This window comes from Haliotis asinina, chromosome 2 (genome assembly GCF_037392515.1).
Source record: "Haliotis asinina isolate JCU_RB_2024 chromosome 2, JCU_Hal_asi_v2, whole genome shotgun sequence".
Taxonomy (NCBI): domain Eukaryota; kingdom Metazoa; phylum Mollusca; class Gastropoda; order Lepetellida; family Haliotidae; genus Haliotis; species Haliotis asinina.
This window is the reverse complement of record NC_090281.1, coordinates 90074985-90199483: the sequence shown is the minus strand read 5'-3', so window position 1 is coordinate 90199483 and position 124499 is coordinate 90074985. Positions and strand designations below refer to the sequence as shown.

At 37.8% G+C, this 124499-nt stretch overlaps 2 protein-coding genes and 1 long non-coding RNA gene across 3 annotated transcripts; 2 read left to right on the top strand and 1 right to left on the bottom strand.

The window, feature by feature from the left end:
- Positions 1-31187: 31187 nt before the first annotated feature.
- LOC137272992 (uncharacterized) lies at positions 31188-44347 on the top strand. The gene is made up of 4 exons (XR_010956117.1): positions 31188-32229; positions 32968-33140; positions 42580-42638; positions 42920-44347. It is a non-coding gene; the product is annotated as an uncharacterized lncRNA (long non-coding RNA).
- A 13850-nt stretch (positions 44348-58197) lies between these two features.
- Positions 58198-82022, bottom strand: LOC137272991 (syntaxin-binding protein 4-like). Its single transcript, XM_067805431.1, has 19 exons — positions 81930-82022; positions 79983-80064; positions 78759-78826; positions 72735-72830; positions 72137-72281; positions 71598-71710; positions 70136-70188; positions 69811-69916; positions 69360-69544; positions 68837-68933; positions 68351-68475; positions 66907-66960; positions 66417-66482; positions 65791-65952; positions 64679-64810; positions 63787-63836; positions 62881-62999; positions 62588-62645; positions 58198-59260 (listed from the first exon to the last, which is right to left on the bottom strand). The coding sequence occupies exons 2-19, from the start codon at positions 80051-80053 to the stop codon at positions 59152-59154; spliced, it is 1809 nt and encodes a 602-aa protein (XP_067661532.1). The 5' UTR covers positions 80054-80064; positions 81930-82022; the 3' UTR covers positions 58198-59151.
- Positions 82023-82248: 226 nt separating this feature from the next.
- LOC137274569 (ubiquitin-like protein 3) lies at positions 82249-124158 on the top strand. Its single transcript, XM_067807827.1, has 5 exons — positions 82249-82630; positions 84371-84479; positions 90290-90376; positions 99850-99927; positions 122094-124158. Exons 1-5 carry the CDS (start codon positions 82601-82603, stop codon positions 122153-122155), a joined length of 366 nt encoding a protein of 121 aa, XP_067663928.1. The 5' UTR covers positions 82249-82600; the 3' UTR covers positions 122156-124158.
- The last annotated feature ends 341 nt before the right edge of the window (positions 124159-124499 follow it).

The following is a 124499-nucleotide window of genomic DNA, read 5'->3' as shown; positions in this document are numbered from 1 at the left end:
TACAGCTACAGTCTGGTGGTGAAGTGTGTAGAGGAGGTCAGCAATACTACAGCTACAGACTGGTGGTGAAGTGTGTAGAGGAAGTCAGCACTATTACGGCTACATTATGGCGGTGCGCTGTACAGTGAAGGTCAGCAATACTACAGCTACAGTCTGGTGGTGAAGTGTGGAGCGGAGGTCAGCAATACTACAGCTACAGTCTGGTGGTGAAGTGTGTAGAGGAGGTCAGCAATATTACGGCTACATTATGGCGGTGCACTGTACAGTGAAGGTCAGCAATACTACAGCTACAGTCTGGTGGTGAAGTGTGTAGAGGAGGTCAGCAATACTACAGCTACAGTCGGGTGGTGAAGTGTGTAGAGGTCAGCAATACTACAGCTACAGTCTGGTAGTGAAGTGTGTAGAGGAGGTCAGCACTATTACGGCTACACTATGGCGGTGCGCTGTACAGTGAAGGTCAGCAATACTACAGCTACAGTCTGGTGGTGAAGTGTGTAGAGGAGGTCAGCAATACTACAGCTACAGTCTGGTGGTGAAGTGTGTAGAGGAGGTCAGCAATACTACAGCTACAGTCTGGTGGTGAAGTGTGTAGAGGAGGTCAGCACTATTACGGCTACACTATGGCGATGCGGTGAGTAGTGGAGGTAAAAAATATTACAGTTATAGTGTGTCGGTACACTGTGCTGTGAAGGTCAGCAATATTACACTTACAGAATGACGTAAACTGCACAGTGAAGGTCAGCAATATTACACTTACAGATTGGCGTAAAGTGCACAGTAAAGGTCAGCAATATTACAGCTACAGAATGGCGTAGACTGTACAGTGAAGGTCAGCAACTTTAGAGGTACATTGTGGTGGTACAGTTATAGTACAGATACAGTATGTTGGTACAGTTACAGCACGGGTACAGTGTGGAGTACCCACTACACTAATGGTACAGGTTCAGTCTGGTGGTACAGTAATGTTATACGATTTCACACCCAAAACAATGGCAGGATGTGCACAACAACTTTATACCATTTCAGACCAACACACATCGGCAGGGGGTTCACAGCAATAGAACTGCACTCTACGTTGCAACAAGGTCATGGATCTCAGACATGACTGTTCCCAATAATGGAAAGCAATCAAATCAAACACAGCTGGCAAAATCCTGGTAAACGCGAGAAGACAATAGCTGAAACCTTTCTTGTGGAGGCTTTTGACCATCTTGCCATTCTTGCGGTCACAACGTACAGCCAAAGACCGTGCATCGGTCATATCTCTAGACATGTCAGTCGTGATGAATTGTGAACAGGTCACCACAGTTACACTGTGACCTTTTCCACCTAGTCTGTATGTTCAAAGACCATCGACATTCTCAGCTGAAGTCATTAAGTTCTCTTTTATGTATACATATATATCCATCGTACAGTCCGAAGTGGCGGGAAACCATTTTTACGGCCGAAGGAACGAACTGACACATTTGTACCAGTTTTCCAACTTCCTTATTGTTGCTGTTGACAATAACATTTATATACTTACAAATTAAGTTTGCAAATGTATTTATCAATTTACTCTTTAATATTTACACGTTCCCTTGTATCCACTCTTCAACTTACAGGTGAAGATCCGGGTTAGAATTGGTCTTCAGCAATCCATGCTTAGTGTAAGAAGCGATTAATGGGATCGACTCATTCATTTAGATCGATCGATGCTCATGATGTTGATCACTCAAAAGTCTGTTCAAGACACCAGTATTTACAGACCGCCGTTATCTGGGACATTACATAATGCGGTGGTAAATAACAATCAAAGTTTTTAATAATATGTCATAGCCACCATTCCTAACTTTATTGTATGACCTCAACAGTGCGACATCTCACGTACACATGTTATTGTAACTGGCTTCATATTTGTGTGTCTGCGTATGCAAGTATGTGTGCCTGCGCGCCTGTGTTTAATCGATTCCGTTCTAAGTATGACAGTAGAATTATCAGTAAACACTAAAATGGCAATTTCGCCAAAATGTGATGAATAAAGCAGGTATACATAATTAGAATATTTCATGAAGCTGCTAGCGGCATCAAACACACCTTCAAAGCAATCGGCCTATATGTAATGCACAAGTGAAAGTGCACCTCTAACTTCCTGCTTATGTTTCCGTTCTTCCATAACCACGACAGGTGCGACGGGGTCAAGGGGCGTGTCAGAGGTTACATAATGGTTTCATGATCCATGTTTCACAACTTTTTATGCTATTCGAGCTATGTTAAAGCAGGTGCCCTGTATCCTGTTTTATAAGTAAATATTAGCATCCTGCGAAAACTACAGCTGTACCTAATAACCCACGCATGCAGTTATGCTCATTTAATATTCTACGTGTTCAATAAATGTGAATAATCCTGACACCGGGACCATTAAAGTGCCCCGTTGGACAAGTAATGTCCGTCATGCCGGGAGCCTTGCCCAACACGAAATCCCCAAAGAGCGAACAGTTTTTCAGTTAGTGCATCATGTACGTTAAGCATCCAAGATGAGGCACGATCATGTTGACTACATAGGTCCCCAAACAAACAGGGGTCAGGTACTTCGTCATGTACGTGGAACACGAACTGGCGCACTGCGCTACTAAGGGACAGAACTGCGCGTGTCGATCAATGTCGTAAACCACCGGGGATTACATGGAAATTAGAAAACGTACAAAAAATTATGATTTTTTCACAAACATAGCTGCAGTGATGACACAGGGATTACGATCACCCCCTCTGAAGTACTAGTCCGTCCATGAAAACTGTTTAATAGCATTGTCTTTATGCATGGATGAGAAAGGTGAGAAACGACTTGAAAGAAAGCAGATTTTACTCCACTTCTAGCAGTATTTATTTCCAAGGCGAGGAACAGGAGATACGGGCGTCACTTGTCCTGCCCATGGAACACCGAGCGTATACTTTACCAATGGGCAACCAACACTTTCTATGAGAGAAAGTCGATAAAAAGGATAATTTCAAATTGAAACCAAGGGGATACAATGCATTCAATATATTTCAAAGGAGTCTAACTGTGTGTAAGAGGAACAGACCTCTGTGTCTCACTGGATCAGAGGATCGTTCTGTGCATCTGAGGTACAGATCGATGTGAGCTAGTGTGCTCGTGTGCTCTTGTACTCGTGTGTATATCCTGAATAAACTGACCACGAGAGTTCAATGTATTGCAGTTTTGGACCCTGGGCAGTGGGTAGCTTCGCGGTTTAAACGTTCGCTCGTCACGCCGAAAAATCAAGGTTAAACAACTTGTGTAGAACATGTCAAGTGTTGGTGGAATATTGCTAACTGTGACGTAAAACTCGACTTGTGGCCAGATGTGTCTGTTCCAGGCCTCACTCATTATTCAAGGCGGTGCATGCGATATGCATGGCCCTGTGTCGCTTCATGTATTACATCTACGCTTTAAAACAATTAAAATATACCTGATACACTGAATGAAGGGCTTGACGTGTAACAGAAAACCCTGTTGATACTTTATCATAATGACATATTCCACGAGGTCAAAGGGTGCAAAAATGGGGTGAAAATATACACAATGTGAGATATGGACATACCTACTAAATATATGCGCTGACAAAGCCAAGTATATTTTACCCTCAATTACTAACATTATCAAACCTAAAAAGACGTTATGTAGACATCTGGACGTTGTATAACACGACGTAATGTCCTAACACAATCACCGTCGAATGATTTCAAATCACCGTCGAAAATATATAAATGTCTTTTTTCATTCATTGCAAAGCACCTCCGAACATGGGAACATATTTACTTTTGAACTGGTGTCCCGGTTCTCTGACACAGATATATTGTTTTCCTCGCGTCTTCTATTTGAAATGACTGTTTATTGTATGAGCTGTACTTATGAAAGATTTGAGTTCAAGACCAGAACAGAATAATTACATAATTCTATTAAATACTTTACACAGTAATTCCCGATACATTAAGTCTCTAGGGGAAATACAGGATATGACGACACCTTGTAGAGTCTCCTACTTCAGAGACATCAGATCTGAACGGGCGCGTACGATGTAGTAGCAATGACAATTAATGACAAAGTATATAAAACTACAACAATAGAGGCCCGTAACCCCATTTAAATATTTCGAACTTTGAGTGCTTCGCTTACTTTCGTGGATAATTTTGGAAGCCTTGACGCTGTCTGGATAATGAGAAAGTTCACTTAACATGGTCTGTTGTTGATATGTGACAAATAAATAACACGGCATGATTTACACGTATACAGCATTATAATTCCCCATAACCCAAGCTAGAATGTTAATAGTCATATGACTTATTCCACCGGGTACCCATTTTCTACTGGGTGAACAGAGGCAATTTTAAACAAACTCTCTTGTCTTAGGTGAGACAACATGTCACATGTGCTTCGTTGTGGGTCAGCACACAAGTCCTAGAAACTCTCAGGTGTTCCGCTCACGGTCACTCATCCAAGCACTTTCAGTGACCAACGTTGTTCGCTTCAACGGACTTTTCTACCAGGGCTCGAAGCAGTCTGATATGCAGGTTGGAGGAGACAGCAGGACATGAAAGGTGATGACACATTAAACATGCAGAAATCACATTGTGTAAATGAAACAAAATACCGCAATTGAAAATATTCTTCAAGACGTACCTTTTACCTAATCCGCATTACGAGAACTGAAGGAGTCGTACATAAAATACAGGCCGTAGCCATAGAGCATGAACATCGCTGTGTGGGGCGTTAAACAACAATTTGAATTCAGCTTAGTATGTAACACTAGTTCTGATTGGTCAGTGCTGTGAATTTCCATGCACGGTTAGAATTTGACCACAGATTCACCAAAACCTTTGAATGTATCCCTCCAGTTATCCCTCACTACTGGGGTAACGCTGTTTTTCAGATCATTATGTAGCACTTTGACTCGTTACTATGGGATACCTTTGATCTTTTAGTAGGTGTATCAACCCAATCACTCTAAAGTATACACGCGCTTACAGTGTACTCAACACACCTACAGTTTGATCAATACACCTATACTTTGCTCAATACACCAACACTTTCTGATAAGGAAAATTAGGATTTGACGTGTGTACGACCAAATTGATATATCGGTAACATTAGGCAGTGTTGGTCACTTTCGGCATATGTCGTATGTATAGCGCGCACAAATCAATCTTAAATGTGTTTACCTGAGTGAGTGAGGTAGTTAATATTTAACGTCACATAGATAATATCTCAGCCATATCGTGACGAAAACAATTTACACAATATAAAATAAAAACATTTTTGAAGTCAGAATAAACCCTGACGACGATGGATAGTAAATATGCCATGGTATCACAGGTATGTATATTTATGTTCTAATTCTCTTCGATCAACTGAACATAAAATGTCTATTTTGTATAACAAACACACAACATGGGTGATGTCTAGCGCAGGTTACAGACGAGTAGGTTTATTTACGATGTACTTGTTCAATGATATCAGTTTAGTCTCCAATCGCCTACATCTTCATTCGTCTACGTCACCTGAAGAAGAGACTAGAATCTGCCTCGAAACGTTGTGACCCTGTATAATAAAGAAGTTGAAACATAAAGCACTTTTAGTTAGTTAGTACAATGATACCGTCTGATCGGTGCTATAGTGATCTTGACTGACTATTGTTATAAGAATATTTAGTGATGTAGGAAGATAAGTATATCCAATATGAATTCCATTATTTATTTAGATGAAAAGCATTGACGAATCAACGTTCTTCTCTTAGTACTGAATATTTTTATAAATAAATATATAATTCCAGTCTTGTGTAAATACGTATTAGTTGTTAAAATATTCGTGTATTGGAAATATTTCAATTTACACTCTGTGTACATCTATTGGGCATTAAATGTACATATGAGCATTAATTATGCACCACCCATTTTAATGCTATAAGATTGTGTTTAACACAACACACTGGTCGTTCATGATATGGAAACCAAACACATGGTTATAATTTCGTTAACTGAACCATCTAAAGTGTCAATCCATCATCTACCAACACCGCTGCTACTTTCGACTGTAATTTATTGACGGTCAAATGGGGGCGCTAAAACGTTATCAATAATCATGTCCAAAACTATGGTCACACAGATATTACTGGCTGACTTCTCTGTTTTGATCCCTTTTTGTTACAATCGAGAATTGTTTTAATGGTGCTTAATTAATGCTCATGTGTATATATATATTCCAATCATTCTTGGGAAATCGTCTTCGTAAAATTTCTTCCCATTAAGACATAATTATAACACGTCATAATTTAATTCTGGACTCACAAAAGTCCAGAAACTCTCCGCACTGTGGTCACGTTCTCAACCTCCGAAAAAAGAACCATGTAGCTGTTATGAATATGTGCAAAGGGTTAATAAATGATTTTTCTCTCGAAAACTCAAAATTTAAAGTCGCTCGCCCATGAGCAAACAGTGACCAGTGGGCAGGCCCATGGGTGAGAATGTTTAACTTCGTCTAGAATTAATGTTTCGGAGGTTGTAAATGAACGAAAGTATGTACATAAGTATCATGACGCAAATTTCAACTCATTTTTACTGGATTCCGTTAACTGAGAGCGGTATTAAAAAATCACCCCCATAGGAGACAAACATTTTGGCCCGCAGACGAGAATATTTACTTTTACTAAAAAAAAACCATCTTTTTCCATGTTTTGGAGAATGTATATAAATTTAAAAATGAAAAAATTGTTACAAATTTCAACTATTTTGACATATTTCCGCTAATTTAGAGCGATTTTAAAAAATCTCGCTGATGAGTGAAAAATAATTGGCCCATGGGCGAGAGTAATCACTTTTACTCTTTTTCCATGTTCTGGAGGTTGTAAATAAAAGAGAGTACATTTATGAGTATATTGACGGAATATTCAACACAGTTTGAGCTAACTCAGTTAATTTAGAGCGATTTTAAACAAATCTCGCCCGTGGGCGAAAAACACTTTGGAATATTTCCTTAATGACTACTCCACATATATATGGTCATTATCTTGATTCTACACATGGTACTATTTACAACATCTGGACCTGGAATCGTTGCCAGATTGTGGACGAAACGCCAAAAGTTAAAGCCAAATACCGATATCACCGCTCGGTATTGCACGACCAACACTGTGGAAACTGTCCAATTATTTCCTGTAGGGCAAGTTTCAATTCTTCTAGTAACTCATCCCGCCCATCTTTGAAATATCCCATTTTCCGGCATTGGCTCAAAGAAGAGATGACTTTAAATGAACCTAAAGTATGACTTATGTGGCACTTTTATCTTGACACCAATTTCAACTCAATTTGACTTAATTTAGTTATTTTAGAGCGATTTAAATATATCTCGAATGTGGGCGAATGAAATGAATGAAAGGCGGTTTATAAGTATCATGACACAAAATTCAACTAATTTTCTTAGTTTTAGAAAAACTCGCCCCTGCGCGAAAAACATTGTGACACATGTGCAAGAATGTTTACTTTTACTCCAAATATATGTTTTGGACGTTGTGAATGAATGAGGGTATGTATATTCATAATTATCTGGACACGAAATCCAACTGATGTTGACTTAATTCCACTAATTTAGATCGACTTTGAAATATCTCGCCATTTCGCCAAATATTTCTGTTTACTCCAAATACACCTTTTCCCATGTTTTGGAGTTTGTGAATGAATCAGGGTGTATTCATAAGTATCATGACACAAATACAACTCAGTTTGACTTTTGGCCTATTTGCGAGAATATGTACTTTTACTCAAAAACCAGTTATAAATGTCAGTCCACAATAACGAAACAGTTTGACACACTGGCAAGCTAACCTAATTTCAAAATTTAGTTGTTTGGGTTTGCATAACAGCATATATCAACGTCTATATAAGTGTCCTGACACTTGAGAAACTTCTTCCAACGTTTAATGAAAATACAATGCAAATTGTTTCAGTGTATTCTTAAAAAAGCTTATTATCAAAGTTCGTTGACAAAAATTAAAACCAATCATTGCTGATGATCAGTGTGTTAATATATACCGTCACGTGAGGCAATATTTCAGCCATATTCTCACGTAACCAAGTTAAACATCCATAAAGAATAGAGACAGTAAAAGTATATCAGTGAGATTTAAACCTAGCATTCAATGTCTATATAATAGCACTTTTCGGACAAGACACAAAATACAAATAGGCCATACAAAATGAGAACAGGCCACAGATCGCCAGGAACTGAATGTAGATCACTATGGGAACTTGCAGTATTTCGCTACCCGCAAGGACCCAAGATGGACTCACATGGTCCCTCCATTCCTTCATACATTGGCGATAGTGCACATCACTCACAAACATAAATATCCTACAGGTATAAACCTGATGTATTTACTTAAAACGTTTTGACACATTAGTACCCTCACAAGATAAACAATGTCAACAAGAACATATATGGAGCCCCCGCATCAACTCATATTGAAGACTAAATGATTTGAAAAATTATTCTCGACCAATATTTGTACACAACTGATGCAAGCTCAAGGCTCATAAGCACGTACAGGGCTCACTTATCCTGCCTCATTTAAGAATGTCCGTTTCTGATTGTTTCACGTGGTCTTGCGAGGGAGAATATATCATTAAGTTACCCCACCTCGTGGATAAAGCATGCATGCACGGCAGTTAGTGAGCCGTGTGTGAATATTAACTCTGATTGCTTTTGAGACTGTTCCATTGATTTAAGTATCTTAAAATTATTGTTCCCCTAAAAAGGTTCATAAGACCAGCTCATTCAAAGTATGTATCTACCTGTATTTTACCAGCAGAATATTCGTTTCAGCTTAATCTTTGTCTAAACCTACAACAATCATCAGTAAATAGAGGAAACATATAACCCCAAGTAGGACGCTATGAAGGAAACAGTGCACCGTAAGTCCCAATGACCCCCAGCATGGCGACCTTACCTTTCTTACATTAGACATTCTGTGATACATGTATATTGCTGGTTACTAGCCTGAAATAGTGTGGTGATCTACCTTCAGATGTTTGCGATCTATGTCCGGCGTTTTATGTCGTATTGTCTTGTTTAATTAAATGTTTTAATAAGCATGTACTAGTTTTATATTCATACCTGTGATACTCTAGTATTTTACTGTCCTTCGAAGACAGGTTTTTACGTTTTAATTTTTCCGATTTTCATATTGATCTTAAGTGAATTGATCTCGTCGCGTTATAGCTCACTCGCTCACTACTACTATACGACCCTTCAATGGCAGTTTTTATGGCATAGTAAGAGAACAACTTGTTCCAGTTTCAATATGGATGAAATATTGCCGGCTGGACTTTCTAAACTCCCTCATTCCTGTGTGTTGCAGTGGCGTGTGCGTCCGGCCGGTATTACAAGAACTGGTCGACTCGGTGTCAGTATGATGGCTTCGACTGGGGTATTCATGCTTAACTGCGGTATGGTATCTCAGTGAGCTGAACACTATAAAATCAGCTTAAGTTTGGGCCACACTTACCCGACAAAAGAGAGAAATAACCTTAGGTGCGACATTAACCCTAAGCTCATTCATACTTGACAAACCGTATGGATCGTATTTAGACAAGTAATTACTGTCAAATTTACATGTCTTTGAAACACAGAATTATTTCGAGCTGATTTGCTTTTCAGTCACGTCTTGTCCCACGCCCAGGGATGGCACTGACATTGTGTGATGGAAAAACAATTTTTTTTCACTCTTTGAAATGTACCGTTTCTACAACAAAATACATGCTAACTGACACATAACGGCGGAGAAGAGAGAACCATTGTCTGTTTGAATTCAGTTTGTCAACTGATGACTGTTATTGCTGTCGAACACGCACTGTTTTTCACATGTTTTAACGACAACCTATTCAGACACTGTCGTCGGATATCGTCTGTGTCTGAGCATGTTGATCTTTCCTTTATGGTTATATGAGCACATGACGGGATCTTATGAATGCCTTTTATCTGATTGTGCATGGATTTTTTATATGTTATATGTTATTTTATATGTCACTCGCCCACTTGCAAACATTTCCTGTCATTCTTGATGGCGCAGTGCATAACGGAGATATGTAGAGACAGGTGATAGTGAGAAGTCAAGTCTTAACGCCATTCGTAACGGATATTACTTCACGTCCCACTCATGCACACTTACACATAGAGCAAAACCCTTGATGGCATTAATTCAACTTGAAACTAAATTATTATTTCCACCCTAGTACGTTCTGTAAATATAAAGAAAGACAGAAGATGTTTACATAAACTTTTACGACAGCTTTTGCTCGTTACCTTTATATTGTGTCTGTCTTGGTCAAGAAAATTCGTAAGTGAGTGAGTTTAGTTTTACGCCGCACTCAGCAATATTCTAGCTATATGGCGGAGGTCTAAATAATCGAGTCTGGACCAGGCAATCCTGTGATCAACAGCATGAGCATCGATCAGCTCAAATGGGAACTGACATTGGGAAGTGTCAACCAAGTCAGCGAGCCTGACCCGATCCCGTTAGTCGCCTCTTACGACAAGCATAGTCGCCTTTTATGGCAAGCATGGGTTGCTGAAGGCCTATTCTACCCCGGAGCTTCAACTTCCGTCAGGCCAATTTCCCTCAGGTAACTAACAATGAGGAAACAGGTCTTTCATATTTGTCTCTTCATAATGCGAGACTTGCAGTTAAAAACTCCGCACAGTCAAGCAGAATATGGTCGACGATGCGCACTTCATCGCAATAGACACATTTGGGAAGTCCCTATATCCATATTCAGCAGATTATCATGAGTGAACAAACTGTGGTCAATACGACATCGTCGAAAAATCACTTCTTTACGTCTTAACAATAAAAGTAGGTATAACCAATTTGTTGGCTTCAATGCATGAAGTATATTTCTTCCTACTTGGGTGTCACTGTACCGCATCAGCAGTAGATGTAATTGCTTGATAAGGGCTTCTTTACCTGTAGCATCGGCCCTTGTGTTACCTGCTTTTTGTACGTGACCCGGCATCTAGCAGAGGGCGATGTTACATTGGCCAGTTGAAAGATCGTTGTAAAAATGTCCAGGATGATAGGATGACTTGATCCCGTTATTCGATGGAATGATACATTTGTGTCATAAAGCCCAACTCAGCTGTTTATCAATATCGTCTCAGTGGTGCAGTGGTGAGAACGTCCGTATTGGCCGCGTCCTACAAGACGTTGAAATATAGTGCTTGTCGGCACAATGTAAAACCACCTCAAATCTGGACTGGTGCATACACACGTATGCACGACGTAAGAAGAGCGAAATATTTTTTAATGAAATGTTAGTGGCATTGTGGCTAAGGCCCCAGGCTAGTGATTCATCGAGCTTGAGGTGCCGGGGTAGAGCCCAACTGTGACCGTGTGTGAAAACCTTGGAGTCATCTTTGTGTGCAGACTCTTTCAGTGTTGTCACAACCCCTTGTGTACAGTACACAACCCTGTGCACTTAAAAGATTCCACAGAGCTGTTGGTGATGATGGTCACACAAATACGTGCAAACACCTAGTTGCGGGTACAGCAACATGCAGTAAACTTGGACAAAGTACTGTGACTATGTGTCCCAGTCCACCCATCTTTGAATTTGTACCTCTTAAAGAGAGGAAAGCTACATTAACTCAGTCCGCCCAGTAGAGACGAGTTGTATGGGATTAGATTAATAATACACTGTGTCCTTTGAGATTGACATTCACTGACCGAGGGAAAACGTACCAGCGTTTCACGAGAAAAAATCTTTCATTCACACCATTCAAACGTGCTATTGACAGCCTTCAAACATGTCTTACCGACTGCATTTCAACCAGATCACCTCGCCCCAACACACTCTAAAAACACTTCTTTGCTGTGAACGTCAAAGATAGTATCACCACTATTCATTGCATTCACAACGTTGAAGAGAACAGCTGTATAGCCATGAACAGCCGTCAGTCATATTCGCAGCCAGGTGTACCCTTTGTATGGTCAAAATGACTCTCAGGTCTGCTACAGAAAGAGACTCATTATGGTTTAAACATAATAAATTATTTATTTCATGAAACAAACAGAATTTTCATGAACTGGATTGGTCAACAAGCTCAAGAGAACTTACATGAAGACCACTCCAAAGCCATATATAATGGAGCAGTTTCATGGTAAGAAAAAGATGATATCTAATGAAAATTGATATTAGAACATGTAGTCAGAACATGAAAATCATGATGGTTTTATGCATTTATGTCGTTTGCAGTCGGGATTCATTCTCTAAGGCTTGTTTTAATTATAGATTGTAGCATGTGATTTGCTCAGCTAAATCGCCTAGTTTCAATTAAAAATAGATGGACTGATTTTAAGATATTTGATTGAGTTTGTGGATTCAAGGAGGACGTTCAGTATAAGATTGTTTCTAATGAAAGCCATTGATATAATGCAATTTATTTACTCTTATAGTATCAAATCTGGGACATACAACGAAATAATGGCGTGCATCTTCAGTAGGATGACCACACTGACAATCTGCTCTCTCTCATATGTTTGTTGTATTTGTCGGCATTGAGATCGCTACATCCTAACCTTAAGCGACAGTGGAGGATTTGGCAAACTCTTGTACCTATGTTTCGATCGAAATGAAGAACTGTATCTCTGGGGCTCAAGGCGGATTTGAATTAACTGACATCTGTTAGAGATTTAATATTAAGCGCAATATACCAGGTAACCTCCAAAAGCAGCTATTGAAATCGTACTTTGGAATTTATGTTTGACTCCCTGACTACAGCTTCATGTATCTGTCCATTGATACCTCTAGAAAAGATATTAGATGAAGTTTCACCTTTCCTCAGATTGTTACTAACACGTCACAATTTAATTCTGGACTCACAAAAGTCCAGAAACTCTCACGTTCTCACGAGGGACTTGACAAAAGTAAACATGCAGCTGTCATGAATATGTGCTAAGGATGAAAAAAAATGGAATTATTTGTTTCGTAAACTCAAAATTTAAACTCGCTCGCCCACGGGCATCGATTCATTCACATAGTGGTACACGAGTCTTATTTCGTTTCCTGAGAGAACACATTTTACATTTTTTATAGAAAACCAGTGTCTAATCCCTTAAAACAACACCTTTGTCACTACACCAACCGATTTTGACCTTGACCCAAAGCAAAGGTCTAACTTACAAAGCACTTACAGGACTACCCGGTAGACATCACTTGATTGATAACGAGTTTAACAGCTGCGCCGAAACTGCGCTTACATTATAAGAAGTTGTATGTCCATAGAACTTTCTCTGTTGTTCAAATTATCATGACCTTAACATATATTACTTTGTCATACGAATTCATGAGTGATTTTCAAGTTCTAATCCACACACTGATTTCCAGTTTTTCACCATTCTGACTTTTATCTTAGTTTGTTGAGTATTTCAGCATAACTCGCAAAGACACGACCACTGAGCGGAACGATGACGTTTTCTTTTTCTCCCCGTTCAGTTACGTAATTTCCGGAATGCACCTATGACAATATCCGCCGAAAATGTCGTGTCTCATCTGCTGGTCGTTTGTATATAAGTAAAACAGCAACCGCTTTCAAGTGTATTTTACTTGTCATATATACACAATCTATCCATGGATCACACTGGCCATTAGGTGACATCAACTTTGAAGTGAACAGGTGTTCGTCAGGGTATTTGGATGGAAAGGACTGACTGAATATCTCAGAAAATCTCGAATTGTTTTATAACGTGTCGAGCTGACCAATTGGAATTCTTTGTGAGGTTTCTTATCTCATCAGGACCAAGATTTTGGTTTTGTGTATAGACCCTCTTTGTCATGTGAACTTAGAGTCTAAATGTATTGTTGTTATTTGAGATGCATCACAGACCTTATATACCAACATAAGCACATGAATAATCTTGAATTTAGACCTTCTGTAAAGTTATCCCATGTATATTAAATTAATTGTCATTTCAGTGTAAATATATTGAAATCAATATACATGCATGTGTGACTGAGCAATCCTGTTCACTAAAATAGGATTAGGAACTTTGTCCTTTTTCAAGACGTGGACAGATTAGTCTGTGAAAGACATTGACATTTATGTTCCTTTCAATTTAGTTATCGTGTGCATCTTCATGCTGTATTTCAATTTCGAAAATGTGGTTATAACATATTCTGATTTTCAAAGAATCTGGTTCGTCTAGCAATCAAAATATTGCTTTTTCATCAGTACTATACAATACTACAGAATACAAAAAAAAACCCGGATACACAAAACGACAAATTATACCATTGTGATGAGGGGTTATAGGAGTCACGTTATGTCCACCGAGCCAAATTGTCGCTGACACGGCTCCACAATCCCACACGCACTGATGGGGATGGATTAGGGGACGGGGTAGCGTAGGAGATGACCAAGTTATGGAAGACCCAAGTACTCAATAATCTACCATGGCCTCCCTTTCCGCTTGATGATGGACCTTTTCTCATTGTGGTCTATGATCACTTCGGTGAACGAAAACAAAGAACATATACACTTTGGAAACCAGAAATTGTTGAATCCGTCCATGATTTTATCATCAAGACACAAAGCTTGATTTTTGTTTTACAGAAAAGTACAGTAAAGTTACCAATAACCCTCTTACAATTGTTCTGTGTTTCTACAAAGAGCCAGTCTGACACAGCAAACCGTAACTCTGTTTTTCTGTTTACTTAGATGATAATTGTATTTGATGTAATAATGTGTATACATACATATGTTATTTATATGATAGTTCATATCAATGACCACACATGCTTCATTTATATTTTGTATTACATGTTTCACGGGTGCAGTATTGATATAAACTGTAAAGCTTGTTCACCAATCCCAATCAGTGTTTCATAAACACACAAAAAACACAACAACATGGAGACATATGGAGAACAGCAATGTCATAAGTGGACGGAAATCAGTCCCTCTGCTGGTAAAGATCATGTGGGATTAGTTATGCAAAGAAACCCAGTCGACCATGCCTCATAATCCTCTTATTCCTGAAATAAACAACTTGCCTGACTAGCAAAACGAGGAGTGTCCGCCCAGGGATAATCTACAACATATAGTACATATATATAGTCTCCCTGCTTTGATCAAGGTAGACAGTCTGATCAGCATACCCCTTTATATAAATCTATTGCCTCTGAAACTGGTGAGACGCTGAAGCCTTCTGTCAAGTTTTTCTTTATTATTTATTGTGGCCTCTTTGTTACAATATGCAGTTTACACTGCTCACAGACCCCTGATTCACATTGTTCAAACAGGGAGACTATATGGAGTCGTAATAGATTATCCCTGGTTCAATTGATGAAGCCAACCATCTCGATTACTGTTAATGCGACTGCTATCATTCAGGAATTGGTTCAGCAGCTCCTTCTTTCAGTGATTCTTTATGCATGTGTTCTCCCTCGTTAATTAAAGTAGAGTAGAGTTGAGTTTTCTGCTATTCGAAGGCTCAAGTTCTCCAGTCGACACTCTAGGTGTTATTAATACAGAGTTGAGCATTGTCAACCTCCACTGCTTTTGACAGGTCGGTTGTGTATTCGATATAACATTCGACAGCCCGGGTGTGAAGCAAAAGAGGATACCACCATTCGGATCGGTGGAATAAAATGGGATGAAGAAACCTTGACAATGTATATTCCTCATCACGATGCTGCACCGCATTTACCATAACGAATGTTTAAATCTCACTTTATGTAAATACAGCATCAAAACAAACACAAATATGAACAAATATGAGTAAAGCTAATACGTTTATTTCTTAATGTAACTTAAAGCTTATCGCAGTGTTACAGTGGGTTTATCATTGCAGACTCTGCACTGGTTAATTCTCATACATATTAATTTAACAGAGCAGTGACATAATAATGAAGAAGCTTTTTATCTATAATGAAAAGAATAACTTTAATTATCTAGGCTCATGTAAGAATGTCGAGTTTTGAATGGTCCACGTGGCTCTGATAAAATACCATGTACATCCATCACGATCCGCCAGCGGGAGTATAAAAGTCGTATACTCCCGCTGCGAAAGTCATATCATCCCGCTACGCCTCTGTGACGACGCGAAGTGAGAAAAGCGTGCATCGACAAGCCTTTAGTAACGTGCGGTGCATTGAAGTCAAACGATCAGCTGGTGTCAACATGGCAGCAAGTCGATTCGATGCGTGTTGTTTTGTTTTGATTTAGTGAAAACATTCAGCTAGATAAATGCGTTATCACAAAGTGTCTCAGGAAATACGGGCTTTTATCTGTCCCTCGTAAGGTTATATTCCCCTCGCTCCGGCTCGGGGAATACAACACGATGTGACAACTTATATGGTTCTTTGCACTAGATATCAGTACCCTAACCAATATGGCAATATAAGAGAATGCTTTGTTCTTGGATCAGTACTCAGTCTACTATTCTTATTTTTTCTTTGTGTTTTATTCTTGCAGACTGTTTACATTACGATGGGCTGGGATTTGTGTACACAGTACCATTACGTCTTTCCTTTCTTTGTTTTTTTACCCCCTGTTTCTATTTCTTATACATGTTTGGGAAATAACTTGTTCCCATCATACAGATGATATGTTATATATGAATTTAATAATGGATTTATCTACACATGTATTAGCAACATGCCGCCAAGCACAATACTATCCTCCCATCAGATATGTAAGAAACGTAAACCTTGATGTCTGTAACGATTATAGGTAATATTAAAAAATATATAAATGATTTCAGCTAATTGTAGGGGATTAGCAGGGAAGAATTAAAGGAAAGCGGCAATGGATATTTAGAGAAAAAAATCATTGTCTATAATTTGTTTGCAAGACATTCATGTAGCTAAGGAAGATGTAGAAGTAATGAAAAATGAATGGGGTTTACAAAGTATCATTGCGCATTTTAAATCTAACGCGAGAGGTGTAGCCATACTCTTTAACAACAATATTGATATTGTTGTACATAGAACATTAGAAGATGAGGATGGAAACTATATAATTGCGGATGTACCCATAGAAGAAAACAAAGAAAGACACTTACTAATATATATGGCCCTAAAATTGATGATCCAGGCTTCTGTGTAAAACTATTTGAAAATATTTGCAAATTTGATAATGAATCCTTGGCTATTGTTGGAGATTGGAAATTAGTTATTGATCCTTCAATGGGTCTAGAAAGTTATAAAAATACTAACAATCCTAAAGCCAGAAATGTAATTTTAGATGAAGACCACTCCAAAGCCATATATAATGGAGCAGTTTCATGGTAAGAAAAAGATGATATCTAATGAAAATTGATATTAGAACATGTAGTCAGAACATGAAAATCATGATGGTTTTATGCATTTATGTCGTTTGCAGTCGGGATTCATTCTCTAAGGCTTGTTTTAATTATAGATTGTAGCATGTGATTTGCTCAGCTAAATCGCCTAGTTTCAATTAAAAATAGATGGACTGATTTTAAGATATTTGATTGAGTTTGTGGATTCAAGGAGGACGTTCAGTATAAGATTGTTTCTAATGAAAGCCATTGATATAATGCAATTTATTTACTCTTATAGTATCAAATCTGGGACATACAACGAAATAATGGCGTGCATCTTCAGTAGGATGACCACACTGACAATCTGCTCTCTCTCATATGTTTGTTGTATTTGTCGGCATTGAGATCGCTACATCCTAACCTTAAGCGACAGTGGAGGATTTGGCAAACTCTTGTACCTATGTTTCGATCGAAATGAAGAACTGTATCTCTGGGGCTCAAGGCGGATTTGAATTAACTGACATCTGTTAGAGATTTAATATTAAGCGCAATATACCAGGTAACCTCCAAAAGCAGCTATTGAAATCGTACTTTGGAATTTATGTTTGACTCCCTGACTACAGCTTCATGTATCTGTCCATTGATACCTCTAGAAAAGATATTAGATGAAGTTTCACCTTTCCTCAGATTGTTACTAACACGTCACAATTTAATTCTGGACTCACAAAAGTCCAGAAACTCTCACGTTCTCACGAGGGACTTGACAAAAGTAAACATGCAGCTGTCATGAATATGTGCTAAGGATGAAAAAAAATGGAATTATTTGTTTCGTAAACTCAAAATTTAAACTCGCTCGCCCACGGGCATCGATTCATTCACATAGTGGTACACGAGTCTTATTTCGTTTCCTGAGAGAACACATTTTACATTTTTTATAGAAAACCAGTGTCTAATCCCTTAAAACAACACCTTTGTCACTACACCAACCGATTTTGACCTTGACCCAAAGCAAAGGTCTAACTTACAAAGCACTTACAGGACTACCCGGTAGACATCACTTGATTGATAACGAGTTTAACAGCTGCGCCGAAACTGCGCTTACATTATAAGAAGTTGTATGTCCATAGAACTTTCTCTGTTGTTCAAATTATCATGACCTTAACATATATTACTTTGTCATACGAATTCATGAGTGATTTTCAAGTTCTAATCCACACACTGATTTCCAGTTTTTCACCATTCTGACTTTTATCTTAGTTTGTTGAGTATTTCAGCATAACTCGCAAAGACACGACCACTGAGCGGAACGATGACGTTTTCTTTTTCTCCCCGTTCAGTTACGTAATTTCCGGAATGCACCTATGACAATATCCGCCGAAAATGTCGTGTCTCATCTGCTGGTCGTTTGTATATAAGTAAAACAGCAACCGCTTTCAAGTGTATTTTACTTGTCATATATACACAATCTATCCATGGATCACACTGGCCATTAGGTGACATCAACTTTGAAGTGAACAGGTGTTCGTCAGGGTATTTGGATGGAAAGGACTGACTGAATATCTCAGAAAATCTCGAATTGTTTTATAACGTGTCGAGCTGACCAATTGGAATTCTTTGTGAGGTTTCTTATCTCATCAGGACCAAGATTTTGGTTTTGTGTATAGACCCTCTTTGTCATGTGAACTTAGAGTCTAAATGTATTGTTGTTATTTGAGATGCATCACAGACCTTATATACCAACATAAGCACATGAATAATCTTGAATTTAGACCTTCTGTAAAGTTATCCCATGTATATTAAATTAATTGTCATTTCAGTGTAAATATATTGAAATCAATATACATGCATGTGTGACTGAGCAATCCTGTTCACTAAAATAGGATTAGGAACTTTGTCCTTTTTCAAGACGTGGACAGATTAGTCTGTGAAAGACATTGACATTTATGTTCCTTTCAATTTAGTTATCGTGTGCATCTTCATGCTGTATTTCAATTTCGAAAATGTGGTTATAACATATTCTGATTTTCAAAGAATCTGGTTCGTTTAGCAATCAAAATATTGCTTTTTCATCAGTACTATACAATACTACAGAATACAAAAAAACCCGGATACACAAAACGACAAATTATACCATTGTGATGAGGGGTTATAGGAGTCACGTTATGTCCACCGAGCCAAATTGTCGCTGACACGGCTCCACAATCCCACACGCACTGATGGGGATGGATTAGGGGACGGGGTAGCGTAGGAGATGACCAAGTTATGGAAGACCCAAGTACTCAATAATCTACCATGGCCTCCCTTTCCGCTTGATGATGGACCTTTTCTCATTGTGGTCTATGATCACTTCGGTGAACGAAAACAAAGAACATATACACTTTGGAAACCAGAAATTGTTGAATCCGTCCATGATTTTATCATCAAGACACAAAGCTTGATTTTTGTTTTACAGAAAAGTACAGTAAAGTTACCAATAACCCTCTTACAATTGTTCTGTGTTTCTACAAAGAGCCAGTCTGACACAGCAAACCGTAACTCTGTTTTTCTGTTTACTTAGATGATAATTGTATTTGATGTAATAATGTGTATACATACATATGTTATTTATATGATAGTTCATATCAATGACCACACATGCTTCATTTATATTTTGTATTACATGTTTCACGGGTGCAGTATTGATATAAACTGTAAAGCTTGTTCACCAATCCCAATCAGTGTTTCATAAACACACAAAAAACACAACAACATGGAGACATATGGAGAACAGCAATGTCATAAGTGGACGGAAATCAGTCCCTCTGCTGGTAAAGATCATGTGGGATTAGTTATGCAAAGAAACCCAGTCGACCATGCCTCATAATCCTCTTATTCCTGAAATAAACAACTTGCCTGACTAGCAAAACGAGGAGTGTCCGCCCAGGGATAATCTACAACATATAGTACATATATATAGTCTCCCTGCTTTGATCAAGGTAGACAGTCTGATCAGCATACCCCTTTATATAAATCTATTGCCTCTGAAACTGGTGAGACGCTGAAGCCTTCTGTCAAGTTTTTCTTTATTATTTATTGTGGCCTCTTTGTTACAATATGCAGTTTACACTGCTCACAGACCCCTGATTCACATTGTTCAAACAGGGAGACTATATGGAGTCGTAATAGATTATCCCTGGTTCAATTGATGAAGCCAACCATCTCGATTACTGTTAATGCGACTGCTATCATTCAGGAATTGGTTCAGCAGCTCCTTCTTTCAGTGATTCTTTATGCATGTGTTCTCCCTCGTTAATTAAAGTAGAGTAGAGTTGAGTTTTCTGCTATTCGAAGGCTCAAGTTCTCCAGTCGACACTCTAGGTGTTATTAATACAGAGTTGAGCATTGTCAACCTCCACTGCTTTTGACAGGTCGGTTGTGTATTCGATATAACATTCGACAGCCCGGGTGTGAAGCAAAAGAGGATACCACCATTCGGATCGGTGGAATAAAATGGGATGAAGAAACCTTGACAATGTATATTCCTCATCACGATGCTGCACCGCATTTACCATAACGAATGTTTAAATCTCACTTTATGTAAATACAGCATCAAAACAAACACAAATATGAACAAATATGAGTAAAGCTAATACGTTTATTTCTTAATGTAACTTAAAGCTTATCGCAGTGTTACAGTGGGTTTATCATTGCAGACTCTGCACTGGTTAATTCTCATACATATTAATTTAACAGAGCAGTGACATAATAATGAAGAAGCTTTTTATCTATAATGAAAAGAATAACTTTAATTATCTAGGCTCATGTAAGAATGTCGAGTTTTGAATGGTCCACGTGGCTCTGATAAAATACCATGTACATCCATCACGATCCGCCAGCGGGAGTATAAAAGTCGTATACTCCCGCTGCGAAAGTCATATCATCCCGCTACGCCTCTGTGACGACGCGAAGTGAGAAAAGCGTGCATCGACAAGCCTTTAGTAACGTGCGGTGCATTGAAGTCAAACGATCAGCTGGTGTCAACATGGCAGCAAGTCGATTCGATGCGTGTTGTTTTGTTTTGATTTAGTGAAAACATTCAGCTAGATAAATGCGTTATCACAAAGTGTCTCAGGAAATACGGGCTTTTATCTGTCCCTCGTAAGGTTATATTCCCCTCGCTCCGGCTCGGGGAATACAACACGATGTGACAACTTATATGGTTCTTTGCACTAGATATCAGTACCCTAACCAATATGGCAATATAAGAGAATGCTTTGTTCTTGGATCAGTACTCAGTCTACTATTCTTATTTTTTCTTTGTGTTTTATTCTTGCAGACTGTTTACATTACGATGGGCTGGGATTTGTGTACACAGTACCATTACGTCTTTCCTTTCTTTGTTTTTTTACCCCCTGTTTCTATTTCTTATACATGTTTGGGAAATAACTTGTTCCCATCATACAGATGATATGTTATATATGAATTTAATAATGGATTTATCTACACATGTATTAGCAACATGCCGCCAAGCACAATACTATCCTCCCATCAGATATGTAAGAAACGTAAACCTTGATGTCTGTAACGATTATAGGTAATATTAAAAAATATATAAATGATTTCAGCTAATTGTAGGGGATTAGCAGGGAAGAATTAAAGGAAAGCGGCAATGGATATTTAGAGAAAAAAATCATTGTCTATAATTTGTTTGCAAGACATTCATGTAGCTAAGGAAGATGTAGAAGTAATGAAAAATGAATGGGGTTTACAAAGTATCATTGCGCATTTTAAATCTAACGCGAGAGGTGTAGCCATACTCTTTAACAACAATATTGATATTGTTGTACATAGAACATTAGAAGATGAGGATGGAAACTATATAATTGCGGATGTACCCATAGAAGAAAACAAAGAAAGACACTTACTAATATATATGGCCCTAAAATTGATGATCCAGGCTTCTGTGTAAAACTATTTGAAAATATTTGCAAATTTGATAATGAATCCTTGGCTATTGTTGGAGATTGGAAATTAGTTATTGATCCTTCAATGGGTCTAGAAAGTTATAAAAATACTAACAATCCTAAAGCCAGAAATGTAATTTTAGATGAAGACCACTCCAAAGCCATATATAATGGAGCAGTTTCATGGTAAGAAAAAGATGATATCTAATGAAAATTGATATTAGAACATGTAGTCAGAACATGAAAATCATGATGGTTTTATGCATTTATGTCGTTTGCAGTCGGGATTCATTCTCTAAGGCTTGTTTTAATTATAGATTGTAGCATGTGATTTGCTCAGCTAAATCGCCTAGTTTCAATTAAAAATAGATGGACTGATTTTAAGATATTTGATTGAGTTTGTGGATTCAAGGAGGACGTTCAGTATAAGATTGTTTCTAATGAAAGCCATTGATATAATGCAATTTATTTACTCTTATAGTATCAAATCTGGGACATACAACGAAATAATGGCGTGCATCTTCAGTAGGATGACCACACTGACAATCTGCTCTCTCTCATATGTTTGTTGTATTTGTCGGCATTGAGATCGCTACATCCTAACCTTAAGCGACAGTGGAGGATTTGGCAAACTCTTGTACCTATGTTTCGATCGAAATGAAGAACTGTATCTCTGGGGCTCAAGGCGGATTTGAATTAACTGACATCTGTTAGAGATTTAATATTAAGCGCAATATACCAGGTAACCTCCAAAAGCAGCTATTGAAATCGTACTTTGGAATTTATGTTTGACTCCCTGACTACAGCTTCATGTATCTGTCCATTGATACCTCTAGAAAAGATATTAGATGAAGTTTCACCTTTCCTCAGATTGTTACTAACACGTCACAATTTAATTCTGGACTCACAAAAGTCCAGAAACTCTCACGTTCTCACGAGGGACTTGACAAAAGTAAACATGCAGCTGTCATGAATATGTGCTAAGGATGAAAAAAAATGGAATTATTTGTTTCGTAAACTCAAAATTTAAACTCGCTCGCCCACGGGCATCGATTCATTCACATAGTGGTACACGAGTCTTATTTCGTTTCCTGAGAGAACACATTTTACATTTTTTATAGAAAACCAGTGTCTAATCCCTTAAAACAACACCTTTGTCACTACACCAACCGATTTTGACCTTGACCCAAAGCAAAGGTCTAACTTACAAAGCACTTACAGGACTACCCGGTAGACATCACTTGATTGATAACGAGTTTAACAGCTGCGCCGAAACTGCGCTTACATTATAAGAAGTTGTATGTCCATAGAACTTTCTCTGTTGTTCAAATTATCATGACCTTAACATATATTACTTTGTCATACGAATTCATGAGTGATTTTCAAGTTCTAATCCACACACTGATTTCCAGTTTTTCACCATTCTGACTTTTATCTTAGTTTGTTGAGTATTTCAGCATAACTCGCAAAGACACGACCACTGAGCGGAACGATGACGTTTTCTTTTTCTCCCCGTTCAGTTACGTAATTTCCGGAATGCACCTATGACAATATCCGCCGAAAATGTCGTGTCTCATCTGCTGGTCGTTTGTATATAAGTAAAACAGCAACCGCTTTCAAGTGTATTTTACTTGTCATATATACACAATCTATCCATGGATCACACTGGCCATTAGGTGACATCAACTTTGAAGTGAACAGGTGTTCGTCAGGGTATTTGGATGGAAAGGACTGACTGAATATCTCAGAAAATCTCGAATTGTTTTATAACGTGTCGAGCTGACCAATTGGAATTCTTTGTGAGGTTTCTTATCTCATCAGGACCAAGATTTTGGTTTTGTGTATAGACCCTCTTTGTCATGTGAACTTAGAGTCTAAATGTATTGTTGTTATTTGAGATGCATCACAGACCTTATATACCAACATAAGCACATGAATAATCTTGAATTTAGACCTTCTGTAAAGTTATCCCATGTATATTAAATTAATTGTCATTTCAGTGTAAATATATTGAAATCAATATACATGCATGTGTGACTGAGCAATCCTGTTCACTAAAATAGGATTAGGAACTTTGTCCTTTTTCAAGACGTGGACAGATTAGTCTGTGAAAGACATTGACATTTATGTTCCTTTCAATTTAGTTATCGTGTGCATCTTCATGCTGTATTTCAATTTCGAAAATGTGGTTATAACATATTCTGATTTTCAAAGAATCTGGTTCGTCTAGCAATCAAAATATTGCTTTTTCATCAGTACTATACAATACTACAGAATACAAAAAAAAACCCGGATACACAAAACGACAAATTATACCATTGTGATGAGGGGTTATAGGAGTCACGTTATGTCCACCGAGCCAAATTGTCGCTGACACGGCTCCACAATCCCACACGCACTGATGGGGATGGATTAGGGGACGGGGTAGCGTAGGAGATGACCAAGTTATGGAAGACCCAAGTACTCAATAATCTACCATGGCCTCCCTTTCCGCTTGATGATGGACCTTTTCTCATTGTGGTCTATGATCACTTCGGTGAACGAAAACAAAGAACATATACACTTTGGAAACCAGAAATTGTTGAATCCGTCCATGATTTTATCATCAAGACACAAAGCTTGATTTTTGTTTTACAGAAAAGTACAGTAAAGTTACCAATAACCCTCTTACAATTGTTCTGTGTTTCTACAAAGAGCCAGTCTGACACAGCAAACCGTAACTCTGTTTTTCTGTTTACTTAGATGATAATTGTATTTGATGTAATAATGTGTATACATACATATGTTATTTATATGATAGTTCATATCAATGACCACACATGCTTCATTTATATTTTGTATTACATGTTTCACGGGTGCAGTATTGATATAAACTGTAAAGCTTGTTCACCAATCCCAATCAGTGTTTCATAAACACACAAAAAACACAACAACATGGAGACATATGGAGAACAGCAATGTCATAAGTGGACGGAAATCAGTCCCTCTGCTGGTAAAGATCATGTGGGATTAGTTATGCAAAGAAACCCAGTCGACCATGCCTCATAATCCTCTTATTCCTGAAATAAACAACTTGCCTGACTAGCAAAACGAGGAGTGTCCGCCCAGGGATAATCTACAACATATAGTACATATATATAGTCTCCCTGCTTTGATCAAGGTAGACAGTCTGATCAGCATACCCCTTTATATAAATCTATTGCCTCTGAAACTGGTGAGACGCTGAAGCCTTCTGTCAAGTTTTTCTTTATTATTTATTGTGGCCTCTTTGTTACAATATGCAGTTTACACTGCTCACAGACCCCTGATTCACATTGTTCAAACAGGGAGACTATATGGAGTCGTAATAGATTATCCCTGGTTCAATTGATGAAGCCAACCATCTCGATTACTGTTAATGCGACTGCTATCATTCAGGAATTGGTTCAGCAGCTCCTTCTTTCAGTGATTCTTTATGCATGTGTTCTCCCTCGTTAATTAAAGTAGAGTAGAGTTGAGTTTTCTGCTATTCGAAGGCTCAAGTTCTCCAGTCGACACTCTAGGTGTTATTAATACAGAGTTGAGCATTGTCAACCTCCACTGCTTTTGACAGGTCGGTTGTGTATTCGATATAACATTCGACAGCCCGGGTGTGAAGCAAAAGAGGATACCACCATTCGGATCGGTGGAATAAAATGGGATGAAGAAACCTTGACAATGTATATTCCTCATCACGATGCTGCACCGCATTTACCATAACGAATGTTTAAATCTCACTTTATGTAAATACAGCATCAAAACAAACACAAATATGAACAAATATGAGTAAAGCTAATACGTTTATTTCTTAATGTAACTTAAAGCTTATCGCAGTGTTACAGTGGGTTTATCATTGCAGACTCTGCACTGGTTAATTCTCATACATATTAATTTAACAGAGCAGTGACATAATAATGAAGAAGCTTTTTATCTATAATGAAAAGAATAACTTTAATTATCTAGGCTCATGTAAGAATGTCGAGTTTTGAATGGTCCACGTGGCTCTGATAAAATACCATGTACATCCATCACGATCCGCCAGCGGGAGTATAAAAGTCGTATACTCCCGCTGCGAAAGTCATATCATCCCGCTACGCCTCTGTGACGACGCGAAGTGAGAAAAGCGTGCATCGACAAGCCTTTAGTAACGTGCGGTGCATTGAAGTCAAACGATCAGCTGGTGTCAACATGGCAGCAAGTCGATTCGATGCGTGTTGTTTTGTTTTGATTTAGTGAAAACATTCAGCTAGATAAATGCGTTATCACAAAGTGTCTCAGGAAATACGGGCTTTTATCTGTCCCTCGTAAGGTTATATTCCCCTCGCTCCGGCTCGGGGAATACAACACGATGTGACAACTTATATGGTTCTTTGCACTAGATATCAGTACCCTAACCAATATGGCAATATAAGAGAATGCTTTGTTCTTGGATCAGTACTCAGTCTACTATTCTTATTTTTTCTTTGTGTTTTATTCTTGCAGACTGTTTACATTACGATGGGCTGGGATTTGTGTACACAGTACCATTACGTCTTTCCTTTCTTTGTTTTTTTACCCCCTGTTTCTATTTCTTATACATGTTTGGGAAATAACTTGTTCCCATCATACAGATGATATGTTATATATGAATTTAATAATGGATTTATCTACACATGTATTAGCAACATGCCGCCAAGCACAATACTATCCTCCCATCAGATATGTAAGAAACGTAAACCTTGATGTCTGTAACGATTATAGGTAATATTAAAAAATATATAAATGATTTCAGCTAATTGTAGGGGATTAGCAGGGAAGAATTAAAGGAAAGCGGCAATGGATATTTAGAGAAAAAAATCATTGTCTATAATTTGTTTGCAAGACATTCATGTAGCTAAGGAAGATGTAGAAGTAATGAAAAATGAATGGGGTTTACAAAGTATCATTGCGCATTTTAAATCTAACGCGAGAGGTGTAGCCATACTCTTTAACAACAATATTGATATTGTTGTACATAGAACATTAGAAGATGAGGATGGAAACTATATAATTGCGGATGTACCCATAGAAGAAAACAAAGAAAGACACTTACTAATATATATGGCCCTAAAATTGATGATCCAGGCTTCTGTGTAAAACTATTTGAAAATATTTGCAAATTTGATAATGAATCCTTGGCTATTGTTGGAGATTGGAAATTAGTTATTGATCCTTCAATGGGTCTAGAAAGTTATAAAAATACTAACAATCCTAAAGCCAGAAATGTAATTTTAGATACGATAGAAACACTAGATCTTGTAGATGTTCGAAGAGAGCTTAACAAGGACTTGATAAAATATACATGGTGGAAAAAACCCTAGACAACAGGCAAGACTGGACTTCTTCTTATTACCACGAGATGTATTTAATCCTGCACTTGATGCTGATATCTTACTTGGATATAAAAGAGATCACTTAACTAGTAGCTTTATTTTCTCAAACACTATAAATCTGGAAACAGGGCGGGGTTATTGGAAATTTAATACTTCTTTACTTTTACATTCTGAATATGCAGATTTAGTTAGATCAATCCTGAAAGAAACAATTGAGGAATACTCAGATACTGATAGCAAAGTGAAAAATATACATGATTCAGAGTTTCAACTTAAGGTTCATGACAGTCTATTTCTGGAAACATTTTTTATGAAAGTTCGAGGAAAAACAATTTCTTTTTCATCTGTTCTTACTAAGAAAACAAGTAAAGATTATAAAGATACAATTAGAAAAGATTTTCATAATGTAGATGGAACCTTGCTTTCAGTACTTGCAAAACTGAAATCAGAACTACAGTAGCTAAAAGAGGAAGAAATGAGAGGAATCCAACTCAGAAACAGAATCTTATGGCATGAAGACGGAGAAAAACCAACAAAATATTTCTGCCATTTAGAAAATAGAAAATATGTCAGTTAATCAATAAATAAAATGATTACTGATAATGGTGAAGACATTACTGGCAGACAATCCATCTTAAATGAACTTTTTATAGAAAACTGTATCTGTAGATAATATATATGAAATAGACTCTCATTTTGAAAAGGTGATAACCCCAACACTGAGTGACCAATTGAGAGACAAATTAGAAAACGACATTGACATGAATGAAATATCACTGGCTGTAAAAAGCATGAAGAATAACAAAAGCCCTGGTATGGATGGATTTCCGATAGATTTCTTTAAGCACTTTTGGAAAGATCTTAAGGTTTGGATTTATGGATTTATCAAAGATGTTTCTAGAAGAAATGAGATGTCTCTTACTATGAAGAGAAGAATTATCACCTGCATACCAAAGGGTAATAAAACAGAAACCTGCTAAAGAATTGGAGACCAATTACCTTATTAAATGCTTTGTATAAAATAATAAGTGCCTGTATCCGACTGAAAATTACCTTAAATTCTCTAATACATGATAACCAGACTGGATTCATACCAGACAGAACACTGAGTGAAAACACAAGATTACTGTATGATATATATTATGTACGAAACTAAGAAACGTGATATACCAGGTTTATTGATTCTAATTGATTTTGAAAAGGCTTTCGGCACAGTTTGTAAGGATTTCATCAACTCGGTCTCATCAAAATTTGGTTTTGGTCCAGAGATTACACGCTGGATCAATTTGTTAACTTATGATACAACCTCATGTGTTATATAGAATGGACACCTCTCTCATTTCGTCCCAAATGACCGAGGTTGCAGTCAAGGTGACCCGCTATCACCATATTTTTGTGTTTCTTTTTGTGGCTGAAATCCTTGGATGTATGATACGACAAAATAATAGAATAAAGGGTAGTACTGTAATTGATAAGCAAGAACATAAATTAGGCCAGTATGCTGATGATACAGAATTATTCTTGGATGACTCGGAGGATAGTCTATACGCTGCGATTAATACAATTAATACTTTCTACAATATGTCAGACTTAAAAATAAATATATATAAGAGTAAGGCAATCTGGATTGGCTCCAAAGCTGGAGGCAGAGACATACTTTGTGAAGACTTGAATATAGAATGGCAAAGAAAAGAATTTGGATTTTTAGGAATTAAATTTACTTCTGACTTACATGATCCGTGGGCTATCAACACAAGAAACACCACTGAAGATAATAGCATAAATGATATCTAATTCCGACCAATATGGCTCAATCATAACTTTAAAATCCCAAACCACTTTATCAGACATTGGGCCATCAAAGGAATTTTAACTGTTAAGAACTTGTATGATGAACAAGGTCTGGTTTCTTATGAAGATTTGAGAAATACATATGGGATAAGGGGTACATGCTTAGATCTTGAACATATTCTATATATTTTACCAGAATCGTGGAAAAAGACTTTAAAATGCTACAAAGATAGGTATACAAATAAGCTCAATATAAACTCTCTACAGAAGGATTTCATGATTTCAACTAAAGGTTCAGGAACGTTTTATGATAAATTGCTATCTGATGGTGTTTTACCATAAATGGGAAACTATATTCAAAGATATTGATTCTGATTGGCCCGTGATCTTTAGTCTGTGTAAGAAAACTGTAAAAGATGTTAAATTTTTAGATTTAGATTTCCAATATAAATTTTGGCATGGAATTATTTATATTAAAAGAGAACTTTTCACGATGAAATTGGTCGACAATTTCAGATGTTATTTCTGTAACGACGAGGATGAAAACATTTGTCGTATATATTGGGAATGTGAGGAAACCAAACAATTTTGGAATGAACATCAAATTTGGATTAATCAAAACATACAGGAACTGCAACTGACAAAATTTCACGTTTGGTTTGGTATTCTAAATGTTAACCCACTACTTTATCACACGATACTTTCTGCTAAAAGGTACATCTGTATTTGCACCCTGAAAAGATATTACCTGACTTAGAAAACTATATAATGATTTTAAAAGATGTGTTCATGGTGGGAAAAAATATATCCAAAAGAAACAATGTTTTCGATTAATTCTAAAAAATGGTCTGATCTATTCCCACTATTTGATATAGAATGACCAATGCTTACTGCTCAACTGTTATGTGCAATATACCTATACAACTGCATTTATATTTAATGTTTCAACATTGTATACTCACATATTACTACATATATCAATAACCTTGTATTGATGTGAACAATAAAAAAAATTAAAGCTTATCATGCAAATGCATTCTGTTCTTATTTTGATGACTGATTTGTTAATCGTACGCAATATTCTGACTCATCTAAGACAATATTATGTCAATGTATAGCAATATTATGTAAAATTTCCACGTACAAATATGAACAAAACATGTAATTTGGAGAGGCATTATTATAAGTCATACAGGCTTGTTTGCCAATCCATTTCTAACTGAATAAAATATGTTCAAACCACAACTGAAATCCAATCATGTATTTTATTACCATGGTACTGACAATATAGTCGATTCGAATGACTGCTTCACGATTCACTGACTGCCGTGAATGCATGCTTTTCCCACGGGGCGGGGTAACTTATTGATCTATTCTCCCTCGCAAAGTCACTTGCAGACTAACAGCTAGTCTCTGAAATGAACATATTTTACTGCAAAAAAACGTCCACAGTGCAAAAAAATATTATAATGAAATGGAGCCCTGAGACTTTCTTCATTTTCAGAAGCTATGGAAATCTAACTTGCCACATTTTCTAGACTTGTGTGGGCTTTCTTGGATATTTATACTTCAGGGTCTGTACAACAGACTAGGTTCCAGTGAGAGTTATTGAGTCCTTTTTATACACTAGCCATCCACTCATGTGGAGTCACTGGGAGCTACCCTAGCTGTGAGACATAGTTTCTTTCTTCTCCCTAACAAGATGCATACATTGTCCATGGAGGTATTAAAATAGATTTGTTGGTCATGGCCCACTGAGTCCGCTTTGTTACATAATGTGCACATATATCAGTGTAGGCTTGTTGGACCCAGGACGTAAAATTTTCAGCAATACAAGCCCTTGTGCAAACCAGGGAGCCTATATAGTTATAGAGTATCCCTGTGCAAACGAGCAATATTTTTGAACGTTAACTATTGCAACAGTGAACATCTTCAAGGGAACAATCAAAAGCGGGAAAGGTGAACCTGTTTCTAAGAAGACGGTTCACAATTATCAACGTTAGTCAACATTCTGCGGAAACGCACTGTGACCTAGTTTTGGCTCGGGTAGGTGTCCTTGTCTTAAGTCTACACTAACTTAGTCCGAGTCTGAGTCGGCATCAGGCAAAATATGCCTTTTTGGTGCAGGTGGCTGTCTGAAAGAAGAATCATTTGAAATAGTGCAGTTGCAAACTCCACCGTAAATTGGACCAGAAAAGAGAGCGTGAACAGCATGGATGTCATGGGAAACTAAGTTCATTTGGGACATGACTGACGGGGACGGGTCGACTGAGGCTTCGGTGGATTATTTACACAAGGGAGAGACAGGCCTGTGCCACGTGGAGTGGAATCACAGTTGGAAGACAGAAGTCTGTAGATGTTTTGATGTTGTTGTGGTGCCCCATCTAGGGTCAATGGGTTATTTTGTATGTGTTAATTAAATGCGTTTGTGTTCCATTCTGACGTAACTGCAGCTCCCCCTCGGTGTCTTATGGGGATACTTTACGAGCGCTTCTTTCGGTTCACTAATTGCACGTCATTTTGGAGAGAGTTCCCTTCTAGTCGTCTGCTCCACGTGAAAGCGCATGTTCAACGTCGCCCATACTCCGGTTATGTACGGCTTAAGTTTCGCCGACAGCCTTCTATTTCCCATTTATTTCACCAGAAGGCTGCTTCTCCACTGTTCACATGTAGAAAGTTGTACGTGCCACTCGTATTTGGTTACCCGCCAAGTCACGTGGGTTCCATGCCTGTGACGTGTGACACTTCCATGTCACCATCCAACTATGTCGGACGCGCAACATTTAATATTGTTGTAATCTTGGTCATTTACAGGTAAGCACCCTCTCTTCATAGTAATAACATTTTGTTAAGTTAGTATTAAAATATAAAATAAAAAAATAAAATATAAAATAATATAAACTTACTCTAGCAGATCACTTACTAACTTGAAGCACTAGCATTGCATATAAGTCAGTGTGTGTGTGAATGATTAATCATTATGATTTTATATCTACAGTATACCAAATCATCAGTTTTATATTATTCTGACTGATCGCATAGTCCTTTCACCACTGTTCATGGTTATTTATTATAACACTGTCAACAAGTGTATAAATGCATAGAGATCGTTATGTCATCTTTTGTCAGGACAATACAGTTGTTTTTCATTCATTGTGGAGTAACCGTTGATCGATTGAACGCTTTTGTTCCCCGACACTTGCATAATCTGGCGAGCTGGAACACCTTTGTCAGACAGAGTTGGAATCATACGTTTCCTTGCGCTATGGTTTGTCAACTGTTTGTCATTAGAAAGCCCTGCTTTACTTGCCATTGTTTTCCCAATTTATTTCTGCCAACCGCTTGACGTTTAAACCAACTGGGTGTTTGTAGCCAAATAGAATGGATGGTCATCGCTTGTGAAGTTTACTTGTAAACAGCGACAGGACATCACGGATGCCCAGGTTGTGCCCATGCTTTAGGAGCAAGATCGCGAGTCTTGTCACCCTGACGGGTTTTTGACTACCGTTCAGTATACTAGAGATATTCACGGTTCTCTGAATCAACTTTCAGTGTTACATCACCCCATTGCATACGCCTGTGCGGGGTCGCAGATCTCAAGCCAAAATAAACCGTGTGGTTCCACCATAATGTGTTTAAAATGGAATCTGGCGTGCTGGTGCCTAGTTGGCCACATTCACGGAGTTTCTGTAGTTCAGTGTCGGATACAGGATCAGCACGGAATGGTAGGTTTTCTTTACATTGTTTTTTTAATGACTTGAGTTTTGATTTCAAAACCTCTCTCAGTTTCATGACATGCACTGATTCAGCTAACACATGCGAGTACCCTTGACGCTTCAAATAGACGCTACCCTTTATTCCCCGAAGGAAAGACGGTTCATACACCGAACAATCCGAATTCTTTGCCGCTATGAAACGGTTGCATGGAACAGTGTTCAGTTCACTGGGGTAATGTCATAGGGCGTAATGTCTTCAAGCTGGCTTGAATGTTCTCGCGGGGAAATCCTTAAATGGGCATAATCAGTCATTTTATATTCATGGGAATTTTTCAGCCAAATTTAGTGTGTTACTAGAATGAAGTTTCAATAACAACAAAACTATTCTATTCTTATATCAATACATTTCATTAAAAAGTTCTCAGATTTACAATACACCCACCCTGAAAAAATGAACATATTTTTCATCCATTGTTTTGGTCAGGAACGTTTTGAAAATGTTTCTGCACTTCCAAAAAAAGGTTTAGTATTCTAGTTCTTTAATGGTATCCTGTCTATCCATTTAGGTGATGGCAGTCATATATTTACAACATACAATATGGAATTCTGGCCTTGTAAGAGTAGCATCATATCAATAATTTCAAAACTTTTTGGCCTTTTTATACAAAATTTTCATGATTAATGTCTTAAGATGAGTAAAACGTCATCAAAATAAGCATACATATTCATTGTCATGGTACAACAGGCATTTCTGTCCCAAAAGAGTGACAGTAAAAATTTAGGAAAAAGAATATTTTACAGCTTTTATAAAAATATACGTTCGGCCTTAAAATTTGAAGGTCATGTGGTACAAACATATGCAAATGTATTTAAAAGAATATCTAGTGTTCTACCTGTAGAATTAACGTGAAATTGTATGTGGAGCTAGAGCAAGGGATAATTCATCAAAATACACTTTGTTTTCGGCACAAAAAAATATTTAAAAACTTATTAGCATAACAACACCCGTTCCATCAAAAAGTTACCAAATTTCTTTCCAGCCATACAATTATTAGGGTAATTTTAAACATTATTTCTACGGTTCTGAAAAATATTGTTATGCATTGTACTTGTTTATTGGCACCAAGTCTGTCTTTTTTTGCAACAAAAGTAATATATCTAACACATACAACTGCGAAATCTGTAACTGACGGAGTGGTACCCATCTCAGCTGTTTCAACAACATCAAAAACATATGACATGTAGTAATGTAGTAATGACTAGAAAAGACAATAATTGTATACAAGGCAAGTTTGATGTTCACAAAGGTTTGTCAAAATATGTAAAAACCAAGTAAAATATAAGGACCTCTCGCTCCTTTCTTAAAGGTCATATGCAACCAAAAAATCAAACATAATTAAAACACAATTATCACTTATTCATGACATATAATATACATTGCTGCTTGTAAAAAACAAATATACAAAATATTAAGCATACAATCGCGATTCAAAAGTGCAATATTTTATACTTGGGCTTACTTCCCTTGAAACGAAGCCCTCAGGAGACCGAACCCAGTCGTAGCTGGTGGATGTGCACTCAAGTATAACGACGTCTTCCGATTGGCTGGTTCATTTGCTGATACACTGAGGGCTCATTGTGTGTACAGAATGATCTGTTTGGTGGGCCTTTTAGAAGTATGGAGAGTCACAAGAAAGTAAGATTCTTTATGGAAAACAACTTCTTTTATTGTACTTGCAATGTTTCAGTACGGATTCATATACTGTTGTCAAACAAAATCATACAACTAGAAGAAGTTGTTATCCATAAAGAATGTATATAGAGATGTTGGGTTTTGCAAATACATGTTCTCTGAATTTGCTTTCGATCCAATAAAAAATCATCTCAGTAGAGATGGTGAACTACTGCGTGGCTGGAACCCACAGACATAAACATGTCATGTGTACAAGTATCACACCTGCCTAATTACATAATGTGGCAGAGACAGGACTCGGGTGCACGAGTCATAAATCAAATTGAAAGTTGTCATAAATCAATTTGAAAGCTGTTGAAACCACTTTTCCCCCAGCGCTGGGGGAAATTTAGTGAATCGTTTGAACTCCGATTTCGCGGGCTTATCTCCATCGCATTTTTTCAACTTTATAGGCTGAATTGGCATTTTTGATGATTTATTTCGGTAAGTGCATACCGAAAGGTATCAGAATCTGCAAAGTTGTGTTTTACGTTGCATGTGACCTTTAAGACAGGAGCAACCTCATAAACGTTCTACGGACAACATAGTACCACTACAAATTGAATAAATAAAGTTCTTCTGCTACAACATAATCCATAAAATATATATAACTGGTTTGAAAACTAAACCTGGCCCCAATAACATAAACAAATCTCAGCCAAGCCCTTTTATATCATTTACAACATCTCATACATGATGGATTCACACGGTATCCGATATTTTTAGGTCACTGTTGAAGTCTGATTTGGATTTGATCATAAATACTTATTATAATAAGCAAATACTTTCCAGCGAATACAGTTTCAGTTGCAATAATCCTGGGGCTTAAGTGTTCATTTTGGCAGAGTTTGATATAACAACATACGAAGATATATTGTTATTCCTTGAGTACCTAGTCTTGTTCTTTCTACTCTATCGCAAATTCTCAATACATAGCAGGTATCAATGCCTTAAAGAAATTCCTAAGCATACAGGTCGAGTTGCATGTTAATCATGCAAATCTGATATAGCACTAGCCAACGATTTGTGTCACTCTAGAAAACATAAGTATCCTAGCCTCGTCTCTTTCTTCTCCTCATTTGGGCAGCCCACGCAACTGAAAATGGAGATAATACAACATAAAATGTCGTCATGCTCAATTGTCAAATGTTACTAACTTGTGTATACAACCAGTCAATCACATCTTAAGTCACTCACTGTTAGTAGCATTTCATTCGATAGCCATGTCAATTTCATGAAAGGGTACGTCAACTCAGTCAGTGTGCAAGCTAGATCTCTTTATTTACACCAAATATGTGTTAAAATAGGATTGATCGGCGCTAACAAATGGCTTATATTCGTTCATTAGTTCACAATATATCATATCGCATGTATGAAATATGTTGTCACTCTCCTGTTTCGCACCAAAGGCAGCTGGCAGGCATTGTATGTATCCTGGTTCCCGGGCCTCTCAACATTAATTAGAAGCCCTGGAATCAGGATGTTGCTTCATCGCAAGCGAAAGTTACTTCCGGTATAGGCGGTGGGGCCCTTTCAATTATTATTTCGACGTCAACACGTTGTTAAAAAATATACAATTACAAGTGGAAGCTGGATGATTCTTCTAACTATGAGAATTTTTACAAACGTGCGCTTTGCATAAATATGCTTTTTACACCTCGGGAGATTTTACCTTCACAAAGTCAACATTTGACATCACATTTCTCAAATTATAAGAAAAAGGTGTGTCTAGCTTTGTTATCCTCCTTTCCATTGGTTCATTTGTATTTTTTGTGCAATCAGCGACAACGTGACAAATGCGCGTAAACGCACTCCCCTGTTTTTACCCCGTTTTCTGACCATGTTTTTGTGCTTACGAGAAGAGCTGTTTCGGTTATTCCCGCTGGTTGGATATGCTAAGTACTATAAACAAGATTCATGTCCAATTTTGTCTTTTTAACTGTGTTTTCGTTTTCGTATGCAGCCAAGAAGTTCGACAGGGGGTTAAAAAAATCATCTTGCAGTAAGTCATATATGACACTCTGGGGGCAGGTGGATGCTTTGATGAGAAGCCGACTAGCTCCAGATTGTTTACGGCAATACTTTCACTCTGTACCCTGCAACTTCCATTTCACCATATTCGATGTTTATAACGTACACATGGAAGGAATTCAGTGGTTGTGTTATTCTTATTACACGTCCAGTGATGTCTCCGTCCACCTTCACCAGGTCATTGACATTGATTGGCGTTAACTAGGCAGCAAAACATTTATTACAAAACATGTTTTAAGTCGATGACGCTGTATTGTTAATGAAGTAAAGCATTTAATTAACATCAAAATCGAAATCTTGTATGTCGCTTTTGTTCTGTTTTAAAATCCTGAATCAGTGAGATTACAGCACGTTCTATTTGTTAATGAATCGATAACTGGATGGACCAAAGATTCCTGCTGCTTCCATGTGCCAACCGAAAACATATCTTCAAAATTCAACAAAGAGACTTAACTCTGATGGCAATAATGTGCCCGATGTATTTATCAAATAGGCCTTTCTTGCTCTTACCTGTAATGGAATTGTTAGCACTAAGCTGTGTCATATCTGGTATATATCCCTGGTATAAGGTGTACCGCTGGGACAGCCCAATTGAACGCTACCGCTTCTGTGCCAGGAACCCAAACCCTGGAATAAAACCTCACTAACTTGCTGTTAATGTGATTTGTAAAACGGTCAATTGAATGTGGTCCCCACCACCTTTTATACGGGAATCTGAAAACCAAATCTGTAATATTCCAGTCATGAGAATCTTTAAACCTGCTCAGAGCGTCAGACTTCTAGTTCTTCGGTCGTGGAATCAAGCCGAACTTTAACCTTATTCTGTGAAGACTAGCTATAACAAAGATTGACATAGCAAGCTTTTATAAATCTGTTTTGAAACTTCCGCGCGAAGCTGCGTGACAGCAAGATTTATTGTCTTTGAACCATTTCACAGATTAGCCGCTCCATTAGCCTCCATTACCCCTGTCAGCTTCCGGATGAAGGGATTGATCGAACAAGAATAAGCAGAAATTAAAAAGAAATACCATATTGCCTAATTTTATCATGAACCTGTTGGAGTTTATATGTCTTATCTGTCGTCGCTGTTGTTAGAATTTAGTAATATTAGAATTTAGTAATATTTATACATATTTATCCATAAAAACACTTCTGGCGTAATGGGCGAATGTAGCAGGGGAGGTAACTGTAAGTATTCCCTTTGGAATAATACCCTCCTGTTCCTTCACTCCGTTGAACCGGAAGCTGGAAGGGGGAATTGAGGCGAAGAACGGTCTGATCTACCACGAGTTGCGCTTGGAATGTTGAATAAAAATTATTTCACGCGAGTAATTGTTCAACATGAGGCTGAAAATGTGAGTGCACAACCCAGAGAAGAAATGGGTGTACACTTTTGATGATGGCGATATTTTGACATGAAAAATATTTTTTGAACCGATGGGAAGAAAGTACGTTGCTTCGCTCGCTCGTAAAAAGACTGGTCATTTTCCCTATGCTGCAACCCCATTTGCACTACAGAGGAACCGACACTGATTTTTCACCATTATGTACAAACTTCTTTGAGTGACATGTTTAGAAGTTGGTGAATCAGATATGGACAAACTTTGTGGATGAACAACTTCAGGTGAAGCGACGTTTCGGTACAGCTACTTGTATCGTTGTCAAGCAGGTATGGGGCAGATAAGACAGGATGGTGTAGGTAGGTAGACTGCATAATAGATAGACAATAGATTGCATTCCGAAGCCAATGGGATGTTCATGCAAGCACTTAGGGTTGGTTGATGAACCCCGAGACAGCAGCCTTACTACTGGCTCCATAATCAACCTAACCTCAGTCTCCACTGAATCAACCTACTTCACCTGGGGTGAAGAAATCTACGAAGAAATACTTGTACCGCCCATGGGTTTGCCACTATCGCCTATTCTCAGCGAAATATACCTCACGGACCCAGAAGAGAAAGCCCTACTGACTTCATCCGTGAAACCCATGTGTTGGCATCGTATGGTTGACGGCACGTTTGTCATCCTCCACCCTCGCCAAGATCGAGACGAGCTACTACAACACCTGAACAGCCAACACCACCGCATTAATTATACTATGGAACCTGAAGCCAACAACACGCAGCCCTTCCTTGGCGTTCTTGTGACCCTCCTCCCTACCAACACACTCCAGACCAATGTTTACCGCTATCCGACGCACACTGCAATATACATGAAGCCTTAGTGATGATTTTAAGCATGTATATACAATAAACAACATTAACTGGAAAGCAACAATCATCATAGCATCAACCATCCTTGATTATGGACGACGCAGGATTTCCGAGTCCATCAGCATCACAAGATTTGCACCAAAGATGAACAGACATCAAGGAGTTTACTTACCCAATGCCTGGGAAATTAATTAGACTGAGACTTCACCAATTAATTAGGCTTCACCAACTACCTATTGATTCACTGTATCATTTTAATCTCTCCTTTGTGTATCTAATCCCACCCTTTGTTTATCGTACACTATCAGCCACCCTGTTGTACACTCGTTGGCGTCTATCACTTACCCACTTAATCTGCTGTAACAACACCATATCTACTTTTGTATTTCATTCTCTTTCATCTTAGAATCTGCTGTGATAGTATACACATGCTTAACTCAACATTCTGACTTCATGGACATTACTTTGTGTGTGTGTGTGTGTGTGTGTGTGTGTGTGTGTGTGTGTGTGTGTGTGTGTGTGTGTGTGTGTGTGTGTGTCCTGTATAACTGTCACCTAGTGTCAGCGGATGTTGTTGACAAATAGACAATGGCAGAGGTACACAACTCCAGTATAATTCTGAGTGTAAGTCCGTGAGTCCGTGAGTGTGTCCGTCAACACAACAATCAGCTTTTGTATATACTGACACAATGTCGATAACATTCAAGCAAAGCGTGGCTGTATCGCCATTCACTTTGAACTTTATCTATAGCTGCAAGTAAATAAGATAAACAGCCAGACAAGGAAGGCACACTGGAGCACTATCAAAAAAGGCCTATCGCTACAATACTATTGGTCTTGAACATACATTATGCGAAATGTGACCCATGACAACAATCACCCAATCAGTGATTATATAAATTATATAGGCATAAATAGAATCGGCATACTATGTGAAATTCGCGATATCGGACAATGTGAAGTAGACAAAGCCCAGCTTACGGACACAGTGTGAAATGCACGATACCGGATGAAATATGAAATATCTGACACCTCGAAAATAGAGATACACATACAACTGGGTTTCGTGCAAGTGCAGACGGAGGATGAGGTGTCTAATTACTTATATTGATCAGACATCCTTGAGAGAGAACGCATCCTCCAGGTATAACGCTGACAGTGTAGGTATCGGCCACCTCTTTCCATCCTGGATGTTTAACTTTAAGTTACTAGTAAAGGGGAACAAGTTAGCCGTAGAAACAAAACAGGTAAGGGAAATTCATATTCTAAAGTCATTGATTCGGAACTACTGGGACCTGTGTCTGGATCAGTCCGATACCAGGCCCCCCTAAGTAATTGAAGGAAATACAGCAAATTTGAAGGAATTGCATCTCATATGTAAACAAACGCAGCCCTCTCGCGAAACAATTGCAGCGATATCGGTAATTTAGCGGTAATAACAGAAATACATCGGCCCTATCGGAAGCAGTGTCGGTAATACTGGAAACACGCTCGGCCATCTCCGGAGATTTTTCAGTCGCGAGCGGAAACTCACGCAGCAAAACATGGCGTCGTTGGAAGAAGCACCCGTCTCGGTGAGTTTTGTTTTTAGTTCCTGTTATTACATTTTTATACTTATCCATCTTTGACCACCCGTCTTGAATGCGTTTAGGTATGAAGTGTTGTCGTGGCAATAGCTAATGTTTTTAGGAAAAGATTGTCACTGCAGAAGAGTGTCACAAGTCATGCCCCTGGAGATTGTTTACATCTGAACATCGAAGTCGTGCCGATGATTACGAACATCATGAACGTGCGCCATGAAGAAGTTTATGAGCCATAATTTTTCTTGCTATGAAGTGCAATTGACAAATTTAAACACATTTTACAAAAAAATGATGTTATATCTAGCGCACGTTCGTAATCATCGGCACGACTTCGATGTTCAGATGTAAACAACCTCCAGGGGCATGACTTGTGACACTCTTCTGCAGTGACAATCTTTTCCTAAAAACATTAGCTATTGCCCCGACAACACCTCATACCTAAACGCATTCAACACGGGTGGTCAAAGATGGATAAGTATAAAAATGTAATAGTAGGAACTAAAAACAAAACTCACCGAGACGGGTGCTTCTTCCAACGACGCCATGTTTGCTGCGTGAGTTTCCGCTCGCGACCGAAAAATCTCCGAACATGGCAGCGAGGGGTCTGCTTTGTTTTATAGTATATCAGATAAAGTGATGTTAAAAATCCCTAAACATCCAGTGAAATATCACATTCAAGGAAAACGTGCACGTTGAGATGTTCTAGATTAGTCATATACACTACCCATCAAAAGTTTGGCCTCACAAAGCAAAAGACATATGTTTTTATGCAGTCTAAAGGGCCACAACCTATTAATGGATACCCTTATAAATAACATCAAACTGGCTTATTACATTGAAGAATTTATTTCTTGCAAGAATAACTGATATAATGCCTTTGAAAAAAATCGTCGCCACTCACAAAAAGTTTTGAGTTTTAAGTAACGAAGTACACATAGATTTCATTTATATCGTCTTTTACTCGTGTTACTTCCAAATGTAAACACTCTACAATTACTAAACTGGGTAGTCCACCTGCACAATCTTAATCAGAATTTTCATATTATGTCTGGTTGTTGTGTATAACGTGACAGCTACTATGGACTGTCTTCTCCCTGAAAAGATTGTACCATTTTTTGAGTCATTGGACCCAATATCTGGAATCTCTTTAGATAAATCGGAAGTCTTACTGTGCTACTATGGACCTATAACCATACATTTTGCAAACTCTATGTGTAGTTCGAACACACATATACAATCTTAATTTGATAAAGTTATATTGAAATTCTCTTTCAACTTGGGGACACCAACTGCAAAAATAAGCAGATTAACTGCACGAATATCATGCTTCAAATTGCTGAGAAATGTGCAAATGTCGTGCTTGTGAACTGCTGCATTCCGTGTAAAGTTTGTTAAGAATGTTCACTGAGATTCATCCTTTATTAAACTCATGACAACAATCAGTTCAACTTTACAAATTCGTTTTACACAGTGCTACATCAGTTCGTGTGTAAACAGTACCTTTAAACAGAATGGAATAACTTGCACAGTCGCAGCAGTTGACTGAAGTAAGTAGATATATTTGCTTTAGTCTAAACGTTTGATGGGTAGTATCAACGTCTTTTAAATATACTAAAATAAAGTGTTTTGAAAATGTTGTAACAAGTTCAGTTAAGGAATGAACATTATCACAAAAAAACACGGTTTGATAAGAGCAAAGTGTGCTCGAGTGTTAGTAGACTATTGCAAGGTATGCAAAAAGGTGGATCTTAAACAAACGTGTATGTTAACATTGTCCAATGCGGCACAGCTGCAACACAACTTTTTCATTGCGAGAAAGACCAGGAAAAGTTTGAGATTCAACCAATGGCTTGGAGACATAGAGGTTATTTGAAACTTTCGTGTTTCAGGTTTTTTTTGCCACTTATGATCATCTAATGTCTAATTGAGCGTCAGAGATCAGAATACGGTAAGTCTGTCTCGGAAGTTTACATATTTTTAAAGCAGCTTTTACTGCTGATACAAACATGACTAGGCAACTAACAAGACACACGCCTCTTTCAGCTAAGGGTAAACTGGATTATCTAGTTTATGATTTTCGATCGTCTGTAAGAATGACAAACTATAAGAAAATACGTCGAAGCTGCTTTTGGGTGATTTTCCAACGTAATGTAAAGCAGGTAATATAGCTTGAGCTTCTGCTTTTTATGATCATTTCCTTGAAATGCATCGCTAACCATTCCTTTCCAGGTGATGGTGAAACGTGCGAAAACTGTATCACTCTGGTTCGGGGCAGCTCTAGCTTTCACGTACGTCTTCAATAACTTTCGTGTGTTTCCAGAACAGGACTTCTTCAAGCCGTATGATCACAAAATAACGCCAATTGACTTTAACTTCCGGATACTACCGCAACATCACTGTCATGGAAGGGAACACGTTGATCTCGTGGTCATGATCTTCTCAATAATTAGAAACAGGGATCGAAGGGACGCTGTCAGACATACATGGGGACAAGTTGCCAGAGGAGGATCGTGGCCTGGACTCTCGATGCAGGGCAGAGTACGACTTATATTTTTGTTCGGGCAAACCAATAACCCCATACAGGAAGCAAAGCTGAGGGAAGAGTCTAAAGAACAGAATGATATCGTTCAAGCTGCATTTATTGAATCCTACCAAAATTTAACATATAAAACCTTAATTGGATTTAAATGGGTTCGAGAGTATTGCCCACAAACTGAATATGTCATGAAGGTTGACGATGACGTATTTGTACATCTTCCAAAAGTGTTTTCAAAGCTGAATTATGGAGACTGGAACAAAGGTATAGCTGGTAACGTTGTTAGATCAGCGAGAAAATTCTTTGGGAAATATTCCATTGTTAATTACCCGTATCTCATGTTACCAGTGTATACGTCAGGGCCAATGTATGTTATGACCAAACGGATAGCTGTAAACATTTTGAACATTTCGGAATATATGGTGCTTACTAACATGGAGGATGTCCATGTAACAGGAATACTTGCCAGGGCCATCGGGGTGGGTCATGTCGCCTTCAGCACGGAGGACTATGACCAATATACATCACCAAAGCTGTGTGATTTTGTTCTCAGCGAAAAACTAGCTGGACAGCAGGTAGATCCGGCGCTTGCTCACAGAATATGGAAAACAATACAAAAGAGGACACCGTGTACCTAAGGAACTGTCACTGCTCCTTATCCCCTTATCCCACCTTCATGTAAAATACTTTAATATCATTGGTCAATGATGCTTTAACAATTTTCCGTGTCATTCCTGCTCCCAGGAGGATGACAACTGGAAAATATTACACGCAGCCACGGTAACCGCCAAACTCTTACCGAGAAGCTATATCGTTGACAATCGTATGAAGTCAAAATATGATGCATGCAGTGCCGCGAATTTGAAAACTGTTCGATCGGCTCTTTTGTAGTTTAATATGTACACATTTATTTACTGAGTTTCACTGTTTTATTTAAACTATTTTGAGCATTGCATTCAACTCAAACAGTCTGATCGATGCCTTTTTGTAGCTGTGTAATCGATCGCCCACCAGCTCGGAAGACACTGCTGCGAAGAGGCGTATATTAGACTGTATTACCCTTGACAGCATTCAACTTATATTATCTTACCTCACACATAAATGCCATTTTCTGATTGGCAGAGTGCTCTTCTATTATTTTCAGTGAACCTCACTTACAAGCAAGTAACATTTCAATGTACCTCGTTGGGAATGCTGAACTCATTTGGTACTTCGTGGCAGTAATTGTTTCTCTTGAATAACATTGAATCACGTATGATGTAGGGAATTACCGATGTTTCGCGAGTGCAAATCAATGGAAGGGGGGATAACTCTGAATCTGTTTTTCTTGTCTGCAAAATCTGGAACTGGCTACAAAAATGGTTTGACCCATACTCCAAACAATTCCAATTTCAGGTGTTCAGTAAGATAAACAGGGTATTCACTGGTACCCCATTTCATGGTTGAGTGGCCCCTATGTTTGTTTATCTTCCCCTTGGGCTCAGGGAACATACTAAAAAACCCAAAATATCGATGGTGCAGGGCTCAGGGAACTTAAACAAACAGGGTGCATCAACCCATGTTCCTAGTGAACAACAATGGTTGTCATAAGACGCAGCATATCACTTCAGAGTTTGATGTAAAAATCATTGATTGGAATATCAAGTTGTTTAATGCCGTACCCAAACATCTTCCAACCACATGGTGTAGGTTTGGATGACCAGGTCTCAATTCGACTATCCACTGATTCAGATAATTTTCCAAAATGTCCACTGATCAGTTAAGTCACCTGTGACAAAAAGCAGTTTGGTTCGAACATATACATTCCTATAACTATGAATATAACTGTGTGACTGATGCATGTAGATAGAGAAAATATGGACGATTGTCCTACTCGCGACGAAAAGTAACTTTTGTAACGTAGTCCAGTAGTGCTGTCTTTTGTTCATGTTCCGAAAGGTGTGATATACTTTAAGATTGTTTATCTGATGTTACTTTATCATTTTGTTTTATACACTCATAGGAAACCACAGTCTTTTATTGCGAATATGGCTTGATTTATCATCTCTGAATTGCATTCTCATACTGAAAACATTTTTTAGTTAATGTTATTGAATCGCGCTCATATGCTGCATTTTTTTCATGACTGCATCATATGCCCTTATTGAAAGTAGTTTTTTATTTATCCTGGCCGCATTGAGAGGTACAGCTCGACTTTTTCAGCTTATCTTAGAGAGACTCTTTACAGACCCTTTGGCCCGAACCCCAAGACAGGGTATAAGGAATAACAAGAATGGAACCCAACGCAGAAAAACAACTGTCCAATGAAAACCACCAGCGACAGTGCACCCCACTGTGATGGAAACCAAGCTATCGCGCAAAGCCTATACCAAGATCCAGTTAGGTCGTTTGTCCGAAGCGAAGAGGAACTACCACATATCGCAAGCCTTATACACGAGAATTTGGCTGACCACGACACCGCCGAAGTCTTCACAACCCTGCTGGAGACGTGTTCCTGCGTCTTGCTCTCCAACCAAGAGAAACAAATCCTGAATCGATCAGATGGTAGATGTAGATGAAATCAACTATTTTCCTGTCTTCCACAACTCGCAAAAGCACAGCAAATACACAAACTGGTGAGGGATCTGGTAGTGATTGTAGAAGGTGTGGCCTGATCGCTCTAGCATTTGTTTCTCTTGGTTGGAGAGCAAGATGCGGGAATGCTTCTCAAGCAGGTCCAGCAGGGTCTTGGAAAGTTCGACCATATTGTGCTTGCCTCGTTTTTGCGTGTATGTGATATGTGATATTTACTCTTCACTTCGCCTACGACCCGACTGGATTTCAGGCTTCAAGTGACAGCCTGGTTCCTGGCATTGCTCTATGTCTGTGTACCTGTTTGTCTCTAATTGGGGTGCACCTTTGCCAGGAGTTTTCCTTGGACAATTGTTTTTTTTCTGCACTGGATTCCATTTTTGTTTTTCCGTATACCCTGTCTTGGGGTTGGGTCCAAAAGTTTCAGCATGCAAAGAGTGTCTCGAGGATATACTCAAATGCAGCTGTACCTCGACGTTTTGGAAATCATAGTAAAAAAATATAATATTAGGAACTTTCCTTTGCGATCCCGTACCGCCATTTTGTATACCAGTAAAATTGTTCTTGATTTATATCCCATCGCATTATTGAAAATAGTTCTTGATTTATATCGCACCGCATCGCGTGCCGTTACTGAAAATAGTTCTGGATTTATCCCCACTTCACCGATCCGTTCAAGACAATATTACTTGTGTTACTGTTAAGAATTTACCGTGACAGCGATTTAAGAAATCCCCTTGTAAACCAGCAAAACAGAACAAAGACAAGTTGTTTACGTTCAAATTCTGTTATTATGCAACGAGAGCAAGGTATACAAAGTCACAAGTCAAGATAAACAATGCAGATTTCAGGTACAATACAAGAGAGACAAAATCTAAGTCAATGGGTCACAAAATACAATATAGCAAACTCACCAAAGTCTTGGTACGGGAGGTAATCAACTATGGCAGAATGTCAACACAGCGATCGGTGCGACATCAGATAATGTAGGTGAGGCGTTGAAGGGATTTCATGTGTTGGCATTAACTCCAGCAAATATGAATGAATGTGAGTGTCGCCCTCAACACGTCAACCAGCGTTTATATAGATATTTAGGCATTTCCCGAAAGTTCGGGCACAAACGAACATCGTCAACACTGTAGAATGGTGTCGAAACAGTATCCCGGAAGTGAACACATAGATAACTAGGAGCAGATAAATTCCGGAAAACAAGAATTATAAAAGTGTTGACCAGCTATTAAAACGAAATGTGACCCATCATCGCTAATATTCAAAACACTAAACATTGTGACCCAATAATAATAAATACTGAATTAACAACAAAATATACAGGAAATACACACTCGTAACACTTGATTTATCCCACCGCATCGGGTGCCGTTATTGAAAATAGTTCTTGGTTTATCCTCACTTTGCCGATCCGCTATTAACAATATTACTTGATTTATCAACATAGTTTTATCTATGACGTGATAATTATTTTTCATGAATTACATCTTTTCATTTGTATATGCAATTTGCATTATGCCCTTTTCCTCATCATGTGTGGTCAATATATCTCGTCTCGTTGATTCGATTAGTATAATTGTCTCTACCATGTTTCTCTAGCATAAAAACATGATTAATCGCCACGATACAGTGTTTGCTGCTTGGTATAGGTTACTTGATCTATAGTCAAAACAAATAATTCATTCAGAAATATTTCATTACTGTAGGTATTGTACCTAATGCACAGGATCTGCTGTTTGCTTTCAGCTGACATTCATTCAAATGACTTCATTTGTCGTCTATGCTGCATTGGGTTTTCCATAAAAGAATTCATTTACCATTTCAACAAAGTTGTTTATGTTTGGTACACATACTTTATGAATGGCTATCAAACAGTGGTGTGGTGTGTTAACGACAAGGGGCGTACACTGCGCCACGGGTTTCTTCCGCCACTGGACAAGACAATGCACTGTTTGAAGGGAAGAGTAACATTCCATCATTTATTCATGCATAAAACATTAATTTTACGCCGCTATTCAACTGTGGGTGTCAGATTGTATGTATTTTTTTAAAGATACCACGTCAGGGAACACCAAAGATGAACTGCACACTGTACCCGGATCTTTGGCATGAGTAGCGACCCTACCCACCTCGCCACCTACAGAATAACAAAGTGTGGGGAGAAATGAACTCTGAAATTTCTGAACCCACCTGGCTGGAAATCGTACTTGAAGTTACCAATAATTTCGTTTACATATTTCCTCGATTGTGTAGTTAGACGCGAACCGCTGATATTAAATTCTCAAGGTTCCGGTAGGTTGCCTAGAGGAAGGAGTGCTCGCACACTTCGCCGAAGGGTTCGATTCCTGCCTGTTAAAAATGTGTGAAGCCCATATTTGGTGCTACGACAGGATATTGCTTGGATACTCCGATGTAAAACCATGCTCACATTCTACGAGTACACGGACTTGCAGCTTGTACAAGGATTGGTATGAAATGTAAAGCATCACGTTTCTAGTTTAACCTAGAACAATTAATACTTACACGAGGACATGTGAATCGATTCATTTTAAATTGCTATATTGTAAATTATACTGTGATATTTTAATTTCTTTTGGTCTTTCTCCTGACTTTGGGGAAACTGCAGCCTGGCAGTTAATGTAGGTCCTGGACTGTCCCGCTGTTCCCAAAGACATTGAGTATTCTTATCAAACATCGTCTTCACTATGGAGATGAATATTTCAGTTTAATTAGCTTGAATATACGTCTAGTGATCCTACACACGGAACATTGCTAAGAATGATTGACTTTTTGGTGCGACAGGAACAGAGAGCATCTGCTGCACACTCACCTATGGATTCTGCAAAATTAACGACCTGCAGTGCTTTGCAATCCGCTGTTGTTCACCTTGCATGTATCGCAGCAGAATTACATGGTGCCAGATGATATCTGGTTCAACGTCGCAACGTCACAGCGACGTGATTGTACATGTGGGTGTTGCTGCTTGTACTGTCAGGAATTATCCAAATATTATACGATCAGCCCATTGGGATACCATGTTGTAGGGCGGTGGGGTTGCCTGGTGGTTAAATCTTTCACTCGTCACACTGAAGACCTGATTCCCCTCATGGGTACAATGTGTGAAGCCCATTTATGGTGCCCCCCGGCGTGATGTTGCTGGGACATTGCTACATTACGCCGTAAAACTAAACTCATTCCCTCACTACCACATGGCAGTTTCACATTGACACCACGACCATACACCGTAGGATGACGCGGAGCAGACAAGTCCTGGGTTTATCCCCTCAGTACCAAGCGCCATTTTACTAGCTCGCGCAAAATATAACACTGACAAGTCTAAAATATTCAGTAATATGTATTGAGGAGACAAATAGCAAGATACAACGATTCACAATAGATGTCTAAAGTAAAATGGAACTGAGTCAAATCTAAAGTAATGGGTCACAAATATAATATCAACTCACCAAAGTTTTGGTTTTCAGCGAGAAACAGTTCTACCAAAGGTTTCACAGCGGGCGGTCTTGAATGTAGGTCAGGTGATGACGAAGAGGCAGACAGATGCAAGCAGGCCGAATGATGAACAGAACTCCGATTATTACATGTGTAAGACCGTGTTTGCGTGCGTGCGTGCGTGCGTGCGTGCGTGCGTGCGTGCGTGCGTGCTTGTGTCCTGGAGTTAGTTCGTCATATGCTGAGGGGATGAAATAATCTTGATCTCTGCTGCTCAGGTGACAGTGTCGTTTGGTGTGGATGGTTTCTGTCAATTTTCGCCTGGTGAAATAGGTTGGTGTTGACATTAGTGTGTATTCTGTCCAGTTGATTTGGTGATTGGGGTTGGGCTGAATATGTTCTGATATAGCTGATTTGTTGTCGGATTTGTTTGTAGATGCCTGGTGCTCTTTCACTCTGGTGTTGATTGGCCTGGATGTTTCGCCTATATAAGATTTCCACAGTTACAGACAGTTTTGTAAACCACACCCTTGGAATTGGATTTTCTGTTTTTGGAGCTGTTACGCCTGTTGGCCTTTAGAAGGTTATTTCGTGAAGTGGAGAATGTGGTATCCTGAATGTTGCTTCAACAGTCCGCTAACCTGGTGTGATGTCTGGCTAGTGTAGGGTATGGAGATTTGTATTGGTGCTGGCTCTGTTCTCTCTTTTGGTGGCTTAGATGATGCTGATAGGGTGGAGACAACGGTCCTGTTGACTAAATGGGGTGAATAATCATTGAGGCCAATGAATGCGTCTTTGCGATGGTTTATTTCCTGGAGATTAGTAGAGCATATGTTCTTGGCTCTTCTGGTAAGTGTGGATATTATGCCATCTGTTGTGGATGGTTGGAGTGGTAGTTCACATATTGGCTGGTGTGCGTCGGCTTGCGGTAAACATTGGTCTGGAGTGTGTGTGTGTGTGTGTGTGTGTGTGTGTGTGTGTGTGTGTGTGTGTGTTGTTAACACAACAACCAGTCTTTGCATACGCAGTCACTGATTCTTGAACATTCCAGCGAAATATGGAACCTTCGCGATCGGCCTCGTGTTTACCAACAGTCAAAACACACTCATGCACGGAAGACTGCCCAAACGGTGGCAACTCCAAAGTGCTACCTTAAAAAGCGCGCCGATAAAACACTGTCAATGAGCACACACAAACAACGCGAACTGTGATCCATAATAACTATCACTCAAAGCACTATATATTGTCGTCCAGTAATAACTATCACTTAATCAATATAAATACAAATTACAAAAAATACACTCTCGCAACACTACATGGGAGAGTGTGTCTCGCCAAGTTCGGGAGTCCTTTGATATGACATTTCTGGAATACTATTAAGAGCGGTACAAAAACCAAATTAATCCACTCTATCACTGTGTGAGATGAATTCATTTGTGAATACAATGATAAAATGTTCAGACCACCGTAGATCCGAGGTAGGATAGGACTTCAGCAACCCATGCCAACTGCGCAGATCGCGCAGACATGTATCACTTTGAAATAACATTCGGTAATAGTGACACATGTCCAGGCACAAATTTAACCTATTCGCAGTTGACATGTAATTTCGGTTCCGAGTTACCACGGAAACTCTAAGAGAGTAATAGATTATCCCTGGTGTTACGGATCTAAAAATAATTAACGTAGTCAGTGCTATTTGCTTTGGTGTTGCCAATAGGGACAACCCTCCCCTTATCTTCAGCGTCAATGTGGTGACATACTGGCGTGAATGAGCCCTTTGGCAAGTCTTTCGGAAACGTACGCACTCTGAGGTATGGTTGAATGACGATTTTCAGGTACAGGGGATGCAGCAGTGAACGACCCAAGCCTGGCTAGCTCTTCTCGAAACGTTCGTAGCCCTACGAAGTTCTTCGAATAAAGTTCTTTCGAGAATAAGGGCCCAGATTTTGACCAATTTGAATAACGCATTCACCATTGTGAAGGCATGTAATACTGCATTTAACATCCATGCAGTGATACATCATTACCATGTCAAGAAAATAGAGAGTGGTAATTTGAAAACATGAGTACCATAATGCACCGTCTTTGTTTTAACCATAACCTGTTCTCCATGTGGAAGATCTGAACACAAACGCCCCCCTGTGTAGTGATCTTTTGCAGGAAGAATGGATCATGATCATTCCTGATGTTAAGTCCAGATCTATAATGTATTGCATATATACATTGTGTAGCCAGAATTAGTATTTCAGACTAAAAGTAACAAAGCACGTTTCAGTTAAATACTTCGCTTTATTATGCATTCACTCATAGGCACTATACGTAGCTTGCACATTCAAATGATAGCATGATATCATGATTGATCCAACTGGCAATGACTGAGTCAGCTTTTAGCCTTTTTAGTGAAGTTTACGCTCATGGATATCCCAACATTTCTGTCATGCTGAAGATGCATTATTAAACATTTCAATAAAACATCAATGGAAGACAATCAATCACACTTAAAGACAGTTTAAAGTGAATCAGTTCCTAAATCTTAACACGCTTCAAAACCAGCTGATTTTCAAAGGAGTGTCATCTAAGAAGAGTTTTAGTATACTTTCTTATTGTCAACTAGTAGTAGTGTGCATATTTTCCATACAATCTACTGAAAATAATGCCAAGTTTAGAGATGCAATCCATAAGCTTTGCAACAGACCTGGAAGCCCCTGGGCATATAGGATTTGCATCCACAACTATCCACTTCTGACAGTGAATTGATACAATGCACCTCCAGTGCTCTCAGACAAAAGAGGTCCCAATCCATGTGGGGATGAGAGAGTTGTCAAGGACAACTGAAGGCCTACTCCATGTAAATATTGCTCTCAGAGTCAAGGACAACAAAAGTGACAGCACACCTTCATGAGATCTACCTTAAAATTTGCACTTGTCACCAATCCAGAAGAAGTGAGTCCAGTTTTCAACTGTTGCACCTGCACTAAGAACTGGCATGATTCTGGAGACAATGTATGGTAATGGCAGATGAGTGTCTCATACCATACAAGTTGCCTTCATAATAATGTCTTCTACAAACTAACAATTAACAAACACAATCAGTCTACATTCTGTACACGTAATAACAAAGGTACAATGTCTCAGCCCCCAAAACAATGGGACGGAGGAGCTGGAGACAAGATTCAGTGTTACATTTTGGCAGAGAAGGTAATATTTACCTACAACTACACAACAGAGACAAAAGTTCGGCTACTTGGTTGAGCTACCAAATTATATTTGTTAAATAATCCTACTGACATGTCTCCAACTTATAAAAATGAGTTTTGTCTTAAATCTAAAGTGAAAGTGAGTGGGTTTTTACAATATTGAAGTTACATTATGACGTGTCTGGTTAACGTAGGAACACCTGAAGTGATGCAGTGAATTCAGTGCAACCCACAAGCATGGGTATGGGGAAACGAACTCTGGAAAGCCTGGTTTGAAACACACTACACCTTAGATATCTTGGCCACCCTTATCCCTCAAGTGATGTGGGTTTATATGATGTTTTATTCCAGCATTCATGAAGATGGTAACACCAGAAACTGGCTTCATACATAGTACCTCATTGGAGCATAAACCCAGGATTCAAGATGACAAATTAATGCTCTTATGAACAGACTACCACACTTATCTTCAGAGTGCACAGAATTATTAGGAGCACTTCAAGTTAAAAATTGTATTCTTTCTCCAGCCAAGATGTAACACTGCTTTCCTATTATGCACTTCATGATACACAGCCAGAAACAGCATGCAATACTGAAGAAATCACAGATGTGTATAAAATTATGAAATATCTGAATTTGTAAAATAGAACAGTCATGATTAGTAGACATACATACAGTAAACATACTTGACTCATGATAAACACACAAAACACACCAAAATGACAATTAAAGAGAAAACACGATTAATATAATATCACTGAATAATTGATGGGCAATGTGCAAACAAAACATGAAAGACTATGAACTTTATCTTTACAAGTTTCTCCTAATGTTTCATAGTATTCATCGATTATGACTTCCAGTTAAAGGATAAAGACAAAATTCAAAATGTTTACAGTTTCTATTTTGTTGGAAATAAGTCAATTCACAACAGAAAAATACACTGAAAAATGTAAGAAAAAGGAAATGCTTTGAATTTCTTTATCCTCAATCAGTATAACCATCATTCTGCAACACAGAAGTTGGTGAAGAAACAAGATGACATAAAATGGCAAGGATAACGAAGTCTGATTTATTGCATCTAGGCCACACCATTTATATTTCTTGCTTTATGGATCTGCCGGTTGTATTTTTCAAGAACAGGAAAAAAACTATTGTTTTCATTGGCCAAAGTGTAAAGATGCAAGAATTCTTTTTAGATTTGTTATTGCCCCATATATATTTCTTTAAATGCCAAAATGAGTTTTAGCATTTAAATGGAGTTGCATTTTTTTTCAACATGCAGCCTTTCGGTTCTGCAATGATAAAAATCTAAACGTCTGTAAAAACAAGAGTTATAATTTTGTCTGGCCTTTGGTTTGATTCTTACTCTGTTGTGTCATGTGTTCTTTGCTTTCTTCATCTATCTGTTTGCAGCTTAGAATCCGTTAGAGTTACCTCTCATTCCTTGGTTGAAGTCAGTCCAGTTTGATGATGGTATAATGCTGCTTAATGCAGTGAACCAGACCTTGTTATCCATTGAGGTGAATGCTTTCTCAGATAATCTGGCTGTTATCCTGCATCAGTGTAGGAGACACTCACATCCTACATTCATACACAGCCAGCTGAGGCAGTTTATGAGATCTGTTAAGTTCAACAATACATGAAAGGTTCACACATCATTCAACTAATTCATCTGGGACTGCCTGCAATCTGGACATTCAGATCCACTAACAATAAGAGTGATCTCATCTCTCATATCACAGAGGCAGCTCAAAGTGTAAGTCAGTGTGATTACTTAGAGGCCCTTTCCTTAAGCTGTCTAGGCTACAACAAACATATGTATTAAACAAAAGACTTACAAAAACCTTTCTTGGAACATAACACAAGGTAATTTCCTTCACAACACTAATTTTAGGTAAGAAAATAGCTCTCTTGTCATGGAGATAAAATAGTGGGAACTGTCAAAATGACAGTGTTAACAATCAAGCGATTGCCAAGACTGAAACTCATTCTTACAGCAGTATAACACACACATGACAGCTGCTCTTGGAGTGCCTTTAAATTTAGCTCAAGCTGATTGCCTTTACAACACTAATTTCAGGTAAGACAGTAGTTTACATAAAATAGTTTCAACTTTCAACATGACAGTGTCAATTCAGGGATTTCCATGACTGAATCTCATGCTTACAGCAATATAACACATATGATATCAATAATTAAGTGCCAAGATCCAGCAAGAAACACTTTCGCAAAAGACATTTTCTGTCACGTCAGTGGTAAGTCTGCTTCCTGAATGGGAAACCATGTAAAGTAACAGTGAACGATCTGATGACCGTTCCGGAAAATCAGCTGGACAGCCTCAATAAACTCAAACATGTAACTATTTGTGCATTTCCATGGAAAAAAGATTTGTGTGGAGAAGTGCCACGCCCATCTGAGTGAGGGGTAGGTCCTGGGATTGCAATACAACTGTGTCAGTATTTTTTGTGCAACATTGAAACAGAGAAGACATCTCTGGCTCGGCACTGGTATACTAATATCAGGAACTGGTTTGACTTTCTGAACAACTGGACACATTCTTATCAATGTCATAAATAATGATAATGTAAAGGCATTATTGTGTCCTTGAGTAAAAATCATAACAAATATAATAAGTGACATAATCATTAAAACATAAAACAAATCATGTACATGTAATGGGTAAGAAAATTCATACTCTAAAACATTCATTGAACTGTGACAAATATCACTATGAATAAAATAGCAAAATGGGGACAATACATGTAATATGTTTTGACAATGCATGTGGATGCTTTAAAGTTTAATTTGGAACTTCAAGCAGTGTAGATGTATAATCCACCTACATAGACATCACTTTGACCAGGTAACATCTGAATTCCCTTTGCACTGACAATATCACTCTTTTAGAAGAATTCATAACACAACTAGTTAAAATTTGTGGTTTAAGTCAGTTTCCATAATAATAATGTTGATTAATTGAAGATTCTCTGTGCTGCACTGTAAACACGGGTTTCCTGTTTTCAGCAGGATGTGTGATTGTCTGACTCACAGTCGCTGAACAGAATTAATTCTTTCCTTCCATCTAATCCTTGCTACAATGCTAAAGCTCTATATGAAGCCAGTCAGACGTCTGCAGGTTCTGAATCTCCCTTCTGATCTTTCAGAATATAAAATACAATTAAAATATATATATATGTATGTTTTTATGTCAGCTTTAGCAATATTCTGGCAGTGTGACAGTGGTGATCACCAAAAATGGGCTTCACACACTGTGCCCATGTAGAGAATAGAGCTTTGGTCTTCAGTGTGACAAGTGAATGAATTAATCACTAGGTTACCCCTCTGCCCCGATCAAACTACACATCATAATTCACAATAATCAGAACAGTATTAACCAGCCATGATTTCTCATACCCTTTTCATTAAGGAAGATTTTGCAGACTTGGCTATGGCAAACTTTTATGAATACTGGAGCACCATGACACTGGAAGCATCAACGATACATGTAAACGGATACAACACACGGTACATAGATGTATCAGATTCTCTAGAAGAATAGTTTAAACCATTTCTTTGTTCAGCAGATTTGTTTTCATATAAAATACATCAATGAATCATAATTTTCAGATAAAAAATGAATTCATGGTCAGTGCTTGTGTTGACATATTTGACCATCAATTTTAACCCTGGTTGAAGACACTGGGGAAACAATAACACTTAAATGACTACTCATATGGGGTGGTTTAACTCCAATTAAACAAATAGTTCCTGGAACAATACTATTCATAAAAAACAAGCCACAATCTAAACCATCCCCATGCATGTAAGCTTATCATTCGAGACTAACAACATGTAATCTACAAGGTAATAAGCACCATGTTTAGACAAGTCATCATGTAATTATATGACGTAAAGGTTGCACGATATAGCAGTCAGTGTTAATAATTCAGCAAGAATCAGTGAATCAGTGTGTTACTATGGCCTTCATGTATATAACTACATAAAATCTTGTGACTTAGGTTCAGACTTAATCTCAAACTGGACTTGGAAGAACAGGTTACGCTGATAATACATTGACATATGAAATAACAATTGGTAACTATCCACTTAATCATCATGCTGAGCTTTGATAGTTTGATTTAAATAAAATCAACATAAATGAAAAAGCAAAAATATGAAAACAATAAGCAGTGATATACTTACACTGATTCTATTCAGGCAACAATGGAGACACGCTGTATCAGCAAATCTCTAGCACATATAACACAATCCAAAAGCAGTATTACATTTTATGTAAAATAGGTTTCCTAAACCATCATACTGGCCTTAAATCATTCTGGAACATAATGCTACATGTAGGACAACTGATAAAAGAACATTCAAAAAGACACAAGTAGCACAAGTAACCTAGCTACAGCCAAAGTCAAATATACAGTTTAAACATAGCAAGATGCAGGAGTAGCCTGTATCCTTCATGCTACAAAGCTACACACACAACTGTTCTCATTATTAGACTGATAAAATAATATTGGCATTTATTAACAATTTCATGTCAAACTCAAACACTGTTGCAACACAGAAGATAAGTCTGATGATCCATTCTGAAGTTTTTGGTCTGTATTAACTCTCAGGTTTATCCATAGTAAAGTACAGTTATTGGATAAATTTTAACCAATTTTTGAAATAATGTGTATGTGTCATACTGTTTGGTGAGCATGATCAATAGGTAAGTGTGTCTCAGGCCATTTTAGTTGACAAAACTCAAACCAGATTGACGAATAAGCAAAACAGTCACAGGAAAATTTTGAAAATCTTAAGAACGATAGCTTCTACGTTGTTTAACACTTGGAACAAGACATCTGAACAAGCACTCACTAAGCACATCCAATCTCCATCAACACATTCTTAAACAAACAGCATGTATGCCATGTTATCTTTAAGAGACACAAAATGAGCCACAGACACTTTTTAAGTGACTGTATATTTTGTGAGTGAGTGAGTGACACCAACAATGTCATCCATACTGAATAAGATCATGGTACACAAATCCTTAAAATCAAAATAGAAATGGAGAAAATGTAAAATATCTTGTATATAAAAACATATCCAAACCTAATGAAATACTAACCAATAATTAAGAAACCAAGTTGATGAAGGAAATCAATTATAGCGCTTTCCTATAAACCACTTAAAAAAAATACAAAACCACATAATTGGTAGAGAATGACACCATGTTCTGAATGATTGTGTGTTAAGCAGAGCTTCAGACAAGCTGAGTGTTTGTGTGAAGTCATGAATTTTGAATGGATTGCATACAAAAAGGAATAACTTTTTTTAAATCCCAAAGTTTACGTCTTCGTAATGTACCCAATGATGCATTTGAGCTTTGTACATGTAGTTCTTGACTGACCAAATTCCGAGCACCACATCTAAATGAGCTCAACAGCAGGGATTAAGTTGCACTGTCATATGTGACGTTTGAATTATTATTTATACATATTTACTTATTTGTTTAAAAACAACCACCAAACAGAGGTTGTAAATAAGGGAGTAAAACTGTATTTAAACCCAAAGAAGACACCATAACCACTCTGAATGATACAATCAGGAAATTCTCAAAGGTTGTTAAAATAATGTGGGGCGCTGTGAAATGTGATTGTCTAAAACTAAATGGAAAAAATTTGTCTGCTGCCATCACATGAGGAGGTTAATTCCACTGAATAAGATCTATTGCACTGTAAACGTTTTCTTTATTCAGTTGAAACACCCTGTTATGATGCGCCATTGTCAAATGAAGCAAGGAATGCACTAAAATCATTTCACAAAGAAAATGGTTTAAAGCTTAATACTATGACTTAAAGAACAGACTTGTCACTCCACATACTGGTAGAAGAAAGCCTATGAATACAACATGAAATGAGGTGAATTTGTCCATGACCTACATACCCTGAAATCATAGTGGACTGAGCTGTTTCTATTGCAGATGAAACAAGCCATGTAAACATTACCACAGAACAAGTAGCTACTTACAATCTATTTGGAATCCTTCAAAAGAAGGGGCTTATCTCTTTATTGCTAAAGCATCAGATTAGCTGTAACTTTTTTACCCAGAATTGGAATACCGTTAATCCTCATTTGGGAATTTGCTGCAGGTAACACCTGTATATGAACAAGTTTATACAAATTCGTGTTGAGCATTAAAAGTATGACAGAATATAGTTATAATATAATGATGATTATGAAAAGCATATCAATTCAGCTGTTTAAAACACTATGTAGCTGCCTGTCTTGTATATTGATTGTAGTGCAATCAAAGAATGAGACACCTTAGCACTGTAAGAAAAATCTAAACTGTACTCCATACCAGTGTCTCATAACTAAAAACAAATTAATATTGAGAAAACTAGCACAATTTTTTGTTCTACTTGACAAGCCAATATGAACAAGGATTACTGATGTAGACACATGACAGCAATGTTTGGTGGTCCTAGTATGAAATAGCTGATATCCACCATATGGTTATTAACAAACCTTGTTAAGGCTAACAACAATGGATGGAAGATCGAGATCCATTGGTACAAACACAGCATGGCGACATATGTCAGTATTGCTGTTAGTAGTCCACACAAACTACACATGTTGCGGAAGGTTTGGATTGGGGACAAATAATGGAAGAACATGATGATCTGCTCCTATCCCTTGTCAGCGTGTATTGTCGGAGGCTTCGGCTTGTGGAGTGAGTTGGTGTGATGCTGGACCCCAGAGACAGGATGTGTCCAAGTTGTTGTCTGGTTAGTATGGCTGCAACACAGCAAATTTGTTAACCCTCCGATCAAGATTTGATGAAGGACGGGTAACACTGCAGGAAGACTACAGAATAATGAATAACTTCTGAAATCTTTGACAACTTAAGAACTGACTTGAGTTTTCAGAACTTCATAATGTTAGTGTAGCTTATGGTGTTAGCAACTGGATATCTGTACTACATGTATCTTCTTAGTTTAATGAATATGCTTAAGGTTAGGGCTTGGTTAGGGTTCATATGCTCCAATGCCCAGATTACTGAAATGCTGTTTTTCAAAGAAGTCTATATTTTGTATTTGTCATAACTAACCTTTCATTTTCAAAATTTAGAACAATATTTTATGGGTAACAACTTCTTTATTGCGTGGGTGCAACGTTTCAATACAGATTCTTGTACGGTTGTCAAGTTGTCACTCCTGCCTGACAACGGTAGAAGTATCTGTATCAAAACATGTCATCTACGCAAAAAAGTCATCCATAAACTATTGTTCTGTATTGTATGTCAAAACTTCTAAAATGCCATTCAAACCAATTTTCAAAATTGTTGGTTAGTTTCACTACCCTGAAATTGTTCCAAATAATCTGATTTTATTGATTATGTCTTATTTTGATGCTCCTTCATCTTTTTTAATTTTATAGCTAGTGCTTGTGGCACTAGAAAATGGTTGGTAGGTAGGTCTCCTTATCTTCTTCTATACCAATGATAGTGGAAAACTTGAATCCCTTGAAGTCCCTGTGAAGATAATGTAAAAGTTCACTCACCCACGAGTTGCCTCCCTTGGACCCTTTTCCTGCCAGAAAAGGCATGTGACTTGCCACGCTTGTCACTCTCTCCAGACAAAGCCCATGCACTTGGGTTGCTGGGAAACCCAAAGTTCTGTGGGGAGGGTTTGGAGGGTTTCACATCATGAGTCTGGAGAGGCATAAAATATTAATTTTACTTAAAAAATTACATATATTTCCTTACCCAGACTCGGATGCTTCCAGGATCTGACAGAGACAGTGCTGGGACAGGCCACTTTGTGTATTAATCAGCTGTCTTTAGATAAGACCTGAATCCAACCAATGGGAACTGCATAAGGCCATTTCCTGGATCCTGTTTTTCCAAATTGCAAACACATCTTGTATTTCGTCTCCTTTGCCTTATGTACTCCGGAGAACTTTGACTTGTTGCTGTACCCATGTGACATCTGACCAATGACACTGGGCAACATGTCTATGGACTTGATCGTCATGACTTCATGTGTGACATTCATGGCAACATCTCCATGTCAAAGATAGTAGTCGCTCCCCATGGAGATCTTAGTAGATGTTTGCTGAACCTGACACTCCTGGAACATGTTGATCTTGTCCTAATTGTAGTGCGAGACCTGCCGACATCAACGCCAGGTGATCAGACATGAAGTGATGGAGTTTGTAATGCTAATAGGATCATCTCTTCAATCTTGGGGTTCTTGAACAAAGATAACAATGCCTCTTTGATCGCTCTAGATCTCACCAGGCTGAAGAATGTTCTTTCTGTTGTGGTGTAGAGTTGAGCAATCTTGTGGTCCACCATATAAGACCTCTTACAGGAGTCGTCATCCTGGTCCAGCACTCTCAAGTAGGGGTTCATGTGATGCAGAGGGAACTTCTTAGCATTGAACAGTGGTACATGTTCATTCTGGTACTGGGCTGCTTTCTCGAATGCTGTACAGGAATTAACAACATATGGTTACTGGCATTATCTCCAGATTCATCACTTGTGATTTGACTTTCTGACCTGATCCATGGCACGACTACAGTCGTAACGCACACAATGATTAAATTGCAGATCTGATAAATAATACAGTCTCTGCAATGAAAGCTATAGGAACATGGACTAATGTATGACAGGCACTGTGGGTAAGGATCAGCCACTGATAACTGACACCTACAGTCACTGCAAGATTTTATCAAACATATACAAACTACATTATGATGAATAAATGTCACAGAATCTGGATAAATTTTGACATATGACAGCTTATCACAGACCAAAAACATACACAACTTAATCTGGATAAAGGATCTAAATAAGAAATAGAAATGGTGCCGTACATGGGACTCCAGTGCTCGTCCAACCACCTGCTTGGACAATGAAGGCATCGCATGTCACAAAGGAGGCAACTCAGGGGTGAGTGAACTTTTACATCCTCTTCAAGGGAACAAGGGATTCGAGTATTCCAATATCATTTGCATAGAAGAAAATAAGCATAATAAGCATGAGTCAGGATAAGGAAAAACTCTACATTTATCATTCATTACAAATATTTTTTCCAAATTGACTTAAATGGTGTATGAACCTTTTTCCAGCTGATTTTAGAAGGGGGCAGATGACCTACCATAATGAATCAGGCAAGATCATCAAGAAGACAGTTATCCATATCCAGTGCACTGGCTAAATACTCTTCATGAATATGTCTACTAGTTATAATTATGTCGAACGTTTTGATGTGTATATGGCATTGTGCAAGGAGAGTACTGAAACGTTTTCAGTTCTGCTCCAGAAAGTAACTTAACCACCAAATTCAGTTGAAGCCAAACATGTTGGCATGGAAATGCAAAAGATATTTTATTGAGAATTCCAAAACTACCATGAGGCACCACTACATCATAAGACCTATCTATGTGCCAAGTTTTGTGAAGAAACAGTGAATGGTTTTAAAATTCTTCTTGGGGAAAAGAAGAATGTGCATAGAAGCACACACAGACACATGGGCGGACCAAATGTATCTTAATACCCCCTGAAAAATGTGTTGTGGGGGATAACAATTATTCTACCCCTTCAATCCCAAATTTGTTCAACTATGGTTAAAAAGACATTTAATAATGCCACCTCTTTGCTATTACCATGATATTTGCGGAGTTTGATTTCATATATCCCAAAGCCATGGACACAGGAGCTTGTTTAAATATTAAAGGACCAAAATATATACAAGAAATTGAATGCCGGGACCCAAGATACCTCCAACTGTCCTCGTCAGCCGATGAAGAAGAAAGTGACAAGCATGGCAGGTCATGTGACTGATATTGGCGTGAAAACACGGGGCTTCTTGCAGGTGTGATCCAAGTCCACTTCAAAAGGATTTCAAGTGTTCCACTATCTTTGCATAGAGGGAGGTGCTTAATAAGCATGAGTCATGATAAGGAAACATAATTGTGTACTGGGATACTCATTATCTTGTTCATTGAACTGTCTGATCCATAGTGAATTATTACAGTTGGAATCTTGATGAGTGCTTACAAACAAAAGATTTGGACCAGACAAACCAGTGACTGAATAAAAAATCAAGGAGAACTCACTTGATATAGTACTTAGTTCCGTCCCCCGTGTAGGCCTCTTCCCATCCATATGGCAGAGCTGGAAAACAAAGTCAAGCTAAAACTCATAACAGATTCTTCTCAATTTAGGTCTAGTTCCAAACAAAGATTTACCACTGTTGACCTGTTCAATAACTAGTTACACTTGGTGATAAATGCTGCAGTTGTTTTTGTTTTGAGTTGCTAATAACACAAAGCTATAGTCTGTGTTCTACCAATAAAGTCTGTGTGCTACTTACGGACAGTCTGTGTTCTACAAATGAAGTGCTACTTACGGACAGTCTCAATTAGAGACTTGACCATCTTCACCACCTCCTGTCCCTCCTTAGCCAGAACCTTGAGATTTTGTCTCTTGTTTTTCTTTGTCTGGTTCATCTGGTTCTTCTCATTCTCACTAAAATTCCAACCAATATCAGATGAAATTCAGTTATGTCTGCACTTTACTTACAATAAAATAACACAAAGCATTTGCATTGGCTGGTGATGTAAGGATGAACAGATCTGGCTGGCCCCCATCATCCTCTACCACTGTTTTCTGAAAGTGTTCCAGTATTTTGAGGAAGACAGGGATTAGAGCTGATTTTCAGCAACCCATGCTTGTCGTAAGAGACTTGGGTGACACGTCATCATATCCCAATTGTGTGAATTGATGCTCATGGTATCAATCATGGGATTGTCTGGTTCAGGTTTTATCATTTACAGACAGCTATCACGTAGCTGTTACACTGTTAAAAGTAGCTTTGAACTTGAAAAAAAATAAAAATCTTTAATGCTGGATACAAAGGGATTGGCTAATTACACTAAGCAATATTCCAGCAATATGACAGTGGTTTGTAACTAGCCTGAATGCCTCGAAAATACATTTATCAATCTATGCAAGTGACCCAATACAGTTAGCTGCCAAGCAAGTGATTCTGAGAACTAATTCCTATCCATAACATCACTGGTGTGTCAGGTACTTTGAAATTTGGTAAGGCAGATGGCACCATTAATGCAGTCAACATTAGGTATGCACTTAATTTTACCTCATTCAAATGGAATAAAAACATTGAAACACGTCCTTTTCTATTGATGAAACTTTCCTCTATATTTTCACTGTACCTTTTCATATGTTAAGGACAATGTACCTGGCAATCAATCAATGTCCCATGAATGAAGTGATCTGGATCTCTGAGACTCACCTGACCTGTGTGGCGTCAGTGGCTGGAACTGTAATAGCTTCCTGGACATGCTGAAACAACAAACACACATGTAACCTACAACATCTGTAGAAACAGAAAGTGAACAACAGCAGCTTTTATATCCAACACAGGTTTAGAAACGCATATTCTAAGAGCAGCAGGTGTACCAGCAGCTGCAGAAGTACGCTTTCAACAACAACAGTTGTATCAAACACAATCTGTGGTAGCATTCCACACAAACAGTTGTCCCCAATGAGCACATGCTCCTCAAAAGCAGCTGCAAAACACATGTTCTACAACAGCTGCAAAACACATTCTACAACAGCAGCTGCAACACGTTCTACAACAGTAGCTGCAAAACACACGTTCTTCAACAGCAGCTACAAAATGCATGCAGCTCAAAAGCAGCTGCAAAACACATGTTCTACAATAGCAACAGCAAAACACATTCTACAATAGCAACTGCAAAACACGTTCTTCAACAGCCTTTGCGCCAACACACATTCCAGATTTTCAAACACACACTCCCTTCCATTGTTAGGGTGAGGTTGTTTTGTGTCACCTTCAGTACCAGTAGAGTTACTACAGGGACAGACACCAAGAACAAATTTTAATCATGAAGGAAAGCAGTCTCACAATATGCTGATTTATCATGTGACAGTGTTAAGTGTTAAATGTTGCCCTTGTTGACATTCAAGCTATATATATGTGGCCACTTGAAACAGAAAGCCTGAAAAGTTGCTGGGACCTGTTATCTCACCTTAAATCTATATGACAGTTCCACCAAGAGACTACCCTTGAAATAACATTGTCCATTGCCAGTATTTCTCACACCTGGCCAATTATTTTTACAGTTATTAGAGACCTGACCAAAATACAATCTTTGACACACCTCCACATATTCCAGTAGCTTCTCAGTGCTGACTTCATACGTCTTCCTTCCCGCCTCAGCTTTCTTCAGCTGACACACTAACACGGCCAGCTTCTTCTGGGCAAGGCTGGGGTTTGTTGGGGACACGCCATCCTTGGGAAAACAGGTATCAGTGGACAGTGAGGCAGTGAGGTGATCTTCATCCAAATTATCAAATATTTCAACCATATCATAACATGACAAAGTATAGGTTTTCCAAAAGCATGTCATCAAAGGACAGTACATTACTACGAACATATCACAGACTACATTATCAAAATCTAGTTCAAGAGTTACATGTAGATCCCCCATATTCTTAGTAAGATCAAGATCATGGTGACCTGTAGATTAACCCTTTTATCCATGACAGCATGGTCAGAATGTACATCACCCTCTTGTACGGTATGGCATCAATCATTAACTGCTTCAGCTGATGAACACATTTGAAGTAGATTGCCATAGGAAGGAAAGTAACACTAATAATCCATCGAAACTCTTTTGCTTTGCCCTTTATGTATCATTCTTACAGTCTTATTGACACAGGGGTGTTTATCTCAATCACAGAAAGCAAAAACATTTTTAAAGCATTGTTTAATAAAAACTCCAGAAAGTTCAATATGAAAGTGGAAAGTTCTAAGACTGCAGTTAATGAATTGTGATGCCTAATGATCATTCCATCATGGTACAAATGGTTCATGACTAGTGTTGGGAACTGATTGAAACCTCGTAACTGATGACTGATTGCTTCATTACCAATGAAAAATCATCAAAAACATTGCTTAGTGTCGTTTAGCATATTTTCCCATCCAGGTTCCTATAGCAGATATGTATTACCATGATGCACCTTGCTACTTTAAACCAATAACAAATATATTATGAACATAAACGTCCTGGAGTCTTCAAGAAATATTCAGTCATGACTTTCCAGTTGGTGAAGTAAGTTTTCTTAATCCAGTGTTTCAAAGATTAAAACATTTGTTCCAAAATTGTTTGTGTTCCATTATGAGAAATGTGATCGACTGCTTGGTCGTTTGGTCACTGCGACCAATCTTCGATTATTTCAATTGATCGGAACACAATTAGTGATGACTTACTGTCTTCACAAGCTGCACCCGTAGCTGTGCAATCTCATTTTCCAGGAGAGCCACCACCTCCTCGTAGTCCTCCTCCATGGTGCGTGCCGCCAGCTGGGCCTGTTCAGCCAGGTGGAGTTTGCTACGTAGGGACCGGACCTCCTCAAAGGCACTCTGGACCTCCTGGTGGGGAACAGTGAGTGAGTTAGTGAGTGGGTGGTTGACTGGCTGTGTGGTTGAGTGAGTGAGTGAGTGAATGAGTGTTTCTGGTTTTATTCAATTCTCTAAACAAAATCAAGACCTGACACAGAAAATGGGCTTCAAAACACTAAACCTCTTAGGAATTGCACAGACTATCCCAGTATCAACATCCTATATCTGTATCCATATCTTTTCCTAATAGATTTCCATCTACTTCTCAAGCAACAGTTGCAGCCTTCTGTGAATGTGTCCTCAGATCTTATGACAAGAGATGTCATGTCTTAGTAAACAATCTGAGGATAGATGCATGTCTAAAACTCCAATTTCACAAAACATGCATATATCCTACTTACAGGGAACAAAACCCTTCAGTTCCGAGGGTCTCACCTCTTGATGCATGATCTACTAATACTACTACTAAGTGTAATATAAATCTCATATCCTACCTGTCGCATCTTGTGCAGTTCCTCCTCTCTTCTAAAACAGACTTTGTCCTTTTCTCGAACTAGTTCCTGAAACATGTCATACATCTGAATAGAAGAAAAAATATAAAGCTGATTCACAAGAGAAGGATTAAATACAAACATTACAATAAACAGTGCTAGGAATATCATATAAATGCTGAACATATTACTGAGATTTACTCCCCTTTTCAAACTCAATGACAAGGAAAATGGTAGTTGTTGAAGTTTGTTTTTTTCCTACATTCATCAATAATCCACACCAATAGAAACAAACCCAGCTTGTTCATGAAAGCAATCTCTTCACAACATCTGCCTAACACTCCTGCAAAGGAAAAGTTCCTTGATTGCTTCAGTCAAAGTATTGAGTTTCAAAGGTAGAGCCACAGTAGTAAAAATATAACTACTTAATTAAATATGATCTTTCAAAAGGTTTCTCAATGATAATACAAAAATACCCCTAACAAATACTAACCCTCAGTCTTTGAACTTCAAGCCTCAGCTGGTTTCTCTCATCCCACAAGCTTTCCTGCAGACAAACACAGATATCGTAAAGAGGAAGTCAGCCACAGACTTACAATCGTGTCTAGACAGTGTACATTCTGGTTACATGTCAACCATAATGTCAGATGTACTTATGCACGAATGCCATTCATTTCTTGTGGTCACTGAGATAGGTCCATGTTTATTACATAGGAACCCTCACCTTACCAGTTGCTTTGGTTATTGAATTCTTCTTAACTAAAGTCATTCTTTCGTGAAAGATTTGATTAACATGTTAGGTATTACTGAGTTTTGTTCAGCAAATAATTTACAGTATGAACAGTAAGCCAAGTTCTGTCCATACAAATTGCCATTATATATGGTTAAGTATTTAAATGAGGCTAACTGTCCATAAATTAAAAGTCACATGCAACATAAAACACAACTTTGCAGATTCCAATTCTTTTCGGTATGTACTTACAGAAACAAATCATAAAAAATGCCAGTTCAATCTCTAAAGTTGAAAAAAAAACCACCTCGATGAAATCAATGAAATCGATGTAAAATCAGAGTTCAAACAATTCACTAATTTTCAAAAGTGGTTTCAACAGCTATGCTGCACTGTACTGATGTGCAGTGAATAGGTTTGCGGGGCTTGAAACAGTATGCCTGCCCAGAGTATGAGGTTATGAGCAGTAGTCTAATCTTGTTGTGTACACAAACAAGTAAAAAATCAACTCATTACATACAAAAGCATGTTGACTGTGATAAGCAGCCTCTGTCACAAAGAAAACTCAATGTCAGGTTTATTGACATCTATATGTCTGCTTGCCTGACTGCTAATGACAATATGCAATGAACAACTTCAATCACTGACCACATGCAATTTGAAATTAACACCTATCGAGCTTACAAGCCATAAACAAAGAGCCGGCTAAGTGTATCAGCAATTGAACCCCTGGCTAATGAACAGGCTTTGCTACACTTGAGTGCACACCTACTAGCTCTGACTGGGTTCAGTATCATGGCTGCTTTCGTTTTGAGGCAGGTAAACCCAAGTACAAAATATTGCATTTTTGATTTGCGATTATACGCTTATAATTTTGTTTATTTGTTGTTTTCATAATCAGCAACACAATTTATAGATCATGAATAAGTGATAACTGTGTTTTAATTATGTTAGCCTTGTCAGTACAGGAACACTATGAATACCCTGTGGCCATTGTGTCCACTGAATTCTCAATAAAATTCCCAATCAGTAACAGAGTATAAGGTAACAATGGCATCTAGTTTTAATACAAAAGATGAGTGGCTAGTTACAGTGTGTGTAACAGAACAAATATTGTGTTATGATGCAGTCAGTGCCATTCAAGTTACATCACAGAAGATACTGTTTAGATCATCTTAGACTATCTAGAGTGTCCTTGGTGTACCACCTGGTCCAGCACTTCCTCCTCCTCTTCATACTCCCACGACTGATCCTGTGATTGTGTTGTTGGCCATGCAACTTGGCGACCCTTTAAGTGGGCTTGAAACACCTGTTTGGCTGCCTTTACAAAAGCTGCAATAAACATCAAAACTGAATAGCCATAAAAGAGGTTTGGTTTTACCATACTTGGCAATAATGCAGCTGTTAGACTGAGGTCTGTAAGGAATAGTGCCTGGGCCAGACAAATCCAGTGATTGACATCATGAACATCAATCTACAGGTGTGGGATACAATGACATGCATCAGTGAGTCAGTCCATCCCATCCCATTACAGCAAATTACTGTTATAATGAACTCATCATGAACCATGGACCCAAATGTTTTGGGACAAAGATAAAGGAGTACCAATGATACACCAGTTACGAACACAAGAGCATGTATTCTTTGTATTATTTCTGCAATTCTTCAATTGTCTATAGATCTCATCACCTACCTCCGTACTCCACCTGGCCTTCATCATCAATGTCCAGCATCTTGTGCAGCTCCTCTTGCTGATCAGCACTTGGCTCCAGACCCAGGTACCTCAGAGTCTGCCATCAAACACCTCCATATCAATTTGAAACAAATGTGACAGTGAAATCTCTTGTCCGACTCTATCCAAGTCTGGACAAGTAAGGTGGAGTAAACACGTGGATAAGGTGGTCACTTGTCAATTTCCAACATGGACACAATGTGAATTCTGAATTCCAGATGGAATCCAAATAATAAATATGCTAGAATATGTAAGTTACTGAAAATCCCAAAACATAACATGTAACATGTGGCCAGTGTGTACTATATTGGCATCTATATCCACTTCCTACTTTTTCAGTTAATTGTTTACCTTGGTTACCTTATCAGTTTTGTTTGTACATAAAGCTATCTGTGTACAGCTTTCATATGCCTGATGCCATAAGAATACACTCCAAAAAGTTATGTTCCTTCACTGTAAGTTTGAAAAACAACAGTCTGCCTACCACTTCCAGTTTCTCAACCTTGACCTTGGCATGAGGATCAATAGAGATCTTCCTGGAGATCCTGGCCCCTCCTCCTCTTGGGGAGCTGCCGATACTACGGGGGGAGTAGGTATCAACAGGAGGAGGGGTGGTGGCCGAGATTTGAACTGGACTTGACGAGAGATCACTATCATTCAGTCCATGATCTGCAAACACCAAAAGAGAAAGAGAAAGAGATGTGTGCACGTGTAGCTCAAAATGTCTCCAGTACTAAAAATTAGGGAAAACATCAGGATTCTTGCCAGTCATACTGTTATAATTTAGGTGTAATTGGATTCAATTCAAATACAACAGTTGAAAGGAGCACAACTGCAGGATGTTGGTTTTAAAACACCGCATTCTGCATTATTCCATTCATCTGATGTCAAGTTTTGACAGGTGGGGGGTCAATCTGATTATGTCATGGACATACCTTTAGACATGTAGGGGGTGGATGTGAGAATATCAGGACTGTTCCTGGCTTCCGCGTGGCTGAGACTCAGTTGGTTCATGGCAGCTGTATAATCAACCTTGGATGCCTTCAATACAACACCCCAGAAAATAAGACCTACATCGTATGACATTTGCAAAGGATTCAACATACATTTTCAAATAACAATAGTCACTGTATTCTGTTTACAACATAGCTATCACAAAAAGAGATCACAGATGCACTGCATTTAAACACATGTTAGTTAATCCTTAACATAGACTGACATGATGTTTAAGGACTCCTAGCATAGACTATACCAAGTTACCTCAAAGGAATCATTTGGCTGTTCTACAGGAATACCAACAGGTGCAGGAGAATCTGAAATATTACAGGTAAGTATTACTGAATGTTTCATTCAGCACTATCAAAGATGCTTATAAATGGACAAATGAACAACTACTGATGTCATGATGACACAGGGGACTGATTTTAACCCAAAATAGCCACAGACACAGAAAGAATATTGTCTTATGCCAAATTTACCAGCAATACTGTGCCCAGTGTTCTAAGACATTTGTAAATGCCATACATTAACATTAATTTACGACAATCTTGGCTCTAAGAGTGAGTGAGTGAGTGAGTGAGTGAGTTTAGTTTTACGCCGCACTCAGCAATATTACAGCTATATGGCGGCGGTCTGTAAATAATCGAGTCTGGACCAGACAATCCAGTGATCAACAACATGAGCATCGATCTGCGCAATTGGGAACCGATGACACGCGTCAACCAAGTCAGCGAGCCTGACCACCCGATCCCGTTAGTCGCCTCTTACGACAAGCTGAGTCGCCTTTTATGGCAAGCATGGGTTGCTGAAGGCCTATTCTACCCCGGGACCTTCACGGGTCTGGCTCTAAGAGAGCTTTGAAAATCTAGGCACTGGTATATAACATGACAGAACTCCACAAATAGAGAGGGAGTGGTTAACATCACCATTTGCGATATTATAGCAATATCACTCTACATGTATTGAACGCTGACAAATTCAGCACGACACTTTAACCACAAGGCTACACATCAGGGTTCAGGTCTACTTTGGGACCGTTCATAATTAATGTCGAGGTGGATGAATTTTTATTCAGAAGCATGTACAATGTGAATGATCCCCCATCCCTAAAATTCATATACAAAGTAAGTGAATCCCTTTCTACAGCAAGTACAAAATCAATGAAACGCCCTACACTCCAAAAACAATTTTCATGCACAACTTTTTGATATTTATACATGTATGTACAAAATTACTGACACCCCCTCACCAAATGTGAACGGCTTTTTAACTGTCTCATTCCTATAACAATGCACTGTGTCAGTTAGTTTGGGGAATTGGTTGAAATCTCACAATTGATGATTGCTTCATTACCAATGAACAATCTTCGAAAATAATTGGTTAGCATCATTTTTCAGATTCTCCTTTCCAGGTTGTTATTGCAAGTATGTATATCATGGAGCTTGATACTTAAAAGTGATGACTACAATATCATGAACATCTTCAAGAAAAATCAAGTCATGACATTTCACTCAGTGAAGTGAGTTCTCTAGGATATATACAGGTTTTCACATCCTGACAACTTCGAAGATATGTTCCATTGTCAAGTGTTTCAAAGACTAAAACTGTAGTCCAAAATCATTTGTGTTCGATTATGAGAAAATATATTTGACTGCTTAGCCATTTGGTCACTGCGACCAATCTTTAACTATTTAAATTAATCGGAACACCACTAGTACAGTACCTTTCTCTATTTTTGATAATTCCTCTACCCCTGCACCGCCATTAGCAAAGGAGGCATCAGTGACAACTGAACTGCGTCCACTGTGCTTGCCTGAATACAGTCCATATTCTTCCCTGTAAGGGGTAACATGAACATATTTATACATACTGTAGATCAGCTATACTTATATTTCCAAATCTGAGTTAAACCAAAAATTATTTCATCATTATCTGATTTGTGTCTGAAAGTTTGGTGGCTTTCAGTTTCAATACTATGTACATAATGTGGACAAGTACAAAATGGATAACATATCTGTAACCAAGTGTTTCAGAACTGATTTGTCCCAATTCACCAGTCATCTGACGAAGAAGCACCCTTAAAATGCTGTCTATGTAATAAGAATCAGCTATGGGTAAAACTCCTTGTCGTGAGTACATCAAACTCCCAAATATCTCTAAACAGTCACAGTAGATATTACATTTTTCATTTTTCTTCCTATTTACTACGCTTCTGAGTCTTTCATTTCAGGGGTAATACAGCAGGATAAAATAAACATATACCTTGACTGCTCGTCCCGGGTGAATATCATTTCAACTCGATTTGATGCGGCAGCATGTCTTAGAATGGCTAGAGCTGTATCATTAGTGACACCCTCTAGACTTTCACCATTCACTGTCAACAGCTGATCACCTTCTTGTAAACTGCCTGAAGACAATCACAAAAGTATATATACTTTTGTTTCACAATACATTTTCCATGTTTGTTTAAATAACAGAATATGGTGTGCATAACAATCACATGTACACTCTCACCAAACTGCAAGATGGCTATATACTTATGTCATTGTTTGCTCTGTTTGTTCCAGTTTACAATTTTTTTAGAAACTTAGACAACTGCATCATTGACTGTTATTCTTTGTTTGAATGGCTCAACATTTCTGTTGCTAATCATAATTTCACCTGATGACAAACACATATCACACTTGCATTACACACATATATATCCACATATATATTCTCTAAAAATCATAAAAGTTATATTATGGAACATCTAAAAGATTTTTCACAAATCTTTTCAGTATTTATCAACCATCCACATTAATATACATCTAAATAGTTCACCATCTACGACTTAAAATTCACGAACCTGCATACTTACCATCAATTTCGGCTAAGCCTCCAGGTAAAATCCTCTTCACAAAGATGCCAAACAACTCAGTTCCATCAGTGCTGCATCCTCCACAGATCTTGAGTCCTGTTGACATGGAACAATCACCACTTGAAACACTCAAGTTAATACTAGATCAGCGTTAGCCCGGTAGCTTGATGCTAGGTAAAACTTTCCCATGCTTGTGAAAATAGAAGTCTGGCCTGCTATTGAAAAGTTTTAGTCTGTGAAAAATTCTCTTCATGACCATTTTTCATTAAAACATTTCTAATTGTTAGTATTTTTTGTTTTGTTTTCATGCTGACAATTCTGTGCTTCATCCTGAAAAATTATTTTATACATTACACTAGATCAAGATGTAGAGTTTGTTTTTGAAATTCAGAAAACTGTTGTGAGCAGTCAGAGTTGCCCCCCTTCCCTAAATGTTCTTTGGGTTACAGATGTTATTAGTTCTCAGGGAAGCAATACTAACTTTAATTTTAGCCAAACTCTGTGCAATATGGGATCTTTTGGATCTGTAAGCCAAGGATTAAGAAGAGGCACACGAATATGTGAGATATTTCAATTTACATCAGCTTCATAATGGAGGGACAGGCCTCATGGTGTAGTTGTTAGAGCGGAACTACACGGAGAGCGGAAGGTAGCAGGTTTTATCCTGGCCATGTCATCTCAGAAGACATTAAAATATGGTACTTGTTGGTCCCTGCCTGACAATCAGCATCAATGGGTAACAAGAAGGACTGGTTGGCATGGAGTCAGTATGTGTGTGAGTGGGGTATTCATACTTAACTGTGGCATGGAATCTCAGTCAGCTAGCACTACAAAACCAGCTAAGTCCGGACTAGTACAAGCTGCCACAAATGCACATCCACATATGAGAGAAATATTCTCAAGTACGACATTAAACCCATTTTACCTGTTAATAGACCAGCTGACCATATTAAGGGTAAGTGGGTAAGGAGCAAAAGCAAAGCCTTACCCAGCGGGTAAGTGGGTTAATAGTAAAAGCTTGTCAAAGACCCACGTTTGATTCCCAACCTAGGTACAATGTGTCCTTGGGCTTACTACCCCCGAAACGAAGCCCTCTGGAGAACGAACCCAGTCATAGCGGGTGGATATGCACTCAAGTGTAACGACGACTTCCGACTGGCTCATTTGCTGATATGCTAAGGGTTCATTGTGTGTACACAAAGATGACCTGATGGGCATTTTAGAAGTATAGCCAGTCACAAGAAAGTAAGATTCTTTATGGATATCAACTTCTTTTTGTGTACTTGATGCGTCGTTTCAGTATGGATTCATATACTGTTGTCAAACAAAATCTTATACGCGAAAAGAAGTCGTTATCCATGAAGAATGTATATAGAGATGTTGGGTTTGGAAAATACATGTTCTCTGAATTTGTGCTCGATCTAATAAAAAATCATGTCAGTAGAGATGGTAAACTACCGCGTGGCTGGAATCTGTCATTCGTCCAAGTACAAAGCAGGACTTGAAACTGACGAGAGTTTGCACCAGTTTCTGTCAGATCCAGTCATCCAAAAAAAATGAATGCAGTTTGTTTGCAACCCACAGACATAAAAACATGTCATGTGTATCACACGTGCCTAATTACATAATGTGGCAGACACGGGACTCGGGTGCACGAGTCATAAATCAACTTATTTTCTTTATGTTGTATAGTCTGATAGGTGTTAAGTTCAAATTGCACATGGTCAATGATTGAAGCTGTGTATTGCATGTTGTCTGTAGCAGACAGGCAGACAGACAGACATATAGGTGTGAATAAACCAGACACTGAGCTTTCTCTGTGACAGAGACTACTTATCACAATCACCAAGTTGTTTTATGTAACAAGTAGATTATTTACTTGTTTGTGTACACAACCAAGATTAGACTACTGCTCACGACCTCAGACGCTGGGCATGCATACTGTTTCAAGCTCCGCGAACCTATTCACTGCGCATGCGTTATGGACACAGCGGAGCACAGCTGTTGAAACCAGTTTTCCCCCCAGCGCTGGGGGGAATTTAGTGAAACGTTTGAACTCCGATTTCACAGGCTTTTTTTCATCGCGTTTGTTTTCAACTTTATAGGTTGAATTGGCATTTTTTATGATTTGTTTCGGTAAGTGCATACCGAAAGGTACCAGAATCTGCAAAGTTGTGTTTTACGTTGCATGTGACCTTAAAATTGTGTAATAATGAACTCACTCATGAGCTTTAACCCATGAAGATTACGGTTAGAATGGGTCTTTTGCTTTTTACAGGCAGCAACTAACACGATTGGGTAGTCAGACTCGCCGACTAAGTGATGCTTATCATCATATCCCAACTGCATAGATCCATGCTTATTATGTCAATCATGGGTTAATTTCCAAGAATTTTGCGACTTATCACATCACAATATGTGGTTTAATTGGGTGGGGTGGGGAGGGGGAGATTTGGCTCGTTGTCTTGGACACCATCTGTAACTATCGCCACATGTCTATTTAAGTATTATGCCATCAATGATGTAGAGCTTCTGCATGTTAATTAATATCCATACATTTTGCCAATCTTCTGCTTTAAAACATGTTAATTATTCTTTGAAACCCAATAGTAGGAATAAAACATCCTATCAAGATGTTTGATCCATTCCCTGCCTAAACAACCTGAGTCAAAGGGGTGGAAAATGGAGTTTAAATTGCCTGTATGAATAAGTTCAACATTAATTTACATATTTTATTAAGTTTGATGACAGTTTTCCTCATAAATTTTCACTCCACATAATTTATATGCTGTTTTATCACAAGAATTGTCATTACTTTGAGTTACTTATTTGGCTGGTAACCATGCAGTCGGACGACTTTGCTCTCTCCTTCCTAAGGAGGTTACAGCAGTTCCAGGTCATGTCATCACTGTTGTCAGCCGAAACAACCTAGGTCTGACTTAGATCATTTTGGTAATGAGTATCATATTTTATTATCTATTTTCTCGAAAACTGTGAAGCATACCCAAAAAGCCTTATATCACAGGACATAAGCTTCTTATACTGCCTATACCTCTGGTATTATTCCAAAACAACCTAAGTCTGACTTTGGCTGTTTTGATATGCAACCCTTCACTTAAAGACCGTCCTTATTCAGCTCTCATATTGATAAGTGTCATGTCAAACAAGAAACAAACAAGATCAATGTGAAACAAGGATCTTCAATTCCAGGATGAATGACTGAAAGGTTTGCTGGTCAAAATGTGAATGGTTGTTCACCTTTTTATCCACAGATTTAAAGCTGTGATGAAAATAGTGTTTCATATGTGTACCATGGCACAGCAAATACCTACATGGCAAAGATGAGAACGCTGTACCATGGCACAGCAAATACCTACATGGCAAAGATGAGAACGCTGTACCATGGCACAGCAAATACCTACATGGCAAAGATGAGAACGCTGTACCATGGCACAGCAAATACCTACATGGCAAAGATGAGAACGCTGTACCATGGCACAGCAAATACCTACACGGCAAAGATGAGAACGCTGTACCATGGCACAGCAAATACCTACATGGCAAAGATGAGAACGCTGTACCATGGCACAGCAAATACCTACACGGCAAAGATGAGAACGCTGTACCATGGCACAGCAAATACCTACATGGCAAAGATGAGAACGCTGTACCATGGCACAGCAAATACCTACATGGCAAAGATGAGAACGCTGTACCATGGCACAGCAAATACCTACATGGCAAAGATGAGAACGCTGTACCATGGCACAGCAAATACCTACATGGCAAAGATGAGAACGCTGTACCATGGCACAGCAAATACCTACATGGCAAAGATGAGAACGCTGTACCATGGCACAGCAAATACCTACACGGCAAAGATGAAAACGCTGTGCCATGACAGCACAGCTATAGCAAATACCCACCATGATTAATTTATGGAAAATGTAATATATGTATGACAAGTTCAAATAACTGAAAACCGTTTTTCGCATCCCATGAAACTTTTAATGATGGCACAATTAACCTCAGCTAACATGGGCATAGTCATTTTCAATTCCTGTGCCCTTGATAGGAAATCCTGTCTTATCTGAACTAGTCATGATAATGTTCAGGAAATCCTGCTCCCAGATTTATAGTTTTACACTGTCTTTACAAATTTACTAACAATAAACAGAAACGACATCATTCTTGTGATGTTTCACGTCTGGATCATCAACAGGTATGGCCACACTTTTTAGGCACACCTAAATCATCCAATTTGTACCCTTTTCCTTGAAAAAAAGCTTTCCTGACCCTGCAAAGGGATAGATATACTAAGACTAACATGTCTTAATATAAATTTAATCTAGAACAACCATCATAGTGTCCTTCAACTGCCAATAGTATGTCCAAAGGAGTGAAAGCCTCAAGACACCTTTGCAAAATTTGATCAAGAACACAACCACCTTAACATTCCTCTGGAAACAAACAGAACCTAAGTCAAAGCCCCTGTGGAAACCAAACTCAAATTGGTTTCTGTCAAAAGTAGAAAAACAGAATCAACAAACAGTCACTAAATGACTAAAGGCACCACTTCAGGGTTTGAATGACATCTGAGAAGTATTCAAACAGAAATGGACTGACAGACAGACATACAATTTGAGGACTATTCCAACCTGAATGGAAGACTTAAATGAAAAGGCTGTATCCACAATTACCAACATGCCTTACTCTTGCTATGACCACAGTTGGCTTTAAGCTACTTCTGCTGCCATGGGAAGAAAGTCCATAACATCAATCTGTTCTATCTGTATATCACCTTCCAACAAAATGGTGATTCAAGCACTGTCTATGCCAATAACATCATAGGTATCTGTGGTCTACAGCCGTTCTAGCTACTAACTCCAAAATAATTATACACACCATCTTACAAATATTAGTACTTATCACTAATTATGTGTCTGCAACCTGGACTGATGTTTACGCTAGCTTACAGAGCAGAATCTCTTCTATGGGGCCCAAGATGTTAACTAAGCATAACAATGTCACTATTTACAGCCAAATGATTATGTAGACAGGGTCATATGCAGCCTAGCAAAGAGACACAAGTTATTTCATTTGATTCATCAAATATGAGAGTGTATTGTACCAACTGTAATATGTATGCTATATATGGAAACTGGATCAACAAAACATAACAAATTTCAATGAAATTATCATTTTACTACAAATCTACAAGGAAATTCACAACCTGTTAGTTTTTCCCATCAAAACTGATTGATGAAACAGCAGGAATGTGGCCGTGTGTTTCTGTCATTTAATATCCAACTCTACAAAGATAGTGCCATTGATCATACTGAAAACATTCTCGATGCCTCCATGGTGTATATTCCGATAAATCTCCACTATACCCTGGAGGCATCTACAGCTCTTTATGGTTAGATAATTTTGCTACCTCTCTTTGCTGGCTCCACATTCTCATAGTAATCAATCAGGTAAGCTGCTGTTGAAACCGAACTTGCCAGTGTCAACAAAGATAGCAGTCACAGCTATGAAGGCTTGTTCACAGTGCGACTCAGATTTGGGGGAAATCATACAGACAAACTGTCAGGTCCAACCGAAATTTGTATGCACTTGTAAAAAATATATGCAAGAACTCCTTCTACCTCTTTCAGAATTTGTCTGCATGATTTGTGTTGCCAAGGTTTAATCGGTTGGACAATTTAAAAGGCAACAGTGAGTTGTGATCGGTACGCTCAACTTCCCAGCTTAGACACCTGATTTGATAAAAAGCCAGCCAAGGGAGGTAACAAAATCTATAGAAGTATCCAGGACATGTCTTGACCAAATTAACAGCCCTGACCACTAATCCTGTTAAACACCTCTTACAAAAGGCACTCGCACCTCATTATAACAGGTACTAAATACCATTTACATATGAAAGTGTTTCAATTTCAGATCTGTCCTATCTGCATCATCTAAGCTGGAATAAAATGGCACTGACAATGGGCAATGTTAGTTCATAAGAGCCACATTACCTACCTAACCCATGAGAACAGTCAGTGAAAACAACCAGTTCTGCTTCTCGAATATCTTCATCTTCTTCAACTCTGTAAAATAACATACCATGAGGCAACATTTAATTTTGTACATGTCAAAATTGCAGCAACAACCCCCAAAATGGTACACATTAGAAGTATATACATAAGATTTTCAATAATGTTCAATATCAGGCCCAGAAAGTTAAACAAAATGATTAAACCTTAAATCTTCTGTGCATAACACAGTGTTGACCTAGCTAACGTGTTTAGTAGGCAAGACATTTTGTAGCTAATGATGAGATTTCAGTTCTGGATGGATGTGTTCTTTAGGCTTAGTCTTTGTACCTGCAATTGGCAATGCATCTGTGTTCTGCAATCTTTGTAGTCTCTGAAACTGATCTTCAGAAATGACATTGTGGAGTCTGTTGCAGTATTCAGGTGTGAAAGAATAAGTGCTTGACTAAATGAGTGATGCAGTGCCATATATTGTAATAATAATAACGATAAGCATTTATAAAACACTGTATCCGTCCACAGGAGTGTAAGAAAATGCTGAACAGAACCAACGCTCCTGACATGAAGTGGGATTGAAATATCTTGAGAACTCACTCCAATGTGTGAATGAGGCTGCTATTTTGAATGTAGGTGTGTGAGTTTATATGGTTGTTGATTTCAAGCTTTCTGGCAGCAAATTTAAAATACTGCATTTGAGATTCAGGAGACGGAGATGGTCACATCTTACACTGGAAAAGGTAGATAATCACATTCTTGCCTGAAGAAAAAGAGTAAGGTGTGTTTAACACTCTTTGAAAATTTACTTCATTAATACCACATCATGTTGCTGCCAAAGCTAAAAGTATGGTACACCACCATCCGTGTATGATAACAAACAATTTGTCATGTTACTGTAGATGACCACACAACTCATTTAGGGACCTGTTCTAAGAATGCATTCAGCAACCCATACTTGTCATAACAGGATTGGACAGACAGGCTTGCTGACTTCATTGATGCATGCCATGATACCTTCAATACACATGATTTTTATCACCAGACTGTCTGATCCTGACAAGATTATTTATGAACTACATCATATGGCTGGAATGCTGCTGAGAACAGCCTTACACAGCAAATCTAACCTGAAATCATTGGTTATAGCGAGATTAGTCTGAGGGCAAAGAGGGCAAAGAAGCCACTGCTGAAATATTTTGCCCACAATACTCACTGATCCACTGGCAGGTCCAGCATCTTCTGTTCAGACATCCTGGATTCAGCAGTGGTCAGTGATGTAGACATACTGGATGTATCTGACAAAAATCAAATTCCAAATGTAATTACATTATTCAAATTGGTAAAAACATTCAAACATCAGAGATTTTGTAATTTCATCCCATCAAAATCTTGAGTTTCTGCATCCTGATCCTCAAAGCGTTCACAACATTACGACCTGTAATTACTCTATAGTTTATCTTAGGTTTATGATAAGGAATGTTAGCATCATTATACAATTCCCTTTTAGAAAGTGGTCAAATGTAACACATGTTATATTTGGGATTACACTTTCTTAGCAAAGTACAAATTCTAGTACTTTTTTTATGAGCTGAGTCTGATCTGGGACTCACACACCCTGAGAGGGGTACACATAGCCTGCAGTCTAGACTACCAGTTGTCCAATTTTCGTTTTTGTGGAAGTTGTAGTGGCTGAGTGGTTTAGGCTTTGACACTGGCGAATAGGTGCCTAACTCTGAGGGTGTGGGTTCGAATCCTGGATGGGACTCATCTCAAAAAAATAAAAAAAGGTACTAGAACTAGTAGAATCTGTACTTTGCTGAGAAAGTGTAATCCCAAATATAATTTATGTTACACAAGCATTACCTTTACCATAAAGTAAACAGTGACCCAAGGAGATAATTGTTGTAGAAGGGTCAAATTAAAGTTCTTTCCTAACAGTCAACATCATGAAAATGACTTCAGTGGCAGGCACATGTTGAATTCTGATAGTATACTGGCGTTGCCTGTTCTTGTGGTACTTACAGATATTCGCTGTAAAAACAATACAAACAGTTCTTTTCGTATGTATGTTTATCGTTTTTAAACGAAGATATTCCCCCTCTAACATCTGCACCTATCAACTGCTTGATCCATCAGGTGTATTATCACTCTTGAGCTTGATGAAAAACATGGTCGTCCACCGCTGACTTTTCGAGGCATCTCCCATTCTCACGACATTACGAGGAAGTAACGTTGTGAAGTGTAAGGAAGAGGAATCCTGTCAGAAATGGCGCGGAAAAGCTATGATTCTTCCAAGTTAGTTAAAACTCACGAATATTCGTTACATAGCAAAATTTTGATAATTCACAGACTTGGGCCACTTCCTAGTTATAGGTCAGTCATGTAAACAACTGCTAAGTATCATGCATTGGCAATCTCAGCCAGAAAATGTATTTATCGTGACAATAGGAGATGGCCCTATAGTACAGATGAATGTTCCCACAACAACCATATAGTGATTTTATGTATTCACAGGTGATTGGGAAGCATTATGTAAGTCAAATCTATGTAGGATTGATAATGTCTGATGTGCAACCCAACTTTTGGATCTCATTCTAAGAATTTTGTCTACTGCTAAAAGTTGAAATGTGTGGAATGTAAAAAAAATATGGTAAGCACATATCTTTCGTCTGCTATTCAATAACAATGTTTCAGAGATTTACTTTTCTATTTGATATACATATGTAATCTCTACCTTTTGACCGCAAAAATATAAAACAATATTTCATAATGATTATGTTTAGATCTTGACATGATGCTTTTACGTGTTAGAAATGGGTAGGAATGTGTAGGTTCAACAAATATTTAGTTCTGAATGCATTTTTATATTCTCAACAGATGTACTTGAAATAACAACCGATGACGTGATATCGTTGTTGAAAACAGAAAGTAGTTCACTGCCACAGAAAGAAGCACTGGATAGCGTATCGTCATTTCTATTCGCTGTGAGTTCGAGTCCTGTGAACTTGTTTACGTTTCGATACTACTGAACAAAAGACCGCAAGCAGCCGACGTAAGATTTGGGATGGTTTAATTGCACCAGTGATCATGCATATTCATTGCCAATACCCATGAAAATTCAGGAGCTAAATCAGCTATCGTTTGGTTAATTGCCACTTACTAATTAACGCCAGATTAGTGTTTGCATTGTTAATTGGTTGATTATCCAGCTTCTGAACTTCAGAAGTTTCCTGAGCCTGCCACCGACATGCTACTTTCTACTAGACATATCAACTATGATGCTGGCTTACAACGACACAAATCTTGTAGTATATAAACAAAACTGACAATCATAACTCAGTTAAACAAAATAGATGTTTTATTCAGTCATTTTAGAAATAAATAGTAAATCGAAATAGACCCTACTCAAACAGGTACAAATGCGGCCGTGCATTTATTAACAGTTGTTTTCATTTAGCTTCTATCCAGAAGCCGGAAGTATTCCAGTGACGTAGATATCTGAACCCACAATCCATTGCCCACCGCCATAACAGCGAACACCAGAAACCTTTTCGGGCAAAAAGACTAATTACATTTCCCCTCTTCCCACTTGATCAAAAGATCAGGGTGCTTATTTTCATTGACAATTCGCTGGCTTAATGTTTCACAGACAGGATTAACCAAGTGAAAATGGTCCGCTTCGGCCCAGATCTACGAGGAAGGGATTTTTCATGGGTGTAGTCAACTTGACACCTTGATGAAATTTCTTAGTGTCATGTGTAAAAATTAATTTTCTTTATCTTTCACATCACGTTCAGTGCTTTTTGTTTTCTTGGGCAATATTTGAAGACAATGGGCAGTCGACAAATACCCAACGATAAGGTATGTCGAAGAACTGATCATTTATATTGCATTGTTTGATTTTGTCAACATCAAAATAAACCTGATATGCTTGCTGTCAGATGCCTGTTTCCCATGATGTCAGTTTTGTTAATGATATTTGGCATATGTATGATGCGATTTTCAGGTGCTATATTATGCAGGTGTCAGTTGTGGCGTTATGGTCATTGTATCTCAAAACTCATTATCATTAATTAATGCAAACATGTGTCTGAGTATGAGTATGAAGTTAGTTTGACTCTAACTAAAATACCAGTTCGGGCATTATCCCCAATATGATGTTCTTTGTTATAGTTGTTATGGTTATGGATAAATAATGTTTTGTGATTTACACAAACTCACACCATGCTTGTCGTTGTTTGTATTTGAATTAGTTTGTTTACAACCTGCCTTATCTAGATTATCCTTCTGTATGATAAAATTGGATAGAATGTAGCTTACTTAGGAGCACAGTGACTTTTGGTTTACAATACATGATACAGGATGTGCCATAAATGCCGTAGGATTATCTGTCCAGTTTGGGGTTTTATTCGTGAAACATTTGTGTACATCATGTAGTACCATCATTCAAAATGTGTTCAGACCTGAGGAAAACTTCTGCTTGTGCTTCACTAAGTTGTAACGAAGTTATTGAACAGTATGTAAAGCTTCAGTAACCTTTGTGAAATAAATATGCCTGGGCTGGAAACTGAGCATAATTCCAGCTAGTTCATGGCTGTTGGGTTTGAAATATAACATTAATGCATAAAGGTACTTGCCCTTTTGACTTTCACTAATCATGCTGACTGAACCTGTGTCCTAATCAAACAGTGAATAAATAGTCCAAATCCTGTTCAGCATGGTACATTCTGTAGCCATGGTAAACGTTTACAACTGGTGACATTGATTTTAGAATCTGGTCATGTATGATAAAATACAAGTACGAAGCAGAGGTGTATATTGTTGGGATTAATGACTGATCCACCTACCTTGTCTAGACAGTCCAATTAGAGTCATGTTGACATGAAAACATATGCAAGTACTATGAACACTAAACCTGTGTCAGACATGTAAGGGGATGTCAACATATGGATTAAAGATAACTATTATAGGATGCCATCATTATGCCAAGAGATTAAGTAAGAATTAGGTCAATTTTTAGAAATTGCCCATCATTTTCACTGCATGAGATGCGGGCGGAAGGGTAGCCCAGTGGTTTAAGTGTTTGCTCACCACATCGAAGACCCAGGTTCAATTTGTGATTTGGGTACAACGTGTAGAGTCCATTTCTTGTGTCCCCGTCCATGACGTTGCTGGAATATTGCTAAAAAGTATCAGAAAACCATACTCACTCTCTGCATGAGAAATTAAGATAGCAGCAATGTGCAACATGGAATGTACCCAAGCAGGGAATTGCATCAAGTTTCCCATGTGTTTAGCAAACTTCGTATCACTAAGTTATAGTAACACTTTGGTCATGGGCATAAAGAATTATAGTCTTACACTCTGAAATGAAAAAAATTCAAGGATAAGATTATTTGATCATTTATATCAGGTATAGAATGTGTGGCTTTTGAAATGTTACCGTAGATATGCATAGGGTTTTAGGAGTAAAAGCTTATGATAATCATATGATAGTATGACATATCTTGATCTGCTTGCATACTCTTTCAGATGGTCAAATGATGATTGTTGGAAATACCTTTGGCTTGCATTACATGGTGTTGCTTTGTGGTGTTTCAGATAAACTTGCGGTTGATTCTTGTGAGTGGAAAAACAGAGGAGTACTTGTTCTCCCCAAGTGATTCAGCAGCAGAAATCACAGAACGTGTTTACACCAACTGGCCTCAAGGTACATTGAATGCTGTTGTTTGAGTATATATTTTTTCATATTTCATTTTCTGTGCATACCCTCTCGTTCAAGTTGACTTGCACAATGCACTGGAGAGAGCAAAGTGTTGATTTTGTGATTGTTAGCCTAAAATGGAGGGAGTTACTCAAGACATGATTCTTGTCTTGTATCATATCTAGTTAATTATCAGGGTGTTAAAGAGTATATTAAGATCATGAGGTCCTGGTCCTTGTCCATCAAAGCTAGTGAAGTGCTATGACTGTCCTAAGTCTATGTTAAAGTTTAGGAGTTGCGATTGTCCAAGGATTACGATCCCTTTAGGGAGAGGCCCTGATTATTGTTTTGAAAGTAAATGATATATGCTGGAATCCTAGGAGGGATATTAAATCACTTTTGCACCAACCTCACTTACAACTGAAATATTGTCACAAGCCTTAGTTTTTTTGGGTTTTTTTTCGTAAAGAATTCCACATTTCTGTTATGCTTTCTTCAAAACAAGTCAGAGATACATGTATACTCAGAAATGTTAAAATTTCCAAAATTATAGGTGTTATGGGTTTCTAGTAAGAGTTGTTTGATAACAATGGACGAATTGGAAACAAATTAAAATCAGTAGTGCTGTATGAGATGTTCTGACTTCAATTCATCATGGAGGACAGTATTGGTAAGGTGAGAAATTTCAAAGCCCATGTTACTGAATATGTACTCAGAGAATTACTGCCACAAATTGTGAAACATTATTTCACTTATTGATTCGTACTATGTACGATTCTCCCAGCGGTGATTTACGAGATTCATTCCTTGCTGCACTTTCATCCTATAGGGTTAACTGAGTATGATGTTGACATATGATGACCCATAATGTCCCAGATGTGTTTGATGGGGTTATGATCACTGATCATTGCTGACCACGGCATTATATTGATGTTCTGCCGAAGGTGAGCTCTGATGAATTCATACATGGTGAGAAAAGGCATGGTCCTTTGAAAACAATGGGTGTCAGTATATTATCTTGATATTACTGTCTAGTGACCATTCCTCTTATGCTGTGGAATAAATGAGTGGTATTGATACCACAATCTGCCATGTTGTCTGAGGTTAACATTGGCTATTTGCTCAAGTCAGTATCATCTGACAGAGCCATGCCAATCATGGAAGTGCAAAGTGACTCATCTGAAAACATGACACATGACTAGCCACAATTACCTCAGCTTCGATATTGTGTACACCTTTGATGCTTGTTGGCAGTGTGACTATTTGTAAGGGATGGCACAACATATGACATTCAGGCATGACAATGAGCTGCATTGCTGTTGATCCTGTGCTCTTTAACTCGGTACTTGGTATTCAGTAGCCTGATTAAAGGTCACATGCAACGTAAAATACAACTTTGCAGATTCTGGTACCTTTCGGTATGCACTTACCGAAACAAATCATAAAAAATGCCAATTCAACCTATAAAGTTGAAAAAAACGCGATGAAAAAAAAGCCCGCGAAATCGGAGTTCAAACGTTTCACTAAATTCCCCCCAGCGCTGGGGGGAAAACTGGTTTCAACAGCTGTGCTGCGCTGCGTCCATAACGCATGCGCAGTGAATAGGTTCGCGGAGCTTGAAACAGTATGCATGCCCAGCATCTGAGGTCGTGAGCAGTAGTCTAATCTCGGTTGTGTACACAAACAAGTAAATAATCTACTCGTTACGTAAAAAAACTTGTTGATTGTGGTAAGCAGTCTCTGTCACAGAGAAAGTTCAGTGTCTGGTTTATTCACACCTATATGTCTGCCTGCCTGTCTGCTAAAGACAACATGCAGTACACAGCTTCAATCATTGACCACGTGCAATTTGAACTTAACACCTATCAGACTATACGACATAAAGAAAATGAGTTGATTTATGACTCGTGCACCCGAGCCCCGTCTCTGCCACATTATGTAATTAGGCACGTGTGATACACATGACATGTTTTTATGTCTGTGGGTTGCAAGCAAACTACATTCACTTTTTTTCGGATGACTGGATCTGACGGAAACTGGTGCAAACTCTTGTCAGTTTCAAGTCCTGCTTTGCACTTGGACGAATGACAGATTCCAGCCACGCAGTAGTTTACCATCTTTACTGACATGATTTTTGATTGGATCGAGCGGAAATTCAGAGAACATGTATTTTCAAAATCCAGCATCTCTATATACATTCTTTCTGGATAACGACTTCTTTTAGTGTGTATGATTTTGTTTGACAACAGTATATGAATCCATACTGAAACGACGCATCAAGTACACAAAAAGAAGTTGTTATCCATAAAGAATCTTACTTTCATGTGACTGACCATACTTCTAAAATGCCCATCAAACAGATCACCTTTCTGTACACACAATGAACCCTCAGCATATCAGCAAATGAAACAGCCAATCAGGGGCCGTCATTACACTTGAGTGCACATCCATCCGCTATGACTGGGTTCGGTCTCCCGAGGGCTTCGTTTCGGGGGAAGTAAGCCCAAGTACAAAATATTGCACTTTTGAATCGCGATTGTACGCTTATAATTTTGTTTATTTGTTTTTTAAAAGAAGCAATGTATATTATACGTCATGAATAAGTGATAAATGTGTTTTAATTATGTTTGATTTTTTGGTTGCATGTGACCTTTAATGTTTGCAGCAGTTTGATTCTCTGTTCGAGCTTGATTTTGTAGGACCTGTTTTTTTTTTCATTTGATCCTGTAGTCAATTGGCCTTTGGAGCCCAGAATGGTTCTTGTCACCATTTTGTGGTTTTTAGTTTATATTAGTTCTTGTTCCATAGTCTGAGTATGGATATTGAGAGAGTTGGCTACTTCATGCTGATCTTTGCCTGTTGACACTGCTTGAGGAGCAGACACCACATTTCAAGTTGACACACAGACAGTGAATGAAACCAAGTAAATCACAACTGTTTGATAATATAGTTTTGTATCACATACAAACATGTGACTTATGGGATCGGTTGTTCATGCTTGTGACTTGGTTGACAGGTCATTGTATCCCAGTTGAACAGACTGTGTTTCCACAGACTTTTCAAACTGCAGGTACCTTACAAATTTCAGCTGTAACCTATAAGGTGAACTTGATAAATGTTTTTAAAAAAGGCGAAGAAAATCCCTCATGATGACTGTCGCTAGCACAGTGGTCTTTCAAAGCCAATATGTTTTTAGTTTTTCTTATCGTTTTTGGTTCATTTGGTTTTGAATTTATTATTGTGACAGATTGAATCTTTTTGCCAACAATGCTATTACTAATGTCACCAGTTGCTTCCTTGCATTTGTTGGCCTTACCTTTCGACGAATGAACTTGACCCAAAAATATGACAGTGTCGTTTGCTTTTTAGTTGCCATTTTACATGTGCTTTGAAAGCCAGCCATAACCACTCAATGTCTTTCTGCCAGACAGGACACAAGTTGTTGTGAATCGCTTTCTCAGCCAATTAGAATCATGGAACATTGGCATGTCATGGTTACTTTGGTGACTTCTATATAGATCAGAGGGATTTCCATTATTATTTCTTCCATGGTCATGAGACTAAAAAGTTAGATGACTTTATTGCTCAGCGCCTTTTACCATATGATTATCACCTCTATTCTAATAGCCAACTAACTGCATATAATTTTACCGGCACACTGACTGAGATTACCGATAATAGGCATAACCAAAATGGAAATACTGGTAGATGAATGCTGTTGATCACTGGATTTTATGGCCCAGAGTCGTTTGTTTACAGACCACCACCATTTTGATGACATATTGCATAGTGAGGCATAAAGTTAAACTCAATCACTCACCATAAACATGTGACTGAGAAGAGATATTGTCACAGAACAAGTTAGTATAAAGGTTTCTCACAACAATATCTAATCTTCTCTGTCTGAAATTTGAAGAAATATGATAAAAGATTGTGACTAGCATTCTAAAATGGAGAGACAATGAACTTTTTGTTATGTAAGTGTTGTATAGACATACAATTCATTTGCACCCATATCATTATGATAAGTGTCATATAAGAATAAGACCCGTGAAGGTCACGGGGTAGAATAGGCCTTCAGCAACCCATGCTTGCCATAAAGGGCGACTGTGCTTGTCGTAAGAGGCGACTAATGGGATCGGGTGGTCAAGCTCGCTGACTTGGTTGACACATGTCATCGGTTCCCAATTGCGCAGATCGATGCTTATGTTGTTGATCACTGGATTGTCTGGTCCAGACTCGATTATTTACAGACCGCCGTCATATAGCTGGAATATTGCTGAGTGTGGCGTAAAACTAAACTCACTCACCCATATAAGACTATAGATTATAAGAGTCAAAATCAGGAATGAATGAATAAATAAATAAATAAATAAATAAATAAATAAATAAATAAATAAATAAATAAATAAATAAATAAATAGGATTCTAAGGGATGTTTGAAAATGATCCCATTTAAACCTTATGTATGTAGTGTTTGTGAGTCAGGCTTTGAAGACCTAAACAGGTGGAATGTGTGAAGCCCACTTTGGTGTTGCTGGAACATTACCATGTAAAACCTGATGTTTTATCTACGAAACAACAGTCACAGAGCTTTGATTTTGTTTTGTGACACTGAGTCTTGTCCAGCCATTAATCTTAGAGCTGTCTGATGTCAGTGTCAAAGTACTAGAGTTACTGTAATCTTAGTGCTGACGCCTTTGTGAAACTAGACCTGGAGCACCAATTAGTACTAGTTACACATTTTAAACACCTGGGCCCTCTTTTTGTCCTCTCATTTGACAAGTTTTGTCACAGAATCTTTTTTGAGTCAAATTAGCCAGAGACTGGTTTCCCGGTGAGATAGTCTGAATTTATTTTCTTCTGTAAATATATGTACAAGTTCAATAGCTGACTCAGCTGATCAGTGTAAGGTCACAGCCTACCTGACCTTTCCTGCGGCCTTGACCACAACTGTCTGGCTGTTTGCCATGTGACCATGACGGCATCTTCAACATACTGGATGAAATATCTTCATGTAACATGACTTATGTGCCAGACAGTGAGATATGAGCAGTTAGTTTACGGTCATTGTGTGTGCTTGGAATGTTTTGTCACTGAATGTTTTGATTTGAATATGTGTTGAGTGTTGAGTAGATGAACTGAGTATCACCTATCTTTTAGGATATCCTAAAAGCAATCCAACTAAGTGGAAGTCAAAGAATGCGTCAATGTAGTGTTGTGCAAATATAAGAACAAAGCAAAGGGCCTTGGCTGATTGTGTCATTTTGTAGGACATCAGCCAACCACATGGCCTTGACTCAATAACATACAGACCACAAGGATTAAATTTTGGAGCAATGATCTCAGTTACAGACAGACCACCATGATAGGTTGGGGCAATGATCTCTCTGCCAACCACTAGGCCGTGACTAAATAATTCTGCCAGCTGCTTGACTGTGACTCAGTAACATACAGACCACCACAGGTTTTGGCAACGATTGTTCTGCCAGTTGCTTGACTGTGACTCAATAGCATACAGACCACCATGACAAGTTGGAGCAACAATTGTTTTGCCAGCTGCTTGACTGTGACTCAATAACATACAGACCGCCATGACAGGATGGGGCAACGATTGTTCTGCCAGATACTTGACTGTGACTCAATAATATACAGAGCACCATAGTTTTGGAGCTTTGATCCCTCTGCCAACCCCTTTGATAGATTGAGACATGCAATTCTGTTCAACCACCTTGTCCTTGATGCCAATTAATGAAATATTAGTTATTCATTTTATTGAGTATTTTAATACAACATGTTCTCCATCGATATTTCAGATTGGTCAGAAGAGCAGCTACCCCCAACCAACATTCTGCGGCTCATATACCAAGGACGATTTCTCCATGGTAACGTCACATTAGCTGGTAGGTACTTGCATAATTGCTGCCCAGTTACTGGGAGAAGTAGATTGCATTACTGTTTTTTGTAATTATCTTAGATACAGTTATTTCATGATTGGAAAATGTTCTTCATTATGTGAAATTAAGAGTGAAATTCAGTGTGTGCTTGTTAATGGATTCTGTATCCTTATTATGGGGAAAAAGAAGAATACTTGTTTCATGCATTCATAGGCCACCATTATGGCAGAGAATGGATATTGGCAATTATTGAATCTCTGATTTGATTACGGAGTTCAAAACTGAATGCAATCAATCATTGATGATTATGGTAATGGCATGCACATTGTGTGTGGATATAATTAGACACATCAAATGAACCAAATAATATATTCAAGAACAGTGCTCATAAAAGTTTTCTTCACTTCGAACTTCACACCCGGACACAAAGTTTAATACTAAAATACATGCATTTCTTGTAATGGGTCACAACCTAGCACAATACTCAAAGTTCCATAATATACATATACAGTCGAACCCTGTTTACCAGAAGTCCTTGTTTCACTTGAGAATCGTCCGGATAGCGAGATGTCCGGTTAACTGGATCAAACAAGCAAGTGGTGAAAACTAAGTGAAAGCAAAATATTTTCATGTATGTATGTCAGTGAATCAACAGTCAATAGAAACAACAGTGAATCATCATAACATAAGTGTACCGATAATACATGGATGGCGTAACGCTGGTTACCATTTGTCAGGTTGTCTCGGACGCAATCTTGTAGCCTGTGGAGCTTCAGGTATGAAAACCTGAAAAACATAAACCGATGGCAAAAAGTCTATATTTTGCCAAATGCATATTCTTTTTATCCCCCCAGCATGTAATGCGGAGGGGGATATAGAGACGCCTCGTCTGTCCGTCCATCCATCTGTAATCATTTTGTTTCCGGAACATAACTCAGAAACAGTTCAATATTTTTAGACCAAACTTGATAGATATAATAATCTCAACCTATAGTTGTGCTGTTTGCTATTTACAGAGTTTTGGCATTTTGAGCCTTTTTTTTTGTTTGTTTTTCCATGGAACATTTTGGTGTTAATCTAATGGTGGGGTGGGCTTCATTTGCGGAGCAGAACTCAAAAAACGTTCAGTATTTTTGTACGAAAAAAGTAAAACGTGGTAGATATGTGTGGCAAACCCCAAAGTGGTGCCTTTTGGAATATACAGGTTTTTGTGATGTATTATTTTCTCGGTTCCATGAACACGTTGCGAACTTCGTTTCATATCTTTCAAAAGATCTTGGCAGATATACGAGACAGATCTTGAAATGGTGACTTCTGCTGATTACAGATATGTAGCATTTATATTTTTAGTGAATTCCTTTGAAACAATTCAGACTTAGTCTAAAAACACAATAAGTAACTGTTGGATGATTTGTACTTTCAAATATGTGGGTGCCTGGGGGATATGTCATCTTCTGATGACTCTTGTTATGATTTCTTATTTTCTTGGTTTCCATGGCATTTCAAGCATTTCAGTCTTGTCTCAAAATGGAGGGATGCTCTTCATTTCCGGAGAAGAACTCAAAAACTATTTCATATCTTTCAGCAAAACTTGGCAGATATTTGAGGCAGACCACAAAGTGGTGCCTTTTGCTATTAACAATGTTTTGGCATTTTTATCTTTCCTGGTTTCCTTGGAAACAATTCGGACTTGGATTCGGACTCAAAGTGGAGGGATCGGCTTTCTTTTCGGAGCAACTCGAAAAACCTTATCTTTCAACAGATCTTAGCAGTTATATGAGACAGATCTTGAAGTGATGCCTTTTGCTGTTTACAAATATAAGGCATTTATATTTTCCATGATTTCTATGGAAATGATTCAAATTTAGTCTAAAAGAACATCAAGTAACTGTCAGATGATTTGTCCTTTCAAATACATAGGGGCCTGGGGGATATGTCATTTTCTAATGACTGTTGTTTTAGAGGTCAGGAAACATTATGTAAACCTGTAACATTGTGAGCTGGATATCCTCATTCTCTTCCCACAGTGGTTACTTGTCACATCTTCCTATGTAACCTCTGTTCTAATACAACCCTTTCATGGTGCAAGTGTTCAAGACTTGTGATTGGAGGTAATCAGATTTAGTAGTGCAATCAGCGACCTTGTTTCAAAAGTGATTGTTTGCAAGATCTCGGTAAATTCCGGAAGCATCATGAAAACTAGAACCTCTTCACGAGCGCAATACTCAAATGTTTCTCCTAGACAGAACTCAGTCATGTCATATTTGTTTCTCCACATCGCTTGCATTGGTCATTCTAGGGGATTTTATGAGAACCGTGAAATTTGGCCATATTAGAACAGAGGTTCGTAGGGAGATTTGACAAGTAACCTCTGTGGGAAGAGAATGGGATATCCTAAACACAACCAAGACTGCAAGAATAGTGCAGCTTCATTTGTCCTGGCCTGATAAACTGACCCACAAACACTGTTATCTTCCAAACAAGGATTTCCTTGATACTGGTGTTCAAATGGCCATGCTCATTTTAAGCTGTAGGAGAGTCCCTAATAAACAGTTTGGTGGGGTTGAAAAACAGGTTTTCATTATTTGACTGGGTCTAATTGATCACATTTTCCTTTAGCTAAACCATGGGGTGTATTATTGTACCCCGTCACAATGCGTGACTATGTATTCAGCAGCATCTGTACGTCCTTCCATACGTAGGTCCGAATTCTTGTTAACACGATATGTCATGAGCTGTTGTACGCAATGTCATCAAGTTTTGTGACACCCTACATTGGGGTATTATGCAGACACCGGTTAATTTGAGTGAGCTTGACCTTATTTTCAAGGTCACCACAACTCTTTGACCAGTCTTCAAACTGTTCTTATGATATCTCAATAACTGTTATACCCATTGTCTTCAAATTTGGTGACAGCCTACATTGGAGGATTGCAAACACCAGTTGATTCTGTTGACCATGACTATTTTTCAAGGACATCTCCACGCTTTGACCACTTTTTAAACCCTTGTTAATGTGATATCTCATGAACTGTCTTCACATTTGGTGACTTGCTAATGCTATATTGGTGCATTAGGTAGACACTAGTTGATTTGGGTGATCTTGACCTTATCTTCAAGGTCACCCTGACTCTTTGACCACTTTCAAATTCTTGTTAACCTGATATCTCATATACCATATACGTACCCAGTGTCTTCAAATTTGGTGACAGCCTACATTCAGGGATTACACAGACACCAGTTGATTTTGGTGACCTTGATCTTATTTTGTGACCATGACAATTTGTTCACTTTTCAAACTTATGTTAGCGCGATATCTCATAAAACATGGTAAGCAATGTTTTCAGTTTTGTCGACAGCCTACATTGGGAGATTATACAGATACCAGTCATTCATGTGTCTTGTGTGTAACCAAAACGTGAAAAGTAGCTAATATGTTTTAAATATTACAGTCTTCTTTATCAGTGGGCAACATTTCCACATTAGTGGCAAACTCTTGTTTTTATTATTTTGGTCATGCTTCCACGGCATATAACATTAGGCACTATTTCAATCCCTGAAGTGCTGTTTGTTGCTAATGTATTGCTCCATGATTCACCTGTCTTTGAACTTGTAGATAGTCTGGGATTTAATCTGGGTTACGACCTTTGAATATATCTTCCAGTCAAGTATTTTGTATTTTGTCATCTTATGAAGTAATAAAAGTTGGGTAAGGGTGATCCAGTTGTGTGATTATACAGAATTATCAAATTCCCTTTAGGGCACTACCTTCGGGCTATAAACAGATGTTTTTGCAGTTCTATTATATATATTTTTGCATTACAGAAACCATTGAAAGTAATGTTGAATTGTTTCTACCTAAGCAATACATGGCATTTTTGGTATTTTCATTCCTTGATGTTGAACAAAGTATTTATGAAACTATGTTCATTTTACCATACAGTATTTATGAAGGTATCATAATGTCAGTGAATTTGTTGGTGATCTAGTGACAATAATAGTATAGAATACCCAGCAGCAATAGACCCAACTCACTGTGTCACACATTCATTCAAGAATGTTTTTGTGAAGGCATATTATGATCAGTTCATAATAGGTCATAGGTACAAGTGATCCACTGATGATTGTGGTGAATGCGTTAGGAATGGTTTTCAGTGTTGGCTGTTATGTGTTCCGAACAAAACCCACACTGGTTAGAGTTGGTCTCAAGCTACCTATGACTGTCGTACAGACTCATGGATGAGATTCTGATTTGGTTCACTGCTTATTATCCTACCTTGTGAATTGTAGCAAATACAGTGTTTGTATTCATCTGTCACCTACCCTGCTGACCTATTTGTTTTGGCATTTTGCAATGGTTGATAGAGCATCACCTGTTGTTTTTTCTGAGAGGAACAGATGTAACTTCATGTAAATATTTCACAATGTTCAACACCAATAGTAGACAAATTAGCAAAATCCACAGTTGTTCTTGTCTGTGATAGGCCAGATGTTTCAGACAAACCTTCGTCAGAGTTTCCCCGATGCAGAAAACATGCATATTTGACGGCCTGTGAAGAATATATGATTACTCTCACTGCATCATTCTGAGCTCTGATCTTTCAGTCTGTCAAAATCAATAAATTAATTGCTCTGTACTGTTGAAATATTCAAATTTGAAACAGTCATATCCCTTGACAACATAATAGCATTAGTGAGCTTTATCTGGTGCCTTGAAACCCATAGAATATATCAGTACAAAGAGACCTGCAAAGGTCTAAGGTAGAATAGGCCTTCAGCAACCCATGCTTGCCATAAAAGGTGACTTTTCTTGTTGTAAGGGGCAACTGACCTGTAGGATCAGGTGGTCAGGCTTGCTGACTTGATTGACACATGTCATTGTTTCCTAGTTGTGCTGATAGATGCTCATGCTGTTGATCACTTTAGTGTCTGGTTCAGACTTAAGTATCTACAGACTGCAGCCATATAGCTGGAATATTGCTGAGGTCAGCATAAAACTTAACTCACTTGCTCATTCAGTTCAAAGATTCCCTGTAGCCAAGGAAGGTAGTCATAATAACACCCAGGTTTAACAGGCCAGGGCAAAGATCACCTTCTGTAAACATATCTATTACATTGATAAAGGATAGCACATTCAAAGACAATATTAACACTATACATCCTACAAAAGCAAAATGCTTACTTTTCTCTTTTCTTTGTCAAGACTAATACTAGGACTGCAACAATTCACCCAGACCTCGATTTGATTTGATATTTGACCCTTGTTTTGGTCATTTTCGGTTTTATTCATTCTTATGAAAACATCAGATTCAAGTTAAAAGGCACTACTGTGATATCCATTGTCAACTTGGCAATGTCTACCAACAACAGTTCTCAATGGATAATTATACCAGCATCCAACCAATAATATTTCGCCTTATTTTGGTTAGAGTTAAAATAACCTTCTTCAGATATCTGATCTAAGTAGTGATAATGGTTATGGAAAATCAAAACTGATCAATCAGTTTTGATTTTCGATGAATCAAACAAGTCCATTGCAGTCCTAGTAAATAATTTATTTGTGACATAAATTGTTAGAATCCCATTCCTCATGACAAAATTCTTTTCTGTTGTACATTCACATGTATAAACTTTAAAAAAAATGTATCATATTTGTTGTGTCCTGCTTTTGTCAAACTTTTGATCTCCATGGTTTTACCATGGCGTGGGTGTACTATACCTCATCCAGTACTAAAGGGGTTATATATTGTTGCTTGTCTTCCTTGTTAAATTACCTTCACATGACATGAACTGCCTGTCATAAGGACCACATGGTATTATCGGTATTGCACAACATGCTTTTCAAATAATACATATTTGCAGTGTTTTTTTATCTTTCCTCTAGTGTATCAGATAAACAATTTGTCAGAAGTTTTTTTATTAATTTGTGTCTTTTGTTCTGAACTTCATAGAGAAATTCATTGATAGATGTTTCCCCTTGAAATTGGTTGACCAAAAAAGTCATTTTCTCCTTGTTATTTCCCCAGTGTCCATCCTGCCTTTGTCAGAATGGTCTGGTTTCCTGAAAAGTCAATGTCACTTAGGGGAAATTGAATAGAAAGTGCATGTACATGCATTTCTGTTTTCATAACAGTTGTTAATAATATGTCATTTTGGAAGAGCTAGTTCTTAGGTGTCTTGATGTGTTGTCAATTCTGTAATGTCTGTCTTTAAACCAGGAAATGCGACATTTATTTTAAAAAATGTTACAACGGTAATGAGAAATAGACACGTAGGTTCATAAAAAGGCAGAATGTTGTTTGACCCATTTTTGGAGTGAATAGGCTTTTTAGCACATTTGCTGTTTAGACATTGTTATGTCAAATTCAGTATGTATAGAAGGTAATTGCCCAGTATTCTAAAACAAATTTATGATATGTTACACAAAATGAAACTGATTGTTTTTGTTAATGTTGCAATTGTTGACATTAACATTGAGTTTGCCACCTGTATTGATGCAATACAGCATTAGTTTTCTTGTCCTTCCGTTGCTCTGTACCTTATTGGAATATCAGTCAATCAATCAATGCATCACAATTTATTGACCATGGAATTTTTGTGGTCAGCACACAGTCAAAATGGCCACTTGCAGGGGTTAAAAAATCCCATCGCCTGTTGCTTGGGACAAGTATGTTTTCATTTCGGGCAAACAGATAGTGGTATCTTTCTTGTCTGTGGGCTACTAGGTTATTTACACTTATGGTTTCAAGCTGCAAATAAACTTGGATTTCATTTCATATCTGCTCATAAAGAAGCTATTATATTTCACAATAATAATAATTAGAGCTATCATTCTTTGAAATTTATTGCTCCAAGATAAATAGTCCAGTAAACATTAACAACAAACATTGTGTCATAAAATCGGGGGAAGTGAAAAATTAGTCAGGACAAGTTGCCCTGTGGCAAGTTGCTTTTAATATAAAATTGAACCCCTGCCACTTGGCATCATATTGGTGTAGCAGTATGTGAGATATAAGCAACACTTTCAAATTCCTGAAATACTGAATACAACCCTTGTTGTGTGGAAAATATGTAAAGCATGTCACATATATCATGTATATCCTGTAACATGTATCGCAAGATGCAACTATTTGAACATTTGTTCAAGTCATATATGCTACTGGTATGGTTAGACATTCTTATCCTTATTTTTCGAACACCTGGTGTTATCACTTATTTTCAGAAATCCATTCATAAATATTTCAACACTGTTAAGCGTTTAATTCCCAGTAGAATGTCAGATATTGCAGATTTATTCTCTGATGTTGACCTTTTGTGTACATTGTATTCCAATTGTTTTGTCTTTTTATTCATATTGTCTTCCCTAGTCCATTTACAAGGCAGTCTTGATTAATTGCAGGTGCTTGTTAATATGACATTGTGTCCTATGGTTTGTAAAAAGAAAATATGTTTTCTCTGAAAAAAAATAAAGAGCTGTTTTCTGGTAAACTTTTCTGGGGATGCAAGCGGCACAGTTGTTTGAGGCACTGTGCAGAAATTCACACAATAAAACTATTTAATGTGATGATAACCTAACTTACTTTCTGACTGAGTACAGTAGCCGTTCAGCTTGTGGACCTGAACCAATGGTAAATGACTTTGTTTAGGTTTTCACTTCTTCTCTGGAGGCTGAACATTCTTCATTATGTGGCATGGTTTCAGTGTATTCTACCGTGACACACATATGTATTATCATACAATGATTGTAGTTAACTGCATGATCTCTATATCATTCAGTTCACCAAGGAATCCCTTTGACACTTCAATTTGTTTATTTGTTTATTCAGCAATATTCCAGTTATATGGTGGTGGTCTGTAAATGAAGTATGGACCAGACAATCCAGTGATCAACAACATGAGTATTGACACTTGGAGTAAATATGATCATGCATGTTTAATGGGTATAATATAACTTTGGTAGTCATACATATGATTCCAGATGTATTAATAGATCTTGGAACTTCCATGGAAGTCCATGATTAAAGACTATCGAATCTATTAACTGAAAACCTGTACAAGTAGTCAGTTACCCACCAGGGTGTGTGATCAGGCTTAGCTATTTCAAGCCTTGTGACATGGCTGCAAGGGCTGTTAGCTACCTGCAGTATTTATTTCCATGGTGGGAAATGACCTCCCTCGATGATAAGTATTACAAGTTTTAATTGTTTTTCAGTGCACAGACTAGTTCAATTTCTTGTCTGGGAAGAGTGTATATGGCCCCTTGTTAGAAGTTCTAGATATTTCTGAGTATCAAACAGCAGTGTTTTTATCATTGGAATTTAGCAGATTGAGGTGATTGAATTCGGCCCACCAACCTTTGCTGGTCGTAAGAGGCAATTTCATGAATTAGGGGGTCAGGCTCCCTGGCTTGTGTTGTACCCTGCGTCATAGAGTGTTACTTATTGATCTCACAGGATTGTCTTGTATTTCTGGGTAGTTTTTATACTGCCGTAGCGGAAAAACACCATTGTCAGGTTATGTAATGATTGGTAGTGTGTGAAATTCTTTTGGTGATCATTTTCCTGTTTACTTTAACAATATAAATGGGAAGGAAATCGGGCATAACAAAAGGCAAGCAGGTATCCTCTCTTGAAAGATTCTTTTGAAATTGGCTACCATACTTTATGTGGTTTAAGCAGCCAGAAACTTCAAAACATGTGATTTATTTGAAAAATAATGCTGTCATTCTCTTGTGCATTTACCTACCTACAAACTTTTCCAAACCAACTCTCAGTTTTTACATGTAATGTGAAGGAAGCATAGTTTTTATTGGATTAAATGTATTTGATGGGGAAGTGTTACTAAAGGATCAGTGTATACAAAATGCATAGATCTATGCTCAATCACTGAATTATCTGGTTCAGATTTGATTATTTACAGACCTCCATTGTGGCACTGGAATATTGCTGAAAGTAGTGGCAAACAAGAATGGAAATAGTGCACTCTGTTCAATTTGGACCTGCTTGGAACCAGCTATAAAGTCCAAATTAGACAGCAGTCCGAGTTACACAGAAATTCCCTTTTTCGGTGCCTGATCATCTCAGTTATAGTTTACAAATTAATGATAATTGCTTCAAAGGTAAATAAGTATTCACTGCTAGACAAAATACCCAGTGAGTTGTTTATTCAGTGTTCATTGACTAAGCAGACTGAGTGCAGATCTACTTAGTGTAGATTATAAAGCAGTGTTTTTTGGGGTGTTAACTACCTTTTCGTACCAGCACTTTGGTCCGAAATCCAAAATAATGAGAGTCCAAGATACAGAGCTTTTTCATTATGACAACAAAGAAAGCTCACATTGGGACTTTTGTAAGTTCATGTGGGTTTTGACAGCTTTCTGAGAAGATAGAGTCCAAGTTGGTGGACTGTGCACAGTGCACTGTTCACATTCCACTTGGCTTAATGAGTTCTGAACTGCTATTGTTCTATGTTTTTTCCAGCTCTGCAGTTACCCACCGGAAAGACAACTGTGATGCACCTAGTTGCAAGGGAAAACCTACCTGAGCCAAACAATCAAGGTAAGGAAATGGAGGGCCACTGACCCTCATTTATTAGAACTTCATGTGTTCCAAATTGATGAATATTCTTGATCTTCTTTACATCATTGGTGGGCTGTTGTGGAGAGCAGATGTGATGGTTCAATCCCTTGTCCATGTTATTCCAAATGATGTTAGAAGATGGTATTTGTTGTTGCCTTTCCTAGTACTCAGGTTTTTACAGACAAAGGCAATGGTTTTGAGTATGCAAACTGTGCCCATGTCAAACTTACACATTGTTTCTCAGTGGGTGGGCACCATTAAACATTATACCAACAGCAGTCCTGATTAGTACAAGCACACACATGTACATTCTCACTTTGCTAAATGAGTAAAATTATCTTCATGTGACATCTAACAACCCTTTCAGCCACCTCTCCTCGCTTTGTTAAAATCTTAGTCTTTTTCATTGTAAACTATTTCAGTCTTAAGTTGAACAACTTTTCTAAAAACTCAAGTACACTTCATTGATTTTCATTCTTGTTCCATTTATGTTGTGTAAGGAGACCGATGACTCAGCCACTGCAGTTGATGTGTTTTGTATCATACACTGCTCATATGGATGGAGACCCACTTTTCATTTCCCTGTCATTTGCAGTGGGTTCTATTCCCCAGATACAGTCTGTCATAATTTGCAGGCATCACTTTCAACCCTTGTCATGTTGTACAGCTTGAAGTTATTATCAACAAATATTAGCCAACAGATGACAAATGATTGAATTTGTGTGGAGAATGTTATGTGATAGCCCGACGCCTGTAAAGGTAAATCAGTACGTAACATGTACAGTATTGATGATCTTTGTGCATGTCAAGCAGTGATGTGTAATCGGCTGTGCCAACACTACAGGTACACTATACATGGTGGAGTTACCTTATCAATAGCTGAAATATGCTGTGTTGCCAAGCCAAGGGATTAATGTAAAGTTTGTCACAGTGTAAAAGCTGTTTAGCGCACACATGTCATAGATGTAAATGTAGATTTTGTGATGAATATCATTATAACGGAAGGACAAGACTGAAATGAGGGAAGAGAGTTTTGATGGATGTTAACTTCCTATGGATAATATAAACTCTCATCCTTATGGGTATCATTTCTAAATGCTATTCAAAGACCTTATGCTAACATTGTTAGCGAAAAGATTCATTAAGATTTATGCTTAGTTTAAGCTATGCTTATGTTGAACATATTCAAACTTTGTATAAGAAGTCTTGTTTCCAGATTTGAAAATTACACTTAATCACCCTTGACACGATGGCTATGATTCTTTTCCCGCTTTATTTGAGTCTAGTGACCATATTAATCCAAATATATTGAATATGTAGTTAATGATTGATTTCTATTATCAAACTGTCACTTACCTGTCTGTTGCGGAGGCAGATTTCTTTTCAAATATATATATAATATGTATCTCGATTTTAGATCAGTTTTCTTACTAAGGTAAATGTTATGCTTGCTTTATATGTTTTAATGGTATTTGTGGCTCCGAAGGACTAATGTCAGTGAATGTGGTCGGAATATGAAAAGTTTCACAGATATGTAGTGGTTTTGAATTTAACTATAATGCCAAAAATGATTCATGGTCACCAAAACCATTAACATTAATTTTTGATGCCAGGTACTGTATTAGTTTAGAGTTAAAACATCTGACCATGAAGGATGACATTGTGATATTTGCTTTATGTCCCCAAAATCAATACAAAATATAACCATGTGTTGATATACATAGACATTTCAGTTTATTATCCAAAGTCAGCATTTGAAATATGCCGTGAAATATGTTGAGGTACATTGATTTGTGTGTGAAATATAATACATTTGATGTATGACAGTTTTATTTCTGCATCAACCTCTGTTTTGTTTGATTCAAAGTATCCCATTATTTTGAAAATACTTACATTTATTTATCACTTTTAAGTACAAATAACCTATCAATTTTAAAAAGACTTATGTGATAGATGAGGTAAGTGTATTCATGAAGTACACTGTCAGCAGTAGGGTAGGCAAGTGGTAAAAGTGTCATGCTTACAGCCCGGGTTCGATTCCCTACATGGGTACCACGTATGAAGCCCATTTCCGTGTTCCACTACCGTGATAGTGCTAGAATATTGCTAAAAGTGGCATCAAACCCAACTCGCTCACTCGTGAAATTCTCTGCATTACAGTGCAATGTGTTTATGGTACATAAGAATGTGTTCATGATGGTGCTACAGCTGTTGACAGCTAGAAGTTTTTCAGTCATCATAAGTCTGTTAATTAGATTAGTGATGAATTGTACTAATCAGAAGATGTCAAGATGTGACTGAACACATTGCTCTATTTGTGTCTACACATTATTTGTCCATTACTCATGATAATAAGGCATTACTGATAGCTTATTAACAATGTTTGGCTCATTAATGCCGAGTACCCAGTCCGATATGTAACCTTAGCCATATCAGTAAAGTAAACTAATATTTGTTTTTCTGCCTGTCTCGCTGAACATGCTACAATTATCTACCAGAATCAGAAGACTGAGTTTTTAATGTAGGCAGCACTTATTAACACTGTAGGTTACATATGGTAGACATGGTAAACAGTGCTACAGTTTCCTAAAAGACACTTCAGAACTTGTTTCAGTAATTGTAGTGTTATTGGAGGTATAAATATAAAGCCCCTATGTCTAAATCCATGAAAGTTTTGATGTTCATAGTTGTATAGTCTGTCATACAAACCCGCAAGGAAATATGCCTGAAAAAGCCCATGCAAGTTTAGAAAATGTGTTAATTCTAGATTTCCACATTTTCTGAAAATGAAGAAAGATTTGGGAGTCCTTTTCATTAGGTTTCATTTTTCTTGTTCGTATGAACTTATTTTGCTGTAAACTTGCTAGGTTTCAAACTGATGGACATTGACAACAAATTTGTACTAAATAAAAAGGTGAAAGCCAATATATGGCAGAATTTTGGATGCAAAAGGAAATTTAACAGAAAAATAGATGGTCATTAGTTAGTAGTTACTGCAGTGCGATATACCGTGGTAAGTACAATAATACTTGAACTGAAACCTTATTTTACCGTAGTACTGAAATTTTTAAGGTACCCTTCCCTACTGACCACCCATTCCTCGGAATCCCCTCTTGTGACCAACATAGGTTTTTCAAGCCCTATTGATTATCTGTACCCGGCAGTAATGGAGTTCTGAAACACCTGGCTCTGTTTATGGCGCTTTAATGAGGCTATGGCAGATCAGGTGACCTGCTAATTTGACCCTAATAAGGCAGAATCAGAGCATACTGAGAGGTTGCTGTTAGTATCAATGTCTCCTTTTCGCATGTGTTCTATGACATGGCAACAGACAAGGGACATACAATCATATTGTACTCCTAAAAAGTCAATGATGTACAACATAACATAAAATTTTAAGCGTATCATGTACACACATAAATGTCTTTGTACATGTAACATATATATAGTTTAATAGTTGAACAGTTCTTTAATATCATTTACAACAAACCACATAACCAGCTCACTCACACAAAAATATGTCAGTACTAATTCATAATTCTCAGTACACTTCGACTTGCAGTATGAAATGTAAGTACACCAACACCCTCAGAAGTTATCCGGAGCCCTGCTATGATATTCCTACTATTAGTTCCTGATGTTGTCTTCATGGTTGTGAAGGTTCTTATTTCTGCTTTCAAAAATAACAATGTCTGATTGTGAGCGTATGAGTTCACACAATGTGAAATTGAGAGAGCTGTCTTTGTTTAACGTTAAAGTATCACATATGTAGCAGGATTCACTTGTGATTACATTCTGGTTCGGAAAATATACTAAATAGTGTTGAATGTACAAACTTGTTGGTTGACTTATTAACCTTTGCCCCCTTTAACAACTTCAAGCTTCAGTAGAAAAACAATATGCTCATAAATATACACTAAATTGTTGATGCAAATCAATATGTATATTGTTGCTGTATGCTAATGATAATTAGGTTGCAGCACTGCCAGTCTGTTGTTCCCTTTTAGTTGAGGTTTTCTCAGTATGTTGAAAACTTTTACAAATATTTTCAGATTTGATAAACTCTGAGTTTTTCCAATTGTGATCATTCTTCCATGCTCTCTCATCTGAGGTTTAAAACCCAACCTTCCAATCTGGCAGCAAAACAGTTTTGTCCATCACAACAATAGTATTTACCGTTTGTAACAGATTACGGCAATTTATGTATGGTCAAATATTTATTTGATTAAGGTTGTTTCTCCCTGAGTATTTCACGCTGAACTTAAATTGTGCATGATATTTCTTTCAAATGCTTCAGCAGTGGTAGGCCCAGTGGTCAGATTGTCCACCTGTCACACCAAAGGCCTGGGTTCGTTTCTCATTTCCTCATGTGGGTACTGTACCCTCTGTATTTTTTTGGAATGGATGTTACGATTGTTGAGTGGATATTCCATTTTCCGTTACCCATTGCTTTTCATGCGGGTATTTCAGTGATTTTACTCTGCTAAGTATATGTCATTGGGTAAATGTACTAAGCATGAATGTATTGCCTTATGTCATACCTTTTCATGACCAACCTAAATATGATGGAAATAATTTCATAAAGAAATCACTCATCCTGTGCTGACAGTACAACACTAGTCCTATGCTAATAGTACAACCTGACAGCAGCTAATGTCTTTTTCATTAATTTTTATAAGTGTATTCTGTACACGTATGTTTTTAACCCTTGTGTATCTAATGTCTTAAATGCATAATTTGTGTGTAACAATTATTTTTCAGTGCATAATTGGACATTTGTTATGGGTACTTTATCCAGGTACACCTCTTATCTGGCCTCTACACTCTTTCAGATGCTTATAGAACATATCATCCTGTATTTGTAACATTAAAGTTGTAAATAAAAGACTTAAATGAGAGAAGAAAAATTAACATTAATGACACAAACTATTATGTAATTTTGAGAGAAATCCATATTGCGTTAGAGTGATTATTTATATTTGTTTTTCTTAGAAATAATATTTAGGCTTAAAGCCTGTGATTTGAATCACTTTTGTCAGTTTGAAAGAATGTGTTTTGAAGCGTTGGTTTTGGTCCCACATGTGTTCATGTAATGGTTTAGTGACAAACCTAGTGGCATGATTCTGTTTTTCAAGTCCCCGATAAGAATTTGACTTTGTTTGTACCTCAAGAAATGGTAACCTTTGATGATCTGGGATGAATGCTGAAATATTATCCCATCCAATGAGGATGAAGAACAGTCTACTAACTTCATCACAGCAAAATGTGTCTGATTTTGACAGGAAAATTGCATTAGAGCACTCAAGGACAAACTTGGAACACTGCCATAAAAACAAGATTACTGTTATGGCAGTTACATACGTATTATGTCAAAATGAATTGTACAAGCAGAGATGATATTTGGAACTCGTTTGATGCTGTTTGATTACAGTACGTTTCTATCGATTTAGTTTTCAGTATTTGAAGTACATAGTGTAGATCTAATTAGGAATAGCCTTGGAACATATTTACTGTAGTGTGTCACACCCTGTGTCCAGATACACAATGGTCACCTTTTGTCTCTAATCATGTGGCTCTGTCCCTACAACGCAAGAAATGTATCATATTCGTAGAAATTCTAAAGGTGATCGATTGAGTGCTTCCTCAGCATAAGACATGATTGTGAAGCATTGACTTCCTTACAGAGAATGACACTGATTATAATGGTCGAGCGGGGAGGGGCATGTTTCAGACTACCATCCAGGAAGGAAACGTTATGAATAATATCTTTGTGACTGGTAAAATAGTTATCAACATAATAACAAACTGTTTCTGAAATTAACAAAGTTAATGTCATCTTAAATGTATTTTCTTAAAATGTTTTGTTGTTGAAAAGTTGTATTGCATGTCATCTCTTGAAAAGGCTTTATCCACCCAGAAAGATTATGTATTATATCATCATCGATGTGAACACCACAAATAATTTTTGTCAGAATATTTCTGTCTACAAGGAAATTGCAGTCCTTTAAATGACAATAGAAGATATCGAATCTAGAGATTATAATTTCACCATTGTGTGTATTTATTTAAATTTTTCATTTATCTAATGTTACTGTTTCATGTTTAAACTCATGAAAAATAGCTACATGTTGATACATAAGAGTACTTTTTTTTAAATTTTTGATGTTGCTCATAAATATCCTATCATTGCCGAACAAAACATATTAGCAATTATAATCATACAACAGTCTTTAAAACAAAGGAGTTCATATATCATATGTCATGAGTTTGCCCAACTGCAAGAGACCAAATTAGATAGAACTGCCCTGTGATAGACTGGCACAGCATGGTCAAAAACATTTCTGGCATCAATAAAATGTATTTCTTTATTCATAATTTGTCAGACTTTATGATGATCCCAGCTTTGTCACAAGTTGAGTAGTGATGTTTGTGACTCGATCCATCAAATTAAAGGCATTTTTTTGGCAAGGAGTATGACAGCATTTTCTACAATTTGTTTCTGGACTTTTCTGTTTCTGGTATTTTATTATTTTGGGTTGATGGATCTGTCAACCTTTTGAGTTTGAATGCTGATCCTGAGTTGATTAATGTTTGTCAGTTGTCTTGATTCAGATTCTTTTGGGTAACATGTTCTGCCTATTGCACCTCACAATATAGGTTGCACCCTTCAAAAATCCACCGGGTACTGTGTACAATCCACCCATCAAATGTCCACTAGTGTTAATGAAATTTGGGCATTGGGTTGCTTAGTGGTTAAAATGTTCGCTCATCACATTGAGATTCAGATTTGATTTCCCACATGGGTACGATGTGTGAAGCCCATTTTTCGGTGCCCCCACCGCCACCACCATGATATTGCTGGAATATTACTAGAATTGGTGTAAAACCATGCTCACATTCGGACTTGCACTTACTGAAACCTGTGTGAAGGCAATAAGTCCATGTTGTGATCTTATTCTGTGCATGACAGCGCTTCACCAGCAGTCTAACAATTAACATCTGGGGAATTTATGATATGAATTTTTATTTGAATCTAGCAGTAGCAGATGTATGGGACATTTGTATTCATTCTGCCATGAACTATTTTCTCCAGCTAGCCTAGTTATATTAACTTGTATCACTACAACATCACCACTGTCTAGCTTGGGTTATCAATAACTGCAAGCAAATTGTTGTCATGTTCGGTGACAGTAGTCGATGTCAAATCCTATTTTAAGGGAATTGGCACTGTCATTGAACTGATACTTAAGTGTAGTGCATTCCTTGAAATTGAAGACAAGGGTTCCTCGTTAAAACGATGATGTTACAAGTTTTAGATTTTGAGTGAGTGAATATGGTTTTATGATCTGTTTATCTCCCAGCACGTTTTGAGGGAGGGTATTACCATGTACTCCATCAGTGAGTCTGTGCACATTTGTCTTTTCTCTAGCAGAACTACAAAACCATTCACTATTTTTTCACCAAACTTGGATCTTAGATAGATCTTGTGGTGTGCTAGTGCCTTTTGGTAGTTTTGGATTTACATAGCAACAAGTTTGACTTTGAATTTGGTGGTAGTGCTCCTTTCCAGAGAACTGTATAGCCTTTCAATATTTCTTCCTCAAAGTAGGCACATAGATTGGTCTGGTTGTGTACTGGTGCATTTTGGTTGTTCTGGAATTCTGAATAAAATATTTTCAATACTCTCCTTCCACTTTGTCAAAATACTTGAAATTATCATAACTAGTAGACATATTCATTAAGAGTAATTTGCATGGCAAGGGGACACCAGAAATGGGCGTCTTACGATGTACCCATGTGGGGAATCAATCCAGGATCTTTGGCGTGATGAGCAAACACTTAAACCACTAGGCTAACCCGCTATGTCTTTGAATTTTTTAAGATCCATTGCCGCAGGAGAAAATCTCAGGGGAAGGACTAGATGCTCCAGCTTAACACTGTCACAAGATACTGTCTCTCGTGGAATCCATCAAAACTAGCCTCATCCCAGTTTCTGTTATTACTGGCTGTCATTTATGGATCCAAATCTCCCACAATAAGTGATATTTCTATTTCGTCATGTCCTGCTGTAATCTAACTAATCAGGACCACTGTCTAAAACAGTCCAAAGTTTAATTCCAAGAATTGTCATATAGACCAGAATATATTATGTGATCATTTGCAAGTCTACACTGAATATGAAGGCATTAGGTCAGTATTTTGTTTAGTTTACAAGACTGATGGACTAATACAGCCATTGTATGTAAGAGAAAAATTCTTAATAATTCTTCCACGATGGTGTTCATGTGTCAGTCCATGGAAGCAGTACCGTTTTTGGAAACAGTAATTACCATCCACATAAAATTTCATGATTATAAAGTCAACTTCTAGAAACAAAAGGTGTAATAGTACACATTCATCTCTGCTGAATGCGTAATGACAAAGGTCACTCTCACTGTACCAGGAAGTTACGCTTTTTTAATTCATGACATGATCTCACTTTTGACAAGTGAACAAACCCCTAACAATATAATGTAGTATCACTTTCAGTGTGTTACATCCTTGTGTTCCAGTGTAGGAGGCATGGTTCAGATTGTAAGGGTCCCATTACGGTCTACTGGTACATGAGTACAGGTCTGAACAATCTGACAGAGGAATTCCCACCCCAGATATGTCCACTGGCCCTTAGATACCTGGAACATAAGTAATGTTAGATGAGGGAAGTGGTTTTAATTAGCATTTGGAAAAGAAAGCAACACTGGCTGTTACATGAAGCCAGTAAAAATTGTATTTTGGCAAACAATGAATGGTGTGACTCTGTAGCTGATTGTGGGTATTGAGAAACTGTAAAGGATGTGATTGGTTACTACAGAACAGAATAATGCAGTCTCCTTTTTAGGTAATGATATTCACCAAGTTTGAACATAGATAAATAATATTGTTTTTGTCGGTACACTTTAATCCCCTAAAGACCCCGAAACATGAGTGCTGTGTGACATACTTGAAAGGAAATTCCTATGCAGTGATTGGGGAAGGCAGGGCCATGAGCCATTTAGCACATAAGAATGAAAAATGGCCCATTAAAATTTGGAACTTTACTATTAATACAAGGGCAGTGGCCCATTCTAACTTCAGAAAATGGACAATAATTCTAAAAATGGCCCATTGTTAACATTCTCCTTCCCAATCCCTACCTATGAGAACTTCAGTGTGTTCAAATGCTTATGTCTATAGAAGGAACTATTACTGCTGAAATTTGTTCTTTTGTAATCTCTCAGGATGGAAAGCGTCTCAAGTTTACAAAACATTTTCATTAAGTAACACTGACTGTTTGGAACACGTCATAAGCTTAATGATTTTTTCCAGTGTACCTTACTCAGAGTGCTGTTTCTTTTTCAGGAAGGCATTGTAAATAGGGACAGGCATTGGGATAGCCTGATGGTTAAAATATTGGCTTGTAATGTCAGAGACCAGGGTTCAATTCCCCACATGGGTGCAATGTGTGAAGCCCATTGCTGGTGTCACCTCGCCGTGATATTGCTGCCGCATTGCTGAAAGTGGTATAAAACCATACTCACTCACTCGCTCACTCACTGTAAAGAGGGTTGGGAGATTGCAGAGGTTCATTGACTTGAAGTCTCCTCATCTGTTCTATCATGAGGTGTTGTAAAGATGGTTGGTAATTTCAATTAGTTAATGTTTCATTGAACAGTGGATGTATAAACCAATATTTTCACAAATATTTCAAGGTCCCAGTGGTGTGATGAAAGTGTCATCATTTAGCATGACCATTCCATCTAGATGAGGATTGTGTATTCAAACTTACATCCTATCGCTCACTGCACTGTGGGGATTTGTCAAAGGGAGATAATTATTCCCATAGGGGGCATGCCTCCTCTGGTTTTTATTGGGAATGTCTGTGATCAATGAAGTAGCAAATTCAATCCCCATATTATTCTCCCTCAGTCATTGACTTATTGCCAAGCAAATGGATGCAGTAGTCAAGCTCTAATTGTGTGGTTGGTTTTTTTCAGTATGAACATCTGATTAATGTATTTGTTTTCAAAACCTAGGTTGACCTATATTTACACATTCAAATATGGTTATTACAAATGTGCTTATTAAAATTCTTGCTAAATGTTTTTGCTTCTTTGAAGATAATAAGAGTCAGCAGTGTTAGATATAAACATGATGAAGGCTGTCCCAACTGTTTTCTGCTGTTAAAATACCAGGCACAACATGGCTTTCATACTTAGTTTCATTCTGTATTTCCTTGTCTTTTGGAAATACTAATTTGGGTGGCCAAGGGTTTAATAATTGCTGTCTTTCTCAAAGCAGCTATTTTATTTCACTTCTTTGAGCCATTGTCTGTGTCACTACAATACTGATAAGAACAGTATACAGCTGTCGCTACTCTTTCATATAATTAGGGGATCAATCACCCCATGGAGATGCAATGTTCTAGCAGAGGGGCAAAGTTATATCTTATAGTTTGTGAACAGTTTCACTGATTCATAGGTTCAAATTAGGGATTTAGCGTGATCGTGATTGTTGGTTTGTCCGAAATGTACAATTGCTCATGGAATATAACAAGCTGGTAAAAGTTTGTTTTAGGTTGCTTCCCACACGTGTGGTTATGCTTCAAGAGTGTGATAACTGGTGTTAATTACTGCTTAACTAAATATCTAAGTAATAGTTTGACTACACTACCAAGTGCTGGTGGACAGAGGAGGAGGGGCAAAGTTAGCACATTTACAGAAAAGAAGTGAGATTTTTCACCTTTGTACACTTAAGAGCTTTAAAGAGGGCAGTGCTGCTAGACTAGACTAATGCTCAGGACTTGATTTTATTTAATTTTGATCGTACCAAATAAACCCATTTAAGTTTAAAAGGAGCCCTAGTGAGATGGGAGATTCAGTCAGGACTTGCTTCATTTAGAACTCTAGCATGGCAGGGATTGCTAGGCTGTAGGGAATACAATGTGGTTCAAGGACTGTGAGACATACCACTAGTATAACAGCTAGTTGTGACTGCAAAGAGGACTTGTGTGGAAAATCTTAGGTTTAGTGTTAGTGTGATAGCAGCCAAAATTTTAAGTTTCTGGCTGTGATGCAATAAAGGTAGAAATCTTGGAATTAAAGCAATATCTGCTAAAGGTTACAACTTATAAGTAATGTATAAAAGCCAGGAATTACAACTGAAAATCATCTAAAATTCAAAACTGAGATCTGATCAGACAGAAGGCAACAGTAATCCATTAAATTCGTATCATTGAATCTGAACGTGAAGCACCACCCAGTGCTGAAAGTGAAAGTCTTGTACAATCTGTATGGTCCTGTGTCGAGCCACTGCCTCTTCACAAGGGACCATTGCCCTATATCTTTGAATGACAACAGATATATTTTTAACCCACATTTTCTACCAAATATTCCCTGCTGTAGTCGAAAGGAGTTGATGGGAAAATAGAGCCTGACTCTGAAAGATTCTGTAGTTTATCAATTATTGATTGGTTTTAGTGAAGTACGAGGAATGTCGGAATGTAAATGCGAGTGATTAGTAAATTAGACTTGAGTTGAAATCTGGCCATGAGCTGTGAGGTTTGGACTCCCAATTGGATTTTATTCAAGCCTGTCAGAGCGCCTCTTTGAAAAGGATTCAAGATAAACAAGTTAAATGGCTTTGGGATAAAAAATAAATAAGTGGTGGAAATAGATTTGTTTACATATTGATTAGTAAAGAGATTAGGTGAAAAGGATATAAAACTGTTTTGATTATTGGGTCCCGGAAATTGAGTTTTAATATCAAAATCTTTGATCAGTTTTCATTTTTCATCTCTTTTGCACAATTTCTTAAAATAGATAATCTTACAGAAATCTAATATTTTCATTAATGAGTATGAGAAATAAGTTCATTTGAGTTGCTGTGTGAATGTCTTCATATTGACGTTAAGTTGTTGACCTGCATGTTTCAGTGGAGGAGAAACTAACATCTCTTATAGATTTTTTAATGCAGCTCCTATAAATATTCCCTGGTCGCTTATTTTAGCTTACCCAAACAAGAGCACATAAAAAGTAGCAATCTAGATCATACTTTATGCAGCCACATTGTCCACTGATTCTGCACTATGGTTATGACACATTCACTTTAATTCATTTATTGTGTGTTTTGGCCACGTGGTCCAAAGTACAGTTGATTGATATCTGGAACATGTGACTAGCAGGACACATGTACATATTCATTATATGTTTCAAATCTAGTTCTATTTGTTATTTAAACCTAGTTCTGTATATGTTTTAAAAGAGGTGCATGGTGTTATCAGTAAATCAGAATGCCAGTTTGAAGTAAGGTTCATGATTGTATTAATGTGACTGTTGTTATTCAGAATGCAAGAACTTATTGAGAATATGAGTGAAATAGTGATTGAACAGTGTTGCTGTTATTTTATTTATTTCCTTATTATTGAGCTGAGAATGCTTTGTGCCAATATACCTGTGGTTCTGTTCTTGGTTCTGTTCTATAACTTAATACCTGTGAAGGTCCTGCTTAGAATATATTTTCAGTAAAGATCGCTTTGCTGTGTGGTTGATGCATGTCATATCGTAAATTAAAGTCATAATCTTGTGTCAGACCATCACTAGATGGTCCGGTCCAGACTTGATTATTACATAGTGGTGTTATACGCCGAAATATCTCCTTACGCAACAAACAAATACACATATGCCGATTACATTGGGTAGTCTGCATGTTAAGATGGTCGCTTGTCATGTGGAACCCAGTGTATTTATTCCTCACATGGCTGTGACGTGGGAAGACTTACTTTGTGTCTTTTCTGATACTTATAGTGGCACACAGCACTCTGTCACACACATTCCAATGTCTTGGTTTACAAGGTTAACCCATTCAACACCATAGGCCGAAAAATCGTCAAAGACATCACCAGTCCCCAGACGACTGTAAGCAAAAAAATTAGCCAGGGATTACTTGCATTAAATTGATATTTAGTTTTAGAAACCTGACTAGCATATAATTCATTTATCAAATCTATCATCCTTCTTAATGCCTGTAAACACTTATTACATTTGAAATGGCAATAAGTTATTGTACTATTTTTTTGCAATGTTATTGTCACGGGTCATAACCTAGCACAATAGGTCATATAAGTTCCATAATATATGTATCGATGGTGATATTTTGTTTAATACGTTCAGAATAGCTTCATCTTACCCCAAACTTTCATCTGAATCAACAGGTTGTAGTTTAAGAAGAGAGCATCCATTGCTGTTATCTGATTGGCTGACTTAGTAAGAGGAGATTATCCATTGCTGTTATCTGATTGGCTGACTTAGGTCATGCGTCTGAATTTGACCAGTCACGATCCTTACCACAGACTGAGGTGAAAAAGCGTCATTAGAAACCAGTCTTTATCAAATAAAGGCCATACATATTATTTCATAAATCTTTTTAAGATTTTCCGATTGTGTAAAAATGAAAAGACAAAAGAAAAGTGAAGGAGATATGACATGTTATAAATGGAAAAGATCACCCCAGTTTTTGCTTCCTTCGTGGTTTATATGGCCATATAAATGTGTAAGCCTACGTTATCATTAAAAATTAACTTATTTAAGTTGTAGTCATATTACACGAATAATATGATAAAAAGTAACTTTCATATATATTAACAGTAGGATTAAACCTTTCAGATGGGGTATGATATGTAGTAGTAATAATGATTTTTGAGCTGATATTTTCCTTGATAAACATAGTCTTCATCTATGACCTCAGCGTGTCTTTGAACTCGATGTCATGACAGTATATGCCTTTGATTGACTAGTGTTGAAAGAGTTAAAGATAAATATTCAAAGAAATTCATATACCATTTTCAGGTTAAACATAACATTATCAGTGTTCACGATGGTGTTTCAAAGTAACAGGACATTGGGTCCTGTAGTTTCAGATGTCCCACTGAAAATTCACAGGACCCACAGAATAAAGTCAAACACACATTTCAGATTTGATGTTTCTTATAATTCACATTAAAATTATTAACACTACATGATAATAAACATAAGATTTCTAAACCGCAAACAAGTGTCAGATGCGCAAATAACAACTTCATACAAAGACATATAGGTTATCCTGCATTGGGAAGAAACATTGTATTTAGCGAGCCTTGGCGAGCTAAATTCATCGTGTTTATTCCTAATGCAAGATATTAACCATCCCAAAACACACGAGTGTGATAACCTATTTATCATACAATGTCATTCTTAAAATGTGATTTCATTTGCCCCAGATCGTGAAACTTAACCTCCTGAGATCTGCTCGCATATCCATGATGTCACAAATATGCGCGTAGTAATACGTGACGTCAGAAGCTCGGTGACGCAGTGTTCTGCTGATCACTCATTTGACTTTGTCACGTCATGTAGTTCCCAGTCAGCTTTTATGTTAAAGAGCGTATTGTTGTCAACAAATATTAACTTAGTTTGAAAAATGACAAAACACACGTGTGGAATTGGGGTAAATTTCAGTTAAACTTTTGAACAATAATTGTAATGCTTGCAAGGCAATTTGCTGGCGCACTTGTCAACTGACATTTGAGATTTTCCTGGCTGCTGTCCGAGTCAATGATTGCTAGACGCGTGTGTTTCGGTGCTAGTGAAATCGTAATCAGTCTCATCTATCATTACGAGACAACAATTTTCTCACAAGGCACTGACAGTGACGTAACCGTCAATCTGGACACGATCGCCGATAGATAGTTGTGACACCATGTATGTTTACAGTGTGAAAGTAGTCCCTAAAATTTGCTTATGACCTCTCTAATTTGCATCAGTATCTGTGAGTAACCCCAACAGATACGGAAAATATCCGTTGGCTTCATCCTGCCGAGAACACTACCCATTGTATGATAAATTGTGAAATATTCAGTCAGATGCTAGGGCTTGCAGGTTGGCGATTTCTGCATTATCATTGTCAAAAGTGAAGTAATGCTATATCAAATCTTCTGTCAGTAAGAATATAGGCAAACTGTATTTTGATTGAAAAAAAATAATTTATTATAAAAGCTAGAAAGATTATGGGCTTTGACTGTAGTGTAACACATTTATAATCATATGTTCATATTTTTCTTGTCAAAGGAGAACATAATGTAATTCAGTGATAGTCCAAAGGTGTGTAGTTCCATGTCAAAGTGGAAAGTATCCTACAGTCAAGGTTTCAAGCTTGAGATCAGGTAGGCATGTATGTGTTATATTTGACATTGTTTCTTGAGAGACACTGCAGGATCAACATCTGCCATGTTGTCATGTACAGGGATTGACTTGGGCCGCGATATCGCGATTTTCTCGCACCAGTTGCTTTAAAATCGCACTCAAATCTACCTGCAGCGATTTAAAATCGCATCCTGCTTACCTGTATGATAGGAAGTTTTTAAATCTGTTTTACTGAGAAAGGATTTGTCGTTATTTTGTCCTGTCAAAGATATTCCCGTTGCTTTCTACCTAATTTTAATCTTCGAAACATAACTTCTGGTATGGAACACCGAACATCGTTACACAGTGCTGCACAAAATGAGCTGCGCTGCAAGGAGTATGGCAAACTCTGAACCCCGCAGTACTGTGTTGTTTATGCACAGTGCGACGGTGTACAGAGTTCGCATTTGGAAGTTGTGTTCTGCAACGTCACACAAAGGGCAGCTTCTAACGAAACCATCTTATTCGATATAAAAATCTTTAAATTCTTAAAGACTACGAATGAAAACGAAGAAACACCTTGACCCATTCAACACCGTAGGCCGAAAAATTGGCCAAGACATCGCCAGTCCCCAGGAGCTGTAGGTCGAAAAAACGACCAGTCAGTAGTTGCATCAAAATGATTTATACTTTTCGGAACCTAACTAACATATGATTCATTTATCAAATCTATCACTCTTCATAATGCCTGTCAACACTTATTACATTTAAGATAGCCATATTTATCGACAAGGTTAGAATTGAAAACTATTTTCTTTTTCCGTAATGTTATTTTTAAGAAAAACTATTCTCACACACATGCTTCGGCAACGGGTCCACATCCGAGTTCTCAGTGAGCAAATCAACAATGCGTAGAGGATATAATTAAACAAATCACATAAACTGAAGAATAAAAGCAACAACAGTAATCATAAAAATTGTCTAAGAACATTATAACTTACTATTTCAAACGTTATTGTGCGATCGTGTCATGTCATTCTTTCTCGTTGGGGGGGGGGGGGAGGGGAACAGTATCCATTGCTGTTATCTGATTGGCTGACTTAGGTCACTTGTCTGAATTTGACCGATCACGATCCTTACTGCAGGCTGAGGCTAAAAAGCGTCATTAGAAACCAATGTTTATCCAATAAACGCGCTTCTTACAACTATGAAAATACTCTAGGCAAGGATACCGTCATTTTGTTGATGTTCAGAGCTTTCGAATGATACCCGCCATCAAACGAATCGCCTCACATCTTCTTCATTATCAGACAAAGATTTTAAAACGGAGGTTTTTCATGCTGTTGTATCACGTTACCAAGCGAATTGCCACTGATATCGGGAAATACACGACCATACATATTACTTCTGAAATCTTTCTAGAATAATTTTCTGATCGTGTATAAATGAACATATGAAAGAAAAAGTGAAGGGGATGTCATGACTTGTTACAAACAGAAAAAACGCTCCAGGTTTTTGTTCCTCCGTGGTTCATCTAGACATACAAATGTCTATGCCTGCATTTTCATTACAAATTAACTTATTTAAGTTGTAGTCGTATTACGTGAAACATATGATAAAAATAACTTTCAGATTTACAAACAGTAAGATTAGTCCTTTCAACTGGTGTATGATATGCAGTAGCAATAATGATTTATAAGTTGATATTTTCTCTTGATAAACATAAACTTCATCTATGACCTCAGAGTTGCTAGGAACTCGGTGTCATGGCAGTTTATGCCGCTGGTTGACTGGTGTTGAAAGAGTTAAGTCGTTGACCTTGATGACAACCAGAATGCAGACACCAATGGTGATGCTAGTAGATCTACAGACTTTTAATTCATTGCAATTCAGGATTGCTTGACTTGAAATTGATTATGACAATGTTTTATTTGTCTCGTTATCTTTTTCTTCTGAACGATCATGAACAGTTAAATCTCATAAGACTTTAAAAAATCTCATGCTTTTGATCCCATGTGAGATTTTATCTCACATGTTTTCTGAGCCAGGTTTATCCCTGCATGTATAGAGTGAACAGGACAGGAATATGGAAGAAGCATCCACATTATTTCATATGTTGATAATTTGTTTCAATTAGTGGTTATCAGAATCTGTTTTCTATGGCAGTAAAATGAAGTAATGAAACTGGAAGAGATTAAGTCCTGTGTCAAATAGGCAACATTCAGATTGTGCAAACTTGTCCTTGTCATTTTCATTGGATTTTAGTGCTTACCCCCTACCAGCAGAAGTTATTGGACCTGGGAATAGTGGCTACAGGCATAAATTTGTGTATATGTCAGGGTACACACTGCAATCTGTAGACGTGGAGATTCTACCAGTCTAGATTGCAATCAGAGTCTCTGCTACTAGTAGAGACTACAGTTTTTAATTCAACTGATTTATCTAAGGACAAACAGCAACGAAATTTTGGGAGGATCCGTGTAGGGCAGTTAGACATATCCCCACCCAAGACTATTGTCATTTCCACAAATCTTTGAAAAACAATGTTTTTATAACAATCACTGATCGCTAGTTGAAAATTACATCTGCATGAATTTCCTACTTTTAACTGAGACTTTGAAATACTAGTTAAAATAACAACTGATGTTTTCAGACTCAACATTCTGAGAAAATACTCCATTTTGTTTGAGAATATGGTGACCATATTCCACAATACACTACCTGCAACACATCCATGTTCATTGTTCGTTTGCCTTATCAGAGATCATAATCAGGATATAAGTGACAGAAATGTGGCTGTCAGCATTCGACATTATGGTGATAGATTGTTGTGGAAAGTTAAATCCCTGTAATCGGGATTGCGATCGGGATTGATTTGCCTAAACTACACAAGTTGTATTAGGCTATCTGACCTAGTTTACTCACTAGCCAGCATGGAGTGGTTGAATATCATCATCAACTGTCTTGATATGAAATAGCATCCCCCTCAATCAGTGGCCAATAGTCTCGTCCCCTATTGATGTAGTTATGTTAGGACTATAAATAGTTGTGATGTGTATGTGCTCAGAGACTACTGCCTACTGAGTTGAAGATATTGGCAGATTTGGATGAATTATTGAGCCATGAACATTTGCAATCTGTATGTGAAAGCATTGACAAGAAATTGAAATCCATTCTGTTTTGGGAGCAATGATTGATTTTGTGGAGAATTGTATGTACAGTCATTTCTACTGAATTTAATGTATTGTTAAACTGATGCTGAGAGAAACAAGTGGAATTAACTTGTCTGGAATTAATGTTTGTCCAGCTTCTGCAGTTCTGACATCTACAGAAATGTCTTTGAAGATTAGCTGATCTGAAAATATGCATAATGTACTTAAATGAACATATTGAATCATAATTGGTCATCTCATTTATCTATGCTTCTTTCTCATTTGGATTCTGAAAATACCCTTCTGTCATCATTTCCAACACCTATATAATAACACTTCTTTCTGCCTCTCAGTAAGCTAGTAACATTGGTTGTTTATTCCATCTTATATAGACCAAACAATAGAGCAACATTGTCTCAGGTTATCAGGTTATGTGACATTCAACATTTAGATATTTTTGCACCCTCCACAACTGAGAAGAGTTCAAAACATGCAATTTGAATTAAATTCTTTTTATGTTAATTGTTACTTCAGACATATCAAAAATGCATTTTCTTTCTCAATAACAAATCATGGAAGGAAAATAATGTATGAAACACACTTCCTTTCCTTTCCTTGACTTCTAAAGCGATTTTGAGAATGTTTCTCATGTAAATGATCAGACACAATTGGAAAATGTCTGACAGTGTTTCAGTTCCTTGTTATTCATACCATTTCTACAAAACCAAATTCATGAGACATTAATGGTTACATTAGCATGGTTGCCTTGAATACCTCGCACAGTGATGGACCCAGAGAGGCTGGGTCACTACACCACATCAGTGTATGGTACTGGCTGCTATTGGTAGAGGCATTATTAACTCGTGGTGTAGCAGGGGATGATGGTGCTGTTTGCTGTGAGCAGCGAGGTTGAGAAATGTCATGCACCGTGACGCTAGCAGCTTTTGAAATGAGATTGCCTTCTTCGAATATTTTTTCGCCAGAATCAATTTCTGCTCCAGAACAAATACATTTATGTTATCTGTTTTAGCTCTGGAGGATTTGGAATTCTGATCAGGCTGGATTTCCCTGATGTCCATTTTTCTTCGATCTGGGGATAAACTACAGGAAATTTGAGAAATACAATAACGTTAATTTGTCGTGTGCATGTGATTATTCGTATTGATTATTGCCGATGATGGAGGAATTATGTCTTATTACCGTATGTTGTTACATCAGGCATGTGCCATGGCAACACTGCTTGAGGCCTATCAGTAGTAGCAGGTCCATACATAAGATAATCAGGTAAATCATCATTATAATAGATGGAAGAAGACATTATACAGAACATGCTTGTTTCGTTGTCACAGTGTGATTTAATGTTTATTGTTTGATAGAATTAGGTTTAATGTAGAAAGTAATGGTTTTCTTTACAGAAGTTAATGAGTTGAGGTTTACCGGGGTAGACCATTTCTGGGATTTCCTTGAAGTCTTTTTACTCCAGCTGTTTTAACAATGATTACATTTCTGAAAGCCAGACTTTGTGATGATGTTGTTGGAATATTCTGCCCTCTACTAAAAATAATAAGTCTGATTGCAAGGATAGAAATTAGCGTAAGCCTGGGCTAGTTTTGTTGATGAAAGAGGTAGTACTTTTTCAAACATATTGGGGGCGTTGCTCGTTTTTATCATAATTCAGACAAGTAACCTTAACATTATTGTATCTCTCATTTTGTCTACTGATATGTCTGAGCTACAGATAAGCTGCATATCTGCGTAAATTATGCTAATATTTGTGTTTAAATACCTATAGACCATATTGCATACAAGTACACTTGAAGTTTGTAAACATTCAATAAATTTGATCTTATAGTATTCCCAGAAATTATTGAGAATCATGTTGCGTCATGTAACTCATTACGTTTATTAACTTCTGGCGTTTTACTTACATAAACATGTTAAACCATCATCCTTGTACAGTCTTGTTTTAGTACTTTGTTAGACCTCCTCGCTCTGCAATGCATGCCTGAATACACCTAGGCACGCTACCCATCAAAGTTTGTAGGTAATCGTGTGACAGGGTATCCCAATATTGGACCACCTCGGCCTTCATATCTTCAATATTTCTCAGTCCCTTTTGGTTTATTCTGTCCTTCATGACTCCCCACACATTCTCAATTGGGTTTAGGTCTGGGCTGTAACTGAGCCAGTCTAAAACTTGAACATTTTCGCCCAACAACCACTGTTTTGTGTAGCGCGCAGTGTGTTTTGGGTCATTATCATGCTGGAAAATCCAATCATCTTCATACAATGTTTGTGCTGTCGGAAGAATGTGACCAGTTAGAATGTCAGTGTATCTTTCTTTTGTCAAGTTTCCTGTGAAAACACACAATGGCGTCACTCCGCGAGCCGATATGCCACCCCACATGTGAAACTTCGGGCTATGTTTTGGTCGCTGGTAGATAGGTTTGACAGTATCTTTGGTCCAAATTTTCACACAATTAGGGAAAAGCCAAACAGAACTTTCATCCGAAAAGAAAACATTATCCCAATCTTGATTTTCATGAGCCCGACACCAGTTTAAATGTTTTTCCTTTTGTGCATCTTTCATCAACGGTGGGGGAATTCCACGTTTTTTCACCCAATTAAGTCTCTGTAATCCCTGCCTAACTGTTTCATTGCATACCTGAGGACTTCCTCTGCTAATCATTTCATTTCTGATGTTCTCAACACTTTTCAATTTGCCCCCTACTCTCAATCTGCCCAAAGTCTTTGGCGATCCACAACACTGAATTTCCTAGGCCGACCTGCCCCTGCTTTGTGCTCTATCCCGGTTCCTGTTTGAATATTCTTCAAAGTTCTGTATACTGTAGACAGAGGAATACCATGTCTACAAGCTAACACTTTAGCATCAGCCTCACCCCTTTCAAAATCATCTAGAATGAGCTTTCTTTTCTCTCTTGCTGTAAATTCTGCCATGTCAACACAGGAAGCCGTCTGCTCAGACAAGGGAGATAACTCTTGACGTAATGAGCTGCCTTCTAAGCCGTCAAGAGTTGTCTCCCTTATATAGTATGCTTAGTGCATAGTGAAAGCCCTTTTTCCAATCTTAGCATCATTAGAAAAAAAACAAAGATTTTCTCAATAATTTCTGGGAACACTGTACATGTGTACACACAAAAAATGGGTGGGTACAGTTTATTTGATTACTCAAAAGAAAGTTAAGCAAGTGGAAAATAAGTCAGGACAAGTTACTTTCTTAATGTCACTTGCCCTGTGACAAGTGGCTTTTAAGAATAGTTTTGAACCACCATTGGTCTTTTCTAAGGGGGAATAAGTTGAATGGTGGCCAGATGATCATGTGTTATTTTAAGGGCACCTGTAAGTGTCACTGTTCAGACAGGTGGTGATTAGATAATAAGAACGTGAGATTTTTCCATATTTAGGTGTTTCAGTCCCTGAAATTCTCAACATCACAGAATGTGTTGGTTTTTAAGCATTATTACGATAACACATAACAACCTATTGTTGTCGCAGGAAATGACCAAAATGGCTCTTCTAGACCAAGTCAGGAACTTGAGGCATGTCATTTGATCTCAAATACAATAGCAACAATTGGTCACAATATCTGCTAGCAGATTGCCTTTGTTACACAGACATCATATGAATGTTTCTATGTGCAGTGTTAGAACACTTTCTCTCTCCTCTCCCCCTCACCCCCCTCCAAAAAAACAGTAAAACACTATATATTGCGTCTTGTATTGCCTTTGTGACATCTGGTTTTGTATATAAATAAGGAACATGTCTCCTAGTTGTTTGATAATTTGTTTGTTTGTTTCAGGCCAGTTAAAGAAGGACAAGAGTGGGGAGAGTGGCTGCAGCAACTGTTGTGTTATACTTTAACTATCAGCTATCAGCTGGTGGCCGGCCGCCAGTACCCACAACACCTTTGGCATCCAGTTCCTGTCTCCACCACTGGCAGAGTTTTTCCCCTTTCATATTGCAAGAATGGATGCCGGACAACAAAACCATCAAAATTTGCATATCACAGGAAATCAGATATTGAATCCACTAAATTCTGCATTGTGGTTCCCCTCTTTTAAGCAGAGGAAGAGACTAAAAATCAATAAGACACATGGTCAGTGGTATCTAGCACATGGCATGTTCACTGAGGCTTTCATTTGATAACTGACATAATTTGACAGACTTAATATGACATTTATCTTGATTCAGATCTAATATATTGTGACATTATGTTTTAAACTCCAAAACATGTACGTGAGGACAGTTTAATATTGTACGAGTGAAAAAGAAAAATATGTTGAATCAAATATCTGTGATGAAGGCTTGATTCCATGGGAATAAAATTCTGCAAATTTCTCATTGTGTCTAGACGATAGTGGAATTAGAGACAGTTTTACTTAACGTCCCAGAAATGACAGTTTTAGATTGTGATTTTCTGTACTCAACATCACACCAATATTCAAGAGGAGCATACACTGCATTCATTCATCTTTAACACAAAGACAACCATATGCATCAACCTTTTACGATATTATTTGCTCACTGATTCTGTATGGATGAACTGGATATGGTGATCTGTGCAAGGTGTCCTGGTCAGATGGTATTGGATGCCAGTACAACGCAGGAAGATCAAGCTCTTCGGTTGTCGTTCATCATAACTGTATTGTTATCAAACAAGTCATGACTGGAGTATTAATATGCAATTTTTTTCATTCGTGAAAAGGGTTGGAGTATGTCTGTGATGGTGATCAGTGCTATGTTGATAAGGGTCTCACTTGTGAGGCTTTGTGTGAGGGAAGAATCACATACAGACTTTGTGTGGTCCCTTGGGATGCCAGAGGGTATATCTATAGGACTATGGAAGTGGACTTGGCCATGTGGCCAAACTGGAGTCTTTCATATTGGGAACAGCTCATTATGAGATCTGAGTGAACTTACAATAACCTATCACCCCTTGTTTCGGACACTGGACTCATCTCAGCTATGACTTTGTCCAGTCAGTAGACAAGGATGGCAAAACTGACACTCTCACACGTCTTGGAAAGCATTGTCTTCCCGAGACAAATTTAGGTAAAGTGCATGATAGTGTTTACATTTTGTTTTTCTTCATTTCAATTTGATGCAGAAAATGGACTTAGAGCAGCTGAGTTACTGATGACTTCAGTGAATGTGTTCCCTTTTGTTATGCTACACAGTATCAAAGTGTACAGAGAAATTATGTTTAACAAGAGAATCACGTAACTAATTGTTATGTTGTCACAATGGAGCATACAGATAACAGACCCTGGTGGTCGTATCATGAACTAAATGTATTCGCAGCTTTTTAATGCTCTGAAGTATGTTGGAATTAGTAATGCACGTTACTTCTTAAGCATTTTTCATTGTTAATTATTTCTTGTGGAGAATTCTCATCCGATTTACAGTCGTATGTATGTAAGATATGTATATGAATTGTCTAAGTGCACATACATACACTATCATGCTTCTTTCTTTTGGTAACTTCTTCATATTGTGAATAGATGTCGTGACTGTAGATATAAGTATATAAATATATATATGAAGTACATGTGTAGGTCTTGCTGAAAACGCCTCCTTTACATATTCAACCTTTTACAATGTCTGTATAAACTTTTTTTGATCAGCACCCTAGAGATTTTTTGAAACTTGTTTATCTGTTAAAGGTGAGAACTGCATGGGCAGTAATGTGATGATTAGCACTTCTACTCAAATGATAAACTTTAACACAAGTCCCTGGTCTTTCTTCTCATTTTCTGTCAAGATGGACGTAACCATGGAAACAGGGAATTCCGTTCTTCTGGAACAGAGAATTTGGGAGAAATTTGTTCATGTATAGCAACCAATTAAAGATATTAAGACCATCATTGTGTGTGGATTTTCTTCAGTTGTTAGGGCATGAACTAACGCTTTAATATAATTTCTCAAGCAAGTTCTTGTACAGTATGTATTACAGGCAACCCTGTTTAGGTTCTTTTAATGACTCTTGTCCTGTGACTTCAGATTTGGACAATGCCATGTTTACATGGTGGCTGTGTCATGTAGTCACTAGTATTCCTTAGTGTGTGTGACACAGTCATGTCACATCATGTTATGACGTCACAGAGTCGTGAGTCGTTGCTGTCTCTTTAGACTTTTACACAAACAGTATAGACTTGACTTCCTGCTGGTTAACATACTGTTAGGTTCACTCACATTGTCTCAACCT

Coding starts and splice junctions, on each gene's coding strand:
- LOC137274569 (XM_067807827.1), top strand. CDS start 82,601: ATGGGCAGTCGACAAATACCCAACGATAAG. Junction 84,480..90,289: donor TTACACCAACTGGCCTCAAG/GTACATTGAATG, acceptor TCGATATTTCAG/ATTGGTCAGAAGAGCAGCTA. Junction 90,377..99,849: donor TGGTAACGTCACATTAGCTG/GTAGGTACTTGC, acceptor TGTTTTTTCCAG/CTCTGCAGTTACCCACCGGA.
- LOC137272991 (XM_067805431.1), bottom strand. CDS start 80,053: ATGTCTACATCACTGACCACTGCTGAATCCAGGATGTCTGAACAGAAG. Junction 68,934..69,359: donor AGGTTGAGAAACTGGAAGTG/GTAGGCAGACTG, acceptor GTTTGATGGCAG/ACTCTGAGGTACCTGGGTCT. Junction 66,961..68,350: donor AGGAGGAAGTGCTGGACCAG/GTGGTACACCAA, acceptor GTTTGTCTGCAG/GAAAGCTTGTGGGATGAGAG.